The 121,046-nt window shown below is 41.9% G+C and overlaps 3 protein-coding genes and 1 pseudogene across 3 annotated transcripts; 1 reads left to right on the forward strand and 3 right to left on the reverse strand.

The window, feature by feature from the left end:
- Positions 1-49,451: 49,451 nt before the first annotated feature.
- Positions 49,452-50,939, reverse strand: CH25H (cholesterol 25-hydroxylase). The gene has a single exon (XM_053387446.1). The coding sequence runs from the start codon at positions 50,912-50,914 to the stop codon at positions 49,958-49,960; it is 957 nt and encodes a 318-aa protein (XP_053243421.1). The 5' UTR covers positions 50,915-50,939; the 3' UTR covers positions 49,452-49,957.
- A 9,743-nt stretch (positions 50,940-60,682) lies between these two features.
- Positions 60,683-75,831, reverse strand: LOC128413369 (putative lysosomal acid lipase/cholesteryl ester hydrolase; the record flags this gene model as incomplete). The annotated part of the gene is made up of 8 exons (XM_053387409.1): positions 60,683-61,391; positions 65,018-65,089; positions 66,929-67,000; positions 67,579-67,725; positions 69,971-70,110; positions 71,463-71,572; positions 72,120-72,318; positions 75,633-75,831. Coding segments are annotated over 8 exons (1,173 nt in total), but the record flags the coding sequence as incomplete, so codon positions are not given.
- A 10,283-nt stretch (positions 75,832-86,114) lies between these two features.
- On the reverse strand, positions 86,115-102,956 carry LOC128414022 (putative lysosomal acid lipase/cholesteryl ester hydrolase). Its single transcript, XM_053388665.1, has 9 exons — positions 102,828-102,956; positions 101,676-101,793; positions 98,786-98,984; positions 97,889-97,998; positions 95,694-95,833; positions 92,869-93,015; positions 90,366-90,437; positions 88,464-88,535; positions 86,115-86,394 (listed from the first exon to the last, which is right to left on the reverse strand). The coding sequence occupies exons 1-9, from the start codon at positions 102,954-102,956 to the stop codon at positions 86,161-86,163; spliced, it is 1,221 nt and encodes a 406-aa protein (XP_053244640.1). The 3' UTR covers positions 86,115-86,160.
- Positions 102,957-104,415: 1,459 nt separating this feature from the next.
- LOC128414952 (uncharacterized) lies at positions 104,416-104,534 on the forward strand (annotated as a pseudogene).
- Positions 104,535-121,046: the final 16,512 nt, after the last annotated feature.

Genomic DNA, 121,046 nt, shown 5'->3' on the forward strand with positions numbered 1-121,046 from the left:
GCAAGGCAAGAGTCTTTCCAGCATGGAGATGCAGTGGTGGGAGCAGAAGTTTCACATGCTGTTTTGATGTTTCACACGCAGCTCTTAAAAGCATCACAGACCTGCCCAGGGAAATCTATGGGGATTGATGCTTTTCAACTTTTGACTGAAGTTGAGCTGCTTGGTTGTGTGTGTTTTAATGCTTTCTTACACTCATCCTGGGGACGCGGGTGGCGCTGTGGGTAAAAGCCTCAGCGCCTAGGGCTTGCCGATCGAAAGGTCGGCGGTTCGAATCCCCGTGGCGGGGTGCGCTCCCGCTGCTCGGTCCCAGCGCCTGCCAACCTAGCAGTTTGAAAGCACCCCCGGGTGCAAGTAGATAAATAGGGACCGCTTACTGGCGGGAAGGTAAACGGCGTTTCCGTGTGCTGCGCTGGCTCGCCAGATGCAACTTTGTCACGCTGGCCACGTGACCCGGAAGTGTCTCCGGACAGCGCTGGCCCCCGGCCTCTTGAGTGAGATGGGCGCACAACCCCAGAGTCTGTCAAGACTGGCCTGTACGGGCAGGGGTACCTTTACCTTTACCTTTTTACACTCATCCTGGGATAAGTTGTTCTGCAAATCAGAATAACATTTCCCCTCCTTGCTCTAACTCAGCCCTCACCTACCCCTCACCTACATAAGGCCCACCAGATGTTTTGGACTATAACTCATATCAGCCACAGCCAGCAGGAAAATTGTAGACCAAAATGTCTTGGCTGCACCAATTTCTAAAGCACCAAAGAATGAGGCAGAAAAAATGGAAACTTTTTTTGTTGTTGAGAAAGGTGGGGATGTAGATTCTAGAAAGTGGAGGATAGATTTTGACACAGCACTAGCTTTTCTTTACTCATTTCTGTACTCTCTCTCTCTTTCACCTTTACAATAATTTTGCAGTCTTGTGATTACAACCTTAGTGCATCTCCTCCAATACAAAGTGACTCCAAACTGGGACACCAACTTCCAGGGCTGCACTCCAGTGTGAGTCACATAACCCATGCAAGAGCGTCCCCCCCACCCCACAAAACCACCACTTTTTCCAGCATGGTGCCTGGAAATGTTTTATTAGGGGTGCGGTGTAATATAGGGCTTTTTTCAGGGCAAGAGTGTGGCCCAAAATTGTGCAAGATTGCAGTGGCCATTTGGCCACCTCCCACCACAAAGAAAAAAATGGTATGTTCCTTTTCTCTGGGACAGTTGATGGGCATATTAATGTTGCAATACATATGGAGCAGTCAGGTGAAAAAAAGGGTGGGGGCTCCTGCAACTTTAACAGTTGTGTAAAAGAAAGGATTTCAGCAAGTGTTAGCTTGGCAAAGGTGCAGGATATTCTTTTGCATCTGGCTTCTCTCAGTGTTATTATTAACCACTCACTCTTGATTTTCAGTGGGCTAAAAACAAACCCCAAAACCTGCCACTCAAAGCTGCTTGTACAGTTTCATTTCACAATCCACCTTTTTAGACATGGCTTTTGACTCTGCATAACAATCAGAGGAAGGGAATTTTCAGGCTGCTGGGATTTCCCACGGCACCACAGAGACATAGAGTGCTTTCTGTCCCTGTGAAATCAGCTGGGGATTTCCCCATCCTGAGTGCTGACTACATTCTGCCTGGTCATTCATATTATTTTGCTTTGCTGCAATCCACCTGTACAAACCCTACCAGGTTGACCTGTCTATTTATATGCAGTGTCTGAATCATACTTTAAGGTGCTCAGAAGTGACACAGTTTAAAAATCAACGCAATATCAAATTACAAACTACTTCTACAACTAATAAAGGTTAAAATAGCAGAAAGAAGGGGCACTTAACTACTCACCAGAGCTTGGGTGAAAACAATTGAGCACTTTATTAAGGAGGTTCTATTGCAAGCACAGAAACCCTTTACCAAGAAAAGACAGTTAAGAAAGGCTATCAGTGTAAAGACACCTTCAAGAATTTCAGTATAGAACAAAACAAAGCTAATTTGCCTCACCCTAATATCAACCATTAGAGTCACAGGCCCCCCACCAGCAAACGTGGGTGCTGCAATTCATGCTCCTATTATTATTATTATTATTATTATTATTATTATTATACCACCTTTATCTGCCAAGGCTCTCAAGATGGTGTACATGGTTCTCCTCCTGCCCATTTCATCCTCACAACATGAGGTAGGTTGGGCTAAGAGATGGTGACTGGTCCAAGGTCACTCAGTGAGCTTCAGGGCTGACTGGGGATTCAGACCCTACTCTCTAACCATTGTGCCACACCGGCTTCCATTAGACTCAGATCAGAGACCAGTTTTGATACAAAAGGGCATGGATAAAAAAGGGGTAGATTTTCCTTCAGAGAGGGCCTAGATGCATGTTTCCCTAGAACTAGAGGGTGTACATGTTGGAAAAACTTGCCACTACTCAGTGAATTTCTGCACAGAGTGACCTTGACACAATCTTGCATCAGATGTTCACACCTGGTGGCCATTAAATGGATCTTTTTTCCTCTGTAAAAACTGTGCCCAGAATCCTGAGTAAAAAGCTGTATTAAAATGAGCAGTTTTAAAAATTAAAATACTGGTGAGCCAGTGTGGAATGAAATAAGAAAGGACCTGGAGGTGTGGGGAAGAATGAAATTGTCATTTTGGGGAAGGATTTCTACAATTAAGATGAATGTGCTACCAAAAATGTTGTTTTTATTTCAGACTATCCCCATAATTAAGGGGAATAGAGTTTTCAAAGAGTGGCAAAGAGCGATTTCAAGATATATTTGGCAGGGCAAAAAGCCAAGAATTCAATTTAAGTTGTTAACAGATATAAGAGAAAGGGGAGGCTTTGCCCTGCCGGATTTGAAATTGTATTATGAGGCATCATGCCTTTGCTGGTTGAAAGATTGGGTTAAACTAGAAAACAACAAACTGCTTGACTTAGAGGGGTTTGACAACAGATTTGGATGGCATGCGTATTTATGGTACGAGAAAAGGAAAGTCCATAAAGGTTTCGAGAACCACATCTTCCGAGGTCCTTTAATTGAAATATGGGATAGGTATAAAAACCTATTAGAACCTAGAGTGCCACACTGGTTATCTCCTCTAGAAGTTTTGAGTGTAAAGAAAATTAATATGAGTAGTAAATGGATAACATATAGTCAACTGTTATTTAAAGAAGGAGGAAAATGGAAAATGAAACCATATGAGCAGGTTAAAGATTATGTATATGATTGGTTGCATTATTTTCAAATAAATGAAATGTTTAGGAAAGACAGTAAGGAACATGGCTATGCGGATAAGGATTCTAAATTTCAGATGGAAATCATAGATAATGATGGGAAAATACTATCCAAAATGTACAAGTTGTTGTTAGAATGGAATCTAAAGGATGAAGAAGTTAAGTCGGTAATGATTCACTGGGCCAGAGATGTGGGTTACAACATACAATTTGAGGACTGGGAAAAACTATGGAAGGAAGGCTTAAAATTTACTGCATGTATGACGTTAAAAGAAAATGTTATGAAAATGTTTTATAGGTGGTATATGACACCCGTAAAATTAGCAAAAATGTATAAGACATGTAATAAGTGTTGGAAGTGCAAAGATAAAGAAGGTTCTTTTTATCATATGTGGTGGGAATGTAAGAAAGTGAAAGACTTCTGGGAAAAAATATATAATGAATTGAAGAAGATTCTAAAATATACATTTATAAAGAAACCAGAAGTCTTTCTGTTAGGGATATTAGGAAACGAGATAAAAAGAAAAGATTGTAAATTTTTTCAATATGCAGTAACAGCAGCAAGAGTGTTACTAGCCCAGAAATGGAAACAGCAAGAAATACCGACTGTGGAAGAATGGAGAATGAAGTTGTTGGACTATGCGGAGCTGGATAAATTGACAGGAAAGATTAGATACTTAAGAGACCAAAAGTTCATCGAGGACTGGGGGAAATTTGTGGAATATCTGGAACATATAAGTGAAGGACAGATAACGCTAATGGGATTCAAAGAAGCACTGTGAAAGACTAAGAAATATTGTCTAAAGGGAATAGAAAGAAAGATATAAATAATGTCAATATAAAATTAAGAAATGCGTAACTTAAATTATAACTACGGATGATTTACGGATAAGCTGGAGGAAGTCCTGAAAAGGAATATGTTGTGAAATTTTGATGTGAAACTAATATGTTTTTTGTTTGTTTTTTCTTTTGATGTAAATTAATAAAAATTTATTTTTTAAAAAAATTAAAATACGGGGGCAGCACATTTCTAACTCTTCCCTTCGCACTGACAGTAATGCCATTGAAAATTGCCGACTTCAACGGCAGCTGAAATTACTGACTGAAGCAGAACCTTCATTTAGTTTCTGCTTTTTATTGTTTTTAGCCATCTGATCACATTTCTAAAGAAAGCCTGGGTATATGTGATGAGGGGAAGGAACTGAAACAGACACCAAGTCATTTCCTTGCTTGCTTCTGCATGCTGTGGCCGTGATGGGCTTTCATGAATCAAACTAGCCTATCATTTATAGCTCTATCCAAATAAAGTAGGGGTAGGCAACATGGTGCCCTTCAGGTATTTGGGTGCCTGGCAATGATGGGAGTTGTAGTCAACAATATCTGGAGGGCTCTACATTGGCTATCCCTTGAACAGGACATTTCATGCAAGACTGTACAATATTCCAATAGGCATGGCATGATTTCCTTTTTGTGCAAGATGTGGGAAATTGCTCTTGGGCACAGCAGAGTGTGACAGATCATCAGAACTATCAAAGCAGTAGCAGTTGATACAGTAGTGTGGCTGATGTGCTCCCTATGTTGAGCATCACTGCCAGTAATCAAGGAGAGGGGCAAAGTGGCAAGCAATTTTGGCACAGCGTAGGTACGGCAACAGGAGGAACACCACTGCTGCACCTGCACTGTACAGAGCTCCCCACGGCCTTGCCCTTCTCCCTCTTGGTACTTGGCAATTGTCATGGACTGGCTGGGTACAGAGGAGTGGTGGGAGGCACTATCTGGGGAATCTCCAAGGGAAGAAGGCTCCGTAGTCTGGAGACTGGTGGTGGGATGACAATGAGTGGTCAGAGGGGAAATACTGGGGGAGGAGGTGTTGGAAACTGAGGAGGTAACAGGGTTTAGTGAGCAAGAAGAGGCTGTGGCAGAGAGCAGTCCAGAATCAGAGGCAGAAGCAGAAGCAGAGTGGGGTCAAGAGGCAGAGCGGAGGGCAGCTGCTGAAGATTCCAGAGAGTCTCCCTCTCCTGCTGCAGCCAGCTCCCATGTTTCCCAGAACAGAGAAATGAAGGGGGTGGACCAAAGAGAGACAAGGACAGCCCTCCTTTTCTTTCTGCTGAGTGGGGCCCTGACTTCTCTCCCAGTATCCTACCCAGATGACACAACTGCCCAAAACACAGCTGCTTCAGAAACGGCGCTGAATTTGTGCTTGCTACAGCACCCTTATAAAACCTGAAACACAGATATATTGTTAATGAAGGGATTTTGACAAAAGTAACATAACCCTACTGTGCTCTGCCCTTTCCAAAAGAAACAGAGTTTATAATTGAAGTATAGCCCCTTAGGCCCAGAGTTCTGGGAACTGCTGTGAAGCTCTTTGGATCGTAGCCATAAGCCTTTTCTTTAAAAACAAAGCATCACATGCTTCATCCACATCCACATTTTAAAAAAAGAAAAGATACAACATTCATGCCAGCTTCAGCATAACTCTCTCCCTGCCTCTCCTAGAATGCAGAATCTGCTGCATTTGGCCAAAGTTAAGGAGAACCTACTTCCAAATCCTGTAAATTCTCCCTTGTTCTCTCTTTTCTTTTCTTTTCTTTTCTTTTCTTTTCTTTTCTTTTCTTTTCTTTTCTTTTCTTTTCTTTTCTTTTCTTTTCTTTTCTTTTCTTTTCTTTTCTTTTCTTTTCTTTTCTTCTCTTCTCTTCTCTTCTCTTCTCTTCTCTTCTCTTCTCTTCTCTTCTCTTCTCTTCTCTTCTCTTCTCTTCTCTTCTCTTTTGTGTGTGTGTTGGGGGGGGAGATAGAAGTGCTTGCAAATTTTTTGTGCCAGAGCAAAAGCTTGTTGTAACCGTTCTTAACCTGAGGTACTACTTTAGCTAATGGGGGCCCCCGCTGCCGCTGTGCAGCCACCACATGATTTCTGTTCTCATCCTGAGGTAAAGTTCTTAACCCGAGGTACTACTTCCGGGTTAGCGGAGTCTGTAACCTGAAGCGTTTGTAACCTGAAGCGTTTGTAACCCAAGGTACCACTGTACCCATTTTTAGGCTTCCTAGCCTTCTCTTCCAGACTCCTCCCCCATCATGGAGTAAATAACATGATTTCTTTGCCTCACTCACATTGCCAATATAATTTGGTTTTGTTTGTTTTTCAACACATGTAAGATGCTCCTAACTGGCCTGTACATGCAAGAGACAAGAAAGGCTAGACCTGGCTGTAGCAACTACTCACTCTAAGCTCCCCTATAACAACAATACCTTCTCCTTCTTCTTTGCTGCCCTGTCTCCATGTTTAGAGGGGTGCCTGGTCACTCTCTTGCTGCTCCTCCATTCATCCTTCTCTCCCTACCTGCCACCTCGAGGATGGGATACAGCCAGGAAGCAGCTGCTCTCCCTCCTGGACCACCACCAGCAACCTGGGGACAATATTGAATGAAAGTGCCCTTTCCTTACACACACACAGCCCATGTAGTCAGAATTCCTGATGTTTTAGAGACAAGCCATGCACTGGACATCAAAAGATAAAAGGCAGGGGGAGGGGGGAGGACAGCCTGGAAGAAAAAAAGAGCACTGGACCTCACCACGTGCTGCTGCTTTGCAATGCACTACTTAAGAAGAAAGCAATCAGTGCATTTTTTCCCCAGGACACACTACCTATTGAAAGGCCAACATGCCTTCCAACGGGTCCCCTCCTCTACTGGTGGTCTCTATTGGGCTTACCTAGAGACAGTGGTGACTGCAGCAGTGCTCCAGTTTGTACTGATAAGTATTTTGCTATTCCTGCCACAGCTTTGGTGAGATAAGGTATTGGGCTGGGTCATTAACAAAGGGGGACCCCGTTATAGAGTCTTGGAGGCTGCACAGGCCTCACATCACTCAGCCCTAGTTGCCCACTGGAATCTAGATGCTTGGCCTGTGACACAGTGGAGACCATTGTGCTGGCAACTCCCAGGACATGGCCTCAGCAGACAGGCTCAGGTGTGACCTAACCTGTCTATGTCTTATGCCTAGGTAACCCCACATTCTTGCTGTAATCACTAACGCTGTGGCCTATTTTAACGCATCTTTGGTTCTCTTTCTACCTTAGTTCTGCTCCTGGGAGTTAGTCACCTTGTGCAGGACATACAATTACATTGCTATCTTCACAAGAGTGTGGGACATGTGAATTATTTGAGTTCACCTCATAATTTTCCAGGAACAAATGACTCAGGCATCCCTACTCAGCTCATATTGAAGATCAGGGATTTCACCTAATACCTTCATACGCTCTCTCGCTGCAATATGAAATAATCCTCTTAGGTGCACTGTGCTCTGTCCCATGAAAGCAAAATGAAATTTCCAGCAAGGCAGATCAAAAGAGTATGACTAATACTGGATGTTAAATTGGGTTAGAGACGGATTCTCAAAACTTGGGAACTAAAGAGTATGTCTTCGGCATGTCTATACAGGAACCAAATGAAGAAGTTGGTTATTTCTAGTTTCTGTTTCTCTAGGGTCAGCTTTTCAGTTTCTTTCTAGTGTCAAAACCAAACCGAGGCAAAACTGCACACAGAAAAGTATATGTTGGAAGAAATGTGAGCTAAAATGCTGATGAATCTTCATTAGTTTTTAAGTATATATACACAGTCATGAAACAGACGTGGAGAACTGAACTAAAGGTTGGGAAACCAAAATGGACAAATCTGCCCATCCCCAACCATAAGGCTTCAAAATTCTTGTTAGGGCTGCTCAGGGTTTCATGGTCACCATCACAACCCTTGGGGCTTGTAACCATCCCAAAACATGTGACAATAGACTTTCTGAACTTGGTTTCCTAAACCAGGCAAGAGGATTGTGATCTGAAGTGGGGTGTTTCATAATATTTGGCTTCATTAGGTAGAGATCACCCACCACAGTGCTGTGTGTCTCTTTGTGTTGTGGGGTTTTGTTGTCGTTGTTGATGATTGCTGCTGACACCAAAATTGATGGAGTCTTGGAGGGGTCTGGAAGATTTAATTGCGATACCAGATCAGGACCAGGATCAGTGGTTAACCATCTGCTGTATTAGAGTGATCCACTCTTGGAGACTAATGGGATCTCTGAGGGATTCATGGGGGCTATGAAAATGTTACAGCTGGTATGGTTGATGTTGAAGTTTTACTAGTGCCATGAAATTCAGAGATGATCCAGGTGGTCCACACAACTATTCCCACTTAGGAACATGTGAATCTGCTTTATACTGAGTCCATTTTCTACACCAATGAGCAGTGGCTCTCCATGTTATCAGACAGCAGGTCTTTCCCTGGCCCACCAGGAGATGCTGGAGATTCATTCAGGGATCTTCTGCATGCAAGTCACTTGCTCTCCTACTCAGCTACATACATAGCCCTCAGGCCTGAAAAGGTTGAAGACCATTGATTCTACTTTAGTCATTCCCTCCTGTTTGAAGGTACGAATCAGAAGGGTGCAATTTCAGATTTCAGGGCTGAAGGATACAGGTTGCAGGGAGGTGGAGGAAGTGTCCCAGGAAATATATCCCCTTTTGGATATATACAAGATTAAACTCAAATGTATGGTTGCACTTCCACTAAATGCATCAATGATCTCAGTAACACAGGTCAAACAGTCACCGTGTGTGGTCCTTGGCATGCACACCAAGGACATAAACCTATTTAATAGCTTATACTATTAAGTTGCTCAGCATGAGAACCACAGAGTTGGCTTGAAGATATAGGTGTGTGGTCTGAAATGTGGGAGAGTGAGAGAAACCCCCACCCACCTTCTGAAAAGATACTCAAGGGCCTTTAGGAATAGTGTTATGGCCTCTAACCAGCTGTTCCTTTTGTCAGGCAGATTGCATGTTACTTGCTCAGAATGGTTGGAGGGTGGGAGCTAATAGGTGACAATTTCTCCTGAGTGTCAGCCACCAGAACTTTGAAAATATGATCTTCCTTCCACTGATGAAGGCATGCATGCCTGTGAAGTAGGGATGGAGAAGAAATTTGATTCAGCTCACTTTTAAAGAACTTGCCTAATTTGCACCCTCCGAAACAATACACAGGCTGCATCTACATTGCTATTAAAAATGCTCTGAAAATGCTCCGGGGGGTGCATTTTAAACCTCACAATGGAAAATTTCATAGAGTTCCGATTTCAGCTCTACAGCGCCATCTGATGCCACAATGTTACAATGCAATTATAACGTCTCATTTTTAATAATGTGGCTGAATCCACAAACTGAAACACAACCATTCTTTGAAATTCACATTTCTCTGAATTTTGCAGCGCAGTTCTCCAGCCAAGCAATGCATATATTGGCATAAAGAATGCTTTGGTATAACACACTAAAAGCATTCTATAAGGGAAAATAGCTTGGGGAAAAGTGTGCATATTTGTCAAAACTGCATAGAAAATATGTATATTATGAGAGATTCGCACTAAAATGATGGCGAATTTCCATGAGGATTCTTCTAAATAAATAAATCACAAATTGCCACGAGATGTGAAGAATTGAATTCAAGATTGGGAAAATGAGAAATTGCAGGACCTGTAAAAACAACAGAGCTCAAAGCATCTTAAGGAATCTTGTGCCTCTTTCTGGAAACTGGCATGGAGTAATAGATGGATGGGAATGTTAAGCCCAGTGGCCCCGATTCATCACTCCAAACAACTCCCAAGCCTCTCATTCTGACCCTTGGGACTCTCCAAAATCACACCACCTTCCCAAAAATAACTTCTACAGGTCCTGCTTTTTGCACCTTCCTTGGGTGTTTTTCCTGACTGGAATGTGTCCCTGAAGTCTGCTAATGCCTCTTCTGCCCTGGAGGGAGGGATGTACAAGTGCGCATAGAAACGAATCTCTTGTACATAGGTACATAGGTAACATAGGTACATAGGTAACATTGTTCTGCCCTCTTTTGCTTGCACAGCACTGGTCTGTGACCCCTGGGAGTCGACCCTTGGCTTGAAAAGGGTTTCCCACCCCCAGGGTAAGGGATCTTCTGCCCAAGAGGAGTTTACAGGCTGCCTGCCTGCATATTATAACTAAAGCAAATCTTTCAAAAACACCAGTAGTTTCTCCAGCAATCCCTCCTTCAAAACCCTGCCCTTGGGACTTCTCATTGCTTAGGAAAGTGTGCAGCATATCACAAGAGGCTTTCTTTGGAGTCTCACCAAGAACAGCTCCCCCAGGCAAAGCAGTTCTGTGTGTTGTTTCACACACGGCTCCCTAGCAAGGTTGCAACAGCTGCGATGTTGGCTATGACCAATGCCTGGCTATTTATCTACATCTCTCTTGCACTTAGGGCTACACCCATCACAGCTTCTGTGGAAGCAGCAAGTTGGGAAAAGAATGGCTAGTATTATCAATCAGATTTTCATACTTCTGTTGGTAATCCACCAAGGCTGGCTTGACAAAGCACTGAGCTAAGTGACTGGCCGATTTATCAGCTGAAAGTTCATCCTACAAACTCTGAGAGAGAAGATGGTGGTAGGAGGAGCACATAATGTTCTCTCTGTTGCATATGCTTCTTGACAAATTGTACTTTGTCACCACCAGTTCCACCAACCATTTCATGATTTATTGATTTACTATTTCCTTGTTTGCCTTGGATGATTAAAAAAGACCCCTGCTTTTCTAAGGAATTGAGTTCGTTCGTCTAATTGTCTGAGGTTTTTTTTTACAAACACCTACTTTAGATTTCACAGAAACATTTAGGGTATTTCCAAGAAATTGCATCAAGTGTACTTAGTGCAGACTTGTGAAGAGTTTATGATTAAGCAATAAAAGTGCACAATCAAACAACATTGTTTCTAATGCATGAAATGTCAGGGATCTGAGTCATGTGATCCTTTGCTTCATGGTTATGGAGCTTCATAGCTACAGAGGTGGCTATGACTAATAGCATCTTCAAAAGATTTCTAGCATTTAAAAGTCGGTCACTGCAGAGTAGAACACACCAGATTGCAGAATCTTATCAGACCCTTTGGGATCCCCTTGGTAGCTGGTGGAACCATACCACAACTTATTTTTGAACCATTGTCAGAGTTGGGAAGCAACACCCTTTGTAGGGTAATGGGGCTGACTTTCCACTGGCAACAACTGCATATCTCATTATTTCTCCTTTCCCTTTAAAAGTAGGAGTAGGGGTCAAAGGGAGTGTAGAAAAATGTATGTCATGCAAATTTGCAAGCATTTTGGGAAAGGATATCCAATAGATATGGTGGCCTGTTGCCAATTAATGCCATGACTAGAAATAGGTGAATGTGACAATTATGGTTTCTCGTTTTTTCCAATCACATGTTCATTCTCCACATTTCTACATCAGTTGGGGGGGGGGGTGGTCAGCAGTGTTGCGCAAGTTTCTCCACTTTATATATGCAATTTTGCCTTTCTCCCTATGTGTGCACACAATATGAAGCACAATATGAAAAGCGGGTGAGAAGAAAGTTAAGGGGAGCATAGAAGACTGCAAGGCAACTGAGTGGAAAAGTGGCTTCAGATAACTTCCCAGCTCCACTTCTTATCCATCACTTTTCAGTGAGTAGCAATGCTGTTGTTTCACGCTGCCAGGTTTTCTGATTCTTTCTCCCACAATTCATCTCCCTAGGGCACAGATTAGCTGTGATCCAGGGCACAAGGCTGAGAGGGTCATGAGAAATGTAGTTTCCTTAAGGGCTATTGTATTAGAAGGTGGGGAGGACTGACAATTACAATAACCCTTGTAAGAAATACACTGCAATGTCCCACAAAGACAAAGAGGAAGCAGGGGAACATACCTCTCCTCTCTATGTGCTGCTGGTCCTGACCACTACTTGATAGATGAAGGAAGAGGGAGGTGTTTGGAAGGAGCAGGACTGGTGATGATCCTCTAGGATGGCAAGGGCTAGCAATTACAGTCAGTCTTAGGAGAACTACATCTCCCAGAGGCCTCAGGGCTTTGCACCCCAGTGTGCTGTTAATCAGTGCACCAGAAAAATGAAAGTGGAGGAGGACAATACACATGACCTCCTCTCTCCATGCATTGCTGCTGGTGGTCCCACAGCAGTAGGGGGTTTGGAGGGCATGGATGGGCTGAGGGGAAGGAAGCCTGGAATTATTCTGTAGCTCAGAATTTGATTCAGGCAGGGAATAAATTCCAAGGGCTGTAAAAGTTCACCTCTCATTTGGGCCAGCTTTATGAGCCTGGGAAGTTCTTTGAGCCTGAGCTCAAGAGAATTTCATCTGGACCTCTATCCCATTGAAACGCCATTGATGACCCCCTTGCTGTATTACATTAGGTGACTGTTGATATATAACAGGCAGGGCCCTAGAGAGGCCCTGGGCTCTTCCATTTGTGAGGCCCCTCCCCACCCCCTCACCCTCAGGACTAGAAGAAAATGGAAGTGTTATAAACAAAACTGAGTGAAGCCAAGGATGACGATGGGTGTTTAAAATTCTGTAATTCACAATTTCTCCTCTAAAGGACCTAAGATGTTATTGTTAAATACCATGGTGATTTTTAAAAATGCATAAAATTAACACTGAAAAACTTTTGCAATAGCTGAACTTTGTAAACATTTTGGGGCAGGCCGCAGGCTGGGTCTTCCTGTTATATACCTACTGGTATTGACAAGGCATCTGACCCACACCTGAATCTCATGGCTCATAGCCTGATTAGTTCTTTGGTCTGCAGCCGCAATGTGGAAATAAAGGATGAGATTGCCCACCAGATACCAGGCACTCTACTATTTAAATTAGGCCCCAGTCTTTTGTTACAATCCCCTTCTCAATTAAGTAATCATTTTTAATCTAGAATTTAAATTCTCAAAACTTTCTTATTTGTTAATTCAAGCAAGTAAACTACTCTCACTTCATTACAAACAGTATTTCTACCTGCAACACACCAGAGCAAACCTGCTCCTCTTCCTTTCACAGATATATTGTTTCCATTTGCAACTGCAGCTGCTTCTGATGAGTTATCATTTAACTCTTTTCGGGGGGGGGGGGAATTAGCATCAGACGCCATGTGCATGGAAGTTGCCAAATCAATTAACCAACTAGAAGAGTTACTGTTAATAGCACCAGCTTTCCTATAACTTGATATTGCTGGATAGTTCTGATGAACTGCAAAAGCATTTTTAGTTTGCTTTCTGTTGCCACTCTGGAACTTTTCTTTAGTAGTGCCACTTTGTTTTGTATGATTCCTTGCAAATGAAGGAAAACAACTTTTCTGCTTGTATATGTTGATAATATAATTTTGGTTACTGAGAACAAACAAGATTGTACCAAAACAAGATTGAATCATAGAATCATAGAATCATAGAGTTGGAAGAGACCACAAGGGCCATCGAGTCCAACCCCCTGCCAAGCAGGAAACACCATCAGAGCACTCCTGACATATGGTTGTCAAGCCTCTGCTTAAAGACCTCCAAAGAAGGAGACTCCACCACACTCCTTGGCAGCAAATTCCACTGTTGAACAGCTCTTACTGTCAGGAAGTTCTTCCTAATGTTTAGGTGGAATCTTCTTTCTTGTAGTTTGGATCCATTGCTCCGTGTCCGCTTCTCTGGAGCAGCAGAAAACAACCTTTCTCCCTCCTCTATGTGACATCCTTTTATATATTTGAACATGGCTATCATATCACCCCTTAACCTCCTCTTCTCCAGGCTAAACATGCCCAGCTCCCTTAGCCGTTCCTCATAAGGCATTGTTTCCAGGCCTTTGACCATTTTGGTTGCCCTCCTCTGGACACGTTCCAGTTTGTCAGTGTCCTTCTTAAACTGTGGTGCCCAGAACTGGACACAGTACTCCAGGTGAGGTCACCAGAGCAGAATACAGTGGCACTATTACTTCCCTTGATCTAGATGCTATACTCCTATTGATGCAGCTCAGAATTGCATTGGCTTTTTTAGCTGCCACGTCACACTGTTGGCTCATGTCAAGTTTGTGGTCAACCAAGACTCCTAGATCCTTTTCACATGTACTGCTCTCAAGCCAGGTGTCACCCATCTTGTATTTGTGCCTCTCATTTTTTTTTTGCCCAAGTGCAATACTTTACATTTCTCCCTGTTAAAATTCATCTTGTTTGTTTTGGCCCAGTTCTCTAATCTGTCAAGGTCGTTTTGAAGTGTGATCCTGTCCTCTGGGGTCCAAGTCGTTGATAAAGATGTTGAATAAGACCAGGCCCAAGACAGAACCCTGTGGCACCCCACTAGTCACTCTTCTCCAGGATGAAGAGGAACCATTGATGAGCACCCTTTGGGTTCGGTCAGTCAGCCAGTTACAAATCCACTGAGTGGTAGCATAGTCAAGACCGCATTTTACCAGATTCTTTACAAGAATATCATAGGGCACCTTGTCAAATGCCTTGCTGAAATCAAGGTAGGCTACATCCACTGCTTCCCTTCATCTCCCAGGCTTGTAATTCTGTCAAAAAACAAGATCAGGTTAGTCTGACATGACTTATTTTTCAGAAATCCATGCTGACTATTGGTGATCACAGCATTCCTTTCTAGGTGCTCACAGACTGTTTGCTTAATGATCTGCTCCAGAATCTTCCCTGGTATTGATGTCAGACTGACTGGGCGGTAATTATTTGGGTCCTTTCTTTTCCCCTTTTTGAAAATAGGGACAACATTTGCCCTCCTCCGGTCTGCCGGGACTTCGCTTGTTCTCCAGGAATTCTCAAAGATGACTGCCAGTGGTTCTGAGATCACATCTGCCAGTTCTTTTAATACTCTTGGATGCAGTTCATCTGGCCCTGGAGACTTGAATACATCTAAACTAGCCAGGTATGCTTGTACTATCTCCTTAGTTATTCTGGGCTGTGTTTCCTCTGCTGAATCATTTGCTCCAAATTCTTCAGGTCGGGCATTGTTTTCTTTATCGGAGAAGACTGAGGCAAAGAAGGCATTGAGGAGTTCAGCCCTTTCTGTGTCCCCTGTTTGCATTTCACCATCTTCTCCTCTGAGTGACCCCACTGTTTCTTTGTTCTTCCTTTTGCTACGAACATACCCATAAAATTGGGTGCTGGCCTGGCCAGGACATAGGCATCTTGTGACAAAGGTGACCTGTGTGCTTGCTTGCTTGCTTGCTTGCTTGCTTGCTTAACAGCTGTTGGAAACTTGAAGGTCCCTGCTTTCCCTTCTTATGGTCTTTATATTGGACCTGGAAACTCCAATAGAGAGCATTCCATGTCTCTTAGGCTCTTAGGTAGTTCCAAAAATACAGAGTCCATTAATAAAACACAGCGTTCATTCATAAAGCAGTAACATAAATCTCCATTGCTACATATTGGGTGTGTATTTCAGCGGTTGAACGTACAGGTTTATGGCCATGCTGTAGTGTAATGCTTATGCGACTGTGAATAAAAGGTGGTTGGGCTCATCATCCTGGGGTTTGGGGGGGGGGAAGAGGTGACAAAACTGTTTTCCAATAAGTGCCCAGCCTTTTATTTCCATAGCAAGTCCTTGAGTCTGTACTCTGAATAGTGACACCAGGGACCTAGAAGGTGCAGGGTTTTCAGTCCAACCCCTGCACAGTCTAATCAGGGCTGACCTTAAAGCAATTGGAGAAATTTGGCCAAATTGGGCCCCATGGGGGCCCCCGCACCAGGGAAATCTAGATGGATTTTATTTCTATCTATAAGATTTTGCAGACTTTGGCTGTGAACTGGGGCCCTACAAAAATCAATAAAACAATTTGTGCCCCACTGCTTCAAATTGGGTCCCACTAGCTAGCCCTGAGTCTCATAGTTGCTGGGCCTGAGTTGCCCTGCCCTCTCATGAAGTCTTGGGTTTGCAATTTTGGGAGAGGGGAGGTTGCCTGCTGGGGAGCGGGAGGGGTGGCAAGGCCCCCTAGATTTAGAGGCCCTATGCTTCCGCCTACTTAGCCTATACATAAATCCAGCACTGATAACAGGTCTTCTTCCACTACAATGACTACACTGGAATGTACTCCCCAAAGAGAGTTAGCCTCCCTGCTTGTCTACTTGAAAATAGCTAAAACTTGGCTCCTAAAATAACATTTTTCCAGCATGATTAAATGGGCTGTTGCCAACTAGCTATTGTCCCTAACCTGGCCCTCACCGCCCATCCTTACATTTGTTTTATTTCTGTTTCAAATAGATTGCAGTGAGTTTCTAACTGAGCTGCCTTTTTAAAAAAAAACGCTGAAAGACTGTGTATACAATAGAACTGTAACAAATGCCTAGCCATTCATTTTTTCACCATAAAAAGGTGCCAATTTGGGGTGATGAAACAGGTGCCCAAAATGTAGAGCCATGTTTCTATGGTACGCAAACAGGCCACGGCATTTCAGTGGAACACATCACTTTACTTTCAGTGTTGTTTCCACCCAGCTCCTGCTGCTGCATGTTCTACTTATAGAATTTCGTGAAGTGGTTTGAATATTGGGTTAGAACTAGCGAGATCCAAGTACCAAACTCCACTTGGCTATAGAGCTCACCGGCTTACCTTGGACCAATCTCAGCTTAACCTACCACTCAGGGCTGTTGTGAGGGTAAAATCACATACGTTGCCTTCAGCTCCTCAGAGAAAGGGTGGGTTATAAATAATGATGAAGCTTGAATTCATGACAATAACTAAGTGAGAAAGGGGAGCTTTCTACACAACTAACCAGTTATAACATAAATCCAAATTCAGCAATAATTTTCTTGCACACACACATATGAATGTGTGTGTGTGTGTGAGAGAGAGATATTACAAAATTAAAATACATATAAAAATACATCCATATATGGGGGATGGAATCATACAATAAATCATGAAAAATAATTTGCTAAGAAGACAAATGCCCAAATAATGTTTTACAGTCATCATTTTTTTCCCCTCAAAATCTAGATTTAACCCAAATAAATCACATTGATTTGCATGCATTAAATTAAATCTATTGGGATGTTCTGTGCAGCTGAAGGGAGACGCGTTCAAGACAGACATAATAAGAATAACATAAAAATAAAATGGTTTCTATAATCTTTCCATATACTTGATAATCACACTAGTGGGATTTTATACTCTCAGAATCTATGTGAAGAAAAGCAGCCCTAAATTCAAAAACTGCAGGCAACATTCCCAGGAAATTGCTATATTGTGCACTTAGCACAGGGTTTTATAGAAGGGGAAGTTTGGGAAACCAGTAAGTCCTTGTGGGGGGTGGGGGAGTTCCAGCCTTTAACCAATGGAAAAGGATTTCCTTGTGGACAAGTGGGCACCATGTTGTTGACCAGAGTGTGTAAATAGAGAAAAGCAGCCAACATATGCAAATTTTGTTGCATGCCACCCCAATCTCCAAGCGGTGCAAGATTCCAGGAGTTCAGGACGCTTACCCAGGATTCATGTTCCCGTCTGAATGAAGGATAGCAGAGACTGCAGTGTCTTTAGGGTATATGGTTTATTTACACATCTATACAACTTGAGCCTATACTGGAGGGGTTGACCGCATCAACACCGCAAGAGGGTCTTGCTTCTCCCATAGCCAAACTTCCTTTGTTTCCTTAATGGCCTATACTTCAAGAAACTTGTCTGGCTATTTCAACAATTTGAATCCTTGATTAGATTTTAACACTTGCTCTATTCAGGAATTAGAAGGGTCTCAGCATATAGCCCACCCCACTCCCCAAACTCATAACAATATACTTATACATGAACAGAAGCAGTTGTCAGGAGGGAATAGAGCAAAATTCACCCCTCTCTCCCAAAGAGCTGCTCACTGTCCCTCTAGTTAGGACAGATTTGTAAACAGGATTCCTGAGTCCAGGTTTTTAGCAGAGAGGCTGTCTGCATAACAAACACTGTAAAATGGGGCACAGATTAAATCAGCCTTGGTTTAACCAGAGGAAAGAGTGAGTCTTACAACAAACCCTGGGTTTTTCTTCGCACGTAGTTTAAACCATTACATCTTAAGTCGTTGTTGCAGTGTCTATTTTGAGATATGAAAACCTCAGCAGCCGAAAAAGTTATTTCTGAGCAAACCGCCTCATTTTCAACTATAATAGCCCAGCCACTGCAGCAGTACTGCAAGTTTGTGGTTTTATACAAGGAGTGGAACTTGCTATAGGTACATATTTAATTTTGCTTGAAGGGGCAAAAGGTTTCGTATGGGGTCTGGTGGATGACTCCACCGCATTCATAAATATAATAGTATTCTAAATTCCCTCACAAGTGCACATGCAGACACATATAAAAAATGAATTGGCTTTTAAAATAGACAGTGAAGCTACTTGCAGGGCTCTTTGGGCAATATTAATGTATTCACTGCAACTAAAATACTTTAAAAAGAAGCTCATTGTTTTAAGTAGTCTGTGTGACAGAGTACTAAATGTATAATCTTTCAAGAACAGGCAGTCATATTTGACAGTATAACACAGGTATTGTTTATGGTATCCTAAGGAACTGGGCAATATTTCATCTCAGCTAAAAGCATGTCTGTTTTCTTTCAAAATGCATTTTTTACCTTACAGGATAAAAATGAATGTGGCTAATTTGGGTCTGATGAACTAAATACACCTGTAATATATTTGAAAGGGAGAGGGGAATGAGCAAATTTAAAGATACTTGCACACACACAAAATATGAAAGTACACAATGGCACTTAGGTTCCTTGAACTTACAGGGGGTGAGTAATTGTTAACTCAAAGGAACAGGACAACACCATCTAGCACAATTAAATTCTACCAAGCACCACACATTCGTGTTGTTGTGCCCAGTGAACTGCGCTGACGAATTAGAGGTGTGCTTCATCCTTCAAGACGTCAGTGGCTGTCTCTATCTCCATTCAAGAGTAACAAAATCAGCAACCACGAGAATCCAGAATAAAAGAGACGGGCTGCCTGAATAAAAACAGGCATTGACTAAATAGCACCATTTAGCCTTGGCTTTATGAAAAACCCTCGATGTTCTTTCCTCTTTTAAAAGGAAATGGAAGTGGGCTATGTAATTTGCTTCTAACAACATGAGGCAGATGGGCTGGAGAAGAGGAACAATCCAATGTCATGTGTGTTATAACATGCACAAGTAATTTCCTGTTTGTTTTTTATCCAGGACATTCTGTTTATATGAACTGAAAGGCACTGGGATGCAGCTGTTCATCCAAGAAAACTGAATATATGAACCTGATCGCCCCTTCTGTGCATGCAGTTGGGTCATGTGCCCTGCTTTAGAGAGGGCTGTCTCAGCAGTGAAATTATAGTAATCATTTCTAAATTTGCAACTCTACAAATAAATTAGTATGTGGAAATGTAATTCAAACCAGTGCCCCCCCCCCCAGTGTGTGATACATTTCCTCTTTCTGCCTAATGCAGAAGTGGTTGTCCTATTCCAAGTATCAGTGACCAGCAGAAGTTTGGATGGTAGTTGGAAGGTTCCTTCACAGCCACTATTGCCTGGCTGGCTGACAGAGTGCACTTTTGCTGGTCAAGGGCTTGAGGGTAAGAGGTTCCAATGGTCCCCTTTTACGAATGAGGAGGAGGTGATCTGTCAGGAGTTCCGCCTACACTCGAGTAGGACCCTGGCAGAGACACATGCCTGACTGGCATGTTCTCTCCCTCCTGGTCGATTGTTCAGGAGCTTCATAAGCTTTCTTCAGCCCGAACATCACAGCGACCGATGCCAACCGACACCGGCACACTTAGGGATCCGCACAGTTTGCACATCATGCGTAACAGACCTCAGCAACTCAGCATTTTGGCTAATCTACTTTATTTACATATAAACACACATGGAGCACTGCAGCATGGCTCCCTCTCTCTCTAGCATCAGACAGCAAAGAGAAAAAAGAATAAAGGACAATAGTCCAACTTCACGGAACACAGTAACACAAACATCCTGTCACCGTCACTTCCCACTCTGTGAAGTCAAAACATATACCGTCATGTGATAGACAACAATCCCATGACTGAAATCATGGAGCAGGAATTCTAACATGCTCTGCATCTAGTTCATTCTACTCTACCGTGGGCCGTCTTTATATCATAACTTTGGACCAGTTTATGCCTGTAGTTTTTGTCTACACAATCAAGAGGAGAACTGTTAGATGCATCCATTTCTTGCTCTAAAAGTGAAACTTATTTGCACGAATGGTCAGTGTTATCTCAATGTTCTCTCTCAGCACTGCAGTCATGTACAGACACATTACACACATGGAGGTGATTTCAGGAGGTCAGTTATGTACCGTATTTTTTGCACCATAACACTCACTTTTTTCCTCCTAGAAAGTAAGGGGAAATGTCTGTGCGTGTTATGGAGGGAATGCCTACGGGTGGCATGCCTGCGGATTTTCCTCCTCTAAAAGCTACGTGCGTGTTATGGTCGGGTGTGTGTTATAGAGCGAAAAATACAGTAACTCACATGTGTAACTGACATTCAGACCCATGAAAACAAAAGTGCTCAGACTGGGCTGGATCATTCCCACTGAGATATATTAATGATGCCTACATTTTACTGCTTCTTAATAAATAAATAAACAAACAGGTAATTTTTCTTACTTCCTAATTTAAATATTTTTCAATAAAAATAATAAAAAATTGGACTTTTTATCACTACATTGTCTGTGACAAAGAGCTTTGGCTCAAAATAGGTTTTTGGGAGACTTCTATATGACAACTTGGTAGTTAATATCTTTGCAGTCAGTTATACCACTTTAGGATATTGCCATCTCTAGAAGGTTAAAAATAAGATTTTCAAGCCAAAACTTACACTCTGATCTCAGAAGTGCTCCTCTCAACATCCTGTTTATTGAGCATTCATCCTGATTTGTTACACAAATATTATGCAAAGATTAGATTGTATTTGGTCTTTACTGAGTCTTCATTCTGATTTGTTTGCAGGGGTGACTATATAACAATAAGCATATATCCTGCATTCATCCTGATTTGTTTCTGGGGTCTTTATACATCTTCCCATTAATTATTCATTTTCTGACACAGTGCATTTTCCTGTCAATTTTCTAACTGCAAGCAGTCCAAGGTTTCTTGAGTAAATTTGCTGCACCTAGGCCTTGGGAAGGGCACCTGTCACTCACCTTATGCTTGACAATTTATAGTTAAGAGTCCTACTACTTCTGTCACTCACCTTATGCTTGACAATTTATAGTTAAGAGTCCTACTACTTCTGAAGGGCCTCAGGTTCCCCCTCTTTGACTTGAGGTGACCTGATACAGGAGAGGATGGAACTCCTGTACCTTTCAAAAGTTGTGTTGAAGAGAGAACCTTTGCTGCAGAATGGCTGAAGAAAACATGGCAGGTGGCCCTGCTGATAAAGCTAATATATAATGGGAATGTCATGTATCCTAAATACCAAATTATTGAATGATGGACCCTGTGTATTCAGTTGTGGAATGACCAGATGAAATACCTCTGCCACATTAATTTAATTTTCTATCACAATGTTACTATTCCTTTTTGTTCCATCCCCTCTGTTCCTTACTACTCTTAACCCCTTATTATTGTGTTATAGCAATATTTGTATATTTATATTTATATATAAATTTTAATTAAAAAAAGAAGGTGGCTGGGAGTACCAAACAACAACAACAAAACACGAATAGACCCTCCAAGTGTCCTTATTTTCCATGGACAGTCCTGTATTTACAGAGGTCATCCTGGTTTCTTATTTGATCCCAGAATGTCCCACTTTTCCTTAGAATGTCGCTATTTCAAATGTTGGAGGGTATGGAGTTATGCGGCCCCCAAACCAAGGAGATAAGTAACTTTACAACCTTTAGAAGACATCTGAAGGCAGCCCTGTACAGGGAAGTTTCATAATGTTTTATTATGTTTTTAATATATGATGATGATGATGATGATGATGATGATGATGATGATGATTGAATAGGACATCCCTATTTTCATTGGATAAATATTGGAGGGTATGCAACCACCCACACCAACATAATGGGGAGATGCAACCGGGGGCGGGGGAGTCCAATAAGGGCTGAGCATGGAAAAAAGAATATGATAAGTGAGAGTTTTTTGTTTCTTGGTATCTGTCCATTTATGGAGAAAACAAAGTTCACTGGGAATCAGCCAGTTTTCAGCTGTTTTCCCACAGGGACTGCCAATCTGTTTCTTCCAGTAAGTCTCTGTTGAGCCTACCACTCATTTCCCGCTGGAATTCTGCTTGTACATTCCCTCTCTTTTGCCCTTAAAATTACTTTTGGCTAATATCTCCCTGCCTCCAAAGAGTATTATTCAGGCTGCTTCACAAGAATGGAGCCAAATGGTTTTAACAAGCTGGTACAACCACAAATAGGTTTAAAGTTTGGATCTAATCAAAGACAGACAATATAGACAGTGACCGTGTTGAGGGCTGATGATAACTGTGAGTCATTTCAGAAGCAGAAAAACTCCAGGACAAACAAAGGGACAAAAGTAAACCACAATAAATCACCAAAACTGTCTAAGCTGCAGTAATTGACTTTTTAAACTCTGAGAGATGTTTGAAAGCTTTTAACCAACAATAGCAAGCAATTAATTAAAGCCTGTTGTTCTCAATGTGTGAGGTAGGCTGAGGATACAGCGGAAGTTTCTAGATGAGGAAAGAGCTCCCCCCCCCCCGAAGTTTTGCAATATAAAATACTTCTGTGCCTGTTCACACTTGCTGGGTGAAGAAATGGAGAAGTCATCAGCTTGCTACCACCAAACTTTGGGACAAGGCCATCAAAACCAGTTCAATAATGTCCTACTCAGCAGTGGGGGAGATAGTGCCCTCCTGACAATGCTGTTGCTCTCTTCTTTTTCTGGGGAGATATGGGGGGAATGTGACCTGTTGGCTCTTTTTGATCAGCTCAGAAGTTCTGGAACTAGAGGCACTATATCACAGTGGTTCAATTCCTATTTGCAGGACAGATGCCAGACAGTTGCACTGGACACTTCTGTTCATCTGCGTAGCATTTATACTGGTTTAAGGATATAAGAGCCTGGGCAGGGAACAGAAAAACGAGTGGTGGTTTGTTTCCTCCCAATTCTTCTTCTTCTTCTTCTTCTTCTTCTTCTTCTTCTTCTTCTTCTTCTTCTTCTTCTTCCTCCTCCTCTTCCTCTTCCTCTTCCTCTTGACACCCAACTCTATATCTGCTTTCCACCAAAATCAGGAGAGGCTGCTCTGCTGTCTGGGTGAGACCCAATAACCTGAATCTTAATTAGACAGAGCCATTTCCAGGTCCAGGAGGTCAGTAGATGGCCTGTTCTGGATTTATTTGCATTCCTCCTGAAGGAAAATGTTCATAGCTTTCTAGGGCCATCATTGTCACCTGAGATTCAGGTAACTCCACTGGCAAGGAGCTTGCCAGGCGTGGCCCTCTCTAACCTAGCTACAGTAGTGCATGCCGTGGTAGCTACATCTAGACTCTATCTGGGGCTGACCTTGAAAACTGTTTGGAAGCTGCAGCTGGAGCAGAATGTGACTGCCAGGTTTCTGATCGGTGCTGCAAGTTGGGATTGTATGTCAGCAATCCTTAAGAAGCTGCTATTGGCAATACCAGATCTGGTGTTAGGTGCTCACTTTATAAAGTACTAACCATCTCAGGGGCCAAGTATTTGAAGGGGCACCTCTCCCATTATCTGCTCATGTCAGTTTCAACTTGCTAAATCCAGCAATCGAGTACCAGCAGCAGTGGCGTAGCAAGGTCTCCTTCACTCCACGCTCCGCTTGTTTATTTGTTTGCTCGCCTGCCTCCTTCCCGTCCTCTCTCTGCCTGCCTGCCTGCCTCCTCCAGCAGCCCGGGAATGTGGGGCTGTCAAAACGAAGGCAGAAGGGGGGAAAGCCGCCGGCAAAGCGCTGCAGCTCCCACCCTTCCCAAGATGACTTGGGGTAGGTGGGAATCGCAGGCAGGCGGCGAGCCAAATGTCACCCCCCTCAGTGATGACACCCAGGGCGATCTGCCCCCACCTTCCTCCACCTCTGACCAGCAGACTGCCAGATGGCCTTTCCAGTGCTAGAAAAATGCAACCTGTGCTGCTGATAGAAGTGGTACGACTCATGCAACACATTGGTGACTAATATACATACAATAATTACCAAAATAATTATACATTCTTTATCAATCTTTTGAGAAAAATACAAAACTTTGTGTAAAGCCACAGAGACTTATGAACAAACCCAACTTAAGATGAACTTATAATGTCTGGTTTTGATGGATTTTTCAAATGGTTAACTGTCTTTTGTTTTCTTTATATTTTTAGGTAAGTTCATAAAGATACCAACAAAGGGTAAGTTCAATGTTGTTCACAATACTGAGAGATGCTAGTGGAGTTGTAGATGGATGTTAATGAAGTTGTAGACAGGGTGCCGGCGTTTTGCACCTGTTTCACCCTGGCAGTTCATGTAAGGCTGCTGTTCGCCCCCGATGGGGCCCTTCTACTGGGGCTTGCAGGTAGCACACTCCCAAGGTAGTTTTCCGGGCTTCTTCAGTGGTCTAATCTCAAAGCCTTGATATGTGTATTGATATTCAATTTCATAAAGAATACTCTTTCTTGGCTTAAGCTTAGGAGATTGGGTTACAGAAAGGTAGCCGTGTTGGTCTGCCATAGTCAAAACAAAAAAATTTTTTCTTTCCAGTAGCACCTTAAAGACCAACTAAGTTAGTTCTTGGTATGAGCTTTCGTGTGCATGCACACTTCTTCAGATACACTTCAGATACATGTATCTGAAGAAGTGTGCATGCACACGAAAGCTCATACCAAGAACTAACTTAGTTGGTCTTTAAGGTGCTACTGGAAAGAAAAAAATTTTTTGTTTTGACTTAAGAGATTGATTTGCTTAGCCTTTCTAAAGCTGACAAGCTCCACAGAGCTCACCAGCATGGGGTTTGCTATAGCATCTTCCAGCCAAAATATCCTGCTTTCTTTATTCAACCCATGAATTTGTTCAGAAGACCAAGGATACGAAAGTCTTTTTAGTGACTTAAGGCCACTTATAGAACAGGGGTTGGAAACCTCAGGTCTGGAGGCCAAACACAGCCCTCTATGCCCTTGTCTAGCTCTTGGGATTTGCCCCAGATTACACCTCCTCTTCAGCCACCCTTCTCCTTCCTAGGCCACATTGCTTACCAGCCCTCCTTTGTTCCTACATTGAGTGTTTTTGTCCTTGAACTCTGACCATGACCCTTGCCTGGATTAAGGATAGAGGGTGGTAAAACTAGCCTACTGTAGAAAGGTCTAGTTGACATTTGTTATTAAGCTTGCCCAGAAGGAAACATGCTCCTCTGATAAAGGTTCCCCACCCATGTTATAAAAGAAAAGGTTGCTTGGATCATGATGGTCACATGCTCCACCTCTTTATAGTCCTCCCTTTTTTATTCAGCTACTTTGAATTATTCCACATCATAAATTCTTCCCCTTTCCACCATTATTTCATGTATGCAACATCAGTAGGGTTTGTCCTAACATGTAAACTTCCTTAATAAACCGCTTATCTGCAATAAAAGTCTTCATGTCATTGGGCTGTTTGCACATAAATCCTGTTCTTGTCTGATCTGGCCACGGCCATGAGTGGGAACCTGGACACCACCCAGCTTGCAATCAGTAAACTGTGGCAAACTTTTTAAAAATACATTGTTCAGAAAGTCCTTGCGGCAGTAAAATACTGGATTTGCTGTCAGAAAAATCACTATAAAAATGACTTTATGTTTTGGCCCTGGGACTTGTTTACTGAACAATAGAAATAAAATACATATGAGAAAAGCATTGGCTTGGAGAAGCATTGGCACTGCTTTACTTCTCACATCGGCAAAGTTATCTTCCCAGTAGACTTTAGGTAGGTTTAGGTAGACTTTAGGTAGGTTTAGGTAGGACTTTGTGCAAATGTCCTCTCGAAATCCTGCAGCTGTGGCAGCAGCCAGTCATTCCTCCTGAAGCCACTGCCCAAAGCTCTTTTCTTCAGGTAGAGTACAACACTGTGTGTGCCTTGCAGACTGCCCCGAGCCCTGTAAGCTATGCTGCTGATCTCTGATCTGTTCAACTACCTGATCTGTTCAACACCGATCTGTTCAACCACCAGTGTCGGAGTCAAGCTCTGTTCAACCACCCGTGTTGGAGTCAAGCTCAAATATCAGTCCAGACAACCTTTGTATGAGGAATGAGGGTGGGGTGCCATTTTGTCCTGGCAAAATGTCTTGGACCAGCCCTGCTCTTAGCTTCTGGCAGAGGGTGGGATATTGGGGATCAAAAGAATACCACACATAGCAGTTAAATATTGTATAAGAAGTACTTTACCTTTTGGGTAAAAAAAATGAGGTGTCGGTACCCTTGATAAAAATGCCGTGTGTGTCATCAAAAAAATAGGAGGTATCAATACTTTGTGCCATCACAAAAAATAGCACTGTGCAGAAAGGAATGGAGGCTTTAGTTAGAAATGGGGGCAATACAAGTGTGTCCCTATTTTTATGGAACACTGGAGGATACAGTAGTGTATGGTTTCACACGAAAAGCTCTGCAATTGGGGGGGGGTGGGAAAAAAATCTCCAAACATCCAGTTTGGGGAAGTGGGATTTTAATGAGGGGCTTTAGTGACAGGACACCTGCTTTGCAAGCAGAAGGTCACAGGCTGAATGCCAGGAATCTCCAGGTAGGACAGGGAGAGACCCCATCAGAAAAACCTGGAGAGAAACTGTGAAGTTTCATCAAGTCAGAGTGGACTATGCTGAGCTAGATGGTCTGGTTTGGTCTAAAGGAGCTCCTTGGGATGCGTCCTTAAAACCAGAGTTAACAGCCCAAAGGTTGTTTGTGTGATGGTCATCAACCACATAATGATATCACGTAATGACTTATTTTAGGCCTACTACACCTCACATGCAAAGAATGTGTGTCAATTTCCAAGGAAGACTGCAACAGCTTGCTTCCCGAGAAGAGCATCCATTTCCTGGTGGAAATTGCAATGCTTCCCATCTGCTGTCTGCTCCTCCACGGGCTGAGTAAGCAGAGGCCAATGGCTCCAAAGGCACTCGAAAGTTGGCAGACACCAACCCCAACCATATGGTTCAACACACCACTTTCCAACTTATTTCTATTCTTTCACATTAATGCCCTCAGTCCTTTAGAGAGTTTATTTGCCAAGATTTAGGGGCTGCCATAAATATCCAAAGGACTGTACACATTAAAAACTGTTCTTAAAAAAACAACAACCAATAAAATGGTGACAAAATAATCCTAATGATCAAAGCAAATGAGAAACAACCCAAAGGGATTAGCTCCCCAAAATGCAGCAGGTTTTATCTTTCCTCCAGAATGTCACAAGGGAAGAGGATAAACAACAAAACCTCTGCCGCCATGGCTAAAAGACCCAGCTTCTTCCACGCAGATTGGAAGAGGAAACCCAGCTTGGTTCATAAACCTTTATTTTGGAGGAGGTTCATATGGAAGTTATTCATGGCTTCCACCAGGCCACTGTTTGTTTGTTTGTTTGTTTGTTTGTTTGTTTGTTTGGAATATTTATACCAGGCCTGCTAACCAGAAGTGGCTCCACTGTCAAGGACAGCAGCACGCAAGAGCAGCTCCCTGAACAGCACATACAAGCATGTGTTCGGGTTGGTAGGGGTTAACTGATTCAGGAACCAGAGCCATCTTGCCAATTCCCTTCCACGTCCTTTGCAGGACAAATGGACGGAATACTGCTTGAATAATTTACCTTAGTGAAGGGGCTAATCTCAACATTTAAAAAAAAATGGCAGGAGAGATGTATATTCTGAGAGGGGCTGGTGTCCCATTGACTCCCATAGCTATGGGTATGGAGCATAACTGCAATGAGAAGCTGTATTGGCCTCACTAAGGGCTCTTCCATACTTCCTTTTGTGCCATGTTTCTAGGCACAGGTCAGCATTTTAAAAAATATGTATGTGAGCTTTTTTTCTGCTCTGCCCCGACACAAAAACCTGCTGTTTATCACTGAAGCTGGTGAAAGTAACAGGGCAAAAAAATTAAAAACAATAGAGGTTTGTTTTATTTTATTTTAAAAATATTTTTTATTGGTTTTACAAATACAAAATACAAATAAACACAAACTAGTAAAAAACATATCTATAAAAAGAGATTCCCTGAATCTTGAGACTCCCCCCCCCCACATTCCTTCCTTGGAGTCTTATTTTAAGCTTCTACAGCTGCATATTCATCCATATTCCAATTTTTATATTAAACCATATTGTCCATAGTATTTTTTCCACCACAAGTGAGTCAAAATCCTGCTCTTGTTTCCATCTGCTTGCAGTGGTCTCCTGGGTAACTTTTAAATTTTTCCCATTCTTTTATAATTTTTTTCTCCTCTTGGTTTCTGAGTTTTCCCGTCAGCTTTGCCATCTCAGCATAGTCCATCAGCTTGATTTGCCATTCTTCTCTGGTGCGGATTTTGTCTTCTTTCCAGCTCTGGGCTAATAGCATCCGAGCAGCTGTTGTTCCATACATAAAGAGTCTTTTGTGCTCCTTTGGAATATTGGTACCTGTAATTTCTAGTAAGAAGCTACTGAAAAAAAATGCTTTAATTTAACTTTTGTTAAGAAACCAGAAGCTTTCACACAATAGAGGTTGAAAGTGTGACCTGTGCCTAGAAAGGGCTGGGTGAAAGATAACTGTGGATGAGCCCTGAGTGACTTGATAACTGGTGTTTTGTATATATATGGTTTTAAAAATGCTTAGCTATTACATGCTGAGATACCAGGATTCCAATTGCTGTCAGTACATTGAATGACCTTGTCACAACCCTGACGAGGTTGCGCCGAGGGCAGCAGTGTCTCTCAGCCCATCTTTACTCTGCTGGGACTTTTCATCTTCAGTTGAAGACAAACAACTAACGTTCACACATGGAACCATGATGCAAACTCAGCATCAGTCATCATTTTCTGGAGATGATTTCATTTCCAGACAGCTTTCAGAATGAGGCTATGAAGTGGGGAGGACACTCATGGAATAAAGTGTGTATGTCAGGAAGGTGGATTTTGTTTGTGTGTGTGTTACTCATCTGATCCCAAAGAAATAGCTTGTGTTACAATATGTTATTACCTCAAAATGTCCTTGCTACAACCCTATGTCAGGGATGGGACTCTAGAGGGCGAGATAGAGGATGAGGAATGGTGGTCACATACACCCTTCTCCTGACGCTGCAGGAGAAGAGGGAGACAGCCTTGATTTACAGCAAGGCTTTGAGGGGTTTGAGGAAAGTCACAGCTCAGAGAGAGACGAACAGAAAAGTTGGGAAGTGTTAGAAGAAGGGACGGGGGGGGGGGACTGTGGCAGGGCAGCCAGATGACACATTGTCACTGGAAAGTATTTCTGATCCCCCTTCTCCCAAAACGTGGTGTTCGTTAAGATTCCAGGGACAAAGGACTCAAAGACATTTGATCACAAGTGGCCACCGTAAGGCAAGATGCTGTTGCTAGGGAGGAGGGAGGAGGAGCCCTGTTTAGTGCAACGCCATGCTAAGGTTTGTTGCATTCTTTTGTCTCTCACTATTAGGATTGAATAAAACTCATTAAAAAGGACTCTACTTGTTTTCTCTGCTCTTGCTGCAACCAGGGAGGAGTAGCTTTCCTGAAGCCTTGGCAGAGCCTTGACACCCTGTGATTTAAGGTAAATCAGTGAATCACTGGGGCTGCATAAAGCAATTCCCCCAGCCAAAGAATTCTGGTGACCAAAGTTTACCCCTGATGGAGCTATAAATCCTAGCACTCATATTCAATTCAAGTGTCCTGCAGATGTTTTGGGCTACAACCCCCACAATCCCCTGGGGCTGAAGGGCACAAGATTGTTGAAGGCTGCTTCAGACACTGTTCCAATTCCCACTGTTCGGTTCCTGTTCTGGAACAGGAAATTCTGTCACCTGGTATGTCCATGCATCTAAGACATTTTGGACCGATACATTTAAAATATCTGTTTGAGCAGGTCTTTTAATTGTATGATCCCATGTGCTCAAATACAGTAGGCACCAGCTCTTGCGGACGAAGGTGTTTTATTCCACAGGTATCACACGGCAATGATTCATAAAGGAAGGCTCAAATGGTGAGAGTAGGAAACAAAATTCAGTGTCGTGCCATTGTCAGGACTGGAGGTGTGGGATGTTGAGAGACAAAAGTAAACCACTGGAAATGATTGACTTGATTTGGCTTAGCGGCTTAGAAGTGAAGAGCTTATTTTATGAATATAATGGAAAACATTCGTAATGAGCTGAACCGAGAAAGAGAGAGCCAACTAGATTCGTAATCTGACATCAGCTGAAATGTTGCTTGCTATACCAAGAAAATGCCGCAAAGAAATAAGTTCTGACTTCAAGGTATTGTTTATGCAATACTTTCAGCCTAAATAATTACTTTTTATCATTATCAGAAGTAATGGGTACTCAGGAAACCAAAAGACAGGGCAAATAGTAATCTGAGAGCAAAATTAACTAAACTGCTTAAGCCGCCCAACCAGTTGCTTTGGGAAAGCTTTTATAGGAACCAAAGATGAGGTGGGCACTCTAGGAATCCTCAGTAATGTCAGAGAAGATACTGGAACCAGATCCCTTGTGATGTCAGTGAGCAGGGACAGAGAACCTGGGGTTCTCCAGATGTTGTTGGACTTCAACATCCATCATTCCTGACCACTGACCATACTGGCTGGGAGTTCAAAATAATTTCTGGAGAGCCCCAGTTTCCCCATTTCTATCAAAGAGAATGCTGGAACAAGGCTCAGTGCGACAAATATCATGAGCCGACTCAGGCTGAGAAACAAACAAAATATATTTCTACTCCTGAGTCATGAATTGCCAGGCATTTTGGTTCTGCCAATTGATTCACTTCAAAGCACCTTCCCTGCTGAACATCCGGCATTTGCTTCAAATGTATTCTTATTATTATTATTCCAACAGGCTTTCAGCTGAATTCTGATTTTATTGTCTTAACTCATTTCAAGTTTCATTGTGTTGAGTCTCATGTGCAACACTTAGAGATGACAGTGATTAAGAAGTATACAAATCACTAAAATAAAAACAAATGAATTTAAAAGTGAAATACACATTGACTAAGTTCAGTCATAAAGGAAACATAGGAAGCTATTTTACAGTCTGGTGTAGTGGTTAAGAGCGGTAGACTCATAATCTGGTGAACTGGGTTCGCGTCTCCGCTCCTCCACATGCAGCTGCTGGGTGACCTTGGGCCAGTCACACTTCTTTGAAGTCTCTCAGCCCCACTCACCTCACAGGGTGTTTGTTGTGGGGGAGGAAGGGAAAGGAGAATGTTAGCCGCTTTGAGACTCCTTCGGGTAGTGATAAAGCGGGATATCAAATCCAAACTCTTCTTCTTCTACTACTACACTGAATCAGATCCTTGGTTCATCTAGTTCAATATTGTCTACACTGACTCGCAAAGGCTCTCCAGAGTAGAGGGAATCTTTCCCAGCCCTACCAGGAGATGCCAGGAATTGAACTTGAAACCATCTGCATGCAAAACAGGTGATCTACCACTGAGCTATGGCCCTTCCCCAAAGAACAACCAAGCTTCTCACTCTGTTACCGCACTGGCTTGGGACATGTACATGATTACACACCTGCAAAGTACTTCCTCAGGTTCAGGGAATTAGCCCTTCTAGAACACAACTGGCTGGGGGCAATTTAGCTCAAATGTGCTAGGAGAATTATTTCCCACTGTAACTCTATTCCCTTCCTCCTTTGTGCATGGGGAGAGGAAGTTCAGAACGAGTAGTCTCAAACCATGGTTTCATATCCTAGTTTTGGTAGCCCAACAAACCAAAGTTGTAAACAGAAACTGCAGTTTTCTCCAAGCTGGAAAAGGAAAAGGAGCGTGTGAACCCTGGGCTCACCATGGGACCCTCTCATAATGGGAAGCCACATAGTCACTCAACTAAAGAAGGCTTGCCTGAAATATTAGACCCAAATCATCAATATTTTTAAAATCACAACATGAACGTATAAAAAGAAATGCCAAAAATTGTTGGGAAAAGTGACATGGGGCCAAGAAGTGAAGGCTTTCCAATTGGCTCCACTCACAAAACCACATCAAATTGTGCAACATACATTGTAATGCTGTCAACCCATTAAAGACCATTTTCTTGCAAGGATCATGGCTAGCAATCAAAGTTTTGCAATGCTGTGGGTAAATAAGCCGTGATGACAGCCAACCACAAAGATGATAAATGGATGCAGACATTTCAGATCTAGACTTGTTGCTATATTTTAAGCTATACAGTAGAGGGAACTATTGTAAGGTTAGCAAACAGGATATATAGAAGGAAATAGTGCGATGATCACAACTCTCTGGGGGTGCGTTGAGTTGTTTTAGTTGTGGTTCAATGAAATTTCGCAGTAGATTTTTTAAAAAATTGTAAGCTGTCTTGAGGGTCTGTGGTGATGGAAAAATTTAAGAAAAATGAAAGGGAGAAGTTAGACAGCACTGCAGTTTTCTTTTACAATCAATGGAACATTTCTGGCGAAACTGACATATAAATTGTGAGATAAGGACAACTATGACTTTAAAGAAGAATGGGAACTTTTTACAAATTACTTGAAAAAACAACAAAACGAATTGGACTCCTTGGCAGGTTTTGAATAAACATACACAAATTTATTGATTGTTAACATAATAGACAGATGATTTAAGGATATTGACAATTTGATAATATGCAGAGAATAATATGTGTTGAAAAATCAGAGAGAAACTGAGGGAAGTCTCGGGGGGAGGGGGAAAATGGGGGGAATGAAAAGAAGATGATATGTTTTGATAATTTGTTATGTTGAAATTCTTAATAAAAACTATTTTAAAAAACAGCAACAATCAATGGAACATTTATGTCATCCTCTCTAGTTTTCCTAGTATTAATGTATTCTAAACAGATATAAGTACAGTGGTACCTTGGGTTACATATGCTTCAGGTTACAAACGCTTCAGGTTACAGACTCTGCTAACCCAGAAATAGTACTCGGGTTAAGAACTTTGCTTCAGGGTGAGAACAGAAATCGTGCTCTGGTGGCGCTGCAGCAGCAGGAGGCCCCATTAGCTAAAGTGGTGCTTCAGGTTAAGAACAGTTTCAGGTTAAGAACAGACCTCCGGAACGAATTAAGTTCTTAACCCGAGGTACCACTGTACATAATAATATAGGAACAGTCCTACTGGATCATGCCAATGGCCCATATAGTCCAGCATGCTATTCTCACAGTGACAAACCAGTGGAGCAGGACCTAAGCACAACAGCACAATCCTCTCCTGCCATTTCCAGAAACTGGTATTCAGAAGTATGTGGGTTCCTGTTCAGATATCGTCTGATTTCTAGGGCCATATTTTAGGACAGGGATGGGGAGTCTGTGGCTTTCCAGCTGTTGCTCAGCTACAGCTCCTATCATCCTTGGCAATTGTTCATACTGGCTGAAGCTGCTGGGAGCTGGAGTTCAGTAACCTCAGTCTCCATCCCCATTTTAGGATCATTAGTTGTCACCCATTTCCGGTTCTACCTGGATACACTGCACAAAGATGCAGGCTCCAAGTTATGGGGATCAAGGAGAAGCAAGCAGCATGGGCAACCTTGTAAGTGCAACAACACATTCTAGCATCTCAAATACTGCTAGCATTTTTATTTTTATTTTAAAGGTAGACTATTTCAATCTCCTAAAACCTTGAGATGGCAGTATCTATGGTAGGATACTAAGAAATTACTGTTGTTGCTCTTTCTTGACAGTTAGGTAGCAGTCCACTGCATCTCTTTCTTCTATATAAGGTAAGGTAATGAACCCAATTTCTAAAATGAACTGCAGCAACAATCTCAAAAGGTTATTTTATAATCAATAATACATAGAAAACACAACTTTTGAACACAACACAATTGCTCTTGTTCTGGATTTTATCATGCTATTTTACTGTTTTTGTGTTTGAATGCTATTTTGAGATTTTTTAAAAAATACTAAATGGTTTAGAAATGCCTTTAATTAATTAACAAACAAATAACCGGGTCTACATAATTGTGGTGCTTGCTGTACAAAGATTATTTATTAATTGAGTGAGTGTACTCTTGGTTTACTGCTGCTGGGACCCTGATTCTGTCCCATATTTGGGAAAGAGCTGGTGGGAAGATGTCACAAAAATCTTTATTGTTAATGGAGGCAAAATACCTGTCTAGCAAACCATTCCTCAAAATCATTCCCTTCTCTTCACTTGGCAGATGTGCTTCAAAAGAGATCTCTGAGTGAGAATCCGGTGGCATCCCTTTCATAGTGTGACTAAAGACTTCAGCCCTTCTCCCCATCCCAAGACAGCTTTAGAGCTGATGAATAAAGTAGAAAGAAAGAAAGAAAGAAAGAAAGAAAGAAAGAAAGAAAGAAAGAAAGAAAGAAAGAAAGAAAAGGACCTGGGCTAGCGCTGTGCAAATTTGTCCATTTTGGTTTCTCTACTTTCCCCACCCTTATGTTCAGTTCTCCACTTTCCACATCTGTTTTCGATTATTTTTTACAAAGAAAAAAGTCCTTAAGTAACTTCGTTAGCATTTCACTGTGAATTTCTCCTCATATACACATGCTTGTATGCAGTTTTCTCAAATGTGCTAATTTTTACAAAGCAGTTTTCACTAAACTAAAATATGCATTTTTATGCATACATTTCCCCTAACCCATGCATTTATATACACATTACTTGGCTGCATAAGTGCACTGCAAAATTCTTAGAATTTCAAATTCCAAAATTTTGTCCATTTATTATTTCGCTAAGGGCCAATTTATTAGGTTCAGTTGTAAATGCAAACTGATTTTACATAATTTCTCCCAGAACCCTAGTTTGGTCCCTCTTTCTTCCAGTCATCCACAACATTTTTCACCCATTAATATAAACTAACAATATAGTTTCATCCAGTATTAACTGAGCTGACCCCCCCTGTAATGGGTATGAGTTACTCGTGTGTAAACTGGCGCCTCTCTAGGCTAATTTGCCTTGTTAAACCTTTCTGACTGCACAGCCCTTCTCATCGTGGCTGCCTCAGTCGCTAGCAGAATCCGTCAGTGGGCATTTCTTAAACCTCTTCCAACATAAAAGCTGTTTGACACCCAGTCTCCTCCTCCTCTCACTGCGCGGGAGTCTTCTGCGCAGGGAGGGCGTGGGTAGCGGAGGACCTGTGCTCTCCTCACTGATGTCCAGTGAAGAGTCCTGGAGCCCTCTCTCCGATTCCCCCATCTGCCCCCCTTTATCCCTGGTGTTGCACTGATTTGCTTCCCCCTCTACTGAGCTGTTTCTCCCCCTGCTGCTGGGTCCCTCGCCAGCATCATCTGGGAGCCTTCCCTTCGCCTCTCGCTCCAATGTCAGTTCCCTGACATCCCCAATGAGTTTTCTGGGAAATATCTTCATCTACCTCACCACATACAAACACAGGTTACTTTAAAAATCCTACACTGCTGAGGAATATTTAATGAAATGCCCTGCGTCAATTTTGACACCTCCCCAAGTAGGATGGAGAATTTGCAGAAGCCGTTTCTGCCCAGCTCAAATCTCTCCTTTTTCTATACTTTATGAAGCTGTGAACTATTTCTATCATCTGCCTTCCAGACTAACCTTCTGCAAGTAAGTTGTCCAACTTAGGGATGCTGGAGTATGATGAAGTTTTTTATCAGGGAAGAATGAATGCTGGTCAGTTTGAATTGCTGCTAATTATATACAAGTGGTAGATATTTACTCCAGTAACTTCATTGCTGTTATTTCTATGGGAAGAACTGTGACCTTTCACAATCAACCTACATACTGAAACCACATTTCTCTGGAAGCATTCAATTGCCAGGGGTAACAGGACCGAACAAGCAAAGTGTTAGTCAAAAGCAATGAAAAATTAATTAGTTACATCCATTCTTTCTTCCAGAATTAATGTTGGAAAAACTTTTATACATATTCCAATGAAAATACAATTCACTTATCATATATATTCCAATGAAAACATGATTCACTTATAAGTAGAGGCATTCTGAGGCACAAATATTTAAGTATACTTTGAAAGCTCCCAAGGCCATAAAACACCTCAAAATCAAATGAAGTATATTACAAGGAAACATTGCTAAAGTAAACCAGCGTCAGAAGATTACATGGCTCTCTGTTCAGCTGCATTATTGCCTGGAATCTTTATTTGGTTTTATAGAGTGCCCCAAAATAATGTGCTTATAATTTCGTGGGAAATTCCTGGGTTTTAAAATACTATTGCACATAACAAGCAATAGGGGAGAAATTAAATTATTCTCTTATTTAAAGGAAAACCTACCAAATTTGCACTTCCCAAAACAATACACAAACCAAAGTACAGACATCCTTCAAAATCTGCACTTATGGGAATTTTGCAATGCAACCAAGTAACGTGTACAAAGATGTATATACTAGGGTTATGAGTGCATGAAAGTGCACATATCAGTGAAAAACAGCATATGAACATGCATTATATTAGGGAAAATTATTATTGCTATTTTATTTTTATTAAAATTATTTTGCACAAATGTGTATATTGTGTAAAACAGCATTTAAGAAGTAAGTATTAGAAATTTGAACTAAAGTGCTGATAAGCATTCAGAATGACTTTTTTTAAAACAACAACAACAACAACAACAACAACAACAATATAAATTGATGTGGAGACCTGAATTTAAGATTGGAAAACTGAGAAACAGAAAGAACAAAAATTGACACTTTCACCCATTCCTAGACAAAACAGCAGAATTCCTTTGTTGACTATCAATGTACAGTGGTACCTCGGGTTAAGAACTTAATTCATTCTGGAGGTCTATTCTTAATCTGAAACTGTTCTTAACCTGAAGCACCACTTTAGCTAACGGGGCCTCCCACTGCTGCTGCGCTGCTGTCATGCGATTTTTGTTCTCATCCCGAAGCAAAGTTCTTAACCCGAGGTACTATTTCTGGGTTAGCGGAGTCTGTAACCTGAAGCATCTGTAACCTGAAGTGTCTGTAACCCGAGGTACCACTGTAGTTTGGGTCGCAGAAATAACTTAAGATTAATGTCAGCAGTGGGCTGGTTTTAAGATGATAAGGAACCACAGAAGTCCTGCTTAGGTATTGTCAGCTGGTGAGTTGACAGGAGCAGAGCGGTGCTCTCCCTGACATTACACCCTCCACACACAAACTCTTTACCCACATAGTTCCATGCACTCAAAAGTTTCTCCAGAATCTGGAATACTGATTGTTCAGGCCTCTGGATTTTGGGGTTGCCTTGGTGCATTCAGCTATACTAACAAAGGCCCCTTCCTCCTTCTGAATTGTTTGCTATGGGAGCAATGGATTCTGGAATAAGAATGTAAGATTAACCCTGCTGGATCAGGCCAGTGACCCATCTAGTCTAGCACTGGGCCGTCATAGTGGCCAACTAGATGTCTATGTGAAGCCTGCAAGCAGGACCTTAGAGCAACAGTGCTCTGTCTTCGTATGGTTTTCCAGTAACTAGATTTCAGAAGCTTAGTGCCTCCAGCTATAGTGGTAGAACATAGCCATCAAGGTGGTTGTAGCCAAGCGGTGGTAATAGGGCCAGACTTTCTGCAGCACTAGGCACTTGAACATTTCCCTCTGCCCTTATAGCAACTGTAACAACATGGGCAAACCAAAGGGCAGGGCTGAACCAGGTAACTTTTGGCAAGGGAGAGTTGTGGTATGGAGGAATTTGGTGAGTCAAATGGTGGATTGAAGCCAGTTGGTCAGTGTGTGTGGTTAAATGTGGAAACAGTTTACTGAACTCACCCCGATTAAAAGTATTCCGCAAAATACTTGATGCTAAAGGCAAAGCTAAGCATGAAGATTGTGCACTGTCTCCTCACATTTTAAACTTTTGTTTTAATGCAGCTGCAGCAAGGCTTTGAATCTGATCTGAGCAGATCCAAGTGGAAGTGTTTTTAAGCCTTTCCCAAGATAGTTTTCTGATTAGAACTGCTCCCGCCCAGCTCCTTTTGTCCTCACTGGAAAAAATATAGACAGACCCCAGTATTTTTCTCCTTATAAGTAGGAAAACAAGGACAGCGAGCAAATGTTGATCAGAAAAATGATCGACAGTGGTACCTCGGGTTACATACGCTTCAGGTTACAGACTCCGCTAACCCAGAAATAGTACCCCAGGTTAAGAACTTTGCTTCAGGATGAGAACAGAAATTGTGCTCCGGTGGCACGGCGACAGCAGGAGGCCCCATTAGCTAAAGTGGTGCTTCAGGTTAAGAACAGTTTCAGGTTAAGAACGGACCTCTGGAACGAATTAAGTACTTAATCTGTGGTACCACTGTACAGAGAAAGGACTAAGCAACTTTTCCACACCCATGTTTCAGTCAAATACACACACACACACACACACACACACACACACACACACACACACTGTATTAAAGTACAAAGCCAAACTATCTATAGATACTGCACATTTCTCCCTCACTACAAGTAGGTAAAATGAGCAGGAAATATGCCTGGTTGCTGTCTAACTTAGAAGCTGGTTATCTGTAGTTCCCAAACATTAAGCTGGTGTCAGTGTTGAACTTCTTCTCTTTGCTGTATTGTTAAGCAGAATAAACCACAAAAATCTGGCTCACAAAGTTTCCCAATACTCACCAGCAGCTACAAATTATAAGAAGCAAAGACAGGGGAATTTGTTACATAATAAGTTCCGTGCTCAGTGTGGCAATACTGTACTCCTATAGAATTTCTCTGAACTTTGAAGAGAATAAAGCAGCTGCCTATGGCCAGACAGAGCCCTAAGTTGAAGCCCCCTCAGAGCTTTTTATTGAGTCCAGATGCCTTGCAAAGGAAGAAGATGCCAGAAAATTTTGGGTGGGAAACCCCCAGCTCCTTGTAGCTTGGTTTTTGCCATCAGCCACACATGTGGTTCATTCGTTGCATTAGTCAGTATACAAAATAAACAGCCTATTTGGCACAGCCTCAGAAAGGACTGAGGTTTGGGATGTCAGCCACAAACATGATGAATAAATAAATATGCCATAGGCAAACTGAGGAAAGCGCAGCAGATAAAAAAATAAGCATGCAAATTCAGTCACAGTTGTTGTCCACCTAACCAAGACTCATTCCTAAGAAATGCAAGAAACTCAGCAATGGGTAAAGAGCCATCATTATTAAAACCGTATAACAACCTGCTCTGAAGAACATATCTTATAAACGTGAATTCCTCAGCTAAAATGCCTCTACTGTTTCAACCCAAGAGGAAAGCATTTTTTCTCATGATGGCATTATGTTCAGATCTGGTCTTGTACTTTGGTCCTGCTAAATGCAAAGCTCTACAGCTCATCAAACCCTTTTCCTCTTAGGTTGTGGCTGTTTCAGCTCCATGTTCCCAGGATACTTGCACATCCTGTTGCTTTGTGTGCTTATGCAATCGCCAAGAGTGATCCATGTCCCACTATGATATGAACAGCCTAGGGTGATGACCTGAATGCTCTTATGCCCAAGGGTCCACATAGCTTCAGAGGTGGGAGTGAGGCTGAGCCACCCAGAGTTACATCACTCCTTGTTTGGAAGGTACAGTGAATTACTTCACAGCCACTCCTATTTCCTGCTGCACCCAAATGTCCTAAATGAAAGCAACACCCATCTCTGTCAACACCTTCGCTTCAAGTTTGAGCCCTCGGGTTTGCTGAACACATTTCTTTGAGCACATTTTATGGCACCCGGATCCGCTGCACTTCATAACTTCATTCTTGTACAAACGATGAGTGACATTGTTATATCAGGACAAATTGAGGAAGAGTTAAGATACAAAGACACTTGTTTTGAGAAATGATCACAAATTGCCTATAGGCTCATCCAGACTTCCTATTGCATTGTGTCCCCCAGGCACAGGACTGAGGTTTAAAGCTCTGTGTCTTGAGTTGTGTGTGTGTGTGTGTGTGTGCGCGCATGTTGGGCATAGCACTTTTCCAGGGGAAACCCATGTTTTACCACTGAATTGGAGCAAATGGCAATCAGCAGAAAACCCGGCTGCTGTTTGCTCTGATATAGCAGTTAAATGTGGGTACTCCTGGAGGAAGTGCCAGGACAATCAATCAATCAATCAATCAATCAAGGCTCAGACATGAAGCTTTAAATCCCAGCCCTGTGCCTAGAAAGGTGGCACAAAAAGAAGTCTGGATGAGCCCTGTGTGTTTCAGCAGTCATCCAGGAGCACAATGAATTGTGTGAGAATACCTTCTCAATAGACCATTTACTTTTCAGGATTTTATATATTTATGTATTTCCAGAGTGGTGCATATTCTAGTTATCTCCCACTTGGACTACTGCAATGCACTCTACATGGGGCTGTCTTTGAAGGTGACCCGGAAACTACAATTAATCCAGATTTGTGACTGGGAGTGGCCACTGAGACCATATGACACAGGTCCTGAAAGAGCAACATTGGCTCCCAGTATGTTTTCGAGCCGAGCACAATTCAAAGTGTTGATGCTGACCTTTAAAGCCCTAAACGGCCTCGGCCCAGTATACCTGAAGGAGCATCTCTACCCCCATTGTTCAGCCTGGACACTGAGATCCAGTGCCAAGGGCCTTCTGGCAGTTCCCTCACTGCGAGGTTACAGGGAACTAGGCAGAGTGTCTTCTTGGTAGTGGCGCCTGCCCTGTGCAACACCCTACCATCAGATGTCAAGGAAATAAACAACCATTTGACTTTTAGAAGACATCTGAAGGCAGCTCTGTTTAGGGAAGTTTTTAATGTTTGATCTTTTATCGTGTTTTTAATATTCTGTTGGGAGCTACCCAGAGTGGCTGGGGAAACACAGCCAGATGGGCAGTGTATAAATTCTTCTTCTTCTTCTTCTTCTTCTTCTTCTTCTTCTTCTTCTTCTTCTTCTTCTTCTTCTTCTTCATCATCTTCTGGTTCAATGGTGGGAATATGAAAGCTGTGTGTGCAAGTCTCCTGTGCCTTGTACAACTCTGAATGTGGTCTCTGATGCAGGGTTGGAAAACAGGACTCTGGTGAGACCTTTCACATGGGTGCTGTACCCATGTTGCAAATGACTCAGGTCCCATCTATTTTATTTAAATGCTGCCTCCACCCAGGCAATTATACAGGCCAGTTATACTTTACAGCCACCACTTAAACTTTGCAGCATCTTTTAGAGCTGTCCATGCAGAAGATATAATCACACATGGTGTGCTTTGGCTACTCACGAAGGTAACACCAACCCAGACTTAAGGAAGGCATTTGGAGTGACATCGAGAAAATTGTGCCATCCATGTCAGGGGTGAGCCACAACACTAAAACAGTTAAAAACCACCCAATAGCTACAATATTGTGCCAGTCCTGAAATGTGCTGTACTAAAATATAAGAAGTGTGTCTAAAGGTCTCATCATCTGATTTATGGCTCGGTGGCAGGGCATATGCTTTAAGATCAAAGGTCCCAGATCCAAACCCAATAATCTCCAGTATAGATGCACTGAGTCCAGTAAGGATATGTTCAGTCCCAGGCATCTCAAGGTAAGACAGAGAAAGACCCTTGTCTGATACCCAGGAGAACAACAGCTGCACAATTTAGATACAGCATGGAGCAAGATGGGCCTGTGGTCGGACTCAGTACAAGGCAGCTTCCTATGTTCCTAGATTTGGGAATTTCAAAACATAAAGGCTTTTTTTCTTGAAGTGGAACGGATGCATTAGACACATGAGCCAGTGTAGTAACATACCCATCAACTGGCCTGATAAAATCGGGGCATCTGGTTCAATGTTCAACTAAGAAATCATCATTGGCCACTCTCTCATTTAACATATGTCTTAAAGACTCCTTTATGTAAATTCAGGCCACATCTGCACTATACATTTAACACAGTTTCTGAGCACTTTGAACAATCATGACTTCCCCCGGAGAATCATGGGAAGTGTAGTTTGTTAAGAGTGCTAAGAGATGCTAGGAGAGCTCTATTCCCCTCACACATCTACAATTAGCAGAGTGGTTTGGCAATCAATGTCAACAAACTTCAGTTCCCAGGGTTCTTTGGGGGAAGGCATGCCTGTTTAAAGTAGTATGATTATGTTTTAAAATGTATTACCTTGATGGAGGCTCATTCCCTTTCCTCCAAGGACCTCAAGGTGCCACACTTGGTTCTCCCTGCTCTCCATTTTATCCTCACAACAACCGTCTTTGGTTGGTTAGGCTGTGAGATAGAGAGTGGCTCAAGGTCACCCAGTGAGCTTCACGGTAGAGTGGGAAATTGAACTCCCAAGTCCTAGTTTGATACAACTAGGTGTTCAGTATTTCTTCTTCTTCCTTTCTGAGTCTTTGAAAGGTCATATGAAAGGGTGCCAATTTTCTCAAAGACAAATGCCGGCACAGGAAGTTTTCTTTTGTTGCTGGTTGGTTCTGTAGAAACTCCCACATTTTTTGTTTAGAGAGACTTGTCTCCCTGCCAGCCGCACCTTTCCGCCTCAGGATCACATTACAATATTCCTGCAGCCCTTATATGGCATGAGGAAATGAACGCAAGCAGCAGGCACTATTAGAAGAAACCTTTAGGGTGCAAAGATCAAGCGATAACTGGAGTTCATAATTAAAGGCTTCAGAAAATTTTGAGAGTCGTAGATCACAAGAGCATTTGCTTTTGCACTTTATTCAACCTTCCTATAAGATTTAGGGCTCATCCAGACTTCCTTTTTTGCCATGTTTCTAGGCACAGGTCTGGGCTTCAAAACTCCACTTCTGGGCAGTGATTGTTGTTGTTGTTGTTGTTTGTCCCAGAGCTTTCCCCAAGAAACCCTATGCTTTGCTGCTGAATTGGAGCAAATGACAATTGGATTTTCTGTGAGTGCCAGGAAAGAAACACTCAGACACGTGCAGCACAAAAGGAAATCTGGATGAGCCCTTAGAGGTAGCCAGGGATGGGAGTTAGGGCTCATTCACAGTTCTGCTTGTGCCTTTAGACAGATACATTTAGATACTCTGAACTAGTGGCTGATGCCCATTGTGACTGGTAGGGCAGAAAACAGGAGGTAGAACCAGAGCCAATAGCAAGCAGAGACAACTAATTCTAGTTTTGCCGCCATCCTCCTCCTCGCTGCTGAATTCTACATGGGCAACACTGAGACTAAGGACGAAGGGGAAGTTGACAGGTGTTGTCAAGTCCTGGGCTGTCTGTATGCAGGCAGGCAGGCAGGCAGGCAGGGCTGACTGAGGTTGGTGGCACAGTGCCCTCATGTACCCAAATGGACCAGCCTCCACTGCTCTAAACTGAGACCCCCCTGTACACTCAGGCATGCTCCTATAATGGACCTACAAAATCAGACACTTGTGACCAATGCACACACAAAAGCTAGCATCTCATCTTCTTTGTCTTGTTTCCTCCTTTATGGACATCCATACTATTAAAAGAATCTTGCAGAGAAAAGCAGCAGCTGAAATATTTCCCCCTTCCCTGCTGAGTTCCCTCAAGTTGAATGTAATCACCATTGTTACCTGGAGGAAGTGTTGTCACCCACCATCTGTGCCTGATGTCACTGCTCACTGCGCCCCTTCCCTCATATATTTCCCCCCAACAGGATTTGAACTGCTTTTCTCTCTGCCTGTCTCTCTCTCTTTCTCTTATGTGGCTCAGATGTTGTTCAGCAGCGCATCCTGATTGCTTAGACAAACACACCACAAGCTCCAGTAGTGATGATCCATATAATCAGATTCTGACTTCCTGGTGCCCTTTACAATGGGTGGCATTTAGGCAAAAGGCACTCATTGAGATCATGGGCAGATCAGGAGTGATTTGCTCTAAAATTACGTAGAAAATTACTTCTTGCATTACCTGTTTCATGTGCAGGTTTTGTATGTGCCCATGTGGTTAGCTTTCTGCATTACTAATTTAGTGCACAACTGCTGAGTTAGCATCATGACTGCCTACCACCTGGACACAGCCTAACTTGTAGCCCTGCAGATGTTATTGGACTACAGTTTCCATGTTCCATGACTATCAGCTGTGCTAGCTGGAGACTGCAGTCTCCACAGTGTCTTCAATTCTCCAACGAAGCACAAACCCCGGGCAAGTGCCTGGGGGCTCTTGCCACCACTTGGCAGAAAGTGTGTGTAGGGGGGTGGAACTCAACTTTTGTAGCACTATGATAATGCTAGAATTATCACAAGTACAGTGTTTGAATGCACAGCAGTATTGTATTTTTCACTGTGAAAAATAACCATTTTTAAAATGTCATTGAAATCCTGGTAACCCAGGTCAGTTCTAAAAGTAAATATGAACTTTTTGCCCAGGTCAGCTGAGCCTGGGTCTCAGACCCTAAATCTAATCCTGCTCAAAGCCCTGTGAAAAGTACTAGCTGCATGAAATATTCTAACAATTTTCCATTACCAGGCAAAGCATTTTCAAGGCTCCAGGTCTTGAAACTGTTGAAAAGAAGAAAGCAGAGCAAGATCAAACATGTTGCCTTTAACGTTATATAGATGGTGTGAACTCTCTAGGAGTTTTTATTTCTGATACATAGCTGGATTTGTTAAAAGTAGGGATATATTGGCAACAACAGCATGAGCAATCAAAACTCGAAACCATCGGCACACCCACCAGCTTTGCGGAAAGTGTTCACATTTGGTGAATGACTAGTTACTGTACAAAGAGAAATAGAATAAACTATTACTAAATCTCTGACAGCTTCTGGTTTAAGCATGTCAAACAGGAAGTACCATGCCTATGTGGTTTGACCTATTTTCATAATGTAAATCATTTTCCCCTTGATCTGAGGCTTGGGCATAGGGGAAGACCCATTGGTCAGCTTTCCATCAAAGCTGTGCCTCCTTCACTTACTCTGTGCCAGGGCGGAGGAACCCTCCAGATGTTTTAGGACTCTAACTCCCACCAACCTCATTCAGCATGGCCAATGATCAGGGATGGTGGAAGTTGTAGTCCAGCAGCATCAGGAGTGCCACAGGTTCCCCAGCTCTGCTCCACCAGAAGACACTGCTTTGAGGGAGACTTCAACCTTCTACGTGGCAAGCTATCCTCACATGGCTGTGGTATGTATGTGTGTGATGCACAAACCTATGATGCAGTGGAAGAAGATCCAACTTGCTTTTACATAGATCCAGGAAGTCTTCCATAGATCCAGGAAGTCACCAACAGGGCAGCTGTGAAGATCAGTAGATAGCTATCTTAATTACTTCCACAGTCCATTTGTACTCATAAGTGTTGAGTGTATAAGTGTGTGTCCTACCTTTCAGTTGTACACCATCAATTAAAACAATATGCAATCCATAAAACAAAAAAGACCAAAACAAAAGAGATTAAAAAAAACAAAAAAAAACAGTACCCATACATTGAAGAGGAAGAGGAATGTAAACCAAGTCAAAGTTGTGGCAGAACAAAAAGATGTTGGCAGCACACCAAAAGAGGGACCAACTGCATTTCCCGGCCTAGGCCCTGTCCTTCACTCCAACCAATCCGACCTCTGATGATGGTTGAAGGGCCTCTGCTGATGAGTGCAAGGGAGGGGCAGACTTGTGAGACAACGCAGTCTGTGTAAGAAGCCAGTAGATCAAAACAGTGATGTACATCACTCTGTTCCCCCTAAGCCACACTTTATTTCTACCACAAAATTCATCTGCAACTATGAAAACTGTTTTTATTTGCCCCTCTTAGCCTTCCACCTTTACTCAAATACAAAAAAGTGCAACTAGCCCTTCAGTGCTTTGTATCCAGTCATCACTCTTCATGCCTCGGGCAAAAGTAGCTTGCAAGGCCTACTAAGTTTGTTATTGGTATGAGCTTTTGTGTGCATGCACACTTCTTCAGGTACAAAGAAGTGTGCATGCACACGAAAGGTCATACCAATAACAAACTTAGTTGGTCTCTAAGGTGCTATTGGAAGAAAATTTTTTTATTTTGTTTCGACTATGGCAGACCAACACGGCTACCTACCTGTTGCAAGGCCTAGGCAGAGAAAGCTGGGTGGGAATATGAAAGCTGTGTGTGCAAGTCTCCTGTGCCTTGTACAACTCTGAATGTGGTCTCTGATGCAGGATTGGAAAACAGGACTCTGGTGAGACCTTTCACATGGGTGCTGTACCCATGTTGCAAATGACTCAGGTCCCATCTATTTTATTTAAATGCTGCCTCCACCCAGGCAATTATACAGGCCAGTTATACTTTACAGCCACCACTTAAACTTTGCAGCATCTTTTAGAGCTGTCCATGCAGAAGATATAATCACACATGGTGTGCTTTGGCTACTCACGAAGGTAACACCAACCCAGACTTAAGGAAGGCATTTGGAGTGACATCGAGAAAATTGTGCCATCCATGTCAGGGGTGAGCCACAACACTAAAACAGTTAAAAACCACCCAATAGCTACAATATTGTGCCAGTCCTGAAATGTGCTGTACTAAAATATAAGAAGTGTGTCTAAAGGTCTCATCATCTGAGTTATGGCTTGGTGGCAGGGCATATGCTTTGAGATCAAAGGTCCCAGATCCAAACCCAATAATCTCCAGTATAGATGCACTGAGCCCAGTAAGGATATGTTCAGTCCCAGGCATCTCAAGGTAAGACAGAGAAAGACCCTTGTCTGATACCCAGGAGAACAACAGCTGCACAATTTAGATACAGCATGGAGCAAGATGGGCCTGTGGTCGGACTCGGTACAAGGCAGCTTCCTATGTTCCTAGATTTGGGAATTTCAAAACATAAAGGCTTGTTTTCTTGAAGTGGAACGGATGCATTAGACACATGAGCCAGTGTAGTAACATACCCATCAACTGGCCTGATAAAATCGGGGCATCCATTTTTTGGGCACCGTGGATCTCCAAAAATGCATGATCTTGGAGCCCAAAAATGAATGTGTGGGAGAGAATATGCCGGATCATGACCTAGTGTGAGATCACAGAGCCCCAAAACATGTGTTTTTGAGCTCCATGATATGGCGTGAGGCTGTGGTCCCACAAAATGCATTTTTTGAGGCTAGGTGATCTTGCGTGGGTCACATGACTCATACAGGAACAGAGCCATGTCCCAGATGTTGGAGGGTTAAAATGTTGGTGGGTATGTAGTAAGTGGTTTCAGTGCTGGATTCTGATCATTGCTTCCAGTGGTCAAATACCCACAGAGCTAGCCATGAACTCATATGAAAACAGCAAACCCATGTCTCTCTGGCTAATGTTTCATAATAAAAACTGCTGGATGAAGGGTGGTATACCAATTTTAACAACAACAACAACTGCAAAGAGGGGCATACAAACATATCCATCCATAAGTATGTAGATAGACTGCCCACCACCCACCACCCACAAATATCTCTGTAGAAATAGAAATTGAAGGGCCGAGTTAATTACAATATTTGTTAATCATTTCTATAGGATGCCTTTCCCCAAACCTTCTACTGCAGGGGCTCTCAGACTTTCTACCCCCAGGGCTCACTTGGAAAGGTTGACAACGACTGAGAGCCCAACAGTCACAGCTGGCAGTTACTGACATTTTCTACTGATATCTGATTTGTCTTTGGAAATTATTAAATCCTTCCATTTCCACCCCACTCCCAAACTTCTCTGTCTCTCAGCCATCTTTACCAGCATGTAAGCACTTGCTGGTCCAGCCGAAAGACATGGCTAGCGGGGATGGTGCAGGTAAGTGAGGAAGCAATTTGTAGGCTGTGGCACTGAGACTCAACTGAAAGTGGCTCAAGTCCCATGTGTGGGTCTCAGCCCAATGTCTGAGAAATTCTGCTGCACTGAAAGTTTCCATTAATTTTTCTTCTATGTTCTGTTATGTTCTGCTATTGCCGGTCCTTTCTTTTTCTCCTTTTCTTTTACTGTTTTGAATTATTTCAGATAGATGATAGATAGATATAGATGATAGATAGATAGATAGATAGATAGATAGATAGATAGATAGATAGATGATAGATGATAGATAGATGATAGATAGATAGATAGATAGATAGATGATAGATAGATAGATAGATAGATAGATAGATAGATAGATAGATAGAGAGATAGAGAGATAGAGAGATAGATAGAGAGATAGAGAGATAGATAGATAGATGATAGATAGATAGATAGATAGATAGATAGATAGATAGATAGATAGATAGATGATAGACAGATAGATAGATGATAGAGATAGATAGATGATAGATAGATAGATAGATAGATGATAGACAGATAGATAGATGATTATGATGATAGATAGATAGATAGATAGATAGATAGATAGATAGATGATAGATAGATAGATAGATAGATAGATGATAGATAGATAGATAGATGATATAGATAGATAGATAGATAGATGAGAGAGAGAGAGAGAGAGAGAGAGAGAGAGAGAGAGAGAGAGAGAGAGAGATGAGAGGGGGGATACTGGAAGTTAAAAAGGAACTGTCCCTATAGAAAAATGCTAATTTGGCTGCACAGTGCTTAGGACAGGTTATAAGCAGCTATATAAGCATCACTGCAACAGCGGAACACCAGCATTGTATGCAAATAGGCCAGCACAAATGTTTAGGAAGGAGGATATTTAGGAAGGAGCTTTTACTGGTTTTTTCCCTTCCTAAAAAGAATATTTTCCAGATTCTGCCACTGATGTAGTCCATATCCCTATGAATGAACTTTAAATGCAGTGTGATTAGCTGGAGGGGATGGCAGAAATCACAGTTTAGGAAACCGAGGATGCTTTTTCTTCATGCAATGATCCAAGAGTGTGCCCCATTGAAAATTCATGGGAGCTTACTTCTGAGTAAACATGCATAGGATTACATTGTGAGGCTTGATCTTCACATGTAGCAGAATGACACAATAAGGTTTTAAAGGGGTAGTTGGGCTCTTCAAATTCAGACTACCGGGGGAGGGTGGATATCACATGATTTAATGCCTTCCTGAAGCTGCAGGTAGAAGATCAACACGGCAAGAAGTGGGCTGGTTATAATAGGTTGTGTTTTTGTTTTAATTTTAGGAAGCTTTTTCACATGTGGAACCCATGCAGTCTAAAGTGGTGTGGTCCACCTTGCCACTTGAGAATTGTATCACCTCTTTCTGCTGTGTATGCAGACTATACATTTGATATGACATATTTCAAAGAATTCTGGGAGCTGTAGTTTGTTAAGAGTGCTAGATATGATAATTCTGTGAGGCAGAAACTACAGTTCCCTGGATTCTTTGGAGGAAGCCATGTGCTTTAAATGTGTGTTGAATATCCTTTATTGTGTGGATCTACAACTGAAATCCTAGACACACGTATTTGGGAGTAAGTCAAATGGAAATAAATAAAGGTCACTTTTGGGTTGGCATGCACAAGATTGGGTTGTCAAATTGGTCACCTAGAAAAATCTATTCCATTGCTTTTGAAAAATATTGTGGAAAATAAACACAAAAGGGGAAAATGGAACAATATAAATATTTATTTTTCCAGTATAAAATAATAAAACATAAATAATTCTGACTGAACAAATTATAACAAATCACATATCCATTAGATCTATTGACAGTCATCAGAAATGTTATCAGGTTAGATGCTTCTTCTTCTTCATTTTTCTTTGTGTGTCCATATTTTATTTCCAATATGAAGCCAAGATATATTCCATAGGAATCATAATAAGCATTAATTTGACTCTCACAACTCATCTTCTCATTTCAGCAAGCAGAAACTCTCTTACATACACATTGAGCATACACATTAGCCTTATAAAAGCTTGGATAGCCAAAAGAAAATGGACTCACAGTGATAGCCTCTCTCCGATGGCTTCATTAAAATTGCTTGTTCCAAACAACCATAGGGCTATGCATACTTCACAAAAACTGTTCCATAAATACATTAATATAAATAAATGCAGTGCAATGGTGTGGGTTTGTTTCCAGATGGTTAATCTGGAGAGGATGGCTGAACTCAGCTTCTGGCCAGCTTCTCTGACATGTCATTTTCCCCGACAGCATGGCTAAGCGTTCCAAAGAGACGGTCCCAGTGGGTAAAGTATGGGGCATAGTTGAATTTGAACTTCAAGTGATGGAGATCGTGGTGTGGTGCTCCTCCATACAGACCAAATGGGACCAGTCTGTGGGTCGACCACGGCAAGTCATAGCCAGAATGATCCTCCACCGCAAACCAGATGTTGGCAACGAAGAATGTCATCTCCGTCAAAGGATGACACTTCAGCAGCATTGGGCTGATCCCCGCAAAAAAACCCAGCCAAAGCAGTTCCCACATGCTGGCGTACTGGGTGGTGAGAGCAAACGTAGAGATGTGCTTGTGGTGGACCTTGTGGAAGGTCTTGTAGAGCCATGGCACCCGGTGATGGAGCAGATGCCACAGGAAATACAGGAAGTCAAAGAGCAGCAGGCAGAGCGTTATGTCCAGCAAGAGCCTCGGCAAGGCAGGAGCTTTCACTGGCAAACTCACTGGTCTCCAGTACCAATGAGCGACAGTCACTGGGAAAATGCAGACCAGGTGGTGGTAGACGTTTTGAGTCATGCAAAGCGCCATCATACTCAGAGTGGGAGAACTCTGGGGCTGGATTTTGTACTTTCTCAAGGCTTGGACTCGAGTGCTGAAGAAGTCCAGAGCGATGAACGGCAGGCAGAAAGCTGTGTATAGCGTAAAGTTGAACAGCACTGGGAAGAAGGGTGACTTGAGCAAAGCCTCCTGCGTTACGATGAAGTCCCAGACCGGCTGCAAAGTCAGCATGCCTTCCCTGTCCTCCAGCCCATCACAACTGAGCAGCTCTCTGTTCTGAACACTGGAGTTCATGTTGCCTTGTGCTGCTGCTGCCGCTGCTTGTCTGTCTGCTGCTGCTGCAACCGGGCTCCTTTTAACCAGCCTTCTTTCATCCACTCCTTCATATGACATCACAAAAGAAGGGGGAGGAAATTCCTTTAACTAACCCGTGCAGTTTCCTTTCTTTCTCAAAGTTAAAGAAAGCAAAACGTGTCAAAGGAATTTCCCCGTTGCTTATTTCACGCGTTTCCCATTGGCTGAGCTGCCCTTGGCCACGCCCCCTCTTCTGCACATTCCATTGGATTTTTCCATTGGACGCAAGCCTGTATAGCCTGTTGCTTATCCAAGCTAGTTTGTGAAAGAAATGACATTCTGCAGGATGCAAAGGCATAGGGAAATAAAAGAGGAACGCGTGCACAACCTCCAGGCAAATGAAATCAGTAGAGTCTGACTAGGGTGTGTTTCAAAAACTGGGAAAGAAGTGAATCACATTCTCAGATTTGTGAGACGTATTAAAAGCACGAGAGTCTAAAAACAAAACCTGGAAACTTAACTTCTGGCTTCTCAACTGTTGGCATGTACTAGAGCAGGGGTAGCCAATGAGGTGCCCTCCAGCTATTGCTGAACTTCAATTCCTATCAGCTAATAATAATAATAATTTATTATTTATACCCCACCCATCTGGAATAGGGATCAGCAGATAACTAGGGCTGCTAGGCAATCATGTCCATTTTTGTTTCTTTCCCCCATTTTTCCAGTCTTAAGTTTGGCACACTTCATTTCCACATCTGTTTGTGATTTTTTAAGAAAATAGTCTACATGAAAACTCACCGGCATTTTAGTGTGAATTTCTCCTAATTGTATGCAACTTTGCCTAATACATATGGGACATGGGTGGCGCTGTGGGTAAAAGCCTCAGCGCCTAGGACTTGCTGATCGAAAGGTCGGCGGTTCGAATCCCTGCGGCGGGGTGCGCTCCCGTCGCTCGGTCCCAGCGCCTGCCAACCTAGCAGTTCGAAAGCAGCCCCGGGTGCAAGTAGATAAATAGGGACCGCTTACTAGCGGGAAGGTAAACGGCGTTCCGTGTGCTGCGCTGGCTCACCAGATGCAGCTTGTCACGCTGGCCAAGTGACCCGGAAGTGTCTCCAGACAGCGCTGGCCCCCGGCCTCTTAAGTGAGATGGGCGCACAACCCTAGAGTCGGACACGACTGGCCCGTACGGGCAGAGGTACCTTTACCTTTTACCTTGCCTAATACAGTCATACCTCATGTTGCATTAGCTTCATGTTGTGTCTTTTCGGCTTGCGAATGCGGCAAACCCGGAAGTGTATACTTCCAGGTTTTGCCACGTGTGCTTGTGCAGAAGCGTTCTGCATGCTTCACACATGCACAGAAGTACTCTATTGTGCTCTGCGCTTGCGCAGAAGCGCCGCTCTAGTTGCACACTTTTCGGGGTGTGAATGGCACCCCGGAACGGATTGTGTCCGCAACTAGAGGGACCACTGTATATGCATTTCTGCAAAGCCATTTCCCCTGCTACAGTGTATTTTTGCATGTTTTCATTCATGTATGCATTTGTATCAACATTTTACCCGTTTTGCTTTTTTTTTTTTTTTTTTTGGTACACAGATGACTAGAGAACTGCATTGCAAAATTCGGAGAAGTGTGAATTCTGAAGGATGACTGTGTTTCAGTTCATGTATTGTTTTGGAAAGTTCAAATTAGGTTGATTCACCTTTAAATAGGAACTGAACTGGATTTCTCCCCCATTTATGCATGCAACCCATGCAAGTCATTCATATATAACACTCAAGCGGCAATCCTATGCACACTTAATTGGGAGTAAGTTCCAGTGAACATAATAAGAATTACTTCTTAGTAGACATGGATAGGATTTTAAAGGGTAATTTAGTCAGTGTGGTGTAGTGGTTACACTGTTGGTTGAGGACCTGGGAGACCACAGTTCAAATCCTGACTCAGCCTGGGTAACTTTGGGTAACCTTGGGGCAGTCACAATCCTGCTGCCTAATCAACCTCATGGAGTTGTTGTGAGAATATGGTGGGGAGGGGGGAGAACCATGAACACCACCTTGAGCTCCTTGGAGGGAAGGTGGGCTATAAATGTAAACAGCGGCAAAATAAAATAAATCATAATAATAGTAGCAGCAGCAGTAGTGCTCTACTGTACTAAGCACTGGTTTACAGTCAAGTTCATGCCACCACTTTGAGAACCAATGTCCTCTGACAGTTCGGTCTTCAGGAACTATCCCCACTTCTTATGGTTAAAGACCATAAACGAGGGGAAATTGTGAAGAGCCTTGTATCTCTCCGTCCTCTACACTTGAGGTTATTGGAACAAATGCATCTAGTGGTATATTGCGTCATACATGACGAAGAAATTACCGGAACAAGGCACCACAAATGGTTCAAAACTTTAACATTTGAAGAGACTGTGGAAATTAAGTGTCACTGTCATCTATTGGACACAGTTAAATATGCAGGGCACTCCTTACTACTGCACACAGTGCTAATCCTGAGGGATTAGAAACTATTAATGAATTAAAATGATTCCCCCAAAGGGAATAAACTCTACCTTGTCTGTTGTAAGTGCTGTTTCTCACTTCCCTTGGGGCTATAGGAAATTAAGGATGTGTCAAGGATTAAGCACTTCTAATCTTAAAAATCCTCCAAGACACATAACACCTCTGTCATTTCAGGGATTCATTTTATTGGCCCACATCCAACTCATCAGTACCTCCAAGAACTGGTCTAACACCTCAATTGCCTCTTCTTATTCAGATGAGACAGAGAGCTAGAGCTGGGTGTCATTTGTATATTGATGACACTTCATGCCAAATCACAGAGGCTTCCTAAAGTTGTTAAATAGCATGAGAGACAATATGGTACACTGTGGTACCACAGGACAACTCCCATAGTGCTGAACTGGAACCTCCCATGACTACATTCTGGAAGCAGCCCTAGAGGTAAGAGCAAAACCACTGGTGTATAGGGACTCTAGCTCCCACCTCTCTGAGATACTTGAGAAAGACACTGTGGTCCACAGTACTGAAAGCTATGGAGAGATGAAGGAGGATAAGCAGGGTCACACTATCCACAATTCTCACTTCATAGATGTCATCAACAAGGGTGCCCAAGACAGTTTTAGTGCCATGACCTGGTCAGAAGCCAGACTGGAATGTATCCAAGATGTTTTACAAAGATTCAATAACTTAATGAAATTGCTAGTTCTATTAACTACATTCGTGTTCAGATGATGTGTCTCTAAATCCTGGATCAGATATGGGGAACCTGTGGGCCCCCTAAATTAGGGTTAGCAGACGTCCCTGGATTTGCAAATCTGTCCCCGGACAGACTCCGTCCCTGGAACGTCCCCAGATTTGCAAATTTGTCCCCGGGAAATGTGGCAGCGGCAGCCTCAGCAGCCCGGAGCCAACCTGGTAGCACAGCTGGCTCTGGCTGGCTTCAGGAGCTGCCTGCTGCTCACTGCCGCCGCCACTGCTGAAGCAGAACCAGGGATGTCCGGCGGTACTGATCTCCTTCCCCCTTCCCTCTTTGTTTTGACAGATCGGGGGAGGCTCAGGAGTCACGGACGGGCCGGCGTTGCCCAGGGGGGTACAAGGTGCGTGGTTTCTCTGCCAGGCAAGGTGCAACGCCCTTCTTTTGCACCCTGTGAAACATAAATGCGCAGAGGGTTTTTTTAAAATAACTGGGCAACAGCCACCCACCTGTGACTCCCAAGCCTGCCCCATCAGTCAAAACAAAGGAAGAAGGGGGCAGGAGATCGGGGGAGGCTCGGGAGTCATGGGCGTGTGACGTGCTGTTGCCCAGTTTTTAAAAACTGCGCATTTATGTTTCACAGGGAGCGAAAGAAGGGCTTTGCACCTTTATACAATATGCATGCATGCTTGGGCCCAGGGTCTTTTGCCTCACCATCCCCACTACTGACTCCCTGTTGCTACTCAGCTTCAAAAAAACAAACAAAAAAAAACCATTGAAAAAAATCTGGTAACCATATCCTAGATGCTGTTGGACTCCAAGTCCCATAATCCCTTATTATTGGCCATGTTGACTGATGGGAGTTGGAGTCCAAAAACTCCTGGAAGGCCACTGGTTCCACCCTGCTATCCAACTCTAAAGATGTGATGGGGAAACGATTTGGGTGAGCCATTAGACAATACTTTGTGGAAGAGAATCTGGGTAAAAACTGCCTTTAAAGTTGTTTCATTAAGAATCCAGGAAAATGAACTTGGGTATGAAATTTCCCCACCACAATGAAGCCAAGCCAGTTAAGGAACATGCAGACTTAACATTATCTCATGTAACATAGCGGGTTGGGCCAACAAACTAGGGGACAAGCTATTTCGTGAATATATAATGGGTTTTGACATAATAATGCTGCAGGAAACTTGGGCAACTGACAACATAGTTCTTGATGGTTACCACGCCTACGAAATCAAGGCCTCTGAACCACTCGGAAGGGGACGACCGAGGGGGGGCCTAGTAACTCTGGTTTCTACTCAATTGGCATCACAGGTTACTGGGTGCTCAGTTTTTGAGCAGCTGGCGCTGGGGATCACTTTGCATCTGATTGTATATATACCCATTGAATAAAATGACATATGAGCTATGTCAAAATAAATTTAATTTTTTTTAAAAAAAATCTGTCCAGTAGCACCCTAGAGACCAACTAAATTTGTTCTGGGTATAAGCTTTGGTGTGCATGCACACTTCTTCACACTGAAACCGAAGTCACCAGACCCTTATATATAGTGGGAGGGTGGAGTGGGGTTTTTCTCAGAAGGGTAGTGGGAGATGGGTGATTGACTTAACGTGCCTGATTGTGTCAGAATGGGAACAAATGCTGAAAATGTGGCCCTTCTGATGGGTGAAGCAACTGCCGCACCAAGCATAACTTGTGAATGAGCTATCGTGTTCAGCAGGTGGGAGGAGATACATCCCAGATCTCAGTGCTTTCCTACAGACACGGTCTACACACTCTGCTGCCACCTACTGGGTGTACCTGACATGATGCACACTATACAGGCATTTGTGAACAAGGCCCCAGGCTAAATCTTGCTTTCTAAAAGGTCTTCTGTGTAATATGATTGCACTGGTGGATGTACCGGCTAGAGCTGATCCTTGCATGCTTTTCCATCTTCACACAAGAACCCACAAATTATTGTCATTCTGCTTAAGCAATCACATTTGTTTTCTGCAAAAGAAGCTACATTAGGGGGTTGGCTAGATATTGGGAATCTTGCTTTCAGGCATTAGCAAAAGGTTTCTTTGTCTCTGGCTCTCTTTGTTTCTGTTTCTGTTTCTCTCTCTCTCTCTCTCTCTTTGATACATGTTGCAAAAGCAGCATCCTCCATCCAAGGATGTTACAGAGCAGTTACAAAGCACCATTTGTAAGTGCCACAGCTGCATCTTTTGATGGCAAATAGCATCAACTCACTTTAAATAGTAGCTTGTTCCAGGAAGGTATCCAAATGAAAGCAAAAAGTGGCAGCACTATCAGAATTCAAAAAGCAACAAAAACTCCTGTGTCTAGGATCTTTAACTAATGATTTCGCCATTACAATGAAAGCTACTTAGTAAAAGGTGAAAGGTATATATGATCTGAATAGAAACCAGAGTTTAAGGATTAAGTATGTCGCTCTGAAGTGTCCATATTGTGAAATGTAATACAGGGATTTTAGAATATTTGTGAGGTTTTCTTTCTTTCTTTTCTCTCTCTTCTATGTGTCCTCCTTTTTTCCCTTATCTCTTTCTATACTTTCCCCTGTTTCTTTTTTCTTTTGCCTTTCTCTTTCCTGTCACCCCCTCTTAGTTTTACCATATGCATTAGATAGTAAGATGGTATAAATTTTACCTGATAATATTAATTTTTATATATATATATATATATATATATATATATATGTGTGTGTGTGTGTGTGTGTGTGTGTGTGTGTGTAGAAATTAAACAATGAGTGAGGGGGGGGGCTTGCAGAACACTTCCCCCCTTTCGTAAGTGCACTTGCTTGCTATACAGTGGTACCTCGGGTTAAGTACTTAATTCGTTCCGGAGGTCCGTTCTTAACCTGAAACTGTTCTTAACCTGAAGCACCACTTTAGCTAATGGGGCCTCCTGCTGCTGCCGCGCCACCAGAGCACGATTTCTGTTCTCATCCTGAAGCACAGTTCTTAACCTGAAGCACTATTTCCAGGTTAGCGGAGTCTGTAACCTGAAGCATATGTAACCTGAGGTACCACTGTACTGTGTTTGTTGGTACCACTTTTCCATTGGATCACTGCTGGGACAGCTAGAGGTTACATTGGCTAGGAGAAGGCTTAGGGAGGTCTTGATGAAATGGCACAATAGTATGGAGGTTATTATTATTACTACTACTATTACTACTACTACTACTACTACTATTACTACTATTACTACTATTTACACCCCACCCATCTGACTGGGTTTCCCCAGCCACTCTGGGCAGCTCCAAGCAGAATATTAAAAACACAATAAAAGATTAAACATTAGAAACTTCCCTAAAGAGGGCTGCCTTCAGATGTCTTCTAAAAGTCAAATGGTTGTTTATGTCATTGATGTCTGGTGGGAGGGCATTCCACAGGGCAGGTGCCACTACCAAGAAGACCCTCAGTCTGGTTCCCTGTAACTTCACTTCTCGCAGTGAGGGAACCGCCAGAAGGCCCTTAGAGCTGGACCTCAGTGAGCTGAACGATGGGGGTGGAGACGCTCCTTCAGGAATACTGGGCCGAGGCCTTTTCTCAACCCATTTCATTAATTATTACATTAATTAACTATACATTCCATCCTAAGCCCACCAATTTTCTATGGCAGTTGACAGCAAGAGTACTGAGTTAACACCACCCCCAACTCAGAAATGCAGAAGGGTTTTCCATCCCCACCTCTGATTTAAGAATGCACAAAAGAGTTAACAGTGCGAGCTTAGCATCAGAATTACTGGCATTTTCTAGGTACCAAAGAACGTGTTCTTTACCAAAACCTAGGTCAAGGAAACCTGATGGAGAAAATGAGCAGGCAGTTATTTAAAAGGATGGGGAGGTTAGCAGGTGTAGAGTGGTTGCACAAGGAAATGGGCCATTGTGGTCTAAACCACTGAGCCTCTTGGGCCTGCCGATCGGAAGGTCAGCGGTTCGAATCCGCTTGACGGGGTGAGCACCCCTTGTTCTGTCCCAGCTTCTGGCAACCTAGCAGTTTGAAAGCATACCAGTGCAAGTAGATAAATAGGTTCCACTGTGGTGGGAAGGTAAATGGAGTTTCCGTGCACTCTGGCTTCTATCAGGGTGTTCCGTTGCACCAGAAACAGTTAAGTCATGCTGGCCAGATGACCTGGAAAGTCATCTGTGGACAAATGCCAGCTCCCTTGACTGGACCATCCAAGGATCATTTACCTTTACCTAATATTGATGCATAAAAAGGCATAGGGATGTCTAAACACGCCCAAAAGTCTTCCTTTGTAGACAATGGATCAATGTTTAGGAACTTCCAGGGACTGCCTGGATACTGAGGAGTTGGCACTAGGAAATAACTTGCTACTATTTTTGTGTTTTTATGCTGTGAGCTACCCTGTGATCCTCGTATGAAGGGCAGTACAGAAATTTAATTAATTAATGTAAAATAAAAACTCTTGGATCCAAAATTTAAACCACTTGTTCTGAATTGTCAAGCATTTCTGACACAACTGGTTATTCTTATAGACATTCCTGTCATTGGTTTTGAAATTAAAGCTACAGAAATTCTGACATTTTGGATACCCAAGTAATTGCATTATTTCTCTCTGGTCTTGTACAGCTTCTTGCTCCGTGTGGTTTTTGTGACTAAAAGTGATTGTCTGACCATCTCTTTTTTGGAGAAATCCTTCCAGAGTATCACATCTACAGGAAAACTTCTTCTTCCTTCTTCCTTCTTTTCCTCCTTCCTTCTTCCTTCTTTCTTCTTCCTTCTTCTTTGGCGACCACTTGTAGCAGAGTAAGATTGTCTTCCATAAACACGGTTTCAACAGTGAGTCCGTAAGTGACTGTGGGAGCCAATTCTGGATCCATCCCAGCACCCTCCCAAACCCCCCAAACCTAGAAACTTATGCGGCCTAGGACCCACATACCTACAGGACCGCCTCTCCTGGTATGCTCCGCGGAGGACCTTAAGGTCTACAAATGATAACACTTTGGAGGTCCCAGGTCGCAAGGTGGTTAGATTGGTCTCAACTAGGGCCAGGGCCTTTTCAGTACTGGCCCTGACTTGGTGGAATGCTCTGTCACAAGAGACTAGGGCCCTGCGGGACTTGACATCTTTCCGAAGGGCCTGAAAGACAGAGCTGTTCCACCTGGCCTTTGGTTTGGACTCAGTCTGACCCTTAAGTTTCCCTCCCCTTATGGTTTTGACCTATGGGCTACTTTTAAAATGAGGCTGCTTTTTAAATTGCTTTATTTTTTCCCCTATTATGTTTTTGTTGTAATTTTATTGGTGTTAGCTGCCCTGAGCCTAGCTTTGGCCAGGGAGGGCAAGGTATAAATAAAATTTATAATTAATTAATTATTATTATTAATATTATTATTATGCATAGTGCACAGGTTTCTTCATTATTTCATAACTGCAAGTATGGTTCCTGGTGGGTGTGGGTGTTTATGGGTGTGTGGGTGTATTTACTGTGTTGGCCCGAATATAAGCCACACACAAGTATAAGCCACACCTTTAAAAGTGGAAAGGGGGGGGGGAGAAAAAAAAGACAATACTCAAATACAGTGGTGCCTCGCAAGACGAAAATAATCCGTTCCGTGAGTCTCTTTGTCTAGCAGTTTTTTTGTCTTGCGAAGCAACCCTATTAGCGGCTTAGTGGATTAGCGCTATTAGCGGTTTAGCGGCTTAGCGGCTTAGCGGCTAAAAGGCTATTAGCGGCTTAGCGGCTTAGAAAAAGGGGGGGAAGTGAAAAAAAATCGCAAGACATTTTCGTCTTGCGAAGCAAGCCCATAGGGAAATTTGTCTTGCGAAGCACATCGAAAAACGGAAAACCCTTTCATCTAGTGGGTTTTTCGTCTTGCGAGGCATTCGTCTTGCAGGGCACCACTGTATAAGCTGCTCCCTTAAAATTCCACAGGTACTCACACTCATTCCGTTTTACCGTATGTCCTAACTCTGTTATGGGGAGTGGGGTAGTATCCAACTTGGTCATGTTCATTAATATCAATGAGTCTACTCTGAGGAAAACCTAGTTGACTACTACCCAATATCTTGTTTCTAAAAAGCTTCCTAAAAGCAGATTTCATGTTACCACAGATGTTAGCAAGGTTTTAACAACACCACTCTCCATGACAAAATTTGGGAAGATCAGATTTACTTTCATATATACATTATTATGCAAGTTTAATGACTTAAAGGCTTTTCCCTTTGTCAGGACTACTGTGATGAGAATGCAACTTAAGTTGCATCTCAATACCCCCATTAAAGATGTATGGGTTTAAATATTTCTGAGGAGGGCAAACATTTAATTCCCTGAGGGATTACTAAACCGCACATAGACATCCTAGCAACTATTATTTTTATACAGAATGGTTTTCATGGATAACAAAGGAACATATAGCATTTCTGTTTTCCGTCTTTTCTACAGGTCAGTTACATTTGGTGTGAGACACTGCTGTCGTAGGGGAGAGAGAGAGGTGGGGGAGAGAAGGGGAAGGTAGGGAATGCTTTCCAGGGTGAATTTTCTTAAGAAATATTGGAGTGACATATCCCAACAGAGGCTCCTCTGTCATTAGTGCTTCTCTCCCATTTTTCTCTATCCAAAGTGAATAATTAGAGATAAGAAAAACTAACTAGAAAATTCCAGCAATACAACTGCTAACTCAGGGAGGATTCCAATCTAGAGAGAAACTTATCAAATTAAAGTTTACAACTCAGTGGCAGAGAGGAAGAGAAAGAGAGAGATTAGACCAGAAACTGCTGAGGGAGCTAAGAAAAGGCAGCACTCTATCCCAGAGCAGATAGATCCCATGGCTGGGAAACAACTGGAATTGGACCAGTTCCTCAAAGGTAAAGACTTGGATATCACCACAAGAACTTTTTCTACCCTCAATAGTCATGCTGTGCTAGAACAAGAATCTGCTACACAGCATGACAAAGCAAGAGCAGCAGAGAATCTTAGCCGCTCCTAAAACAACGGAGGAACACCCATGGTCACTGACAGAATTAGAGAAGGCAAGGTTACTAAGCAAATCTTATAACTGAGACTGTGATGAACCTATATGAGAAATGGAATCTTAAGAAATCTTGTAGTGCTTTTCATCAACACACATTGACAGTAATGGGTTCTGAAGGAATATTTCACATTCACTTGTAAGTCTGCATTAAATCCATTATCTCTATGTACATGCGCTGTGGGGCATCATAGCCTATGACAAAATCCAGATGTTCCCATTCAGGAATATCCTTGTGGTAAACTAAGTTTGGGATCTGAGGCAGCAAGAGGGCCATGTCCTTTGAGTCTGCAATCCAGTCGTTACCACCACTCCAGACAGCTGTTGGAAGAGTCATCTGTTGTACGTTGTAGAAAGGCGGTGTTGACTTAAAGAGAGGAGATTTTAAAAAAGTTTAAAAACAGTCTGCAGAGACTCCCTGCTCAAACACACACACTTGCAAAACACAAACATATCTAAGTTGAGGGTTATACCAGTAATGCGCATGTTGAACTATTAATGTGCATAACAACTGGGCATTCATCAGAAGTTGTGCAAGAAAGTGCACATAATCCATCCATGAAGAGGAAATTGTGCAGATTGCCTGGTCAATCTACATCTCAGTGTTGTGCTTCCAGCCTCATACTGGGCAAAAAAGTCCTGCATTGTAGGGGGTTTGACTCAAAGACCCCTGTGATCCTTCCCAACTCTGTTATGTGATGATTCTATGATTTTTTTGAGTACCTAAACTTTGTTCTTGTCCTTACTGTTACTAAGCAACTGAGCTTGTTTGTTTGTTTGTTTTTAATGGCAAGTGGCCGAGACCCTGGGCTGCAGGGCGCTCTGCCTGGCTGTAAATCCAGCATTGATTGTCTGGATTTACTGATTGTTCCGAAAGAATGAGATGATTTTCATGTAGCATTAAGCCCAACTATGACTGAGCATGAATGTGCACTCTGCCTCAAAGGAGTGCACAGACACTTTGACCCTTTTCTGGTCTCACTACTGCTGCTTTAGCATTAAGGACAAACCCAGGCTCATGCTTTGCCTCACTCCAAACAAACCACAAGATGGAACCAAAGTTTGTTCTCTTATTTACAGCTCATGCAGTGTCTTGAGAAAGACAAGCCACATGCCTGGGTTGAGCAACTTGCTCAACCAAACTACGGATTAGCGTGCAGAAGAGCAGCAGCAGGAGAGTCAAGGGAAGGGTGAAGTGGGCAGGCTCTCCTCTCAGGAAGCTCTTCCACACCAGCATTCATGGCAAGCTTTGATTTGGCTTAGAGTTACCTACAAACCAGCTCAGTGTCTTTGACTCATTACTCCCAACTATCATCACTGTGATTCTTCCTACTGCTCCAGTTTTGTTAGCACTGAAGAAACATGATTGCAGTTTCAAGACAGACTCTTCTGGCAAATTTCAAGTATGGCTGTTAGAACCAGACATATCTTAGTTAGCTAATCTATAGAGGGATAAATTTGAAAGAAAGAATGGAAGCAATCCTCATTGGTGTGATGTATTGCTTTATAAAAAAAATGATCTTCATTATATGACAGGGGAGTGAAGATAGGCACCTGGCATATGGCAGATTTGTCAACAAATTTACCTCCCCATATTACATTTGAAATATATTTTTTGGATATAGAAATTAGATATTCTCAAGGGAATCTGGAGACCATTCCCTATAGTAAATGTGCATCAAATTTAAGAGATATTTTGGCATATCCTAAAGTAAATCCGATGGGGACGCGGGTGGCGCTGTGGGTAAAAGCTTCAGTGCCTAGGGCTTGCCGATCGAAAGGTCGGCGGTTCGAATCCCCGCGGCGGGGTGCGCTCCCGTTGCTCGGTCCCAGCGCCTGCCAACCTAGCAGTTCGAAAGCACCTCCAGGTGCAAGTAGATAAATAGGGACCGCTTTCTAGCGGGAAGGTAAACGGCGTTTCCGTGTGTGGCTCTGGCTCGCCAGAGCAGCGATGTCACGCTGGCCACGTGACCCGGAAGTGTCTCCGGACAGCGCTGGCCCCTGGCCTCTTAAGTGAGATGGGCGCACAACCCCAGAGTCTGTCAAGACTGGCCCGTACGGGCAGGGGTACCTTTACCTTTACCTAAAGTAAATCCAAAACCTCTTTAACCCCCTAGATATTTTCAAGCTTGACCAAATAATTCCCATGTGGGAGTTGTAATGGTGGTAAAAGGTAATCCTTGAGCAATCCTGATTTTAATCAAATTTACCACCTTAATGAAGCATATAACCACAATACTCAAGGGAGTGATTAATGATAATGCCTTTATACATTGGCATGGCCACAAGAAAGATTAAGATCTGGACAGGGGAATGCAAAAGTTGCATAAGGACCAAAAAACTCAATGTGTCATTGCTTAAACATTGTATAGAGGAGCAGCGTGATGCTAAATCTAAAGTATTGGTGCTTTGAGAACATACATGGTTCAGAGAAACAATTATAGACACAATTTAAAAGGAAGGAAATAAGAGGGATCTATATTCAGGTAGGTAGCCATGTTGGTCTGACACAGTCGAAATATATTTAAAAATAAAAAAAAATGTCCAGTAGCACCTTAGAGACCAGCTATATTTGTTCTTGGTATAGGCTTTCATGTGCATGCACACTTCTTCAGATACACAGTGTGCATGCACAAGAAAGCTTATACCAAGAATAAACTTAGTTTCTCTCTAAGGTGCTACTGGACAATATTTTATATATATATATATATATAAATATATTGAGAGGAATCTATAGATTAAGAACAGTAGCACCTGGTGGACTTAAGGAGAACATAAAATGGGTGACTGTTATACAACAAGTTGAAGATGTACTTTTATTGGAAATTATGCCACATTTCTTGCCATTCCAGTTGTTATTATTATTGTCACTGTATTGACACAATGCATGGAATTTTTATGAAATGGAGCTAGATGTTAGAATTTTTCAGCTCTGGCCCATCTGGAGCTGATACGGCTCATCTTGGATCGATCACAGCAGAGTATACATCCAGTGTCCGCAACAAAAGGATGAGGCAGGTATGGTGCTACATTGCTAAAAGCTTTATTCCTAAGCTATGCATAGAGCATACAAATATACATCTTGTCTCTGTGAGAAGCAGAGAGCACCTCCAACAAAGAACGACAGAACAAAGGAAACAGGAAACCAGTGTACGTCACATCCCGTCTCCCTTTCCCGTGGGAACCCAACAGTATCTGGACTGTAGAATGAAAACATAGTCCCATGACTTGCAGCTGCTGCTCAGTGAAGAGGGAAACAGAAACCTGATTATCCATGCAATGGCTATTGTTTGTAAAGTACAAACAATAGCAGTAGTAATAGCAGATCCTCTTACCTGAGTTCATTGAAACCACCCATGACCACTGCACTGTCAAATGTTATTTTGGCAAGTTTTTCCATTTGTTTGTGTTTTTGTTTGTTTATTTGCATATGTTCCTATTTTTGAGATATGGTTCCATGTTGTATGCCTTGCTTTAACAGATGGTTGCTGTTAATTTATTTATTTTGTACAAAGCTGTATCAACTGAACATATTGGCTTTTGACTTCACATAAACAAAGGTGCTATTTAGATCTGATTTGGTGAGCATACTGTGACAAAAGTCAGATGTCCGTCCCTCCTACTGCCGAGTGGTGGCAAGAGCCCATGGGGTCCCAGGCACCCATACAGGGTTTGTGTCCCTTTGGAGAATAGAAGACATGGCAGACACTTTTGTGGCTTTAAGAAATATTCTTTGGATTTACGTAAACAAATAAGTTAATATATTTATGGGCACAACAACCGTTTAATTTTGTGTATGTAGAACCTGGTGATAAACTTCATTTAAGTCTGTTACCCTTGACTTTTTAATTTTACCTTGGAACTTCATATTATCCACCATGTGTTTTATGAGCAGCAGCCTTTGCCACGAGTACCTGTGGCCAAGCCTTACCAGTATCTACCCTCATATAAACACCTACAGAGAGAAATACTCAATTTGTGAAAAATTCTTACCTGGTTGTGGTGAGCCATGTTTGCTTCCTTGCTTCTCCAGTCAAAGCCTTTGAACTTCCCAGCCTTCACAATCTGAAAAAGAGGTGTGCCATACTTTGAAAAACCAAATGGGCAAAGCAGGTGATATAGAAGTGTGCTATATGAATAGACTGTGGTACCAGCATAAACAGGGATGTTGACTGTGTCAAAAACCATGCTATGATTAAGGCTATGCAATAATGTCTAACTTCATCTTTAGTGAGAACAAAAGTTAATGTAAACATACAAAAAAAGGTACACAAAGCTATTTGAAAGTAGTAGACCTGTTTTTTAGTACTGCTCAACCTTCTACATCTCCTCAGTTTATCTGATATCTCGAGAATGTTTGACACGTGTTCTACTAGAAATGAAGTGTTACTAAAGTGAATCAGGAAGAGGTTTGCATTGGAATCTGGAAGGAGCACCTTGCAAGGCGCTTTGACATCCTCGACATCCATTAGGACGCTTTGACATCCATTAGGTAATTGACAAATTGGAGGCCCCACCCTGTTGTTGAACTTTGCATGTGAAACTGATCCTGATAAGAATCAGGCCTGTGGAGCAAAAAAAGGTTCCCCAGACTTGATCCAAAATAGAGAGCAGGTTCAAGGGAAGCAGTGGCTGGGAAGAAACAACTCGATTGTGGGATATATGAGCCTCAAATAACCAGCATGTTTAACCCTAGTTAATTCATGAAGGGTTTAAGACAGTCCAGCCAGGCTTAACTAGGTCATTCCCCCTCACTTTGGAAGGAAGGGCTATCAAAGCCATTATTCATTCTCTTTTCCACCCTGTGAATCCAATCAGAAAGGACATCTTAGCTAGATGCTCCAAGCTTCTACCGTATGGCTTTAGCAAGCCACCTTTGAGTTTCTATACAAATAATTCAGATGACACTAAGTGCCTGTCTTTTCTTGCAACTCTTATGGGAAAGCACATGACTCTGTAAATAAACCATTTATAACTTACCAAACATATGCTCTTTTTCTATGCTAAGGGAAAGAAGGGGAGTTTTGGAAGAAACTTAAAGGGAGATATTTAAAAGTTCCAACAGCCTATATTTCAATGTTTTGTGATTTTAAATTTCTGCTGGAGCTCCCTCACCAAAGTGAATTTGCCCCAAACCTGGATCAAGGCATGTAGGGAATTCTCCTTTTATTCTTTTAAACCATTTACAAACAAACATTAATATCCAACAGAAATGACTCTCATGAACAAGTCAGGTTCCAATGCGCTTCTACAATCCCTCTTCTACTGCAGATAGGAAAAAAAAAACCCATTTTATTTAGTACTACAAGTCTGTGACTTGTACCTCTTTGTCAGATTGTTCTGTTCTACTGCATTCAAGACCATGTGCTCCCAAATCATAGTACTGCCTTGCCTGCCCAATGATATGAAGACACAGCCTTTGCTAGCCAGGAGCCATGCTGATGCTTTGGACTACAACTCCCATCAGCAAAAGGCAGCGTGGCCTGGCTGATGGGAGTTGTAGTCCAATCAGGCAGGTAAAGCTTCCAGTAGCACTGGGTTCTTCACTGAGACACAATTCAGTAAAATATCACAGAAATGTAGTATTTTGTCCATCTTCATGCAGAAGGACTATTTTGCCAATAAAAACAAATCCATTGGGGATATTATTGTATCTTTAGCTTTTGAAATACTCCTGTTTGGAAACATTTAAACACAATAAATCTGTCTCAGCTTTAAATCCTTTCTCATAAAAACAAAACATATTTCTGGAGTCTGTAAAAAGAGAGTTATTAAGAATTTTTCTTTCAATCATATTTATTAATTTCATTCTTAAAAGTCTTTGTAAAAGCCTGTTCTGATTGCCCATTCTTCAATCAATACGAAAACCTTTTTTTAAAAGAGAAAACAGGATTTCAGTGCCACCTGAGTCCAGTGAAGCATGTTCTGGATAGATGTCCCAGCTGGACAGTGTGATAAATAAACATCGATTCGACTCTGTAAGAAAGTGCAAAGTGATTAGCTGAATTTATCACAAATTGCAACAGCCACTTCCCTACCATTTGGTTTGTTTGAACAAAAGCAGTGCACCAGAGCTCAACATCGGGATATCACACAGGAATCCAAGTTTACATAGTAGCTCCACTTAACACTTTCCATGGGGCAAGCACAGCACACCGTCCAGGGGGGCACAATACTTGCCTTGTCTCAGGCAGTGGCAAACCATGCTATGTCACTGCTCCTTGTGCAGGAGACACCATGGCACCCCACAGGCTTTTACTAGGGTCCCAGACTCTGAGCTCTCCTTTAAATAATAAATCTCTATCCATCATAGCTCCTTGTGCAGGAGACACCATGGCACCCACACAGGCTTTTACTAGGGTCCCAGACTCTGAGCTCTCCTTTAAATAATAAATCTCTATCCATCATAGACGCAAAAATGTGCAGTTATCTTCTGTGTTTTGTCTAAGTGTAATTAAGTTATGGATGGCACAAGTAGCAATCACTTCAGAGAAGCCTCCATACACCTACCTTTTTTTTAGAGCACACTCCTACTAAGTAATCAGAAATCTTACCATATTGAAGTTTAGCACATTAAAGCCATTAAACAGGAATAAAACAGTGCCACAAAGATAATCCATTGGGAAACGGTTACACAAGGAAGTAGCACACCATTTCATTGTTCTGTCTTGAGCTAAAAACTGCTTAGTTCCAAACATTTTCTGCCAAAACAAAAACATTAGTACATACACCATTTTGTTAGTCAGTTATCTTTTTTTCCTATGGATACTTCTAACGAGTAGAAACAAAATATTACAAAAAAAACTGTTATGAGAATCTTCCGCTCAGACATATAGGATAGAATACCCATTCAAATCCCACAAGCACAGTCAGACAGAATGACCCTCTGGACCTTCCAAGTGTCCCTATTTTCCAGAGGCTATCCCAGATTTACAGAAGCCATCCTGGTTTCTGATTTGATCCCAGGAAGTTCCCCATTTTCACCGGAGAAATGATGAAGGGTATGGAGTTTTGCAGCCCCCAAGACAAGGAGATAAGTCACTATACAACCTTCAGAAGAAATCTGAAGGCAGCCCTGTATAGGGAAGTTTTTAAATGTTTAATGTTTTGTTATGTTTTCATATATGTTGGAAGCCACCCTGAGTGGCTGAGGCAACCGAGTCAGATGGGTGGGGTATAAAAATAAATAAATAAAAATAAATAAAAATAAAATAAAAAGATGTCCCTATTTTTTATAGGAGAAATGTTGGAGGTTATGATCCTCTGCAATATTTAAGACACAGACATTGTAATTAGAGCCATCTAAGAGAAGTGATGCAGTTCAGGTGCATCTTGCCATGTACACAACGTGCAGTCCTTCTAGTCCTTCTAAAGTGGTTCAGGAACAAGCTAGATGGTAATGGTTCCCACAACAGGAACACTTGTTCAGTAGGAGCCCAAATATGCAAAAGACATGAGTTATGCAAACATTTTGCCAAATGTCCAGTAGCTAAATAGATGTGCTTGAAATCATTTAATTCTCCAGTCATTTCAGCAAAAGTACCTTACTGCTCTATTGTATGCCTAGTGACTTAATTTAGTGTCATGTCTCCTGACTTCATCCCCAGGCTGAGAAGATGAGAAGTAGCTATTCCTCAAATCTGAAAAGGACAGAAGTGTAGCATAGCAGCCAAGGGTGACTAGAACATGGGGGGGGGGGACTGACCATGCTCCAATGTTGTTTTAGGGATTTATAGAGCTAAAAGCAGCAGGACAGAAGACATAGACAGCACAGGAGACCCAAGTAAACAGCCTCCAACATGATCAGCGAGTGTCTATGAACCCTAAAAATGGGTGCATGTGCCTGTAAATATGATCAGCATGGCTCTCTTCCCCTATAGCTATTCATTGTTAATAAGGAATTAAGTCCGCAACTTTAAAGAAATACAGAAATAAAGGTGGAAATGGGGAAGGGTTGCCGGGGAAAGGGCTTTGGCAATCCCACCTGCCACTGAACCCAAAAAGTTTTGACTCTACTTGGTTTTGACGTTAAGCAAGATCCCTGGAGCACAGGCTTACTGTACTGTAAATAAAGCAATACTGTTATAAATACATTCCTGAGTTACCCACAGGTGTGATCTGCCACCATACCAAAAAGATTCTCATGGCAATTTTATTAGGAACCGTAGAGAATTGCGCCAAATTCTTTAATATGGGCACTGGATGCAAACAGTATCCATGAGTATAGAGCACCAACACCTTTCATTTTCTGTCCACAGCAGAAACTGGAACCCATGACACATACAGCAAGGGACAAAAGCCAGCCCCTCATTCTTTTTACCCCCCAAAAGTCCTGGCACAGAACAGCCAAAGTGACACTGTGCTATCAAGTTGCAGCATTGGCTAGCTTGAGCTCTTTAGTTGTCCAAGAGCATTATAAATGGCCTCAGGTCAAATGGAAAGTGCATCTCCAAGTACTGTATTTTTCCATATATAAGATGACCTTTTTTGACCCAAAAATGAGGTTCAAAATTTAGGGTCATCTTATACACGGGTACTGATGAGGTGGGACAGGCAAATGGTTTTTTGGCACGAGCCCGAGACTGTAAGCGGCGATTTCAGCAACACGAGTGGAAACCACCTATCAGCTGCCCGATCGCCGCCAGAGGCTGCCAATCACACTCCTGCTTGCTGTGACAAGGGCAGCTGTCTATTGGCTGCGACAGTGGAATCGGAAGGGCTAGTGGCGGCAATTGGGCAGCTGTGTTCCGGTGGGTGAGCGATTTTCAGCATTCCCCCCAAATAATCCTCCCCCCAAACCCCCTATTTTCTAAATTTTGAGGCCCCCAAAATAGGGGGCGTCTTATACGTGTGGCCATCCCATAGACGGAAAAGGATGGTACTTAGCTACATCCAGCAATATTTGCATTCTGTTGTTTGAAGAAATATTTTGTCCGAAATACGTACTTTGAGCTTAGGTTCAGGAACCATTGCAAGTTTGGTCAAAGCCGTGTTGGTCAAATACTTTACAGTGGCTACTGGGGCCAATGCAAAGAATATTTTGATCTTCTTGGCTAGGTGTGGCATGGTTGAAAATGCAACGAATGCTGGGGGGGGGGGGGAGAAATGAATAGAGTTAGCAATGTAGTGTTGAAAAAACCCAGTAACAAAATCTTAAACCCAGTTTTCACATAATGCAAAACTAATCAAGTACACGGAATTGTATGCCCTGCTTTTTTTAAAAAAAATCAAAGTGACTTACAAGATTAGTGAAATAAAACAACAACAGCAATAATAGTAGCTAAAACTGAGGATAAGCAGATCTGAAGTTTAGTTCTCCATGTTTCTGGTATTAACTTTTTGTATCTGTAATTTTATGTAGAAATTGTTTGGTTTGGTTATGTAGTTTTTAATGTGTTTTATTTATTTTTATGACTACTTTGCTATATTTGTAATTATGTAAATCTTTTCATATTGTAAGCTGCCATGAGCATTGTTTTAACTGTGGAAAGGAGACGTACAAATAAAATGATGGTGATGATTCCCCACCCATTTTTTAAGTGCTTATGAAAATCATTTTAGAGCAATTTTCTTGAAGCTTGCATGATTTGTCTGCAATCTTCTTATCCAGTATTCACAGTTTTGTAAAGCACTTTTTCCAAATATAACACTTTTTTGTATATATTTCCACTCATGCATTTTTACCCTAGTATATGATTTTTGTGCACATTTCTTGGATGCAGAACTTCTTTTCAAAATCTAGAGAAGGGTGTATTTGGAAGGATGGCTGTGTTTCAGCTCACACATCGTTTTGCAAAGTGTTAATGAAGTGGAATAGGCGCATGAAATCACAGTGAAAAACTGACAGAATAGAAAGGCCAGAAGTTTAAAAGAGAAGCAACAAACCAGAACTCTATAGGTATCAGGGTTGCCAGGGCTCTAGGGCTGACCTAGTCTCCAGGTTTGCCCATTCCCCTCCAGGGGGGATTGCAAGCTTAAGTTCAGCAAGAGCTGGCTGTAAATTGTAACACTGACTCTCTGGAGCACGGGGGGGGGGTGTCTTCCCTCCTTCACTTCTACCCTCTCCTCATTAACCTCCATCTCCAGGGCTTTGTGGTGGGAAGGAGTGCAGAGGAAGAAAAGGAACTGGGCTGGGCTCAAGAGGAGGAGAGCCTTAAGAGTGTGCATATGTGCCTTAAGAGTGTGCACTTTTTATAAGTCCCTTAACCAATTTGAATCATCATCTATATGGGAAATATCACAAGGGAGGAAAATGCAGGAAACTGAAATGCAGGGATTGTTATTCAAGATGCTTCTCCATAGGTGTCCATAGATTCCATGGAACATCACTGTACCATGAGCAAGATGTCTCTTGAATTTAATATACAACAGCAACTGCACATATAATTATGTAGTGAATAGAATTGCCCGCATGTGTTTAGGAATCTTGCTAACCTACCCATTGTGCTGCCCTGGGAATGACCAACATAAAATATTTTTTCCTGACCAGTTTTGTTCAAGACAAAGTTTATTGAAGCTGGAAGGTCGTATTTAGCCATTTCATCAAAACTGCAAAGAAAAAGGAACATGTTTAACAGACATGTATATGCAGTGGGATCTACATTGTGAAAGCCTAAAATGCCCTGTTCTCTGTCCAGTGCAATACAAGAACAATTTTTTTAAAAAAATATCAGTTTCAGGAAGAACAGTATTTATGCTGTGGGCAGGAGAGGACTCTGCTTTCCCTCCAACCCATGTCTGTCTGAGAAGCTTCAAATTCCAGCAGAGATTCAGAAGGACAAATATTGAGTCTTTCCAGATCAAATCTAATTGCACCTGAAGTTAAGCTGATCTGCTATCATCTATTCTATGGAGTTCACCAAGGCCACATTTCACCAAGGCCATATTTTCCCCAGGAACAAACAACTTGTTTGTTTGTTTAAAGGGACAACTACCAATTTTACTTACTTGGAAATGTTTTTCTATACCTCCATATCATATAAGAGGAGGTGGAAAAATATGGCTCCAGTAGGAAGAGCTTGACTAATTAAAATTTTCCCCAAAGGGTGAACTAGGAACCAGAAACAAGAAATTAGGTTTAAAAAGCTCACTCTACCTGAATAGCCAGAATTCTTGATGCTTCTCAGTATAGTTGATGTGTTTGTTGGACCAAGTGTTACCTCTGGTGTCTCCGAGCCAAACATCATAACCAGCATCAGCCAATATAAAGCCCAGGCTGTTGTAGTCCATATTAAGCACCCAGTTACTGCTAGAACCAAACAAGCCATGCTGCAAGAACACTGCGGGCCTGGGACCTAAAAGTGAATAGTTATAAGCATAGCTACAATAGGTCATTTCAGTGTCTCCATCCAATAAGATGCAGAAGGGAAGAGCAAGGCACAGGCAGCTTGACCCAGAACAGCCTCACGTGGCCAAGCTCTCCTCACATTGCACCTCTGCTCTCCTTCCCAATAATCACCAGTGATGGTGGTGTTAAGAAGCCAGGAGAACAATGATGCCCCACTTGTTCTGCCTCACTGACCACTAGTGTGTATCACCTACTATAAACCTGGAATGCAGAGCAGCCCAGCAATTTCACATGTCTGGAATTTCAGTCTGGAATGAGTATCTTCTAAATGCAATATGGAAAGCAAGGTAGAGGTATTTTTAAGAATCAACATAAATCATCAGTTCAGTATTTGTGACATTTGATTTAAAAGTACTGTATGAGGAATCAGAACACTAGCTTTAATATTGTGAATGATTGCTTTCATCTATCTGGTATCGTATGAATAGCTCAACTATGTAGACCAATCGCAGGTAGCAGTGCTTGTTAAAGTATTGATTAGAGTGTTGATTAAGCTGAAATAATTTACTGCTTGATCTTTGAACCTGATAATGGAGATAAAAGTAGGCAGCCGTGTTGGACTGACACAATTGAAATATAAATAACATAAATAAAAAATTGTCCAGTAGCACCTTATAGACCAACTATGTTTGTTCTGGTATAAGCTTTCATGTGCATGTATCTGAAGAAGTGTGCATACACACAAAAGCTTATACCAGAACAAACTTACTTGGTCTATAAGGTGCTACTGGACAATTTATTTTTTTTTGACTTATAATGGAGCTTGGCACTGGAAGCAGGAGGCTCAGTCCATCTGCCCTTCCTTCATTGCATCACCTTTGCTGCTCAGTTTTCAGATTATCCTTTAATCAAGCTTAACAAAGGCAATGCCTTTAAGCTCTCCTACCCCATTTTCATTGGACTGAACTCCTCGCCCAAGTAAAAGCTGCAAACAACACACATAATTACATTGGTAAATTGAGCTGGCAGTGTCGACATTTACCCTGTTAGCTCTCGCCTTTAAAAAAATTTCAATAAATCTGGCAGTGACTCACTCTAGATGGCTGAAGTACATATAGAACCATAGATTTCTAGAGTTGAAGGAACCCCAAGAATCAACTAGTCCAACCCCCTGCAACGCATGCATCCATGACAGATGCCCATCCGACCTCTGCTTAACAATCTCCAAGGAAGGATAGTCCACCACATCTCATGGGACTCTGTTCCCCTGTTCAACAGCTCTTATGGTCAGAAAGTTCTTCCTGATTACTTATAATTTGAATCCCTTGGCTTGCTCCATCATCCATGGGACAGCCCTTTAGATATATGAAGATGACTATCATATCTCCTCTCAGTTTCCTCATTACTAAGCTAAGCCGACCCAATTCCCTCAACTGTTCCTCATAAGGGTTGTTTTCCAGACCCTTTATCATCTTTGCCATCCTCCTCTGCACACACAGAATAATAGAGGCTAACCCTCATCTAGTCCAACCCTCTGCAATGCAAGAATCTCAAGTAAGGCATCCACGATAGATGGCCATCCAATCCTTACTTTAAAACCTCCAAGGAAGGTCCACCACCTTCCAAAGGAGTCCATTCCACTGTCAAACAGCTCCTACCATCAGAAAGTTCTTCCTGATTTTTAGATGGAATCACCTTTCTTGTAACTTGAAGCCATTGGTTCAGGTCCTACACTGCAAAGCATTTGTCAATATCTTTCTTAAATTGTGGTGCCCAGAACTGGACACAGTATTTCAGGTGTACTCTGACCAAGGCATAATAGAGCTGCACTATTACTTCCTTTGACCTGGTCACTGTACTTCTGTTGATGCAGCTTAGAATAGCATTAGCTTTTTTTGCTATTTCATCACACTGTTGACTCATGTTCAGCATGTGGTATACTATGTCTCCTAAATCCTTTTCATACGTACCACTGGTAAGCCAAGTTTCCCCAATTTTATATTTGTGCAGGACATGACATTGGTCCCTACTGAAATTCATTTCGTTAGGCATCCACAATAGATGACCATCCAATCCTTACTTAAAGTTTTGGCCAGTTATCCAATCTGTTAATAGCAACTCAAATCCCAATTCTGTCTTTAGTGGCATTGGATACCCCTCCCAGTTCGGTATCTTCAAATTTGATGAACACCCCCTCAGTACCTTCATCCCAGTCATTTATAAAGATGTTGAATAACAATGGACCCGGACAGCACTGTACAGCACCCTACTTATCACTTTTTTCCAGGATAATAAGGAACCATTTGTCAGGAGTGCATGCAGAATCCAGACCCTGTGACTGGTAGGGCCTCGCAGGACTGGGGCCTTCCTGAATTTGGCCTGGAAGGGTAAGGTGCAGCCGCACAGGTGAGCCTTGACAGAAGACTCATAGCACCTGGTGGCAAGGGCCAGGAGCAGCATTTCCCTCTGTCTCTTTGCCACAGCAACATGCTACCCACCTAGCTGTGCTTTGGCTTCCTGACTCCTGGTATCCTGACTCTTGGACCCTTGGCTTCCTGACTCCTGGTTTCCTGACCCTCGGACTCTTGGCTTCCTGACTCCTGGTTTCCTGATTCATGGACTCTTGACTTCCTGACCCCTGGACTGCTGACCTGGACTGCTGATTCCTGTGTCCCGTCTTCTACCCCAGTCCCGACGTACCAAGCCGGGACTCCAACTGCCTGTAACCTGGACCGTGACACTGTTAGTCAGCACTCTTTGGGTTTGGTCAGTCAACCAGCTACAAAATCACGCAACAGTTACCTTATCCAGTACAGTCATACCTTGGAAGTCGAGCGGAATTTGTTCTGGAAGTCCGTTCCAAAACATTCAGAAACCAAAGTGTGGCTTCTGATTGGCTGCAGGAAGCTCCTGCAGCCAATCAGAAGCTGTGGAAGCCCTGTCAGATATTTGGCTTCCAAAAATAGTTCGTAAACCAAAACAGTCACTTCTGGGTTTACTGCGTTTGGAAGCCAAAACTTTCGAAAGTTAGACTGTTCAAAAACCAAGGTACAACTGTACTCATTTTACCAGCTTCTCTGCAAGAATATCAAGGGGGACTTTGTCAAAAACCTTACACAATGTCCATAGCATTCCACCAGACTTGTACCCTCCATCAAAAACTCCATCAGAAAAAGAAATTAGATTCATCTGGTATAAGGTTTTCTTGCAATAAGTAAAAAGTTTCCAAAGCAATAAATTATTGTTTTTCTAACAAGAAAATTAAAAGTCCTCACAGTATTTGCATGTATACATAATATATACCTCAAAAAACACACTCACCTGATTTCTGGTTATTTCGTTTCCCATGAGGAATTCTGTTAATACTCAGGATATACCCATCATCTGTCACCACTTCATATGTCTCACTGGGATATCCTCTGAAAGAAATAATTTCACCCTTGGTGGCAGGGGAGAAAAGAAAGGTTTGGTTGGTGTAAGGCTTGGGTCTCTCCCACACACATGAGATGACTACGGCAGTTGATTAATTAAGATTTATTGGTTCAACAAAAAGCCCTGGTTGGAACTCGACTAATTTCAGTCTTCCTCCGATGCCTCTGTTGTCGGGACTGAGCTCCGCCCCCTTTTCCCCCAACAGGAAAACCCCCACCTCCACTTCCTGTAATTTTCACGCTTCTCGGCTAATCTTATGAGTCTATGCAATCAGGGTGAGTGCATTCTCTCTATTTCTGTGTCTGTGTCACTATCAGAGCCTTGCAGATGAATTCCTGCTCTCTGTGTCTCTTCGTCTCTGTGTCTACAAAGGTCAAATTCCTGTGACTAACTGCTTCTCCCCCCCCCTTCCTCTGTGCCTTCTCTTTCGCTGCTTGTCAGAAAGTCCAGTTCTCTGACAGTTGGGACTGTAAAACTCCTGGACACAGAAGACTACATCTTTAATAGTAATGTATCCCAAACTCCACTCAATCCTCTTGGACGACTTGAAAATTGCTGAAGATCTTTGTGGACCACTTAAAGATTTTTCTTCATGCTGTTGAGCAATAATAATGCATAGGGCAAGATGCTAAACTTGCTACTGCTGATACCTTAATGAAGTTCACAGAGCACTGGGGTTACATGAAGCAGATGTTGGGAGCTACTTTGGGAATGCTTAAAAAACTAAAACAAAAAAATGCTGCAAGCTGCCCTGAGCAATGATGCATTGAGAGGGCAGGGTACATACTTCAAAATCATCCTCCTCCTCATCATCATTTTCTTGCGCCTGCTATCCCAGCATTCCATGAAAAACAAACTTTAGGTATGTGGAATATAGCACAATTAAGCAACACTAATAACCATAAATGCCTTGAGTTAAGCAAATAAAAGAATAAAAGATGGATGGCTTACAACATCCATAGTAGCTTCTGGTTGTACAGTTCTTCTTTTCATAAACATTCCTGAAGTAACAAGGGCTTGGACCAATCCTGCCCCCATTATGAAGAGCCACATCCTTGAAGTGCATGGAAGCAAATCCATCTTTCAGGGTGAAGTACAAGACTGGGCTCCACAAAGCTGGATTAAAGAATATGCGCTTTAACCTATATCATATACTGGAGAATGAATTGGCAGATAGTGTGGCTTAAATAGGTTGCCACTCTTCACCGAGTACAACACGTTCCTGGAAGGAAAAGAAACATTGTCTCTAATTGATATCATTGGTTCGATCTTGCCAACTCCCAATATCATCTTATGCAAACTTCTCAGAAGGTATTTCCACTGACTTCCGTGTGACACCTTTCAAGGCAAGTGGGCATGGGACTGCAGTCTCAGTTCAACAAAAGATTCGTCAACATGTAACAGATCATTTAGTGCAGCAGTTAAGAATACAATGATCAATTTGCACGTAAACTAAACTGCTACTGGTGCAGGGAGGACAAGTGCCAGAGCACAAGGAATCACTGTTTACCTTCTCGTCTCAGTGGTACCTATTTATCTTCTTGCACTGGTATGCTTGCAAACTGCTAGGTTGGCAGGGGCTGGGACAGAGCAATGGAAGCTCACCCCATTGCACGGATTCAAACTGCTGACCTTCCAATCACCAAGCCCAAGAGGCTCAGTGGTTTAGACCACAGTGCCACCCGCGTCCCAGGCATATGGAGTTAATGTTGGATTGATGAAAAAGAACACTTTGCAAATGTGGTTGACATGCACAACAGACCTTCTGAGAAATCTGATCACATGACAACAGCAACCACACAGAGAGGCAGCCACCTCTCAATCACTCCATGGGGTGAATCTACTTCTAGAATTTTCCAGAGAGTTATGGAGGTCACTGGTTCTCCACAGGACTGTAATCAATACAGCAACTACTGGTAACCTCATGTATATTGTATAATGTATAACTCAAAACTACCCAAGTGAGATGTTTTGAAACACTTACTTACCCTTAATAAATCAGGATATGCACAAGCCAAACTTGCCCTTGGGCTTTCCTGTTTAGCATGTAAAGGATGCCAGGATCCAGCTCTTAATGATGCCTTTCAATTACATGCACACCCAGAAACTACATGCAATGGCTTCATTTAATGCAAGAATTAGAAGCCATGCTCCTCTATTGCCCCATATCTTCTAACTTATATTAAGTCACCATTTTGTGAGTACCAGCAGGATATGTAGCCCACATGAAGAAGAAGAAGAAGAAGAAGAAGAAGAAGAAGAAGAAGAGGAGGAGAAGGAGGAGGAGTTTGGATTTGATACCCCACTTTATCACTACCCAAAGGAGTCTCAAAGCGGCTAACATTCTCCTTTCCCTTCCTCCCCCACAACAAACACTCTGTGAGGTGAGTGGTGCTGAGAGACTTCAATAAGTGTGACTGGCCCAAGGTCACCCAGCAGCTGCATGTGGAGGAGCGGAGACGCGAACCCGGTTCCCCAGATTACGAGTCTACAGGTCTTAACCACTACACCACACTGGCTCTCAACTGAGGGAGCAACTGGGGCAACTGAGAATAAAGAAGCATGTGGGTGGGGAAAACATGGCTTCCAAAAGAACACAAAAGCTTTAGAACAGGGGAACACAAGTTGGGGAAATACCAAAAAGCAAAACATGTTTGTTGTACAGAGAAAGGTGGAAAACTGAAGAAGAGGAGTGAAAATCCCAACACTCCTACTTGCTACAGAAAAAACTGCAACTCAACACACATTCAGCAGCATTTGCTGTGGTGCTGATGGTCAACAGGCAGTGCATATGTGTCTGTTCTGATATATTTCTTTTTTAAAAAAGAAAAGTCTGCTGGTACCTGATTCTGCTCTGGAAATGGTCATAACTCGGCCAATAGCAGCAAAATCAGCAACTGCAAACTCTTAGATGAAAACTACAGCATCTTTTATATAATAATGGCTTGATGAAATATGAAAAATCGTAATGTTATTAGAACTCACAGTTTGTAAAAGAGAGGAGGCTGTGCCTGTTAGTAGCTGGATGGAGACATGGTCCTTATTTATTATGGCCTGGAATGACACATATTTGGGGAATAAGATTAGATATAATTTAGCTGTATTGTTAAACAGATATGAGTGGTTAAGATAATTATCTATGTAATATTTTTCTTTTTTATGTAGTTTGTTATTATTTGTTTCTTTGTCCTCCTTTTCTTCCTTTTTATATTGTGAGTATTTATTATCAAAGTATGGTTTAGATGGCTAAAATAATAAAGATACTTGGAAGCAGAAATAAAAATGAATTATTTTCTCATAATGAAATGAGAACCTGATTGTATTTGTACGGCACAGATGTCATAAGTCAAATTGCTCTCTGGGGAGGGAGTTGCTTTCTTTCTCTCAGAGTCCCAGCACACCTGTCGCTGCTTTTGAGTAAATGATGCCAACTTGGACCCTGTGGAGGATCCATTGGAAATGGGGCAGAGTTTGAACTTCTGGTTTAAATTCCTATGGCTGATTGAGGTGATCCCATTCCTGTTTCATTTTTCTCTTTGGAATTTTGCAGATTTGCTTCCATTGCTTATGTTCTGATGTTCTAAGGGAGAGAGAGGGTTTTTCAAAATGTTTTTTTTTTTTAATAGAGATTGGTTCAGAGAGCCAGTTTGAATATCTGAACATTTATTTATGAGGTTATGGGAAGAGTCAGAATTTATATACTGATGGCTGTGTCAAGGTTTGCTATTTTAATGTATGGGGACTGGGTGGTGAGTAGGGAACTAATGGAAAACAGACTATTAAGTGGATTTCCTTCCATATTCCAATTTAACCTCTGTCATGATATAGACTCTTGTTATGATTTCTACCGTAGTTCTCTATAAATGTTTTTTAAAACATGCACATTAGAATTGCACACCCCTCATGGCAAGTCATATAAAATGTTTTCCTGCAACTGTAATTATGCTCCAAGAACACCATCTGAGACAAAGGAACAAAAGGTTATTGAAGCACAAATGGTTTAGGCAACACTTTTTATCTCAGGGCCCTTTGAAAACTTGGGATGTGGCTATCATTATTGCAGCAACAACCACCTTTCAACAGCCAGTCATGTAGTTACATGAGAGGGTGCCAATTAGAAGGAAATAGCAACACCCCAAAGAAACATTAGGAAGACTTTAGTTTGCATCCAACATTGCTGTTCCACTCATGCAACAGACCTGTACATGCAAAATGGAATTCCATGTACTCTTCTTCCCCCTGCAGCTTCTTGTGCACCCTCAAAAGCTGCTCCAGTGTGTTGCAGGACCATCTGGAACTGATTTGGTGGGAATAAGTAAGTCAAGGGAAGACCTTTTGCATGAGTGGAGCTCCGTTTGTGCAGTGCTGGCTACAACTCTTCATGTTTCTACTTAATAATAATACTTTATTCACTCCATCTGACAGACTGAAGGAAGGATAGGAACCTCAAGATCTCTGGCTGACCTTGAATGGTTTTTACTTGTGTTTTATGCCTTTCAGAACAAACAGAAATATCAACGTATCTGGAATCACACACCATGCTATTTGGCCACAGATCATCAGACTGTCGGAATCTCAAGCCTTATCAGAGGAATTGGCCAGTCTCCAGGCACCCGGCTTGAGTCCCTTGTTGACCTCCCTGTCTGCGACTCCCGGCAAGATCAGGCGAGATCTCAATCAGCGATCCTCCTCAACGTGAGAAGAACACACCACTCCTCCCCTCTCATCCCCAGGGAGGGGAAAGAGACAGACAGAAATGTATTTACATGCCTTTATTCCTGTCTTTCCAGCAGTACAGAGAATCGTGTCTGCGCTCTCTCAACACCAACAACAGAGAGAGAAAACTCCTCCCATGTACTTCCAGTACAGATCATGTGACACTCTGAGCTAACATCCGGTGCTCAGTACACTGAATAGACTGTCCTTTGTTCCCAAAACAGTCCCAAAACATCAACATCCTGTTTGGCTTTCCAGCCACCTGGAGCTCACTGCTGTATTGCTCCTTTTTCGTAACACAGACAACATATTCAAATCAATTAGCTACTAGTGATATAATTTAAATCATTATGTAAAACCTAAAACTGTAGTTAAAGGCAGATTCTCCCCAAGCATTTGTTCTCTCTCTCCCCCCCTCCCAATCTGGAAGGCCCTCCAGCCTGTTGGAGCTTCCATACGACCGAGCTGTAATGGCTACTCCTTCGACTGTATTTTCTGAACCCATCCAGGCTCTCCTCCAATGGTGATTAATGACCTAAGCCTTTGAATGAGACTTCAGGCACACTCTCCATACATGCAGAGTATCAGACAGCAGCAGAACGAGCCAGAAATATGTGCTACATTGCTACTTCATTTCTAACTACATAAGACAGAAAAGAATATGCATCTGCTTTCTATGAGAGACAGAAAACAAACTGAACACAAAGAAACAGGAAACCAGTAACATCAACATCTGTCTCCCGTGAGACTTCCAACAGTCTGGAATGTCAATAAAGTCTTGTCACTCCAAGAACTGCACAGTGGCATAACAGAAACCTAACACAGCCATCCAGAGCAGATTATGTGGTTGGTAGTGTATCCATCAGCACTACAGTTTGCATCCTGTATCTCTAACACAGAGATTATTGTGAAAATGATGTTCAACAACTTCACAGAGTTAGTAGTCATGTTAATGAAATTGGAATAATCATACTTAGAAACCATATCCTTTGAAAGCCTAGATCTTGTGGGGGAAGGGAGGGGGAGGGAGGGAGAGAACTGATTCCTTCATTTCCCAATTGTAAAGTCACCAGAAGCATCTGGCTTACCCACAGTGGAAACATAATACTAGACTAGATGGACCATCATTTTAAACCAGAAGGACTCTTAATAAAAGTAGTGAGTGGCAAATATTGGACGACCTGCGGGTGAGAAATCCCCCCCCCTTCCCTGGGGTGGGTCACCAGGGATAATTACCCCCATATTATCCCAGATAAATTGCACGACTGGGGGGGAAAGTGTCAAACGCCATGGCAATCGCACCAGAAGTCCTACAGCTCTATATTTTGGGACAATGTTTATTTTCATTTTTTAAAAAAACAAACAGCAACAGGAGAAGACTGAAGAAGCAGCTGCAGCTCGTTAGGCTGGAGTTTGTGGTGATACTGTCCCTTTAACTCTAGTTATAGCATTCCAAAACTGGCCATTTTTTAACTGACTGCAGAATGCTTATGGGAAGCAAGCAACAAGTGGCCATTTACTCATCACCAAGAGAATATCCAAAGAGAATTCAAGTTTGCAAGTACTTGCCTCTGTGTATACATGAAAATCTTGAAATAATTACTATATTTAGTGCTATTGGTGCACCTATATAATTATATTACATATTGAGTGCTGGAGATTGCTGTTGTGCCGAGATCCTTCTTTGAGGTTTCCTATCGGCATTTGGTTGCCCACTGTAAAAAGATGGTGCTTGACTTAGATGAGCCCCTGGCTTGATCCAGCAGGCTCTACCTCTGTTCTTAATCTAAATGAAATCTATGTCACCATAGTGGGGAAGACAGCTCATTCTCCTGTCCACGTGCTATGCATTGATGGGGCATGATGCCAAGACTCCTGCTGTTTTTTTCTTAATCTTTAAACTGGACTTGGCCCAGGCAGCTTTTCAAACAGAGGAGTGTTCTCTAGAAAGTAAGGCATATGGGCACTCTAGTGCCTAGCTGTGTCAAATTGGAAGCAAATGGTGCAAATGAGGTCCTATTGAGGGATGGGTGAAGAGACTGCCATGCCCAGCATAACATGCGAAGGAGCCGCCACATATGAAAGTTCTGCCTGGGGAGGTGGGGAACCATGCCACCTCAGTGTTTCTCAAATGAATCTTCCTAGGCTTCATATGCTCAGCTGTCACCTGTCAAGTGTGCTCTAAATGATTACACTACGCCAGCAGGCCTGAATGAGTTCGAAGGCTTAAAACTTGCTTTTTAAAAGACTTCCTATGAAAAATGCTTGCAGTACTGGAGAAAGCTACTATGTCTGGTACAGTGGTACCTTGGTTCTCAAACTTAATCCATTCCAGAAGTCCGTTCCAAAACCAAAGCATTCTAAAACCAAGGCACACTTTCCCATAGAAAGTAACGCAAAATGGATTAACCGATTCCAGACTTTTAAAAACAACTCGCATAACAGCAATTTAACATGAATTTTACTATCTAACGAGACCATTGATCTATAAAATGAAAGCAATAAACAATGTAGTGCAGTCACACAATCAATCAATCAGTAGCTGAACTGAGTTCCACGCAGTCACAAAAACAAAACAAAAAAGAGCTGCAAAAAAAGAAAGAAAACAGAATAGATAGCAAAAACAGACAGACCTTGGTGTAACACTCAAATCGGAAGTGTGACACTCAAAAAGGAGCATGTTCAGCTTCTGAAAAAAGTTCACAAACTGGAACAATTACTTCCAGTTTGCAGTGCTTGGGTTCCAAGTTGTTTGAGTACCATGGCGTTTGAGAACCAAGGTACCACTGTAAATGTATGTTTCTGCATCTTCGCATAGGAACCCACAAGGTATTTTCCTTAAGCAAACAAAATGATTGCTGCAAAGGAAGCAACGTAGGCAGGCAAAATATTGGGAATCTTGTTTTAAGACACTTAAAAGGAGGGATGGTTTCTTTCATGTTCTCTTTATGTTGCAAGAACAGCATCTCCCAGCTTAAGATGTAATAACGAATTACAAAGTATCACTCATAAGGGCCACAGCTCCATCTTGTGGCATCAGACTGCATCAACTTGCTTAAAGTGGTAACTCATTCCGAAAATGTATCCAAACTAAAGCAGAAGCCAGCAGCACTCTTAAGATTCAAAAGGCAACAGGAACTTCCCTGCTTAGGATCTTCCTAATTATGGATTTTGCACATACTGTATAGTTATAATTAAAGCTGCAAGGGGCTTATCCTCACCACCTCAAAATCCACCTTACAGGTTGCCCGTTTCACTTTTCGCCTATATGGTAGGAATGGTACTTCATTTTTGTACTTTCTAGACTGGAGAATTTGAAACACATAACATTTCTGTTCTTTCAGAATTTAGTTTTAAAAACTTGATCCACATCCAGCCTGTCACTGCCTCCAAGCACTGGTCTAACACCTCAATGCCTTGTTGTCTCATTTTGGATCGTATTGGGAGCTTTATCTACAACCCCTTTGCTAATAATCCCCAGCATGGAATCCACCTTTTTCACAGCAGCCACAACATCTTTATCAAGTTCTCTACTCTGACCCCATGATCTCATTCCTGGTCTATCACTGCCAGTACAGACCCCATGAGCATATACATCATGTGAAATTAAGATTTTATCTGCCCCAGTGTGTATCAGTTTATATACTTCAATTATAAAAAAAAAAACAAAGGAGGATTTCCCATGTTCCAGGTGGCTAGAGATATTGTCCTCATTAAAGTCTCTGCGTTTTTCGCTATTTTCCATTTTCATAACTCTGATTTTAACCGTCTTCATCTTCTCAGAGCAATCAGTCACTATTTCTGTGACTCACTATCTTTTTAAACAGTTCCTTATTTTATTAATACTCAGGAGGCATTTTTATTCCATATTATTCTCTGTCCAATTATTTTGAAGTGCAGTCCAATTTCTTTGATCCCTCCTTCATTCGACGTAGTCTTGTTAAGGCTCTGGGCCTCATTTCAAAGTTGAAGCTCATGGCGGCGTATCAACAAATTCTTTCTAATCTCTCTTAATATGCTGGTGTGTCTTTATGTTTCCATTACGATATGATACGATACGATAATCTTTATTGTCATTGTCCCATACAGAACAATGAAATTAAGTACTGTATTGTGGGGTATGCTTTAGGATCTGTATGTTATATGAGAATTATTTCGGTTTTTTCTAAAGGTTGTCCCCTGTCTCATTTCCTTAGTTATTTTACATAACCAGTGTGAGCCAGTGTGGTGTAGTGGTTAAGAGCGGTAGTCTTGTAATCTGGGGAACCGGGTTCGCCTCTCCGCTCCTCCACATGCAGCTGCTGGGTGACCTTGGGCCAGTCATACTTCTCTGAAGTCTCTCAGCCCCACTCACCTCACAGAGTCTTTGTTGTGGGGGAGGAAGGGAAAGGAAAGGAGAATGTTAGCCGCTTTGAGACTCCTTAAAGGGAGTGAAAGGCAGGATATCAAATCCAAACTCTTCTCTTCTTCTCTCTTCTTTTTCAGTTATAACATTATTCACTATCAACATCGCTTGTTGTTCTGAATACATTGCGTCTAATCCATTCATATAGGTCTGTCCAAAGTCCATATTCCACTACATCCAATATATTTCTTATATTGTCTTTCATCTGTCGGCCTGGTAAAAACCCAGCCTGATCTGAATGTATCAAATCTGTTGACTTGCTAAATGCAAGATGGTTCTTTTAAAATTAGATTCAGAAGCAATACAAATGCAAATGAGTGAGAAGATTACAGGTTTTATTCCAAACAGCAAGCAAAATCTATATTATCAAGCAGCACTTCAATCTGCCACCAAGAAACCCTGAAGAAGTGGCGAAGTGACCTCCAGGTAGCCTTCGATGCACAGCACTGCAGCAAAGAAGGGCAAAGATTTAATTCCCCAAGGGATTATTAAACTGCACATAGACATCCTAGCAATTTTTATTTTTTTTATGGAAGGGTTTTCATGGATAACAAAGGAACATATAGCATTTCTGTTTTCCATCTTTTCTACAGGTCAGATACATTTGGTGTGAGACACTGCTGTCGTAGGGGAGAGAGAGAGGTGGGGGAGAGAAGGGGAAGGTAGGGAATGCTTTCCAGGGTGAATTTTCTTAAGAAATATGGGAGTGACATATCCCAACAGAGGCTCCTCTGTCATTAGTGCTTCTCTCCCATTTTTCTCTATCCAAAGTGAATAATTAGAGATAAGAAAAACTAAGGAATACAACTGCTAACTAAGGGAGGATTCCAATCTAGAGAGAAAGTTATCAAATTAATGTTTACAGCTCAGTGGCGGAGAGCAAAAGAGAGAGAGATTAGACCAGAAACTGCTGAGGGAGCTAAGAAAAGGCAGCACTCTATCCCAGAGCAGATAGATCCCATGGCTGGGAAACAACTGAAATTGGACCAGTTCCTCAAAGGTAAAGACGTGGATATCACCACAAGAACTTTTTCTACCCTCAATAGTCATGCTGTGCTAGAACAAGAATCTGCTACACAGCATGACAAAGCAAGAGCAGCAAAGAATCTTAGCCGCTCCTAAAACAATGGAGGAACACCCATGGTCACTAACAGAATTAGAAAAGGCAAGGTTACTAAGCAAATCTTATACTGAGACTGTGAAGAACCTATATGAGAAATGGAATCTTAAGAAATCTTGTAGTCCTTTTCATCAACACACATTGACAGTAATGGGTTCTGAAGGAATATTTCACATTCACTTGTAAGTCTGCATTAAATCCATTATCTCTATGTACATGCGCTGTGGGGCATCATAGCCTATGACAAAATCCAGATGTTGCCATTCAGGAATATCCTTGTGGTAAACTAAGTTTGGGATCTGAGGCAGCAAGAGGGCCATGTCCTTTGAGTCTGCAATCCAGTCGTTACCACCACTCCAGACAGCTGTTGGAAGAGTCATCTGTTGTACGTTGTAGAAAGGCGGTGTTGACTTAAAGAGAGGAGATTTTAAAAAAGTTTAAAAACAGTCTGCAAAGACTCCCTGCTCAAACACACACACTTGCAAAACACAAACATATCTAAGTTGAGGGTTATACCATTAATGCGCATGTTGAACTATTAATGTGCATAACAACTGGGCATTCATCAGAAGTTGTGCAAGAAAGTGCACATAATCCATCCATGAAGAGGAAATTTGCAGATTGCCTGGTCAATCTACATCTCAGTGTTGTGCTTCCAGCCTCATACTGGGCAAAAAAAGTCCTGCATTGTAGGGGGTTTGACTCAAAGACCCCTGTGATCCTTCCCAACTCTGTTATGTGATGATTCTATGATTTTTTGAGTACCTAAACTTTGTTTTTGTCCTTACTGTTACTAAGCAACTGAGCTTGTTTGTTTGTTTGTTTTTAATGGCAAGTGGCCGAGACCCTGGGCTGCAGGGCGCTCTGCCTGGCTGTAAATCCAGCATTGATTGTCTGGATTTACTGATTGTTCCGAAAGAATGAGATGATTTTCATGTAGCATTAAGCCCAACTATGACTGAGCATGAATGTGCACTCTGCCTCAAAGGAGTGCACAGACACTTTGACCCTTTTCTGGTCTCACTACTGCTGCTTTAGCATTAAGGACAAACCCAGGCTCATGCTTTGTCTCACTCCAAACAAACCACAAGATGGAACCAAAGTTTGTTCTCATATTTACAGCTCATGCAGTGTCTTGAGAAAGACAAGCCACATGCCTGGGTTGAGCAACTTGCTCAACCAAACTACGGATTAGTGTGCAGAATTGCAGCAGCAGGAGAGTCAAGGGAAGTGCAAAGTGGGCAGGCTCTCCTCTCAGGAAGTTCTTCCACACCAGCATTCATGGCAAGCTTTGATTTGGCTTACCATCACCCACAAACCAGCTCAGTGTCTTTGACTCATTACTCCCAACTGTCATCACTGTGATTCTTCCTACTGCTCCAGTTTTGTAGCACTGAAGAAACATGATTGCAGTTTCAAGACAGACTGTTCTGGCAAATTTCAAGTATGGCTTGAAATTTAGACATATCTTAGAACCAGACATATCTTAGCTAATCTGTAGAGGGATAAATTTGCAAGAACATACTGGTGTGATGATCTTCATTATATGACCGGGGAGTGAAGATAGACACCTGGCATATGGCAGATTTGTCAACAAATTTACATTTGAGATACATTTTTTGGAAAAGTTGACAGCTATTGTATCAACTGAAGTTATTGGCTTTTGACTTCACATAAGCAAAGGTGATATTTGGATCTGATTTGGTGAGCATACTGTGACAAAAGTCAGGTGCCCGTCCCTCCCACTGCCGAGTGGTGGCTATAGCCCATGGGGTCCCAGGCACCCATACAGGGTTTCTGTCCCTTTGGGGAATTGAAGACATGGTGGACACTTCCATGGCTTTAAGAAATATGCTTTATTCATCTATTTATGCTTTGAGTCTGCCTGGAGGGAGACTCTTATGATCTTATGGCATGGTCATTTCAAGAGGAAGCGGTGTGGGCAGCCTCTAGCCTGCCTGGTCAAGGTGGGTCTCTGTTCTTCTACCTGCTTCTTCATCCCAGCAACCCTTGCTCAAAAACACCCTTTTCCTGTCCCCTCAAATACACATTCTATCACCTTGGCAACATCTCATTCCCCAGGCTAAAAGCTTTCTCTCCCCAATGAGCCATCAACACTTTTTGTCATGTTAACAGGTTTGGTCTTCACTAAGCCTGCCAGTCAGGAATTTTCTGTCTGGCACAGCTCTGCAACTTGTACTTTAATCCACATCCCAGTTAATCAAAATCCTAGCATTTTTTCATTTCTAGGGTTTAGGGAGATCCCTCCCCTAAATCTATAACAAGAACTACTATAACAAGAACTACAAGAACATCTCATGTGCTATCTAAAGAGTTTCTTTTTAATCTGATTGTTCACACCTTGGAGATGGATTCTTTTGATACATGCTCAGTCTATGGATTTACATTAAGCTACCCAGAATCTATCCTCATATAAACACCTTCAGAGAGAAATACTCAATTTGTGAGAAATTCCTACCTGGTTGTGGTGAGCCATGTTTGCTTCCTTGCTTCCCCAGTCAAAGCCTTTGAACTTCCCAGCCTTCACAATCTGAAAAAGAGGTGTGCCATACTTTGAAAAACCAAATGGGCAAAGCAGATGATATAGAAGTGTGCGATATGAATAGACCGTGGTACCAGCATAAACAAGCATGTTGAAAGTGTCAAAAACCATGCTATGATTAAGGCTATGCAATAATGTCTAACTTCATCTTTAGTGAGAAGAACAAAAGTTAATGTAAACATACAAAGAAAGCTACACAAAGCCATCTGAAAGCAGTAGAGCTGTTTTTTAGTACTGCTTAACCTTCTACGTCTCCTCAGTGTATCTGATATCTTGAGAATGTTTGACATGTGTCCTACTAGATATGAGTTGTCTGTTTTACATCTACCTGGAAGCAACTCTCATCTAACTTAGGGGAACTTTAGTAAATACACATAGGTTTGGGCTGAAAATTTCTCTTCGGATCTAATATGAATTCTCCTCTCTGCCTCTGGGCAGCTGGGTTAAGTTGGGTGGTTGGATAAGTAGCCCGGGTATCCCATTGCTCAGAAATCAGAATATTGTGCAGGGATCAGGAATTATCACTCCACAGTCCAACTTAGTCTGCCGGGGATCCAGTCTCACCCAAACACTTTCCCACAAAGACATCCACTTGCCCATCAGCTGATCTCACTCATTTAAATTCTGGTGTATTCCATGCAAACCTCTGCCTGATGAAGGAAGGAGTTTGCATTGGAAGTGTTACTAAAGTGAATCAGGAAGAGGTTTGCATTGGAATCCAGAAGGAGCAGCTTGCAAGGAGCTTTGACATCCTTGATTGTTCTAATAGGTAATTAACAGGTTAGATGCCCCACCCTGTTGTTAAACTTTGCATGTGAAACTGATCCTGATAAGAATCGGGCCTGTGGAACAAAGGAAAAGGTTGCTGACTTGTGACACAGTCAAAATTGATATAGGCCACATTAAAGTGTAAATACATCTGTCTAATCATGTCTATTCACAACCATTCAATAGGACTTATTCCCAGGGAAGTGTTCCTAGAAATGCAGACTAAGTCACAGAATCAGAGTTAGAAAACACCAACTCCATCCTAAAGATTATTTCACACAATTGATCCAAAATAGAGAGCAGGTTCAAGGGAAGCAGTGGCTAGGAAAAAATAACTCGATTGTGGGATATATGAGCCTCAAATAACCAGCATGTTTAGCTCTATAGGTTAGCATGATGGATTTAAGACAGTCCAGCGAGGAAGGGCTACCAAAGCCATTATTCATTTTCACTTCCACCATGTATATCCAATCAGAAAGGACATCTTAGCTAGATGCTCCAAGCTTCTACTGTGTGGCTTTAGCAAGCCGTCTTTGTGTTTCTATACAAATAATTCAGATGACACTAAGTAAAAGTGCCGGTCTAGCCTGGAGCCATCCTGATGCTTTGGACTCCAACTCCCATCAGCAAAAGGCAGCGTGGCCTGGCTGATGGGAGTTGGAGTCCAAACAGGCGGGCAAAGCTTCCACTGAGAAATACCACAGTAAAATACCACAGCAATGTAGTATTTGTCCATCTTCATGCAGAGGGACTATTTTGCCAATAAAAACAAATCCATTGGGGATATTATTGTATCTGTAGCTTTTGAAATACTCCTGTTTGGAAACATTTAAACACAATAAAACTCTCTCAGCTTTAAATCCTTTCTCATAAAAACAAAACATATTTCTGGAGTCTGTAAAAAGAGAGGCTGAGTTATTAAGAATTTTTCTTTCAATCATATTTATTAATTTCATTCTTAAAAGTCTTTGTAAAAGCCTGTTCTGATTGCCCATTCTTCAATCAATACGAAAACCTTTTTTTAAAGAGAAAAGAGGATTTCGGTGCTACCTGAACCCAGTGAAGCATGTTCTGGATAGATGTCCCAGCTGGACAGTGTGATAAATAAACATCGATTCGACTCTGTAAGAAAGCACAAAGTGATTAGCTGAATTTATCACAAATTGCAACAGCCAGTTCCCTTCCATTTGGTTTGTTTGCACAAAAGCAGTGCACCAGAGCTCAACATCGGGATATCACACAGGAATTCGTGTCTACATAGTAACAACACAACTTGATGCTCTAAACTGGTTACTAATCCCAATATGATGTTACAAAAACAAAACAAAAAACCCCAGAAATTATCTTAGAGCAAGGCATTTCAGTTTTAACTGTCCCAGAACTTAAATGCATTTTTTTAAAATTTTATATAACAAATTCCTTGCAGTGCTATTCTGTGCACATTTACTAAGAAGCAAATTGTACAGTGTTCAAGCAGGCTTCATCCCATGTACCTTTGCACAGGAGAAGAAGAAGAAGAAGAAGAAGAAGAAGAAGAAGAAGAAGAAGAAGAAGAGGAGGAGGAGGAGGAGGAGGAGGAGTAGTAGTAGTAGTAGTAGTAGTTTGGATTTGATATCCCGCTTTATCACTACCCAAAGGAGTCTCAAAGCAGCTGACATTCTCCTTTCCCTTCCTCCCCCACAACAAACACTCTGTGAGGTGAGTGGGGCTGAGAGACTTCAAAGAAGTGTGACTGGCCCAAGGTCACCCAGCAGCTGCATGTGGAGGAGCGGAGACGCGAACCCGGTTCCCCAGATTACGAGTCTATCGCTCTTAACCACTACACCACACTGGCTCTCTGGTTAGATTACAGCCTAACTATAATGCTTTTCATCATACAGTACAACTAGAACCAATCCAGGTACGGTTACTAACAATGATTGATGCAATAGGCATTGCACTGTGTATGTTCCTCCTACAGAACATGAATTCACCCTATCCTGCTTGAGTACCAAACCTGGCCTTGGTGTGCACTTATGGCTTCTCACTTCATGTTCCTGGGCTTTTGACTGCTGTTTATTGTTGTAATAATAATAATAATAATAATAATAATAATAATAATAATTGTATTATTTATCTCCCGCTCATTCCGGGCAGCTTACAGCACATATAAAAAAGTGTTGTTGTTTTTTAAAAAAAGGTATCCCACCCTGTGACCACCTGATGAAATGTTGAATGTAAATAATGAATAATTTTAGAGGAATATTGGCTGGAAAGGACGCAAGAAAGGGCAAAGACAAATAACCAGCCTCATAAAGATCACCCGCAAAATCCACACAAATGTAGTGAGATGTTACTAGTGTGCTTAGTGAGATGCTACTAGTTTGCATGAACTGAGATCATCTGGTGAGACTCACTTGACAACAGTGAGAATCTAGGCCTTTAACGTCATCAGCCCAGTCCTGCAGAATACTCTACCAACAGAGACTCAGCAGGGACCTTCTAAACCAACTTTGAAATGCCTGCTGAAAACTCTGTTCTGCCAGTACACCCACCACTATGGTTACTGATCTCTGCTTTTAACTTGTTTTTCACTTTTTATGCTTTTATGAAATGGTTTTAATCTTATTTCTACTGTTTTAAACTGCTTTGATACATTTTGCTGATATTGTGATATCTAAATACTTAAATAAATAGTTAGCCATTATGCAGTGCTTACACCAGAGACAAAATCCCAGATTAGGAAGAAATATGCATGAGACTATGAGGTCTACTGAAGTCTTTGTGCTTTTTTTTACAGGAAGCTTTATATGGCCAATATCTTGTAGGCAGTGGAAATGTATTCTGGAACTTTAGCTTTGTACATAAGAAGGGGATTTAGACACTCCCTTGAGTGGCATATTGTGGGGCAGGTGCAAAATTCTTAGGGGTGCAAAATTTCAACACCCAGCAATGCCTCAGTACAGCTCTGCTCTTCCGTCACTGGGCTCAGTCGCAAACGGCTTCTCCATGCAAACCAGGAAGTGACCTCTCCAGACAATGAAATGACTCTTCCTTTCTTATCTCTGTGGCTGCAATCTCCTGGATGCCGCAGATGTCATTATGTGGTTGAATGTGCACACATATTCTGTCCGTTTCCCTCCTTCCCATCCCACTCTGTGTGGTCCCTGTTTAAACAACGCCACAGCAAAGGCAAAAAGATGCCGGTCAATGTGCAGGGAGGCCTTGAGGGAGGATAGGCAGTGGTTGCACATGTGTGCTGCTGTACTTGAGTACAGCCATGAGGCTTATTAGGCTTATTATGTTATTAGGCTTATTATGCTCCTAGTGCAAGAGACACCATGGCACCCACACAAGCTTTTACTAGTGGTCCAGAATCTGAGCTCTCCTTTAAAAAATAGATCTCTATCCATCATTGACGCAAAATGATGGGACAAAATGTGCAGGTATCTTCTGTGTTTTGTCTGAATGTAATTAAGTTATGAATGGCACAAGTAGAAATCACTTCAGAGAAGCCTCCATACACCTACCTTTTTTTTAGAGCACACACCTATTAAGTAATTAGAAATCTTACCGCATTGATGTTTAGCACATTAAAGCCAGTTCCGATGAAGACAACACTGCCACAAAGATAATCCATTGGGAAACGGTTACACAAGTAAGTAGCACACCATTTCATTGTTCTGTCTTGAGCTAAAAACTGCTTAGTTCCAAACATTTTCTACCAAAACAAAAATATTAGTACATACACCATTTTGTTAGTCAGTTCTCTTTTTTCCTATGGATACTTCTATCGAGTAGAATCAAAATATTACAAAAAAAAACTGTTATGAGAATCTTCCACTCAGACATATAGGATAGAATACCCATTCAAATCCCACAAGCACAGTCAGACAGAATGACCCTCTGGACCTTCCAAGTGTCCCTATTTTCCAGAGGCTATCCCATATTTACAGAAGCCATCCTGGTTTCTGATTTGATCCCAGAAAGTTCCCTATTTTCACCGGAGAAATGATGAAGGGTATGGAGTTTTGCAGCCCCCAAGACAAGGAGATAAGTCACTATACAACCTTCAGAAGAAATCTGAAGGCAGCCTTATATAGCGAAGTTTTTAAATGTTTAATGTTTTGTTATGTTTTTATATATGTTGGAAGCTGCCCAGAGTGGCTGGGGCAACCGAGTCAGATGGGTGGGGCATAAATGGAATGGAATGGAATGAAACCTTCCAAAGTGGTTCAGAAACAAGCTACATGGTAATGGTACCCACAACATGAACACTATTTAGGTAGGAGCCCAAATATGCAAAATACATGAGTTATGCAAACATAGCCTCTAAGGGCATTTGTTTCTTTATTTTATTTTATAATTTTTTATTATTTTCCATTTTTAACATTATTGTAACATCTTATTTCCTTTTACTAATTCATAGCTCTACCGAACCACTCGGCTTCCCTCCATCCCGTTATCTGGTTTTTGTATAACAACATCATATTTCCACACATTTATACCATCTCAATCCTATGCTTTTTTTCTTGGTTATTTTACTCTTAAAGCACAAGTAGAAGGTTCCTTCCAATGAGCGTTGTGAGATTTATCGCAGTCTTGCAAATGTCTTTACATGTTTACAATAACTGTCTATTTATTGAATAAATTTACTCCAGTCTCTCTGGAATGTTTTGTCACTCTGGTTTTAGATTTTGCCTGTCAGCTTTGGTAATTCCGCATAGTCTATCGTCTTCATTGATTTCTAGACTTTTGGCGTCCTTCTAAAGTGGTTCAGGAACAAGCTAGATTATAATGGTTCCCACAACATGAATACTATTTCAGTAGGAGCCCAAATATACAAAGCACATGAGTTATGCAGACATTTTGCCAAATGTCCAGTAGCTAAATAGATGTGCTACAAATCATTTAATTACCCGGTAATTTCAGCAAAAGTGTCTTACTGCTCTATTGTATGCCTAGTGACTTAATTTAATGTCATGTCTCCTGACTTGACCCTAGGCTAAGAATACGAGAAGTAGCTATTCCTCCAATCTGAAAAGGACAGGAGTGTAGCATAGCAACCAAGGGTGACTGTAGCATGGGGATAAAACTGACCATGCTCCAATGTTGTTTTATGGATTACAGAGCTAAAAGCAGCAGGGTGGAAGAGATAGACAACACAGAAGACCCAAGCAAACAGCCTCCAACATGATCAGTGAGTATCTCTGAGCCCTAAAAATTGGCGCATGTGCCTGTAATTTGATCAGCATGGCTCTCTTCCCCTACAGCCATTCCTTGTTGGTAAGGAAGTAAGTCCACAACTAAGAAAGGAAGGAAGGAATGGAGGGAGGAAGGAAGGAAGGGAGGGAGGGAGGAAGGTGGAAATGGGGCAGGGTTTCAGGAAAAAGGGCTTTGGCAATCCCACCTGCCATTGAACCCAAAAGGTTTTGACTCTACTAGGTTTTGCCATTAAGCTAGATCCCTGGAGCATAGGCTTACTGTACTATAAAGAAAGCAATACTGTAATAAATACATTCCCATGTACCGTATTTTTCGCCCTATAGGAAACCGACCCATAGGACGCACCTAGTTTTTTTGGGGGGGAAATAAAGGGGAAAAAATTTATTTCCCCCATAGGCACGGGGCTGGGGCGGGGATGCCCGAGCTTCCCCCGACCCCAGCCCCCAGAACAGGCTGCTATCCGCCTGTCCCGCCGGTCTCCCCAGGCTTGTGGATATCTGTCCCCCGAGCTTGTGGGGCTGGCAGCCTCCAAACCAGGTTGGGGAACAACAGGGTGGCGGCGCTGCGCCTCCCCGCTGTCCCCCGAGCTTGTCCCGCCGGGCTTGCAAGGCTTGCGGATAGCTTCCTGAAGCCTGCATTCGACCCATAGGACGCACACACATTTCCCCTTCATTTTTGGAGGGGGGGAGTGCGTCCTATAGGGCGAAAAATACGGTAACTGCTCAGCATTATTGCTTTAAAGGCAACTAGTTACCCACAGGTGTGATCTGCCACCATACTGACAAGATTCTCATGGCAATTTTATTAGGAACCGTAGAGAATTGCGCCAAATTCTTTAATATGGGCACTGGATGCAAACAGTATCCACGAGTATAGAATACCAACACCTTTCTTTTTCTGCGCACAGCAGAAACTGGAACCCATGACACATACAGCAAGGGAGAAGAACCAGCCCCTCATTTTTTAACCCAAAAAAGGCCTGGCACAGAACAGCCGAAGCAACACTGTGCTATCAAGTTGCAGCATTGGCTAGCTTGAGCTCTTTAGATGTCTAAGAGCACTGTGAATAGCCTCAGGTAAAATGAAACAGACATCCCCAAATACTGTACTTAGCTACATTAGGCAATATTTGCATTCTGTTGTTTGAACAAATATTTTGCCCGAAATACATACTTTGAGCTTAGGTTCAGGAACCATTGCAAGTTTGGTCAAAGCCGTGTTGGTCAAGTACTTTACAGTGACTACTGGTGCCAATGCAAAGAACATCTTGATCTTCTTGGCTAGGTGTGGCATGGTTGAAAATGCAATGAATGCTGTGGGGTGGGGGGGGGGGAGAAAAATAAATAGAGTTAGCAATGCAGTCTTGAAAAAACCCAATAACAAAATCAGGTATATTATCAAAATTTACAGACTTTCAGAAGAGCTGAAAATGCACCTTATACTGACTTCTCCAGTACCACTCTTATTCAACCTCTTCATAGCAAGAAACTTTAGTACTTCGTAGAGCAGCTGTAGCTGGGAACAACCCCTTCAGTTAAGGTTTCTGTCTTGATTTCCAAACAGTAGCTTTTTATTTGAATGACATGCTCTCAGAGACCATGATTAATGTGCCATTTTTCATGACATCTCTGGGGTTCACCTCTCTGGCACTATATAGAGCCACCCCTATAACAACTCCACTAGGTCTCAGGTTTGGGTCCTGAAATCTCAGGATCTGGGATCATTTTGACCTAGGACCCTGCTAGGGATGGAGCATTATGATCTACACATCACAACAGAAAAGGCCCTGCCTTGTTTCTGTTTCTTGCGTAATACATTCTGTGGCTAATAACAACATTAATAATAATTTTATTTTTTTATACCCAGCCCATCTGTCTGGGTTTCTCCAGCCACTCTAGGCTGTTCTAAGAACCAATAAAACATGAAGTGACAGTCAGAGGTGAGGTGACTTTCAAACCGGTTTGGTTATAGAACTATGATTTATGAGACCAAGAAGGAGTGTTCAGCCAACAAGTTCTCTTCTCCTCTTGTCTCAGGGGCCTTAACACATTACATCCCGGGGTTGTTAAACTATAGCTTCCTGTTACATCCAGACTGGGAAACTGTTACCTAAACTCTGACTGCAGACTAGGCTTGATACTGGTTTGCAATCCAGGATTTTAACAGTTTCTCAGTCCAGACAAACCACTTTTTATAAGCCCCTTAACCAATTTGAATCATCACCTATATGGGAAATATCACAAAGGAGGAAAATGACCACTCCCCGCTTAAAACGGGGGGCGCCCTTTGCGTGGACGCGCGCAGCCCCTAGATCTGGAGCGGCTCCATCAGCATAGGCTTCGCTTTGCCTTCCCTCAGGTGGGATACCTGGAGGTCTCCGCCTACCTCAGTCAGTTGTCCAATCCCACCTGGGGGAAGCGTTGCCAAGGAGATCAGGCCAGGTAGGGGAGGGATTACCTGCCCACACAATAGAGGGAGGATCTTACCTGGGAATCCTCACTTGGCTCCAGAGCTTCTCCCACCCTACCCACCCTCAGTTAATGTCTTATTTTGCAGGTTAACTTTTCTTCACAGGTTTTGCAGGTTAACTTTTCTTCACAGGTATGCGGGCGCTGCTACGTTAAGGTCGCTGTTAAAGGGCCGGAAAGGAATTTCCCTGCATTGGCAGGTTTTGCCTTTCCCGTAGCAAAACGTCACAACTAGCTGTACGAGTTAATCTGGTCTGTGACCGTTTTAATAAATTTGATTTGATTTGATTTGAACGTCACAACTTTGGCGGTATCAGGCCTTGGGCGGAATCCTTTAGTCCATCTTCCTCTTTGCGGCAGCAATACCAGGGTTCCCCGTTAAAGCAGTTTCTGAAGGGAGGCTTTGACCGTACGCTGAAAGGTTGTCATTGCTCTCCCCTGCGGCGGCGGCGTAACGGGGTCGGCTATCTCTGCTTGAACATATGTTCTCCAGAGCCGGCCCATCCCCCCCCCCACACTGGATAACCCTGATGCTCCCTAGGTCCACGGCTGGAGACTGGGGAGGGAGAACGCCCAATGCCTGAGCCAAGGTCTACCCACATTTGAAATTTAATAAAGTTGTGGCCAATTTAATCCCATAGCATGTTGTCTTGAGTCGTTATTCCACATGACGGGGGGACCGCTCGGGATCTGGGGACTCCGCCTGTCCACGCAATGCAGGAAACCAAAATGCAGGGATTGTTATTCAAGATGCTTCTCCATAGGTGTCCATAGGTTCCATGGAACATCACTGTACCATGAGCAAGATGTCTCTTGAATTTAATATACAACAGCAACTGCACATATAATTATGTAGTGAATAGAATTACCTGCATGTGTTTAAGAATCTTGCTAACCTACCCATTGTGGTGCCCTCGGAATGACCAACATAAAATATTTTTTCCTGACCAGTTTTGTTCAGGACAAAGTTTATTGAAGCTGGAAGGTCGTATTTAGCCATTTCATCAAAACTGCAAAGAAAAAGGAACAGCCTATGTTTAACAGACATGTATATGCAGTGGTATCTACATTGTGAAAGCCTAAAATGCCCTGTTCTCCGCCCAGTTCAATACAAGAACAGGCTTGGATCTGGCAGATCAGAGATCATCTCCTCCATGGATCCGTCAAGTCACCAAGTCTATGAACATTTGTGAAACAGTTATCTGAATTAAGCCATGACTCATCTTCCTTATATATTTCCATTTTCACTGTTCACTAGCAAGCAGGGCCACACTATGAGCTGTTCACTGCAAACTGAAAATGCCCACCAGACAGTTAAGAGCAACCATGTGGCTGCAATGGGGAAAGCAAAAACATTTTGAAAAAGCCAGTTTCAGGAGGAACAGTACTTATGCTGTGGGCCGGAGAGGACTCTGCTTTCCCTCCAACCCATGTCTGTCTGAGGAGCTTCAAATTCCAGCAGAGATTCAGAAGGACCAATATTGAGTCTCTCCAAATCAAGTCTAATTGCACCTGAAGTTAAGCTGATCTGCTATCATCTATTCTACGGAGTTCACCAAGGCCACATTTCACCAAGGCCATATTTTCCCCAGGAACAAACAAATTGTTTGTTTGTTTAAAGGGACAACTACCAATTTTACTTACTTGGAAATGTATTTCTATACCTCCATATCATATATTATAAGAGGAGGTGGAAAAACATGGCTCCACTAGGAAGAGCATGACTAATTAAAATTTTCCCCAAAGGGTGAACTAGGAACCAGAAACAAGAAGTTAGGTTTAAAAAGCTCACTCTACCTGAATAGCCAGAATTCTTGATGCTTCTCAGTATAGTTGATGTGTTTGTTGGACCAAGTGTTACCTCTGGTGTTTCCAAGCCAAACATCATATCCAGCATCAGCCAATATAAAGCCCAGGCTGTTGTAGTCCATATTAAACACCCAGTTACTGCTAGAACCAAACAAGCCATGCTGCAAGAACACTGCAGGCCTGGGACCTGAAGAGGAAGAGGAAGAAGAAGAATTTATACCCAGCCCATCTGGCTGGTTTTCCCCAGCCCCATTGGGAGGCTCCCAACACAATTAAAACTACAATAAAACATCAGACATTAAAAACTTCCCTAAACAGGGCTGCCTTCAGATGTCTTCTAAAAGTCATATAGTTGTTTATTTCCTTGACATCTGATGGGAGGGCGTTCCACAGGGTGGGCGCCACTACCAAGAAGGCCCTCTGCCTAGTTCCTTGTTTTAAACATAGTTACAATATGTAATTTCAGTGTCTCCATCCAATAAGATGCAGCCTCACCTGGCCAAGCTCTCCTCACCTCGCACCTCTGCTCTCCTTCCCAATAATCACCAGTGACGGATGTGTTAAGAAGCCAGGAGAGCAACGATGCCCCACATGTGCGGCCTCACTGGCCACTGGTGTGCATCACCAACTATAAACTTGGGACGCAGAGCATGCCAGCAATTTCACATGTCTGGAATTTGAGTCTGGAACGAGTATCTTCTAAATGCAAGGCAGAAGTATTTTGGGGCACAGCTCACCAGGCCCTGCAGATCTGAATTCATTTAAAGTAGCTAGGTGTTTCCTTACCACCTCTTTTCCTATCTTGGGCTGTAGCTCCCTCCTTACATCATTTAATATGTCATCACCAGGTTGGGGATCACTTTCTTTGTGAGTTAGAGACAGAGGCAAAGGGACTTCTGGTTTAATCACGGCTTAATGATTTTATGGTCTTTATTGTACACTATTTACAAAGTCAACACAAGCTCCGATAATTCACTCTGATTCATCATGTTCAGTTGGTGTGAATGACTTACGACACCTCCCCCAGCATTTCAAGTGTGACAGCTTTACGGCTTTCCTTTTGACCTCCAACCTCTTTGGCGCACGCCTCAAAAGAGCCGACTGTACTTCCTCCCCCCCCCCCTCCAAGTCTGAACTCAGCCTCAGCGGAACTGTTTGCTCTAGCTGTTTCGCTGTTTCAGCTTCTTGCACTTCCATGTTCAGGAGATCCAACCCCCCCCCCCATGCTGGTGCCTGCTTCTTCTTTGTCTCTGACCAGTGTCTTCTATCATGAGCATTAATTCATCCACCATGCCTTTAATTTATATGACTTATTTCCTACAGTTATTCCTCTAATATCATCATCTGCTCTTATATCTCTCACCAGTACCTCTAAGACTAAAATAGACAATAAAGGTGATAGGGGACACCCCTGTCTTGTTCCTTTTGTAATTTCACACTCATCTGCAGTTATATTATTAATTATTAATCTCGCTTGCTGTTCTGAATATATGGCTTCTATTCCTCTTTTAAATGTTTATCCAAAGTTCATTTCTTCCAGGACATTAACATAAAGGTCCAGGAAACATTATCAAATGCTTTTTCCATATCTACAAACATCATTGCTGCTTGTTTTTCATTTCTTACTACCAGATATTCAAAAATATCTATTATAGTCCTTATATATTCTTTCATATGTCTTCCTGGCAGAAATCCTGTTTGGTCTTTATGTATTATTTGTAATAATATGTTTTTCATTCTATTAGGAGATTGGCAATTTAAATTAATGGAATATGCTGAAATGGCTAAATTAACTGGAAGGAAGTCTAAGAAATCAAAATGACCCACAAATATAAAAAAGAATGGGAAATGTTTACTGAATTTTTACAAAGACATTGTAAATGAAGTTAATACAATAGCAGGCTTTTAAAAACACTTGTAATATTAAGAATGTTTAAAATTGGAAATTTTAATAAATTTAATAAATTATAGACATGTATAATATAAGATATTATAAAAGAACCAGGAGAGTAAATGGAGGGAAGTCAAGGGGTCTGAGTAATCCCAAAATATGGATTTAATATGGTGTGAAGATGTTTTATTTTTTTATTTTTTTTATTGAAGCTGTTTCTTATGGTTTATATGATGATAATGTTTAAATGTGAAAATTAATTTTAAAAATTTAAAAAAGAAGCCAAAGCCAAAGCAGTTCTGCCTTTTCTCTGTCATGCAATAGCATATCTCCATATTCTCCATGCAGAGGACCTAATACCTCAAGAAAGGACTAAAATGTGTTTAACCTAATCTATGGCCTTTTTTGGAATTTTATAGAAAAAATAGGACCAAAACATATAATTAATAAAATCATATTAATAAACATCCATAACCAAACAGATTGTTGAGGTTTTCTTGCAATAAGCAAACAAATTCCAAAGCAAAAACTTTTCGCCCAAGGCGAAGCGTTTGGCGGGCGGGAGGGTAAGTGCCGCACTCGGAAGGGCTTTCCGCGTCCCCTTCTGTGGGGAGGGAGGAGGAGCAGCGGCAGAAGGGGCTCCTCTGCTCACCAGCTCCCTCTCCTCCTTTCCAACGCGTATAACCGGCGTATAAGACGACCCCTGACTTTTGGGGTGATTTTCCAGGGATAAAAGATCACCTTGTATGCCGGAACATATGGTAATCTATGGCCTTTTTTGGAATTTTTAAAGAAAAAATAGGACCAAAACATATAATTAATAAAATCATATTAATAAACACCCCTAACCAAACAGATTGTTGATGTTTTCTTGCAATAAGTAAACAAATTCCAAAGCTAAAACTTATCATTTTTTAAATAATATTTTTAAATGTCCTCATAGTATTTTCATGTATACATAATAAATACCTCAAAAAACACACTCACCGGATTCCCGGTTATTTCTTTTCCCATGAGGAATTCTGTTAATACTCAGGATACACCCATCATCTGTCACCACTTCATATGTCTCACTGGGATATCCTCTGAAAGAAATCATTTCACCCTTGGCGGAAAGGGAGAAAAGAAAAGGCAAGGTTTGGCTGGGAGTGTAAAACTCCTGGACACTTCTTTTCCACAGAAGACTACATCTTTAATAGCAATGGTTCCCAAACTCCACCCAATCCTCTTGGACCACTTGAAAAATTATGAAGGTTTTTGTGGACCACTTAATGATTTTTTCTTCATGCTGTTGAGCAACAATAATGCATAGGGCAAGATGCTAAACTTGCTACTGCTGATACCTAAATGAAGCGCAAAGAGCACAGGGGTTACATGAAGCAGATGTTTGGAGATACTTTGGGAGTCCTTTTAGCAAAGTATTGGAAGACACAAGAACTACCCACGCTGGAAGAGTGGCAGACGAAGGTGATAGACTATATGGGACTGGCTGAGATGACGGGCAGAATCCGTGACCAAGGAAAAGAGACGGTGGAAGAAAATTGGAAGAAATTTAAAGTTTATCTTAAGAACTGTTGTAAAATCAATGAGTGCTAAAATGTCATGGGTAACGTAAAACAGAATTGCAGCGGTAAACGATTGGGTAAGAGAAAAAGGATTAAAGAAATGAATTATAAGTAATTGAAATTAGGGGTTGCTGAAAAAGTTTAAAACAGGGATGCAGAAAAGGGAGGCATGGGGAAGTCGTTGAAATAAGGCTTAAGAAAAAGAGGTTATGAAATTATACGTGTTTATATGTTTGCTTGTTTGTTTGTCTATGTATTGTGAGTTGTAATGTGTTTTAATTCATGTTGGAAAATCAATAAAAATTTATAAAAAAAAAAGGAGATACTTTGGGAATGCTTAAAAAACTAAAACAAAAAAATGCTGCAAGCTGCCCTGAGCAATGATGCATTGAGAGGGCAGGGTACATACTTCAAAATCATCCTCCTCATCATCATCATTTTCTTGACCCCTGCAATCCCAGCATTCCATGAAAAACAAACTTTAGGTATGTGGAATATAGCACAATTAAGCAGCACTAATAACCATAAATGCCTTGAGTTAAGCAAATGAAAGAATAAAAGATGGATGGCTTACAACATCCATAGTAGCTTCTGGGTGTACAGTTCTTCTTTTCATAAATATTCCTGAAGTAACAAGGGCTTGGACCAATCCTGCCCCCATTATGAAGAGCCACATCCTTGAAGTGCATGGAAGCAAATCCATCTTTCAGCATAGAGTACAAGACTGGGCTCCACAAAGCTGGATTAAAGAATATGCGCTTTAACCTATATCATATACTGGAGAATGAATTGGCAGAGAGTGTGGCTTAAATAGCTTGCCACTCTTCACCAAGTACAACACGTTCCTGGAAGGAACAGAAACATCCTCTCTAATTGATATCATTGGTTAAGTCTTGCCCAACTCCCAATATCATCTTACGCAAACTTCTCAGAAGGTATTTCCACTGACTTCCGTGTGACACCTTTCAAGGCAAGTGGGCATAGGACTGCAGTCTCAGTTCAACAAAAGATCAGTCAACGTGTAACAGATCATTTAGTGCAGCAGTTAAGAGTACAATGATCAATTTGCAGGTAGCTGATTCAAAGCTCATCTGGGTGGCCTGAGGCACATTATTTTTCAGACCGTAATCATATGGAGTTAATAGCTGAAGATAAAGGACCCCTGGACAGTTAAATCCAGTCAAAGATGACTATGAGGTGCAGCACTCATCTCGCTTTCCAGGCCGAGGGAGCCGTCTTTTGTCCACAGAAAGCTTTCTGAGTCACATGGCCAGCATAACTAAACTGCTACTGGTGCACAGAGGACAAGTGCCAGAGGAGAAGGAAACACTGTTTACTTTCCCGTCTCAGCAGTACCTATTTATCTGCTTGTGCTGGTATGCTTTCAAACTGCTAGGTTGGCAGGGGCTGGGACAGAGCAACTGAAGCTCACCCCATTGCACAGATTCGAACTGCTGACTTTCCAATCAGCAAGCCCAAGAGGCTCAGTGGTTTAGACAGTGCCACCCGTGTCCCAGGCTTATGGACTTAATGTTGGATTGATGAAAAAGAACACTTTGCAAATGCAGTTGACATGCACAATGGACCTTCTGAGAAAGCAACCACACAGAGAGGCAGTCACCTCCCAATCACTCCAAGGGGTGAATCTGCTTCCAGAATTTTCCAGAGAGTTATGGCGGTCACTGGTTCTCCACAGGACTTTAATCAATGCAGCAACTACTGGTAACCTCATGTATATTGTATAATGTATAACTCAAAACTACCCAAGAGAGGTGTTTTGAAACAGTTACTTACCATTAATAAATCAGGATATGCATAAGCCAAACTTACGCTTGGCCTTTCCTGTTTAGCATGTAAAATATGCCAGCATCCAGCTCTTAATGATGCCTTTCAATTACCGGTACATGCACACCCAGAAACTACATGCAATGGCTTCATTTAATGCAAGAATTAGAAGCCATGCTCCTCTATTGCCCCATAGCATGGAATGACACGTATTTGGGGAATAAGAATAGATATAATTTAGCTATATTGTTAAACAGATATAATAATTATCTATGTAATATTTTTCTTTTTGATGTAGTTTGTTATTATTTATTTCTTTGTCCTCCTTTTCTTCCTTTTTATATTGTGAGTATTTATTATCAAAGTATGGTTTAGGTGTCTGCGACCATACTATCCTGAACACGCCTGATCTTGTCTGATCTCGGAAACTAAGCAGGGTAAGGCCTGGTTAGTACTTGGATGGGAGACCGCCTGGGAATACCATGTGCTGTAGGCTTTTGCCTTGGCCGCGGGTGGCGCTGTGGGTTAAACCACAGAGCCTAGGACTTGCCGATCAGAAGGTTGGTGGTTCGAATCCACGTGACGGTGTGAGCTCCCGTTTCTCGGTCCCTGCTCCTGCCAACCTAGCAGTTCAAAAGCACATCAAAGCGCAAGTAGATAAATAGGTACCGCTCCTGGAGGAAGGTAAGCGGCGTTTCCGTGCGCTGCTCTGGTTCGCTAGAAGTCACTTAGTCATGCTGGCCACATGACCCGGAAGCTGTACACCGGCTCCCTCAGCCAATAACGCAAGATGAGCGCCGCAACCCCAGAGTCGGTCACGACTGGACCTAATGGTCAGGGGTCCCTTTACCTTTACCTATGGTTTAGATGGCTAAAATAATAAATACTTGGAAGCAGAAATAAAAATGAATTATTTTCTCATAATGAAATGAGAACCTGATTGTATTTGTACGGCACAGATGTCATAAGTCAAATTGCCCTCTGGGAAGGGAGTTGCTTTCTTTCTCTCAGAGTCCCAGCACACCTGTCTCTGCTTTTGAGTAAATGATGCCAACTTGGACCCTGTGGAGGATCCATTGGAAATGGGGCAGAGTTTGAACTTCCAGTTTAAATTCCTATGGCTGATTGAGGTGATCCCATTCCTGTTTCATTTTTCTCTTTGGAATTTTGCAGATTTGATTGCATTGCTTATGTTCTGATGTTCTAAGGGAGAGAGAGGGTTTTTCAAAATGTTGTTTTTTTTAAATAGAGATTGGTTCAGAGAGCCAGTTTGAATATCTGAACATTTATTTATGAGGTTATGGGAAGAGTCAGAAATTATATGGGAGGTTATGGGAAGAATCAGAAATTATATACTGATGGCTGTGTCAAGGTTTGCTATTTTAATGTATGGGGACTGGGTGGTGAAGGAAAACAGACTATTAAGTGGATTTCCTTTCATCTTCCAATTCAACCTCTGTCATGACATAGACTCCTGTTATGATTTTTACCATAGTTCTCTAAAACTGTTTTTTAAAACACGCACATTAGAATTGCACACCCCTCGTGGCAAGTCATAGAAAATGTTTTCCTGCAACTGTAATTATGCTCCAAGAACACCATCTGAGAGAAAGGCATGAAAGGTTATTGAAGCACAAATGGTTTAGGCAACACTTTTTAGCTCAGGGCCCTTTGAAAACTTGGGATGTGGCTATCATTATAGCAGAAACAACCACCTTTCAACAGCCAGTTATGCAACTGACAGGGTGCTACTTATTCACCAATAAGAAGGAAATAGCAACACCCCAAAGAAACATTAGGAAGACTGAAATATACTCGAAGTCGAGTGTGGATTTCATGCTCTTTATTCAGCTCATAGTAGTGAGGCATTGAAGTTCCCCCAAAATGTCTGCTTTATATACATTATTTACAGAATGGGCCCCACGTGATTGGCTAATTCCGGGATTCTCCTGTAGGCCAATCAGGTTGTGGATTCATGTCCACCTGGAGCTGGATTGGGTGGCTCCTGTGGACCAATCAGACTACTGCATTCTGGATCCTATTGTTCTAGAACCAATCAGACTGCTGCATTTTGGATCCTTTCAACTCAGTACATAACAAAGACTTTAGTTTGCATCCAACATTGCTGTTCCACTCATGCAACAGGCCTCTACTTCCAAAATGGAATTCCATGTCCTCTTCTTCCCTCTGCAGCCTCCTGTGCACCCTCAAAATCTGCTCCAGAGTGTTGCAGAACCATCTGCAACTGATTTGGTGGGAATAAAGGTCAAGGCAAGACCTTTTGCATGAGTGGAACTCAGTTTCTGCAGTGTTGGCTACAACTCTTCATGCTTCTACTTTAATACACAGTTTAATGATAATAATAATACCTTTGAAGGTGACCCGGAAACTACAACTAATCCAGAATGCGGCAGCTAGAATGGTGACTGGGAGCGGCCGCCGAGACCACATAACACTGGTCTTGAAAGATCTACATTGGCCCCCAGTATGTTTCAGAGCACAATTCAAAGTGTTGGTGCTGACCTTTAAAGCCCTAAACGGCCTCAGTCCAGTATACCTGAAGGAGCGTCTCCAGCCCCATCCTTCTGCCTGGACACTGAGATCCAGCGCCGAGGGCCTTCTGGTGGTTCCCTCACTGCGAGAAGCCAAGTTACAGGAAACCAGGCAGAGGGCCTTCTCAGTAGTGGCACCCGCCCTTTGGAAAGCCCACCCACCAGATGTCAAATAGAAGAACAACTACCAGACTTTTAGAAGACATCTGAAGGCAGCCCTGTTTAGGGCAGCTACCACTGTATTTTAATACTTTGGTGGAAGCTGCCCAGAGTAGCTGGGGAAACCCAGCCAGATGGGCAGGGTAAAAATAAATTATTATTATTATTATTATTATTATTATTATTATTATTATTATTATTATTAATTCACTCCATCTGACAGACTGAAGGAAGGATAGGGAACCTCAAGATATCTGTGCTGACCTTGAATGGTTTTTACTTGTGTTTTATGCCTCCCAGAACTCAGAACAAACAGAAATATCAACGTATCTGGAATCACACACCATGCTATTTGGCCACAGATGATCAGACAACATATTCAAATCAAATAGCTACTAGTGATATAATTTAAATGATTATTCAAAACCTAAAACTGTAGTAAAAGGCACATTCTCCCCAAGCATTTGTTCTCTCTTTCTCTCTCTCTATCTCCCCCACCCACCCCAGTCTGGAAGGACCTCCAGCCACCCAGAGCAGATTATGTGGTTGGTAGTGGATCCATCAGTGCTACAGTTTGCATCCTGTATCTCTAACACAGAGATGATTTTGAAAATGACGTTCAACAACCTCACAGAGTTAGTAGTTATGTTAATGAAATTGGAATATTCAAACTTAGAATCCATCTCCCTTGAAAGCCTACATCTTGCAGACAAGTGGAGGCGAGAGAGAGAGATGGATAGGGAAGGAGAGGGAAGGAGAGGGAGAGAACTGATTCTTTCATTTCCCAATTGTAAAGTCGCCAGAAGCATTTGGCTTACCTACAGTGGAATAATACTAGATGATTATCACTTAAACCAGAAGGACTCTTAATAAAAGTAAAAAGGTAAAGGGACCCCTGACCATTAGGTCCAGTTGTGGCTGACTCTGGGATTGCGGCGCTCATCTCGCTTTATTGGCCGAGGGAGCCAGTGTACAGCTTCCGGGTCGTGTGGCCAGCATGCCTAAGCCGCTTCTGGTGAAGCAGAGCAGCGCACGGAAACACCGTTTACCTTCCCGCCAGAGCTGTACCTAATTATCTACTTGCGCTTTGACGTGCTTTCGAACTGTGAGGTTGGCAGGAGCAGGGACCAAGCAACAGGAGCTCACCCCATCGCGGGGATTCGAACCTCCGACCTTCGTATCGGCAAGTCCTAGGCTCTGTGGTTTAACCCACAATGCCACCCGCGTCCCCTTAATAAAAGTAGGAAAATGAAAAAGATGGGTGGGAGCACATTACAAATGATGCTTGTCAACCTGTGTTCACAAGGTGCACAAAGGTGTATGATGCAACAACCAGGTCAGAATCTGGATGAGAGAACTACATACGCATCTCAAATTCCAACATAGAAAAATAAATGACATATAATATGTATCATTAATGCATGTATGAAGAGAGCTGGCCTTAGGAATACCATGTCAAGGGATGCTCTGTGCTGAGCTCAATGACTGTGTGTGTGTGTTTTATGTACTCTCTGCAGTGGAAAAAGCAAGTGTCTGTAGTCTTTCTTCTTCTTCAAGGTTCTACACTTTGTTGGGATGCTAACTGCAATAATGATCTTCCTTCCATTGGCTTTAAAATATGTTTCATTTTCCACTTTGTTGTTATTTGTAGTAGGTAAAAATCAGTGTAACAAAGCTTTGCTTTAAGATTGTTACCAAGCACTTAACCTGTAAGAAGTCAGGTAGGTAAAAATGGTTATTCTGACATAAAGAAGGCGTGCTAAAAGATAACAACTGCTATGAAACAAGAAAAATATATTAAAAGCAAAATAAGGCACGGCTTGGTCATGTGGTTACTACAGCTCTATATTTTGTTTTTTGTTTTTAATGTTTTTTATTAATTTTCATTTATAACACTCCAATTAATAACATATTAAATCTTGCCATATCATAATCCAAATAACAAAGCCAATCATACATTCCCAATTATACAATTTACAGAGACTTCCCATGTTCTGGCTGGTCAGGAGAAAATCTTTTGTTTCTTGTCCCTGCCTTTTCTCTCCTGGTTGTTCACATCATAATTCTAATCTTAATCCTTTATCTTATCTTAATAGTTACTAGTATCGACTTTCAATCGTATTTAACAAATCCATATGTATGTTAACATGCAAGAGGAAATTTGCTTTTCTTCTTATTTGTTCACCAAATGTTTTTCGCTGCAGTCCCCCTCGGAGGTCCCTTTCTCATTCCACAGTCTTGTCTTCCAGGACTCTGGGTTGTCTTCCAGCTTTCCTTTGTTTGATGAAAGTTTAAGAACAGTTTCAGGTTAAGAACAGACCTCCGGAACAAATTAAGTATGTAACCAGAGGTACCACTGTATAGATTGTTGGGCAGACTGTTTGCAATATTGCAATGTAAATAAACTGTAATCTACAGATATAAGTCATTTGGTGATTGATCAGCCTTCTTGGAGACCACACAATCCCCCCCTCCAGGCCCTAGAAGGGGGGCTGCTAGACATCCATTCAGCCTCCTCTCTCGCTCATAATGAAAAACTTCTGCAAACAGCTGCACTATTTGTTGTCCCAAATTGTTATCTCAAGTCATTACAAAGTCAGCCATCAAATATTTCCTGCTTTCCTTGAAAAAGGGAGGAATTCTCATTTTTCTGTGCTGTGTCTTATTAACAAACGCCATCTTGTTTCTTCTTCTATCTTTATCAAGTCTTTCAAGACTGAGTAAAGCTGCACTGTTGAATACAGTATAATTTCTTGATGAGGCTTGGCATGGAAAACCAATTGTAGATATTAAGAATAGAAAAAGAATGCATACTTGGCCTACATTTTAAAAACCCATTGGTGATACAGGGAAAGACAGCAGAAATCTTCAGAGACATACCAAAACAATTGTTGGACTTAAGAACTATATACAAGGATCTGGCAAGATTATTAAGAAACAACACAATCCCTTACAGGTGGGAATTCCCCCAAGGATTATCTTTTAATTTGAAAGGGAAGAAGGTGAGAATCAGAACAGCAGAAGAGCAAGAAAAATTCCTAAACGATCACGGGGAGGACCTTCGAAAAGGGACAGCAGGTACCTGGCCACCCCCCACGCCTGGTACAAAAGATCCACCTCCAGACATAGACGAGAAGGGAGACAACCCCATCGGCTAACAAGCTGATCCAGGATGTCTCTGCAGCTTTTTAGTTGGAATATCCATGGGGCAAATTCCCCTGAAAAAAGGAAAAGGATTTTTCACATTTTGAGGAAAGAACAACTAGACGTCATTTGTCTCCAGGAAACCCATGTGACTAGGCTCCACAGAAGAGTGCTAATAAACAAGCGACTAGGCCAAGAATTTATTTCATCAGCTAAAGAAAAGAAAAGGGGAGTCGTGATATATGCAAAGGAGAGCCTAGCACCAAAATTTGTGTTCAAAGATGAACAAGGAAGAATTTTGGCGATCGAAATACAATCACAAGGAGAAAAATTTTTGATAATTGGAATTTATGCACCAAATGAGGGGAAATCTGAATTTTATGGGAAGCTGCATGAGACAATGCTGGACCATATGGACTATAATAACATCATTCTGATGGGAGATATGAATGGGGTTGTCTCCACACACATGGATAAGTCACAAAATCAAAATGTGACTAAAGATGGCAGACTACCAAAGACTTTTTTTGAACTCACAGACAATATGGACTTGATTGATATCTGGAGGACAAAGAACCCCCTAGGTAGAGAGGGAACATTCTTTTCTGAGGCCCACCTATCCTGGACAAGAATCGACCAAATCTGGATATCTAGAGGACTGGCACCCAAGACCAAAAAAGTAGAGATCTGCCCTAAAACTTGCTCCGACCATAACCCCTTGAAAATGGACTTGAGACTTACACCAGCTGGATCCTTCAGATGGATAATGAATGATGCATTGTTTAGAGACCAGGAGATAGTGAAGAAGGCCCAAAAGACGATGAAAGACTACTTTGAACTAAATTTGAACACTTCGGTGGAAAAAAAAACAATCTGGGACGCAAGCAAAGCTGTTATGAGAGGGTTTCTGATACAGCAGAATTCTATTAAGAAAAAACTCTGGAACGGTAAAAAGGACAAGATCTTGGAAAGGATAAAAGACGGAGAGAAAAAGTTGAGACTAAATCCAAAATCAAAAGAAGTTTTGAGAGAAATAAAATTCCATCAAGCACAATATGCAAAACTGATAAATCAAGAAGTTGAATGGAAAATCAAACAGATGAAACAAAGATCATTTGAATCGGCAAATAAATGTGGGAAGCTGCTATCATGGCAGCTGAAAAAGAGACAAAAACTGAACTTTGTTACCAATCTAGAGGTTGAAGGAGAATGTATTCAGAAACCAGAGGAAATTAGAAAGTGTTTCCAGAGATATTTTAAAAAATTGTTTTCTCAAGGACCCCAAGTGGAGATTGAAATAAATAAATTTTTAAAAAGCTATGGCCTACAAAAACTAACACAAGACAAACAAACTGACCTGAATTATAAAATAACCCAACAGGAAATCGAAAATGCCATTCAGAACATGCAACTAGGCAAATCCCCGGGCCCAGATGGACTTACCTCCAAATACTATAAGATATTGAAGGAATACCTGACTCAGCCATTGATGGAGGTATGTAATCAAATTATGGAAGGGAAGGGGGCACCAGAATCGTGGAAAGAGGCATTCATCACTTTGATACCAAAATTGGAATCTGAAAAGACTCAACTTAAGAACTACCGTCCCATCTCACTCCTAAACGTGGATTACAAGATTTTTGCTGACATTTTGGCAAATAGATTGAAAAAAGTCTTAAATGGAGTTATTCATAAAGACCAAGCAGGCTTTCTCCCTGGCAGGCATTTGTCAGATAATACTAGGAACATTGTTGACGTTCTGGAACTTCTACAGACAAATTTGAATACAAAAGCAGTTTTGATATTTATAGACGCGGAGAAGGCCTTTGACAATATATCTTGGAAATTTATGAAGAAGAATTTGGAAGGGATGGGAGTGGGAAGGGCGTTCCAAAATGGCATAGATGCAATATATTCAGAACAAAAGGCTAAATTGATAGTAAACAATGTGGTGACAGAAGAGTTTAAAATTGAAAAAGGAACACGACAGGGGTGCCCCCTATCACCCTTGCTATTTATTTCTGTCCTTGAGGTTTTGCTAAATTTGATCAGGAAGGATCAGCAGGTGGAAGGAATACAGGTCGGAGGAAAACAATATAAACTGAAGGCCTTTGCAGATGACTTGGTTTTGACATTACAGGAGCCGGTGTCCAGCACAAAAAGAGTATTGGAATTAATTTCTGAGTTTGGTCGGGTGGCGGGATTCAAGTTAAACAAACAAAAAACTAAGGTTTTGGCAAAAAACTTGACACCTTTAGAAATAGATGGGTTTCAGAAGGAAACAGAACTAAACGTTGTTAATAAAGTGAAATACCTGGGGGTCAACTTGACTGGGAAAAATTTGAATCCGTTTAAAGATAATTATGAAAAATGTTGGTCTGAAATTAAAAAGGATCTAGAAATCTGGTCAAGATTGAAACTTTCCTTGTTGGGAAGAATTGTAGCAGTAAAGATGAATGTATTGCCAAAAATGCTGTTTCTGTTCCAGACCCTACAGATCGTGGACAGAGTGGAATGTTTTGGAAAGTGGCAGAGGGACATTATGAAGTTTGTCTGGCAGGGCAAAAAGCCCCGAATAAAATTTAAAATATTAACAGATGCAAAGGAAAGAGGGGGTTTTGCCCTGCCGGACTTAAGGTTGTATTATGAAGCTGCATCCCTCTGCTGGCTGAAAGATTGGTTTTTGCTAGAAAACACTGATGTCCTAGATCTGGAAGGGTTCAACAATGCTTTTGGGTGGCATGCATATTTGTGGTACGACAAGGTAAAGTCTCATAAGTTGTTTAAAAACCATATTGTAAGGAAATCTCTGTTTTCTGTCTGGACTAAATACAAGGACTTATTTGAAAACAAGACTCCGAGGTGGTTATCACCGATGGAGGCTAAAGCCACAAAAATACTTAATATGGGGGGTGGCTGGGCAAAATACTGTGAAATAATAGAAAGAGTGGGTGACACTTGGAGGTTGCAGAGCTTTGAAAAATTGAAAGGGAAGGTGCGAGACTGGTTTCACTATGCCCAAATTTTAGAGATCTTTAAAAAAGATAAAAAAATTGGTTTCCAGGTGGAAAAATCAAAATTAGAACTAGAATTACTTGAACCTAAGACGAAAGTGCTTTCAAGAATGTACAACTTGCTGCTTAAATGGAATACTCAAGATGAGACAGTCAAATCAGCCATGATAAAATGGGCACAAGATATTGGATACAACATTATGTTTGAGGACTGGGAAAGGTTATGGACCACCGGTATGAAATTTACGGCATGTAGTGCCTTAAAGGAAAATATTATGAAAATGATGTACAGGTGGTACATGACCCCAGTCAAACTTGCAAAGATATACCATTTGTCTGATAATAAATGTTGGAAATGTAAGGAGGCTGAAGGAACTTTTTACCACCTCTGGTGGACATGCCCGAGGGTGAAGGCCTTCTCGGAAATGATTTATAACGAGTTGAAAAAGGTATTTAAGTATACCTTTCAGAAGAAACCAGAGGCCTTCCTCTTGGGCATTGTGGGCCAGAGGATACCTAAGAAAGACAGAACCTTCTTTCTATATGCAACGACTGCAGCAAGAATTCTCATAGCTAAATACTGGAAGGCACAGGAGCTACCCACACTGGAAGAATGGCACACACAACTGATGGACTATATGCAACTAGCCGAAATGACTGGCAGAATCCGAGACCTGGGAGAAGAGGCTGCGGAAGAGGATTGGAAAAAATTTAAGGACTATTTACAAAAACATTATAAGATATATGAATGTTAAAAATTTGCTAAGGTTTGAGGTAAATATGCTTCAGTATTGAAATTCGGAGTTGATAGAAACAAAGTTAATGATTGAGAAAAGTTTTAATTTCAGAGTGAATAATTAGATGAAAATACAAAAACACAGGAAACAAGGTATTAATTTGCTGTTTATATTTATTATAAAGAATGCAGGGATGGAGGAGATGGGGAAGTCCAGTGGATGATGAAAAAAAAAAAAAAAAGACTTCGAAAAATGAATTTTTTCTTGTTTAATTTCTTTTTCTTTCTGTAAAACCGCTTTTGTTGTGTTATTGATGATGGATTTAGATTCTGGAAAAAAGCAATAAAAAAATTTATAAAAAAAAAAAAAGAATAGAAAAAGAATGTGCCAAACACCTCCGTAATCCAAATGTCATGATGAGAATCTCTTAGAAATCCGAGCTTAATCACCAGGGACTGTACAGTTGTGCAGGTTTTTTCTTAGTCTTCTTCAGTCCAGACTATGTCTGTTTATTGTCCAAATCAAATTATTTTATCAAACAGATATTTCTGGCTATGAGAGTGACTTCAGAGAGTGCCAGCCGTGTTGTGCTCTGGGACCCAGTGTCCTGCTGCTTGTACCTTGATGCAAACTGACAATCTTGGACAATCTGTGGGTCTACTAGACAGTCCTCCTCCACCCTGGGGAGTCTGCCAAGGCTAATATCAGCCCCCATATCAGCCCCTGACTTACCGGCACGGCTGGGATCCGATCATATGGAAGTCAGCCATTTCCCACTGCCGGAAACAGGAAGCCCACCTTCACTTTAACTTTAATCGATATACGACAAAAGTTCATGCCAGCAAATGTGATTTCTTGTGTGAAATATACCCCGGTTGTAATCCATTGGTTGTCTTCAGCCCCCCTGAAAAGGCCCTTTCTTTTTCAAATCACCATAAATTACATCATTTTATCATCTTGAGCTGAGAATATATCTAATCATGTTTTTGTGCAAAGTCCCTTCATATCTTGCCAGTTCCAATTAGAGACCTCCACAGAGGCCCGCACCACAAATCCTCAGATTCACAAGTTTTAATAAAATTCCTCTTGCATTCCATTTAGTTAATTAAATCTTTCTTCGTGAGGCTTGCCAAGTCATGAAGTAGCATGTATAGAAAAGAAACAGATGCTCACCTCACATATACCGTAGTAAAACGACCAAAGTCCTTTCTGGATCAAAACCTTAGCACCCAGTAACTGGTTTGTTTAGCAGGTCCTTTTTGTCTGCTTTCCAGAACACGCCAGTTTCTGAGTCCAAATTCAAATATTTTTTAAGGAACAGGAATGCTCCCACTCATGGCGCTGGCAATGGAGAGTTTCCAATTTGTGCAATGTTAAGCACCCAGCATCCCTGCCCCCGCATTCCATTGTAGCAAGCGGCAGATATCGGATGACCCGCAGGTGAGAAGTCCCCCCCTGCCATGGGGGGCCACCAGGGATAATTACCCCCATATTATCCCTGATAAATTGCATGGCTGGGAGGAAAGGTGTCAAACGCCATGGCAATCGCACCGGAAGTCCTACAGCTCTATATTTTGGGACACTGTTAATTTTCATTTTTTAAAAAAAAACAGCAAGAGGAGAAGACTGAAGAAGCAGCTGCAGCTCGTTAGACAGGAGTTTGTGGTAATACTGAAACCTTTAACTCTAGTTTTTTAACTGACTGCAGAATGCTTATGGGAAGCAAGCAACAAGTGGCTATTTACTCATCACCAAGAGAAGATCCAAAGAGAATTCAAGTTTGCAAGTACTTGCCTCTGTGTATACATGAAAATCTTGAAATAATTACTATATTTAGTGCTATTGGTGCACCTATATAATTATATGACTTATTGAGCGCTGGAGATTGCTGTTGTGCCGAGATCCTTCTTTGAGGTTTCCTATAGGCATTTGGTTGCCCACTGTAAAAAGATGGTGCTTGACTCAGATAAGCCACTGACCTGATCCAGCTTCTGATCTGCTTCTGTCCTTAATCTAAATAGAAATCTATGTCACCATAGTGGGGAAGACAGCTCATTCTCCTGTCCACATGCTATGCATTGATGGGGCATGATGCCAAGACTCCTGCTGTTTTTTTTCTTTTCTTTTCAAACAGAGGAGTGTCCTCTGGAAAGTAAAGCATATGGGCACTCTAGTGCCTAGCTGAGTCACAATGGAAGTGAGTGGTGCAAATATGGTCCTGTTGGGGGGGCCATTAGGGGCGCATTGGAAGATGGCCAACAGTAACATCTCTCCGACCCACACGAGGTAATTAAGAGGCTGTGCTGGGAGTATGCAGCCTCCCTGCCCCCCAAGAGAATGGGGGGGACTGCCCTTGCCCGCTGTGCCCATAAATCACCCCCGGATTCGAGGGGGTGAGGGCACTAGGCAGAACGCCCTTGTGTGGACTTCAGCTCTCCTGGACGCTGTCTCTGATTCACGCCACTAGCTGCAGCAACTTGAAAATAAACAATTAAGAAGAAGCAAATGCACATATTTCAAGTGAAGAATGGGGAGTAAAGACTGCTAATTGAAGGGACCTCTGTGAAAGAAGATGGGTCGGATAAACAGGAATATATCATGAGAAGACACACTAAGGCTCGGTATGTCGGCAGTGGGACTGGATGGGGGGGACTTTTTTTCTTTCTTCTATGTGATTAACCAATAATCCCCCCTCACAAGTCAGAAATGCCGCTTAAATGACCTAAGCTGGATGATTTAAGACTGTGTGGAGATAAACTCCAACCAAAAGCATGTTTTAAGGAGATCGAGGAAAGTACAAGAGTTTTGGGATGACGCAGTAAAAAACAGCGTCGCCATTTTGGCAAGTTCTGTCGAAAGATTTATGTCTGGGAGGAGGAATGGTTTTGTTTTCATACTGCGGGCGAACCTCCTCAGAGGACTAAAAGTAGGCGACAGATTTGCGAAGATTAATGATGGAAAGAGTGCTGTTATTAATGGAAGTAATGATATATGGAAACCATCTCGATATGGCTATTGGACGAACGGAAAAATTCACACAGGATTACAACTTGCTTTTACCTGCTTAAGGAGATTATTAGAAGAGGTCACAAAGAAAAAAGAAAACATACGAAAATAACAAGATGAGATATGGAAACAGCAAGATAGGACTGGATAGAATTATGAACATTATTTGGACAGATTTGTGGACATTAATGCAGCAGCAAGAAGATGATTGGACCACCTTAGGAACTTGAAATATGGGTACCCCCAACAAAAATTTAAAATTCAGCTTTGTAATTTGGAATTTATGTGATGTGATTTGATTTGATTTGATTTGATTTGATTGGTCGGTTAATAAAAATTATTTTTTTTAAAAAAAATGGTCCTGTTGAGGGATGGGTGAAGACACTGCCATGCCAAGCATAACATGTGAATGAGGCACCACATATGAAAGTTCTGTCTGGGGAGGTAGGGAACCATGCTATCTCAGTGTTTCTCAAATGAATCTTCCTAGGCTTCATATGCTCATCTGTCACCTATCAGATGTGCCCTAAATGATTACACTATGCCAGCAGGCCTGAATGAGTCCGAAGGCTTAAAACTTGCTTTTTTAAAGGCTTCCAATAAAAAATGCTTGCAGTACTGGAGGCAGCTACTATGTCTGGTACAGTGGTACCTTGGTTCTCAAACTTAATCCATTCCAGAAGTCCGTTCCAAAACCAAAGCATTCTAAAACCAAGGCACACTTTCCCATAGAAAGTAATGCAAAATGGATTAACTGATTCCAGACTTTTAGAAACAACCCCCCAAACAGCAATTTAACAGGAATTTTACTATCTAACAAGACCACTGATCCATAAAATGAAAGCAATAAACAATGTAGTGCAGTCACACAATCAATCAATCAATCAGTAGCTGAACTGAGTTCCACTCAGTCACAAAAACAAAACAAAAAGAGAGGCCAAAAATAATGCAGAATAAATAGCAAAAACAGACAGACCTCAGCCTAACACTCAGTGTGGCACTCACAACGGAAGTGTAACACTCAAAACGGAGCATGTTCAGCTTCTGAAAAAAAGATCACACTTACTTCCAGGTCTGCGGTTTTGGGGTTCCAAGTTGTTTGAATACCATGGCATTTGAGAACCAAGGTACCACTGTAAATGTCTGTTTCTGCATCTTCACACAGGAACCCACAAGGTCTTTGTGCCTCCTAGGTGGGTCATAAGGAAAGGGTTAAAATGAGTGTGATGTGATTGGCAAGTGGAAACTGTTAGGAGGAGTTAGTGTTAAAGTGGATGTTTTTTGGAAGTCAGTTGAGAGTGGGGAGTTGGAGAAGGAAGAGGGAGGATAAGTCTGTGGGTTGGTCGAGTTGTGTTGTGAGGGAATGAGAGGAATTGTTAGGTGGGGTCAGATAGATAGTTGGGATAATCAGTTTGAAGTTGTTAGGAACGTATAAGACAGTATAGAAACTAAGATTAAGAAACTGCCAAGAAAAATTAACCGAAACCTTAAACGTGTTCATGCTTATGAAAATAAACTTGATTATTTGTTAATGTTAACAACTGTCTGGACTCCGTGTGTCCCCGAGGGAAACGGGTTGGTGGCAGCAAAGAGGCAATCACAGTGGTGGCACAGGGATCAATAAATTATTGCTGCAAAGGAAGCGAAGTTGCAAGTCAGGCTAGATATTGGGAATCTTGTTTTAAGACACTTAAAAGGAGGGATGGTTTCTTTCATGTTCTCTTTATGTTGCAAGAACAGCATCTCCCAGCTTAAGATGTAATAACGAATTACAAAGTATCACTCATAAGGGCCACAGCTCCATCTTGTGGCATCAGACTGCATCAACTTGCTTAAAGTGGTAACTCATTCCGAAAATGTATCCAAACTAAAGCAGAAGCCAGCAGCACTCTTAAGATTCAAAAGGCAACAGGATCTTCCTTGCTTAGGATCTTCCTAATTATGGATTTTGCACATACTGTATACTTATAGTTAAAGGTGCAAGGGGCTTATCCTCACCACCTCAAAATTCACCTTGCAGGTTGCCCGTTTCACTTTTCGCCTAAATGGCAGGAATGGTACTTCATTTTTGTACTTTCTAGACTGGAGAAATTGAAACACATAACATCTCTGTTCTTTCAGAATTTAGATTTAAAAACTTGATCCACATCCAGCCTGTCACTGCCTCCAAGCACTGGTCTAACACCTCAATGGTGTCTTGGATCATTATGATAGTCGGAGCTTTATCTACAGCCCCTTTGCTACTGATCCCCAGTATGGAATCCACCTTTTTCACAGCAGCCACAACATCTTTATCAAGCTCTCTACTCTGACCCCATGATCTCATTCCTGGTCCATCACTGCCAGTACAGAGCCCATGACCATATACAGCATGTGAAATTAATATTTTATCTGCCCCAGTGTGTATCAGTTTACACTTGCTTAGATTGAATTGCATTTGCCATTTTACTGTCATTTTGGAGAGATCCTTTTGAATCCATTCATTCCTACTCTTTCCTTTCTGTTTCTAAATAGTTGCTATTGTTCTCTAGAGCAAATGTGCTTGTGGTAAATGGCTGAGGGGAGTTTGAAGGAAGAGATATAGAAGAGGAGGAGGGTGGGAGTGGGTGTCACTTTTCGGCCCCTGCAGTGGCAATCTTAACTTAAACTGACTGTGGCAGCACTGCAGAAAAATGATGTGCCCCTTTTGTCCTCCTTATAGCTTCCATGCTTCTCTTTGAAGTTATGGTGAGTGGAAACTTCAGCCCTGGTCCACCGAGGACAACATTCTAATACATGGTCAAATCTTGCATTCCAACAACTAGGGACTGACATCAATGGAAATTTAAAAAAAAAAATCATTTCCAAGTAAATGTTGTTTAGTCCCAAGGTGCCAATTTTTAAGTAAGTTTGACACATTGTGTTCCTTTCAAGATGAAGGTTTATTGCTTATATATACCCTGCTAATGTTTCTAAGTAACTACAGTGATTTTTAAGATATTTTACAAATTTTTCTCATTCTTTTTTTTAAAATAAGTTTTATTCATTTTCAATAAAAATCTTCCAATTAATGACAAATCAAATCATTCCAAATTACAATAATAACAATACCACCAATTATATACTCCAATTATAAAAAAATTCAAAGGAGGATGCCCCATGTTCCAGGTGGCTAGAGATATTGTCCTCATTAAAGTCTGCATTTTTTGCTATTTTCCATTTTCAGAACTCTGATTTTTAACCCTCCTCATCTTCCCAGTCCATCAGTCGCTATTTCTGTGACTCACTATCTTTTTAAACAGTTCCTTATATTATTAATACTCAGGAGGCATTTGTGTTCCATATTATTCTCTGTCCAATTATTTTGAAGTGCAGTCCTCTTTCTTTGATCTCTCCTTCATTTGACGAAGTCTCGTTAAGGCTCTGAAGTTTATGGCGGCATATCAACAAATTCTTTCTGATCTCTCTTAATAAGCTGGTGTGTCTTTATGTTTCCATTCGATACAATACGATACGATAATCTTTATTGTCATTGTCCCATACAGAACGACGAAATTAAGTACTGTATTGTGGGGTATGTTTCAGGATCTGTATGCTATATGAGAATTATTTCAGTTTCTTCTAAAGGAGCCCTCCTCCCCCCCCCCCCAGTTCTCCCGGGCCCTGGGAGAACTGGCAGGGCCCAGAATTCACTGTCATTCTGTCCTCAAATCATATATAGAAATAATCCATACAAGCAGATGTGTCTTAGAGCAAAGTATACGCCTTTTGTAATCCAAACGAATTCCATTCTTTTTGTAACTGCACAATACAGCCGCCACCTTTTCCCCCACCCTGTCCTCAGCCTGAGCTGCTTTCATATCAGATCTTACTCTGTCAGTTCCAATTAGAGTTCTACATTGAGGGCTGTGCATCATTCAATTGAAATTTCACTTCTTGTGCTTCCTTTGAATAATTAATTTCTTTCTGGGTGAGCTTTGCCAAATCATGAGGTAACAGATATGATGAATGCAAAAAGACAGAGGTCTCTTACCTCATTAATCCACGCATTAAGATGAGAGTCCTTTTAGAGTCTGAAATTTAGCATCCATTGACTGTATAATTAGGCAGATTTTTTCTTTTATCTCCTTCCATCTGGAACATGCCAGTTTTTGGTCTGAATCTTATTACGTTTTTGAAAACAGGTATTTTCTGCTTCTGGGAGTGGCTCCAGAGAGTGCCCGGCTCGTTCTGTGAAATTTTTCCCATTCTTGATTATTATTTTTGTTATCTTGATGTCTGATCTTCACAGTCATCTTTGCCATTTCAGCATAGTCCATCATTTTGTTAATCCACTCTTCTTTTGTTGGGACCTTCTCTTCCTTCCACATCTGGGCTAACAACATTCTTGCAGCTGTTGTCGCATACGTAAACAGTT

Source organism: Podarcis raffonei, chromosome 5 (assembly GCF_027172205.1).
Source record: "Podarcis raffonei isolate rPodRaf1 chromosome 5, rPodRaf1.pri, whole genome shotgun sequence".
NCBI classification, from domain to species: Eukaryota; Metazoa; Chordata; class Lepidosauria; order Squamata; family Lacertidae; genus Podarcis; species Podarcis raffonei.

Bases quoted from the DNA above. Each gene is read 5' to 3' on its own strand.
- CH25H (XM_053387446.1), bottom strand. From the start codon at position 50,914: ATGTCATATGAAGGAGTGGATGAAAGAAGGCTGGTTAAAAGGAGCCCG.
- LOC128414022 (XM_053388665.1), bottom strand. From the start codon at position 102,956: ATGGATTTGCTTCCATGCACTTCAAGGATGTGGCTCTTCATAATGGGG. The intron at 101,794-102,827 runs GTAAGCCATCCA...CTTTCCGCCAAG, and splicing joins CAGAAGCTACTATGGATGTT to GGTGAAATGATTTCTTTCAG. The intron at 88,536-90,365 runs GTAGCACCGAAA...CCTCTTTTTCAG, and splicing joins ACATGCTTCACTGGGTTCAG to ATTGTGAAGGCTGGGAAGTT.